We start from the raw sequence: 144179 nt of genomic DNA, 5'->3' as shown, positions 1-144179 counted from the left end.
CAGTTTAGTAAATAGGGGGCTGCTGCCAAAGTACCTTCATGCTGACTAATTAATCTCTAATAATTAGCACTCAGATGTAACAAGTGTAGTATTTAAGGGCCGCAACAAGGGAAAGAAAATCTGCTCTTCAGAAATGTGCTCAACAGTTTGATTGCCTTTTTGAAGATAAATAATGGCACCCATCCATACAGGCACAAAAACTGGAGTAAGAAATTTACTTCACAGGCCCATGCTAAGTATTGTGCAAACATCCCTCAAATAATACTAGTAGGTCTAATTTCTTTAAAACCACTGCAAAGTCATAGAATCCTAAACTTATTAGAACTGGAGGCTCACTCCCTCTTGCAAGAGCACCAGAATCACAACTAACTGCTGAGGAATCATCGACAAGAAGACACTGGAACTCACCAAAAAAGATACCCCACATCCGAAGACAAAGGAGAAGCCACAGTGAGATGGTAGGAGGGGTGCAATCACAATAAAATCAAATCCCATAACTGCTGGGTGGGTGACTCACAAACTGGAAACACTTATACCACAGAAGTCCACCCACTGGAGTGAAGGTTCTGAGCCCCACGTCAGGCTTCCCAACCTGGGGGTCCGGCAATGGGAGGAGGAATTCCTAGAGAATCAGACTTTGAAGGCTAGCGGGATTTGATTGCAAGACTTCGACAGGACTGGGGGAAACATAGACTCCACTCTTGGAGGGCACACACAAAGTAGTGTGCGCATCGGGACCCAGGGGAAGGAGCAGTGACCCCATAGGAGACTGAACCAGACCTACCTGCTAGTGTTGGAGGGTCTCCTGTAGAGGCGGGGGTGGCTGTGTCTCACCACGAGGACAAGGACACTGGCAGCAGAAAGTTCTGGGAAGTACTCCTTGGTGTGAGCCCTCCCAGAGTCTGCCATTAGCCCCACCAAAGAGCCTGTAGCCTCCAGTGTTGGGTCACCTCAGGCCAAACAATCAACAGGAAGGGAATCCAGCCCCACTCATCAGCAGACAAGCGGATTAAAGCTTTACTGAGCTCTGCCCAACAGAACAACACACAGCTCTACCCACCACCAGTCCCTCCCATCAGGAAAGTTGCACAAGCCTCTTAGATAGCCTCATCCACCAGAGGGCAGACAGCAGAAGCAAGAAGAACTACAATCCTGTAGCCTGTGGAACAAAAACCACATTCACAGAAAGACAGACAAGATGAAAAGGCAGAGTGCTATGTACCAGCTGAAGGAACAAGATAAAACCCCAGAAAAACAACTAAATGAAGTGGAGATAGGCAACCTTCCAGAAAAAGAATTCAGAATAATGACAGTGAAGATGATCCAGGACCTCGGAAAAAGAATGGAGGCAAAGATCAAGAAGATGCAAGAAATGTTTAACAAAGACCTAGAAGAATTAAAGAACAAACACCTAGAAGAATTAAAGAACAAACATACAGAGATGAACAATACAATAACTGAAATGAAAAATACACTAGAAGGAATCAACAGCAGAATAACTGAGGCAGAAGAACAGGTAAGTGACCTGTAAGACAGAATGGTGGAATTCACTGCTGCGGAACAGAATAAAAAAGAATGAAAAGAAATGAAGACAGCCTAAGAGACCTCTGGGACAGCATTAAACACAACAACATTCGCATTACAGGGGTCCCAGAAGGAGAAGAGAGAGAGAAAGGACCCGAGAAAATATTTGAAGAGATTATGGTCGAAAACTTCCCTAACATGGGAAAGGAAATGGCCACCCAATTCCAGGAGGCACAGAGAGTCCCAGGCAGGATAAACCCAAGGAGAAACACGCCAAGACACATAGTAATCAAACTGACAAAAATTAAAGACAAAGAAAAATTATTAAAAGCCACAAGGGAAAAAAAACAAATAACATACAAGGGAAGTCCCATAAGGTTAACAGCTGATTTCTCAGCAGAAACTCTACAAGCCAGAAGGGAGTGGCATGATATACTTAAAGTGATGAAAGGGAAGAACCTACAACCAAGATTACTCTGCCTGGCAAAGATCTCACTCAGATTCGATGGAGAAATCAAAAGCTTTACAGACAGGCAAAAGCTAAGAGAATTCAGCACCAACAAACCAGCTCTACAACAAATGCTAAAGGAACTTCTCTAAGTGGGAAACACAAGTGAAGAAAAGGACCTACAAAAGCAAACCCAAAACAATTAAGAAAGTGGTAACAGGAACATACATATCGATAATTACCTTAAACGTGAATGGATTAAATGTTCCAAACAAAAGACACAGGCTCTCTGAATGGATACAAAAACAAGGCCCATATATATGCTGTCTACAAGAGACCCACTTCAGACCTAGGGACACATACAGACTGAAAGTGAGGGGATGGAAAAAGATATTCCATGCAAATGGAAATCAAAAGAAAGCTGGAGTAGCTATACTCATATCAGATAAAAGAGACTTTAAAATAAGTAATGTTACAAGATACAAGGAAGGACACTACATAATGATCAAAGGATCAATCCAAGAAGAAGATATAATAATTATAAATACATATGCACCCAACATAGGAGCACCTCAATACATAAGGCAACTGCTAACAGCTATACAAGAGGAAATCGACAGTAACACAATAATAGTGGGGGACTTTAACACCTCACTTACACCAATGGACAGATCATCCAAACAGAAAATTAATAAAGGAAACACAAACTTTAAATGACACAGTAGACCAGATAGATTTAATTGATATTTATAGGACATTCCATCCAAAAACGGCAGATTACACTTCCTTCTCAAGTGCACATGGAACATTCTCCAGGATAGATCACATCTTGAGCCACAATTAAAGCCTCAGTAAATTTAAGAAAATTGAAACCATATCAAGCATCTTTTCTGACCGCAACGCTATGAGATTAGAAATCAATTACAGAGAAAAAAACATAAAAAACACAAACACATGGAGGCTAAATAATACATTACTAAATAACCAAGAGATCACTGAGGAAATCAAAAAATACCTAGAGACAAATGACAACGAAAACATGACGATTTAAAACCTATGGGATGCAGCAAAAGCAGTTCTAAGAGGGAAGTTTATAGCAATACAAGCCTACCTCAAGAAACAAGGAAAATCTCAAATAAACAATCTAACCTTACACCTAAAGGAACTAGAGAAAGAAGAATAAACAAAACCCAAAGTTAGCAGAAGGAAAGAAATCATGAAGATCATAGCAGAAATAAATAAAATAGAAACAAAGAAAACAATAGCAAAGATCAATAAAACTAAAAGCTAGTTCTTTGAGAAGATAACAAAACTGATAAACCATTAGCCAGACTCATCAAGAAAAAGAGGGAGGGGACTCAGATCAATAAAATTAGAAATGAAAAATGAGAAGTTACAACAGACACTGCAGAAATACAAAGCATCCTAAGAGACTACTACTAGCAAATCTATGCCAATAAAATGGACAACCTGGAAGAAATGGACAAACTCTTAGAAAGGTATAACCTTCCAAGACTGAACCAGGAAGAAATAGAAAATATGAACAGACCAATCACAAGTAATGAAATTGAAACTGTGATTAAAAATCTTCCAACAAACAAAAGTCCAGGACCAGATGGCTTCACACGTGAATTCTATCAAACATTTAGAGAAGAGCTAACACCCATCCTTCTCAAACTTTTCCAAAAAATTGCAGAGGAAGGAACACTCCCAAACTCATTCTATGAGGCCACCATCACCCTGATACCAAAACCAGACAAAGATACTATAAAAAAAGAAAATTACAGACCAATATCACTGATGAATATAGATGCAAATATCCTCCACAAAATACTAGCAAACAGAATCCAACAACACATTAAAAGGATCATACACCATGATCAAGTGAGGTTTATCCCAGGGATGCAAGGATTCTTCAATATACACAAATCAATCAATGTGATACACCATATAAACAAACTGTAGAACAAAAACAATTTGATCATCTCAATAGATGCAGAAAAAGCTTTCAACAAAATTCAACACCCATTTATGATAAAAACTCTCCAGAAAGTGGGCATAGAGGGAACCTACCTCAACTTAATAAAGGCCGTATACGACAAACTCACAGCAAACATCATTCTCAATGGTGAAAAACTGAAAGCATTTCCTCTAAGATCAGGAACGAGACAAGGATGTCCACTCTCACCACTATTATTCAACATAGTTTTGGAAGTCCTAGCCATGGCAATCAGAGAAGAAAAAGAAATAAAAGGAATACAAATTGGAAAAGAAGAAGTAAAACTGTCACTGCTTGCAGATGACATGATACTATACATAGAGAATCCTAAAGATGGCACCAGAAAACTACTAGAGCTAATCAATGAATGTGGTAAAGTAGCAGGATACAAAATTAATGCACAGAAATCTCTTGCATTCCTATACATTAATGATGAAAAATCTGAAAGAGTAATTAAGGAAACACTCCGATTTACCATTGCAGCAAAAAGAATAAAATACCTAGGAATAAACCTACCTAGGGAGACAAAAGACCTGTATGCAGAAAACTATAAGACACTGATGAAAGAAATTAAAGATGATACCAACAGATGGAGAGATATACCATGTTCTTGGATTGGAAGAATCAATATTGTGAAAATGATTATACTACCCAAAGCAATCCACAGATTCAATGCAATCCCTAATAAATTACCAATGGCATTTTTTACGGAACTAGAAGAAAAAAATCTTAAAATTTGTATGGAGACACAAAAGACCCCGAATAGCCAAAGCAGTCTTGAGGGAAAAAAACAGAGCTGGAGGAATCAGACTCCCTGACTTCAGACTATACTACAAAGCTACACTAATCAAGACAATATGGTACTGGCACAAAAACAGAAATATAGATCAATGGAACAGGATAGAAAGCCCAGAGATAAACCCACACACCTATGGTCAACTAATCTATGACAAAGGAAGCAAGGATAGACAATGGAGAAAAGACAGTCTCTTCAATAAGTGGTGCTGGGAAAACAGGACAGCTACATGTAAAAGAATGAAATTAGAACACTCCCTAACACCATACACAAAAATAAACTCAAAATGGATTAGAGACCTAAATGTAAGACTGGACACTCTAAAATTCTTAGAGGAAAACGTAGGAAGAACGCTCTTTGACATAAATCACAGCAAGATCTTTTTGATCCACCTCCTAGAGTAATGGAAATAAAAACAAAAATAAACAAATGGGACCTAATGAAACTTAAAAGCTTTTGCACAGCAAAGGAAACCACAAAGAAGATGAAAAGAGAACCCTCAGAATGGGAAAAAATATTTGCAAATGAATTAACGGACAAAGGATTAATCTCCAAAATATATAAACAGCTCAGGCAGCTCAATATTAAAAAAACAAACAACCCAATCCAAAAACGGGCAGAAGATCTAAATAGACATTTCTCCAAAGAAGACATACAGATGGCCAAGAAACACATGAAAAGCTTCTCAACATCACTAATTATTAGAGAAATGCAAATCAAAACTACAATGAGGTATCACCTCACACCAGTTAGAATGGGCATCATCAGGAAATCTACAAACAACAAATGCTGGAGAGGGTGTAGAGAAAAGGAACCCTCTTGCACTGTTGGTGGGAATGTAAATTGATACAGCCACTATGGAGAACAGTATGGAGGTTCCCTAAAAACAACTAAAAATAGAATTACCATATGACCCAGCAATCTCACTACTGGGAATATACCCTGAGAAAACCATAATTCAAAGAGACACATGCACCCTAATGTTCACTGCAGCACTATTTACAATAGCCAGGTCATGGAAGCAACCTACATGCCCATCGACAGACGAATGGATAAAGAAGATGTGGTACATATACACAATGGAATATTACTCAGCCATAAAAAGGAACGTAATTGGGTCATTTGTAGAGACGTGGATGGATCTAGAGACTGTCATACAGAGTGAAGTAAGTTAGAAAGAGAAAAACAAATATATTAACGCATATATGTGGAACCTAGAAAAATGGTACAGATGAACTGGTTTGCAGCACAGAAATAGAGACACAGATGTAGAGAACAAACGTATGACACCAAGGGGAGAAAGTGGCAGGGTGGGGGGGATGAATTGGGAGATTGGGATTGACATGTATACACTAATATATATAAAATGGATAACTAATAAAAACCTGCTGTATAAAAATATAAATAAAATAAAATTCAAAAATTCAAAAAAAATAAAAATAAAAAAATAATGCATAATCCCACCATCAGTCAAAAAAAAGAACTGGAAAGAACTTCAGAAATCATCTAGCCCAACTTTTTCTTCCTGCAGATAAGGAAATTGAGGCCCAGAGAGGTGAAATGACCTGCCCAGGACCCTGCAGCTAGTTGGGAAAAAGCTGGGACTAGAAAGTGGGTTCGTCACTGAGCCTCGTGTTTCACCATGTCCCCTGTTTTCTTACATGAACAGGTTTGGACCCTGCCTGTCATTGGGCATCCTCAAGAACAGCCTGTGAAAAGTAGCCCCAGCAGTAGACTCGGGGGCCGGATGCCACGAGACCGGGATGCAGTCTCTCTTTGGTGCCTCCTTCATCTCCCTCACCTTGAACCACCATCTTTGCCTTGCTCTGCTTCCACTCTCACCATCAAGCTCTTACCCTATGTCTCATTCCTGGAGAACCCACTCCCAGACTGAAGGGTTATGCGATCCCCGCAATTAAAAGGCACACCCAATACAGTATGCTAACACATATATACGGAATCTAAGGGGGAAAAAAAGCCATGAAGAACCTAGTGGCAAGACGGGAATAAAGACACAGACCTACTAGAGAATGGACTTGAGGATATGGGGAGGGGGTGGGGTGAGATGTGACAGGGTGAGAGAGTGTCATGGACATATATACACTACCAAATGTAAAATAGGTAGCTAGTGGGAAGCAGCCGCATAGCACAGGGAGATCAGCTCGGTGCTTTGTGACCACCTAGAGGGGTGGGATGGGGAGGGTGGGAGGGAGGGAGATGCAAGAGGGAAGAGATATGGGAACATATTGTATATGTATAACTGATTCACTTTGTTATAAAGCAGAAGCTAACACACCATTGTAAGGCAATTATACTTCAATAAAGATGTTTAAAAAAAAAAAAAAAAAAAAAAAAAAAGGCACACCCAGCTCAGGGCTACGTGTTTTCTTCTACAGAACACTGAGTCCAGAGGTTTTTATCTGCCAAAGGGACAGAGTTATGTTACACACACGTGCACATGCAGAGAGAGAGAAGGAGAGAGAGCGTGCACTTCCTCTGAATATCCTATCCGTACAACCATTCTAGACGGAGACAAAGATCTCTCTCCTATTAACCTCAGGGGAAATGATGGCGCCCATGGTGAATCATCTGCATTTATGCCTGCCACTCCCTCTCCCTTTGCTCCTTTGTCCATGCCTCTGCGTTCTTTTCCCCTCCCTGGCCCCAGATCTGATTCTCTTCCATCTCCTTATCTGAGCCAAATGATAAACCAAAGGCAGGCACTAGTCAATGAAGTTTCTCTGAAAGGGAGAACACTGGAGGCCCTGGTGTCTTCTTGCCATGGAAAGCCTTGCCCTACCCAGTATTTGAGAATGAGGAAAGGGAGTAGACAGGATGTGGACCTCTCACAGCCTCACCTCTGAGTGGTGCTGTGTTAACTGTCCATCAGCTAGGGAAATTCAGCTCCTCCTGGGCTGGCGTCGGGCAGGAAGTCTTACCACCAGTACACTGTTGTCCTTTATTTCTTTGTTTTGCTTTAGCTTTTCCTTTCTGTGAGTAGAAGGGGTGAAGGCAAATAATAAACCCTTCCAGAGCTTTCCCCTCCTGTTCTCATGTCTTGCAGCCAGCTCTGCAGAAGCCAGCCCCAGCCCTGGAGACGACAGCATGCATTGGCCGAAGCCCTGGATGGGTCCAAAAGGAGCACACCACTTCAACAACTCCTAATTCTCTTTGCCTCAGACTCCATCTGCATAATACAGGGCTTAGATTAGATGTTCTCAAAGGTTTCTTTCTGCTCTAAAATTATAGTCCTGCATTTTTTTTTCAGCCAGTATTTATTGAGCACCTACTTATGCAAATCGCTGTCCAAAATGCTGAAGATACAGAGGTCAGTTAAGCCTCAGTCCCTGCCCTCAAGGGTCTCGTATCAAGTGGCCACGTGATTTGAAAAATACGATGATAGAACCATATCCAAGTGCTCTGGGCAATGGCAGTGAGGTTGTGGGTGAGGATGGGGGAGAGAACTTGGAAGCCTTCATGGAAGAGGGGACGATGGTATAGGTCATGAAAGATGAGTTGGAGTTTCCAGGTGAACAAGGCCTGAGGGGGGCGGGGGATGGAGGACGTTGCAGGTAAAATAACCTTCATACACAAAGACCAAGGTTAGGGAATGTCAGATAGCATGGCACAGCTAGGGAGAGAAGAATGGCATACGTGAGGGCTACATCATACTGAAGAGTTTAGACTTTGTATGTGACATGAGTTTATAAAATTGCTAATGTGTCAGTAACACCTATGAGACTAAGTCTGGTTTTTCTCATCACCAAAGTGCTGCATGGGAGTGTAACAGGAAACTCATAAAATCTTAACATCTGACCTTACTTCAACATGATATTTTTTCCTTTCTTGTGGGAAACAGGAAGCTAATAGACTAGGTCCATGGTTTTTAAGCAAGTTCCAACAAGATCCCCAAGATCCTTTCCCAAAAAAATAAGCTGCCTGTGGAAATAACGATGGGGAACAAGTAACGACTGCGAACTTTCTGGGTAAAATTCCTCTTCATCTAAAGACCACGCTTCTCTGCTTTCTGTTTCTATTATAGAAGAAAGAAATGAGCTCCCAGCATCCTGAGAGTGGTGAGAGGTAGGCTCACGATTCCTGCTCCAGGTACCACCTGCCTTTTTTTCAAATCTTTTCTTTTTTGGTGGGGGGAGGGGTGCGGGTGGGTGCTGCACCAAGTGGCTTGCGGGGATCTTAGTTCCCTGACCGGGGATTGAACCTGGGCCCTCAGTAGTGAACTTGCGGAGTCCTAACCACTGGACCGCTGGAGAATTCCCTGACCAACTGCCCCTTAACAATCTCCCTGAAAAACTCACAGAGGTTGGCTGTGGCTTGAGGGCTCCCCACTCCTTGGTCTGCCTCTCTGTTCTTTAAATCATGCCAGCTTAGCAGTCCACGACTACTTGAACACATAAAGAAACACCACCTTTGGCCAAGGACTGAAAACAGTGCGGCTAGGCATTGAGTTCTTGCCCTGTGACTGGGCAAGAACTTTTGATGTCCTGGAAACTACTGCCCCATCACAGCAGGAAGATTTAAGCTGGAAGCAGCCCAGAGAGAGACAGTATCCCCAAAACCCAGGCAGATTCTGAAAATGTCTATCACGTTGTCTCGTAAAAACCTAAAGACTAAAAGAATAAAAAGTACCCCTTCAACCCTCGTCACTGGTCCCAACCCCCACCCAGCAGTTTTTGTCCACAGCTTGTAGTGTCTCCTTCAAGACCATTTTCCCCATCCCCACAAGAACTCATTTCTCCTAAGCGAAGCAAATCTTAGACTGGCTTAATAAATTTAAAACTGCAGGTCCGGTTCCAGGGCAGGGAACCAACGCATTTCTCTGAAAGGGCCTGATAATATATATTTTTGGCTTTATGGGCCATACAGTCTGTCGGAACCATTGACTCTACTACTGCAGCATGAAAGTAGCTTTGGACAATTCATAAACAAGGGAACACGGCTCTGGTTCCAGCAGAACTTTATTTACAAAAACAGGCCACGGCAGGATCTGGCCCACAGATTGCTCATCCGTGACCCAAACCATGAACCCTGTGTGCACTTACATTTTGTTTTAAAGTAGAAGAGAGGTTCTCGTGCTTGTAAAGATCCAGATATGAGCGGAGTTTAATTATCTGAAATAATCACAGACAACACAAGACAACACAGGTATGACCTTGGGCACAGGGATTTCAATACCCATTCAAGTTCAAACACTGGAACCTCACTGTGTTGGGGCTGGTGAAGGAGACTGACCTCGATCCTTCGGGGGACACATTTCCAGTCCTCTTAATTCAGGCCATTCACAAATGGCTTGGAAAATGTTTAGGGACTGAAGCAGTTTGGGAAACCTACGAAATGGAACATCAGCTATTAGTGTCTGCCCCCCACCCCCCCAAGCGAACACACTGTAAAAGAGGAGCTCACACAAGCGTATTTTCAATGATTAATCTCACTGTTTCACTTTGAAACCTAAAAGGGGGGAAAAAATGGAAGCATTCCCATTTCCCATTGAAAGTAATCACAGCTTTATATCCCTCGGTGTTTACATAAAGAGAGCTGTTTATTTAGAATCCTTGCTGATAAGAACACCACAGGCTCATAACTTATTATATATTCCCTTTCCATTTTTTCTGTTTTTTGGAGGGGGGGGGCGAATTATGTATATTTTATGATAACCCAAAATGACTTATACATAAAAAATACAGACTTTAAAGATAAAAAGGATTAGTCACAGGTAATGCATTTTCCATGAGTGGCTATAGGGCTCTCGGTTCCAAGAGGTACCGGCTGCATACAAATGAATTGATAAAAGTCTAACGCCGTGGATGGGTAGCAAGGCTCATGCTTTGCTGGAGATGATTCTTAAAGTTACAATAAATCAGACAGACAGTGTCGGCCTTTGAGGATAAACCTGTGATGGCTTGTTGTGCCTCTCTGAATCGCCTCAGAGGCCGAGGGACTCAAAAGTGCCTAGATGTCACATTAAATCTACCGGGAGGATGGAGCACTTCAAAGACGAACGCAATCAGATCTGATAGAAAATACATTTTCTGAAAGCTACTGACAAAAAAGTAATCTTTGATGTGGATGTTGAATAACAATTGATATTGTCTTCCCTGACATTTTTCATTATTGCCGTCTTATACAGCCTACTTCATGTATTAAAGCAATATTAACTGTTTGACAGGGACAAATCCTCCAACTATCACACAAGCAATTGTTTCTGAATTGTCCTAGCCCACTGCCTGTAAAACCTGTCCTGGTAACTGCTTTTAAATACGACGGTAGACTCTTTCTCCCGACTAGCTAGACAGTGTCTGAGCTCCAGCGTAGCTCAGTGGAGGCTGGGGAGTATTAAAAATGGTTAGGTGGTTATGAGGTGTCATTTGATTATAAGGGAGGAGCGGGAGTGTTTTTTGAAGGTGAGTTTTAATGAGAGAGGTCTATAAAAGTTAGTCCTTATTACTCCCCATCTTCGGTACACGTTTATACCGAGTAGACGTCCGCAAATCTCAGATCTGCTGCAATTCTTGCCATTCAAAGGGGAAAATAAAGGAACGTACAGAAGAATTTTGTTATTTATGCAGTGAAATAAAGCAGTCTCTGGCTGTGGAAGAACCTATAAAATATAATGGAATTAAGTCCCTCAATACGCTTCTGGAAAGAAATTCAAGCAGATCTGGGAGGCACATGTGTCACTTTCAAAACCCAGGCTACCTCCTGAGGTTTGATCTCTTAACCTCCAATTGTAAATACATGTGCTTTCACTGTAGGTACTTGTAAAGCTTAAAATCTCTAATTTTCTGATGACCTTGAGCTTCTTGAGAAATGGACAGGAGAAGTTCTATAAAAGAGCTAGAATTTTTTTTTCATGAAATAGGGTTAATTGCACCCCAGAGTAAAAGACAGAAAACTAAAACCCCACAATTCAAAATCACAAAACCACAACAACCTGTGCTGTAAACTCTCAAAAGTTATCATTTGTGGCTAAGATACCTAGGGGATGTGATGTATATTCTTCACTTACATTATTATTATTTCCTCACCTTCCCTGGAGTTTCCAGCTTTCACACGCCTTGACAATATTGTAGCTCACCTGAATTTTTATGGTGCAGAAGTTTTTCTCAAAGTCTACTTGTCACTGGGATTGGAGGTACAGGGGGCTCAGTCTCCTTTACAATATTTGAAATAAGGCAGGTGATGGTGGGAAAAATGAACAAACCATTCCCCAAAAGTAGAGAATTATAAGATAAAGCATTGCCACTTGGGAATTTTTTGTGACCTTAGGCAAATCATTCACCCCTCTTTGCTCTCCATCAGGGGTCAGTAAGCTTTCTCTTAAAGGACCAGATAGAAAATAGTTGACACTTCGAGGGCCACACTGTCTCAATTCTGCTCTTATAGCACAAAAGCAGCCACTGCCAATACATAAATGAGTGGCATGGCTGTGTCCAGATAAAACTTTAAAAAACAGGCTGGTGAGCCATATTTGGCCCACAGACCAGATCTGGCCAGCGCCTGCTCTGGACCCCCTTTCTACAAAATGGGTACTAACAGAAAAACAGATCTAACGCTTTTTACTGCTGAACAGATTAAACTAGTTCACAAATAAAACAGTGTTTCTACCTCTGATAGGAAAAGGCAACACGAAAAAGTCCACAACACAATAATTATCTTCCCAGAGTCATTTGATGAATATATTTATCCTAATAAAATGAAAAGGCTGTATCATTGCCTATTAACCCATTTGGTCAATTTTTTATGACTGTATATTTTAAGATTTAGCACAGCTATGTTCTCTTGAAGTCCTTTACAAACTCGCAAAATACATTATGTAGTTTCTCACATGGTCACAAGGAGTGGGAGGCTGGTAAAGTGTATCGAAATTGTTTAAGAAGAAGCTTCCAGATAGACACAGAAAGTTGCCCTCAGCTAGGCCTTTTCTGAATGCTTAAGTAGCCTTTCCTAATAACACAAATGTAAGAGAAGTAAGTATGCATTGTTTATTAAGGTGCAGCAAGAACTGGAAAGGCTAGGGCCTCCCATACAATGACATAAAGACCAAATCAATCAGGACCAGTAAGGCTGTGCTGCAATAACAAGTAACCAGAATTTCTCCAAGGCTTAAAAAGCAACAAAGGTTATTTTTGTTCAGTGCTGCATTTCTATCTTGGGTCAGCAAGATGGCTTTGCTCATTTTAGGCACTCAGGGGCCCAGCCTGACAGACAATCTGATCCAGGCTTCCTTGATCAAGAAGGTAAAGGAAAAGTAAGTGTGCAGAACTTCACCCAAGCTCTTAAAAGTGGTGCACATTGAACTTCCACTCAAATCAAGTCACAAGGCCAAGCCTAACCTCAAAATGGTAAGGAAGTAAAATCCTTCACTTGTATACAGCAGTGGTGTCTATCACAGGGACCATGGTGTTTTCTTCGTGGAGAGAATGAAGGCCCTGACTTACCTGCTTCTGATGCGTAACTTCATTGGAAACTCTCTGCTGAACTGGGAAGACACTGAGCTGGGAAGGGCACAGACGGCCTCAAAGAGAGGCTCGCCACGGAGAAAGGAAAGGCAGATGGTGCTGGGTGGGGCTCCATTCCAGGGCTGAGAGGCTCACGGAAAAGTGCTGGCTCTGACACAACGCGGGGCCAGAAGCCCCTCTACGCTCAGCCCCACGTGTATGTATCAGCTAAAGAAAGCTGCAACCTGATGGCCCTGAGGCCTCAACAGGAATCTGCACTGTGCCACCTTCATGGACAAACAGAGCCGTCCGGGTGGGCCCAATTCAAGAGTAACATTCCATAGACGGGATAGGACATCAGAGATAAGACCCTGGGTCTGCTGGTGGCACCATCAGATTCTCAACCCCACTGTCTCTCTGTCTAGAATGTGAAAGCATGACCCACTCAACTGGCCTGAGTCAACTCCTAGAACTTGGGGCTGGCGGTCCAGTGGTTAAGACTCCGCGCTTCCACTGCAGGGGTTCGATCCCTGGTCGGGGAACTAAGATCCCGCATGCCGCAGCCAAAAAATATATATAAATAAAAAAATTTTAATAGTGTAAACTGTGAAAATCCAAACATTAAAAAAACATGTTTCTAAAAAAAAAAAAAAAGTGAGATTGGCTCGGGGAGCATGACCTCACTACGTCATCCGAGGCTGGGGAAAGGGTCTTACAGTTACACAAGGAGGAGGGTCTATTCTCTTTTTTTCTTTTGTTTGTTCATCAGTGTCACGGTGTGAGCCAGCCTGAAGAAGTTCCTCCCTTCTGCTGAATCTGTGCTATCAGGCTTTCACCCACCCCTAAGTGACGATTTAATGAACTGTTATGCAGCTGGCTGGGAGGAGATGAGTTTTGCTGCTTAAGTACTAAATGTATAGAACAAAGGCTTTGGGAAACAATAAGGGGAGAGAGAGACCTCAAAAGCTTCCCAACAAGGGTAACAGGCTATGACTCCTTGTGCAGCTGGAGGCCCTCCTTCTCTGGCCCCTGAGAGCCACACTTACACCCTCGTATTCCACCTGGCAGCCACCTGCAGCTGACCCCAGCTCAGTTAACAGATTCAAATCAGACTGAAGCACATACTCAGTGCCAAGGCTGGGAGCACACCTTTCTTCCCAGCAATGCTGCTTTGCTCGCTCTCACAGCTCATCTGCCCTCCCAGGGTGAGCCATCACCACCAACCGTGGGGCGTGCTTCCCCCAGAGCGGTGAGGCTTACACTTAAGAGTCTCTAAGGTCTGAATACAACTTCTATGCTACAAGCTGTGTGGCTTTCAGAAAATCGCTCAACCTTTCTGTGCCTCAGTATTCACAGAGATAGGAGATAATAATAATCCTTACCTCACATGGAATTCAGGGGAGTGTCTAACACCTAGTAATTGCTATAGCATTAGCCATCACTATCATTCACATCTAAGTTTACTCCTTCACATTCTCAATTCTCATGCCACTCCTCTCTCTAGCCTGCCTGAGACGAGGAAGATGATGGAATTACTCTTTATTGAGCAACTATTATATACCAATAAATTAGTATATTTAATCTCACATATTCATGAATTTCATTTCATTTCATGGTCACAAGAGCCTACACACGTTTGTGCCCATCTTACAGATGACGAAACTGAGGCTTGGGTTAGGAAACGTATCCAAATCCACAACTAGAAAGGAGATTTTGAAGCAACTCTGAAATGCCTGTGAAGTGCTGCTTCTTCCCTTCCCTCCCTGAGCCAAACAGAGCAAGAGGAGGGGTGTGGGCGGGAGAGAAGGGACCTCATTGACTGACGAATCCTTCTACAGAAATAAAACAGCAGGGAGGAGGGCAGCATGGGAGATGGGAGGAGGGCACCGCAAAACAGACTGTGGGGCAGCAGTGCCATCTCAAGCCCTCGGAGAGGTGGCTGTCTCATCTCTTAACTCCCCAAGGATCTGTAGCTGTATTATTTCACAGCCAGGAAAGGACAAGCATAACCCTGTGAACATCTGTCTCAAGTCCATCTCTGCCCTCTCCACACTCCAGCCACTGGGTACACATTCCTGAAGATCCTCAAAGAATCTTCTGCCCCTTCCGACCTTCCTCCCCCCAGAGACACACACCCCGTCTGGATTTAACGGACATCCTTGAGTTTCAAAATAAAGCAACTCGACCAACTGGAACCTTTGTGAAATGTCCCCAGGGAGGTGTGTGCTGCCAGGCTCGACCGAGTCTCCAGCAGGAGGAGGTCTGGATTCTGGTCCTAACTGTCACAGGCTCACTGGGGCAAGAATCCCCCCACCTCCAGCTTGAGGAGTCCCCTCCTCACTGTGCTCAGACGCCCTGTCAGGAGAAGAGGAGATGATCTAACGGTTCCTCCAAATCTAAATAGCAAGTTCCAAATCTAACCCCTTCCCTGATTAGCTGTCCCAAACATACCTCTTTAAGTTCTGGAAAATTCCCAAATGGAATCCAGCACTGTCACTATCAATGCCCTCACTTTTTCCATGTCAGTTACATGGACCAAATTTGACAGAGTAAAAATGACCAACCTTAACAGAGAAGAGGAATGGTTTGTCGGTTAATCTTGAATATTAAAATAATTAAAACTGAAAAAATGTCACTGAGATATGGAAAGATAGCAACCAAATGCTTCACTATATATAACAACACAAAGCAAAAGCTCTTGTCCTGAGAGTACAATAAGCAGTAAACCAATAGAAGGGAGATTTTGTGCCAAATAGGAAGTGAGATGTTTGTGAAAATGCTTGAAAACCACCAAGTGTATACAAACGATCACCTAACGCGCCGTGATAATGGGAACAGCTGTAGCGCTGGCGATACTTGTCCTCAGGCTGTGATGATCATTTTTCTTAAGTTATGTAGGAGAGGTGTTAACCCAAATATTGTCTCTCTCAGAAGGGGAAAGAGAAGAGAGAAGATCTCTATGGGGCACCTACTCCACACCAGGCCCTGTGACAGGTGCTTACATACTTTCCCTCTCTCCCACCCTATGGGCAAAGTACCTCTGCTATGGATTTAATGTTTGCCTCCCCCAAAATTCATATGTTGAAATCCTAATCCCCAAGGTGATGGTATCAGGAGGTGGGGTATTTGGGAGGTGATAAGGTCATGAGGGTAGAGCCCTTATGAACAAAATTAGTGCCCTCATAAAAGAGACCCCGCAGAGGTCCCTTGACTTTTCTGCCATGGGAGGTTACAGAGAAAACATACCAACTGTGACCCAGGAAAATGATACTCACCAGACACTGAATCTGCGGGCACCCTGATCTTAAGACTTCCAGCCTCCAGAACTATGAGAAATAAATTTCTGTTGTTCATAAGCTACCCAGACTCTGGTATTTTGTTATAGCAGCCCAAATGGATTAAGATAACCTCTGTCCTTAGTTTTCAGACCTAGAAACTCAACTCTGTAGAGGTTACGAGGACCCTAAAGCCACTCAACCAGGCAGAGGCAGATTTGAAATTTAAGTCTCCAAGTCCACATGTACGTCTATCAGACCCTGTCTCCAGACATGATGTCATGAACAAGAGCTAATGCAGCAGAACAAAGAGTTTACATGCAGCAACACAATTAGCAAACAAAGTAAGAATATAGTAGACCGACTGTTTTTGTCACCCAATAGCCATTCACCACTCTTCCAGTTGAGCAGAAGCCAGGCCCCGTGGGCACATTCAGCCCTGCTGTTTTCACTTCCCAGATTTGAGGGGTAGAAAATTATCATCCCTCCTGGCCATCAGCACCCTGACCTCCACCACCCACCGGGCCAGCTTCAAGAACAGCTGGATCCACCTGTTCAAATGAAACAGGTCTGCTCTCCGTGGTGTTGGCTTCTAATTCAAGCAGCTGTCGGCACATGATAGCAAAGCTGGCTCCCAGCAGTTGCAAGCATGAATCCTACCAGCCTAGCAATCCCAACAGATACCTTTTAAGTATATTTTCCCCAAAGCTCCAGTTAAAAGTCCTAGGCTGATTACAATTTGACATGTTCTGGACAAACATTCTCTTTAGAACCAAGAAGGCTGCCAGACAAAATACAGGATGCCTGCCTCGTTAAAGCTGAACTTCAGATAAACAGTAATTTTTTTAGTAGAAGTATGTTGCATGCAATATTGAAGACACCCTAAAAAGTCGTGGTTTTCATCTGAGGTTCAGCTTTAACTGGGCGCCCCGTGTGGGCTTTGCCGACTGTGGTCCGCTCTGTTGACTCTGGCAACCTAACAGCCAGTCGTGGGCGCTGAGCGGGGTCGGCGGGGACAGTGGGGGACTGTGGCCCGAGCCGGGTTGCACACCCAGCCCACAGCGTGCAAGGAGAGAGGGGCAGCCTCGTCTCCGCTGCAGGAGCTGAGACGCGGAGAAGGGGAGCGCCCCAAAAGGAAACCAGCTGCCCCTCCCAGGAGAGAGGAAAGGGCTGTTCAGCAGCCAGAAACAGCAGAGGAGCCCGAGCACCGGAGCGGCGGCCTCTGAGGACGAGGTGCACATGTTTCTGGTGGGCGAGGGGCCCGCGGGCCGTTCTGTGGGAAAGAGAGGAGCCCGCGGCGGCTCCTCCGCCTCCCGAGCCTGTGTGTTTCCCTAAAAAAGCAGCAGCTGTGCAAACTGACAGTTCACAGTTGTGATAAATCGCCTTAGGGAAGCACTTCGATTAAAGTCACATCTAACTAGAACACAGGAAGTCATCCCTGAACAAATCAATTGCGACTTGAATTTGCGGAGCCTTCGAGGGGTAGCTCTGGGCGCGCACCCACCCCGCTGTTGTTTTGCTTTCCTCGCAGGACGAGGGCTGCTCACTGGGTCGCGGGGACAGCGCGCTGTCTCAGCTGGGGAAGAGGCGCTTCCTCAGGACACAGGCGAAACCCAAAGTCTGAAATGAGGCCTTTATTCCATTCCTTTGGGGGATTTCTTAATGACGTAAAGCCCAACTTGGTTTCAGATCTGCCTGTCATTTCCATGCCAGAACCTTCCTGGGGCGGGGGGGGGGGGGGGGTCCACCCAGCAGCGGGGTGGCCAGGCGCCGCAGGGCTGTGCTCTCCTTCCCAAGCCAGTTCATCTCCATCTGTAGCATTTTCAGAGAAACTCACGGATAGGTTTTCTCCAACAGGTTCTTTTTCCTTCAGTTTAGAAAGTCATTCGCCTGCACAAAATGAACGGCCTGAAGACATCACTAAGCCTCTTCCTTCCAGGGTCAGGGCCAGCACGGCCCCCAGACCACAGGGGCCCAGGGCCCCACAATGGGCTTCAGGCCTTCCCCTCCCCTCCCGCCCCTGCCACCCCGCCCTACCCCTCCCCTCCTCCCACAGAAATCACATCCCTTTCTCCAGACTCCCCACTTCAGCTTGATTTCCAGCAGATCTTTACCCTGCCAGTTAGTAATTCAGGACTAATTAGGTGATTGCCTTCATTTATGGTAGCAGTTGGCGGGGGTGGGGGATGAAATGGCTTTGCCCCTATTCTTGTTGGAAAAATAAATTACAGCCATTGTCACTTGAGATCTTATTTTTCCCCCCAATCAAGCAAATTAGCAGCGTGGTTCATTTTCCCAGCATTCACTCCTGAACAGACAGCAGTGCCCTGGAATGTGGCTTAGAGCTGTGTGGTCAGTGCAATTGTTTGGGGCTGTTTGTGCCAACAATGAGAGGAGACGGCTGTCTCCCGAAAGAAGAGTGGCACTTGCCTTGCTTAGGCCAACGAGCTGCCGTGAGCTCTGCCTGCCTGGCTTCTGAGGAAGATGTACACCGCCATCTAGTGGAGATGGGGGCTCACTGCAATGTGCTCGTTCTCCCGCTTTTCCTTCTGGCCGGTAAGGACAAGCAATAATGTTTCTCGTAAGTGCCTAAAAATAGGGAGGTCTCTTTATATCACCAGGAGTGAAATGTTTGCCTCAATGTCTGTAATGAAAGTGCAACCCCATGCTTGCACAACGTCTGTCGTGTCAGTAGCCCTCTTTCATCCCGATGTTTAGGTCCAAGACAGGATTGTCATTGTCTGAGCAATGGGTATCTCTGAAGCTGGGTAGTTCTCCCCTGTCCCAAGTAGTGTGGGAGGAGACAGTCAGCACCTTCACAGGCGCCTTCATCTCTGCAGCCTCGCCATCACTCCTCATCTCACCCACAGCAAGCCCAATTCCAAAGTGCACAGGGTAGAGAGGCATTCGAAAGTTGGCTTGTTCAGCCAGGGGCATTGCCACTTCCCAGCGGGAGCCAGAAACACACCCACATCCTAAGACTCTTTTCAGTCTTGGTGTTGAGGGGGTTCCCACTCTGTCTCCTGACTACACACAAGTCAGTGTCTTTTTCCTTTCCGTTCATTCTACCTACATGAAAAGCACGTTGATCTCCCCAGTTTTAACACAGGAACCATGATTTTCTTGGGTTTTGTGTACAGGGGGGGGGAGAGAATGGGAGAGAGAGCAAGTACATCCCAATATGGAAGGGCTTGGGGCCGTGGTTCTCAACCAGGGGCCATTTTACACCCAGGAGACATTTAAAAGTGTCTTGGGACACTTTGGATTGTCACAACTTAGGGGAGGCTAAAAATCCTTCCATGCACAGGACAGGCCCTCACAACAAAGAAGTATCCAGCCCCAAACAGCAGGAGTGCTGAGGCTGAGAAAGCTCACAGATATCTCCCTCCAGCAAGCCAGTGAGAGCACTGATTGTTCTCAAATGAGCCACACTGCAGAGGCTGTGGATAGATAATTCATCCTCTCCCAAGTCAGTATTTACCACCGTTTTTCTTCTTTTTAGACTCTTTCATTTTAAACATAATTTAGCTGTCTCTTTTTTTTCCCTCTGCTCTGCTGGGAAGAGAAAGGATTGGAAAGGGGGAGGGGAAGGCGACAGAAAAGGAGGATTAGAGGCCTGACCTGTTTCTCCTGGAGAAGCTGGGCACATTCCTCTCTCAGATGTGCTTTGTGACCGAGCAGGGTACAATTAAAAGCACAATAATTTGCTTGTTATTCAAGTCAGGCATTAGTCCGGGTAATGGCGTGCTTGGTGGAGAGATGGATTTCCTTGTTAGGAGCTAAGCACAGGATTAGCTGAATTCTCCATGGAGAAATCTTGATTTGTTCAAGGTCTTTCATGTTTTCTACAGAGAAGGGATTATGTCTTCTTAAAGAGGGGCCTTGCTTAAAAAGCTACAAAGTATAAGAAAAGGATTTAGGGCAGAGGGCCATGTGGTTAAGTAGCCGAGGGGTACAGGGAATTTCAGAGCAAAGGATTATTTAAAGCCATAAAGTTCAAAAAATAATTGGTTTAGCACTACTGGGTCAGTGCCAGCGAGTCGCTGTAAAGGCAATTAAGCATGAGCTAATATTCATTTTACTTTGGCTAATTATTGCATGGATCCAGGAGAGGGAGGGGAAAGAAAACATGCCCCCTCCCTGGCAATCAGGGAGGACGTTGGTTTTGGTTTCTTCGCCTCATAGGCACGCTTATTAGTTGGGGTGCCCAGAGTCCAGCCATCACAAGGGCCTTACTAGTTAAAACACAGGAAAATTGTTCTCTCAAGGCAGAACAGTGAATGCTCTGCTATCCCAGGGACCAAGCAGAAGCCACTACTGGTTTTAACTCCATCGATTATTGTTAGCCAGAGAGGACATGACATACACAGTCCTGACTTAACCCATGTGCCTGCTGAGCCTGGGTCAGGGGCTCTCAACCCAGAGCAACTCTGAACCCCTCCCCCCAGCTCCCCACCCCCAGGACAACTGACAATTTCAGGAGACATTTCTGCTTGTCACAGCTGGGGAAGGACTACTGGCGCCTACTAGGTAGAGGCCAGGGATACTGTAGGAATATCCTACAAAGCCCAGGACAGCCCCACAGCGAAGAATTATCGGACACAAAATGTCACCAGTGGCAAAGGTAAGAGGTCCTGGTCTAGACAGATGGAATTTCCTCTCCTTGAGTAGGTGAAGGTCTTCAGAACCTCTGCTTCCTCAAATACATAATGGACAAGTCATCAGACGACCATATTTCATGCTAACTAACACGCTTTTCTTCCCCCCCTTTTCTACACTGGGTATTCATTCTCCCAATTCAGGAAATCGAGTGACGCTAAGAAAAACTTGCCCTGGAAGAATGGTCCACGGGGGCGAACCGAGACCCAAGTCGGTGTCTGCCCTCTCCTTCCACGATTCACACACACGCACCCAAGAGAGAAGACAGCGAGCTTCTCTGCAATTCCCTGGTTCGGAGTTTTGAGAAGTTTTATTCCCTTTTCTGAGATGACCCACTCCTCCCTGCATGAAGCATGTTCAGCGAAGTCATCTGTCCTGCAGCTTTACAGGAGTTAAGAGCCCGCAGCTGCGAGGTACCCATTTCCTCCCTGGGGAACGAGGACTCCCCCTGAGGGAGGTAAACGCTCAGGACAGGAGCGTCCGTGGAGCCGGTTACAGCCGAGGGGCTGTGACTCAGGACTGTCCCAGGCAGGCCATCAACTGTCTGGGAGAGCCTCCAGGATGCACTTAGCCTCCGTTTACAGGAGGTGAGGAGGGCAGAGTGCTGCAGACGGGGAGCGGGGGCGGCCACACCCAGACTAAACCCTACCGGGCACCCTGCAAGAGACAGAAAACCTCTCCCCTCAGGTCCCACCAGCCCTGCTCTCCCCTTCTGCGCACCCCCTCCAAACGCATTTTTCTGCTTTGCCCCCTCCCATTCAATCCGTTCTAGGTACAGCGGTCACGGTGATCCTGGTAAGTCCCAAGTCAGAACGTGTCACTCGGAGCTCAAAACCCTTCAGAGGCTCCCACCTGGATTCGAATAAAAGCAAAGTCTTCTCCCTCTCTCCCCCTCCGCATCCCTCTCTCTGTCTCACTCTGTCTCTCTCTCTCTCTCTCTCTCTCTCTCACACACACACACACACACACACACACACACACACGCTGTCCCTCCCCTTCCCTCAAGTCCTTCCAGACACACTGGCGCGCTGTCCCTGGCTGTTCCTAGCAGCTCCCTCCCTGTAGCCTCCTGCACTTACTATTCTCTCTGCCTAGAATGTTCTTTCTCTCTGTACCTACTGGGGCTGCTCCCTCCGGTCTGTCCACATGTCCCCTTCTAATTAGGGTAGCCCTCTTTCCCTTTGATGCCTTATTGTTCCCGTAATCTTCATCATCTGGTAACATGCTAAAAACTTCCGTGCTTTTATTTGGGGGTCCTTCCCTACCCGCACCTCTCACTCCCAGATTGCAAGGATCTCTGTATAACTTTTTCACAGCTGTCTATCTCGAGGACCAAGTACAGTGCCTGGCTCCAGCAAGCACTCAGATATTCGTTGAAGAAATTAGGAAATGAACCAGCCTACTTAGCTTCAGAAGCTCTTTCATGGAAGTTCCCATCCCCCCCCCCCCCCCCGTACCAGTTCTCAGCTAGTTGACTGAAGACTAGCACCCTGACAGTGAGGCAGCTCTAAACTGTGAACGACAAAAATATTTACTGTGTCTCCCAGGGGCACTTGTGTTGTGTTTGGTTTTTTTTTTTAATAATTTTTTAAATTAATTTTTAAATTTATTTATTTATTGATTTTTGGCTGCACTGGGTCCTCATTGCTGCACGCAGGCTTTCTCTAGTTGCGGCAAGCAGGGGCTACTCCTCGTTGCGGTGCGCGGGCTTCTCATTGCGGTGGCTTCTCTTGCTGCGGAGCATGGGCTCTAGGTGCACGGGCTTCAGTAGTTGTGGCACACAGGCTCAGTAGTTGTGGCTCGCAGGCTCTAGAGCGCAGGCTCAGTAGTTGTGGCGCACGGGCTTAGTTGCTCTGCGACATGTGGGATCTTCCCGGACCAGGGATCGAACCAGTGTCTCCTGCACTGGCAGGCGGATTCTTAACCACTACGCCACCAGGGAAGTCCATGTTTGGGTTTTAATTGTAGTGAAATGCACATAACATAAAATTTTATCATCGTATCATTTATGAGTGTAGAGTTTAGAAATGTTAAGGACATTCACGTTGTTGGGCAACCAATCTCCAGAACTCTTTTCTTCTGGAAAAACTGGAACTCTATGCACTTTCAGCAACCCCCTACTCCCAGCCCCTGGCGCCCACCATTCTACTTTCTGTCTGTATGAACTTGACCACTCTAGGTGCCTCATACAAGTGGAACTGACAGCATTTGTCTTGTTGTGACTGGTTAGTTAGCATAATGTCCTCAAGGTTCATCCATATTGTAGCCTGTGTCAGAACTTCCTCTTTAAGGCTGAATAATATTCTGTTGTGTATACACCCCGTTTTGCTAATCTATTCATCTGTCAATGGGCAGCTGGGTTGCTTCCACAGTTTAGTTATGGTGAACAATGCTGCTGTGAACATAGGTACACAAAATATCTTGGAAAACCTGCTTTCAATTATTTTGGGTATATACCCAGAAGTGGAATTGCATCATATGGTAATCCTACTTTTAATTTTGAGGAACCACCATAATATTTTGCACAATGGCTCTACCATTTTACATTCTCACCAGTAGTGCACAGGGTTCCAGTTTCCTACATCCTCATCAACCCCTGTTATTTTTTGTTTTCATAGTCGCCACCCTTATGTGTGTAAGGTGGTATCTCACTGTAGTCCTGATTTGCATTTTCCTAATGATCAGTGATACTGAGCATCTTTTGATGTGTTTATGGGCCATTTTTGTATCTTCTTAGCAGAAATGTCTAATCAAGTCCTTTGCCCATTTTTTAACCAGGTTGTTTGCTTTGTGGTTGAGTTTTAGGAGTTCTCTGTACACTTTAGATATTAATCCCTTATCAGATATATGACTTCCAAACATCTTCTCTCATTCTGTGATTGCCCTTTTCCTCTGTTGATAGTGTCCTGCTGCACACATTTTTTAAAATTTTCATTAAGTCCAATTTCTCTATTTTCCTTTTGTTGCCTGTGCCTTCAGTGTCATATTCAAGAAATCATTGCCGGGCTTCCCTGGTGGCGCAGTGGTTAAGAACTCACCTGCCAATGCAGGGGACACAGGTTCGAGCCCTGGTCCGGGAAGATCCCACATGTCGCAGAGCAACTAAGCCCATGCGCCACAACTACTGAGCCTGAGCTCTAGAGCCCACAAGCCACAACTACTGAGCCCGTGTGGCACAACTACTGAAGCCCACGCACCTAGAGCCTGTGCTCCACAACAAGAGAAGCCACAGCAATGAGAAGCCCGCGCACCGCAATGAAGAGTAGCCCCCGCTCGCCGCAACTAGAGAAAGCCCGTGCACAGCACAAGACCCAATGCAACCAAAAATAATTAATTAATTAATTAATTTTTTTTTTAAATGAAATCATTGCCAAAATCTAATGCCATTAAGCTTTGGGGCACTTGTGTTTTTTAAAAGGACTTTTTAATGACAAGTTCCCCAGTTTCAGCTCAGAGCCCTGAAACCTAACTATAAGTGTTCCCAATGCAGAAAGTACATAAGAACCAGAGTGCTTAATCAACATTTCTGTTGGCAAGCAAGGTCCCAAGGAGCGTGTGGAAGTACAGCGGAAGTAACACGGAGGACTTTTAGGAATGCTCTCTGCCACCTTTGTTTCCTCCCTCTTTCTCCATATATCCCTCCCATTTTTCCTTCCTTCCTTCCTTCCTTCCTTCCAGATAACATGTCTGGGGCAGGATATGGTGAGGAAAATGCTTTTACCTCACTCCCCTATAACAACACTGACTGCCCCATGAGCCTTGGAGAAACCATTTGCCTAATTTGGAGAGAAAAACTCCATTCAAGCTCTGCTGGGATTCAAGTTCAAATCTGCGTGACCACAAAACCCACGTTCATGGACCCACTTGCCTCTATTGCTTTTTTAAGCTATAGGAATGCTGGATGAGGAATGTTGTCTGTTATTAACTAGAAAAACATGATCCCCCTTTGAGCCTTCATGTCATTACCTATAAGATGAAAATGGACAAGCACAGCACGTTTCCAGTGTTAGTTTTGAAATTTTCAGTGCGATCTTACATGAAAATAACATTAACACAGAAGCAAACCTGCCTGATTCCCCCTTATGCCTTGACTTCTTGGCCTGCAAAGAGGTCTCCAAGACCCTCCTTGGATGATCCAGGGTTCAGCCCAGCACTGAGCTAGATGACCACGGGCTCCCTTCCAGCCCAGTGAGTCTTTGCATGACTGTTTTGGGGTTTTTTTCTAGACTCCCATTTCTTAAAAGTTTGAGAATAGAACCAATCACAGATCTCCATTTCACCCGAGGGCTGGCATGCCACCAGGTCACCAATATTTGCTTTATGTACTGCTAAGAGATTAAGTGGCAGTATAATTTAAGAGAAAAGTTAGATTCCCTGGAAGTCAGGAACCCCAGCATCCTGCCCTTAAACACTCGAATGACCTTGAGCAATGAAAGGTCTCCAGACCTTCATTTCTCATCTTCAAATGAGAAGACAAATTGGACTACATCACTGTTTCCTAAAGTGTGGTGTGCACACCGCTGTGGAAATTAAGCAATAGGTAGAAAAAAGTTAGGTGCTTTTATCTTATGTATATATCTACCAAGCATGGAAATAAATACTTAAATATCCTCTCAGCTCTACAGTATCTTAGCTATTATTGCTTCAGCAAGGCTAAAGTCGGTGACACACACACAAGCAAGACCCAATGCTAGTACACGCGGTGAAGGTATCACACCTTCAGGAATTGTCCTTTCCACCCAAACTGTCCAGAAGTATTGACACCGATGAAATGGATAGCTAATGTGGATCCTCATATACCAAATTCCCATGAGCTTTGCTGCGAAGACCTCAGCAGTGCATCAAAGCATCCCTCTGATGCAATGTGAATACGGTTTTAAAAAGTTATTCATGTGGTTAGTAACTAACTGCAGTTTGGGAACTCCCACACTTGATTTCTTGGTTTCTTCCACTTCTAGCTGTCTTTGACGTGTGATGTGCTTCGACGAAAGTCAGTGTGCTCTCTTCTTGTCAGTCTTAATCTATAACCTGTGTTATACATGTGCCTCATTAAGGACAAACTTTCTAGTTCCAGATGGGGAGTGTGGAGCAGGCTCTTTTCTCTCTAAATGAATGGGCCTCTCCTCCAAGAACACAGACTTCACATATATGGGTATAAACACATACATACACCAAAGTCAAGTCACCTTCTATCCCTCTATTCTCAGTTTAGGCCCTGAAGATATTGTTTACAGCCCGACACTTGGCCTGCAGGGAAGATTCTCATCCACCTGAGACCTTAGGCACAATGCCCTCAATCACCTCCTCTCTTTCTGTTAAATTCTGCAAAGGCAGGAAGTACCAGAGTGATGTAGAGGTTGGCTGGAAAATTGAGAAGAGGCCCCAAAGATGTAAGCCTTAGGATGACCCTAAAGAACAGATGGGGTTTGGACAGTCGCCATGGAAGCTAGAGAAAATTCCAACTGGGCAAGGAAGGAGTGGGCTGGGTTAGAGAGAGGTTCGAGGGGTGGTTTAGAGAGAGCATGATGGCCCGCTAAATCTTTTAAGCTCCACTCTGTGCCACTCACGTGTTACAAAAGGATTTATTTCAGTGTGAGGTAAGATGTAAGTGCTGCTTTAAAAATTTAACTGAACCAGAATGACCTGGGGACCAGGATGCTAGTCTACTATTATAGGTACTGTTCTCCTGGGGAAAAAAACCAACATAAAATGGTGCATTAGTCTGCTTGGGCTGCCATAATAGAATACTAGAGACTGGATGCTTAAACAACAGAAATTTACTTTCTGACAGTTCTGGAATTCTGCAGTCTAAAATCAAGGTGCCAGCAGAGTTGCTTTCTTCTGAGGCCTCTCTTCCTGGCTTGCAGACAGCTGCCTTCTCACTGAGTCCTCACATGGTCTTACCTGTGTGTGTGCATGGACAGAGAGAGGCCACTGATGTCTCTATCTTCTTATAAGGACACTAGTCCAATCTGATTAGGGCCTCACCATTATGACCTTATTTAACCTTAATTACCTCCTTAAAGACCCTATTTCCTAATACAGTCACATTAGAGGTGAGGGCTTTAACATAGGAATTGGCAGGGGTGGGGGGGATACAATTCAGTTCCCAATAAATGGTGTGAACTTGGACCAAAGCATGTGATCACAATGGAAATGCAAGGACAGGACAAGAGGGACTTTGGAAGGACAAAGAGAAGATATTTGTGAAGGGTAGAGAGGCATCAAGACAGCACTAATGTTAGCAACCCAAGCACATGGGGGCTGGAGATGCCTTCCGGAAGAGCCCCCTCGCAGGGCTTTATATGCCATTATCCTCCTCCCCATCACTCTCTCCTTCAGGGTGACTCATGCATTTTCCAATGTAAGAGCAGCCTGTCTTTTATCAAACGAGAATTGTTAGGACCAAGTATAAAGAGTTTTTATGATGGTACAATAGACTATAACTAAGGAAAATGGGATGGTATTAAATGAAGGGGATTTAGACTTCAGCCAAAAAAAGACCATAATATTGAGCTCTGTTAGACAGGATAATATTCAGTTTCCCAAAGGAAGAGCTGACACATTCATTCAGCGATCCAAAGCCAGTTTCAAAATTGCACTCAAGTGTGTTCGGCAAACCACTGTCAAAAGCTGTGACGCCTCTTCCTTTTTTCATCTAACTCCCAACGTACCTGAGAGCCAATGTCACCAGCCAGACCATCGTAACGTCCCATCTGACTAACAGTCATGCTAGCCCTTAATCATTTGCATTAAACGTCTGTGCCGTCAGAAACCTGAATATCGTTCACAAGCTGGCTTTGACTGCATTCCCCAGAAGCAGACCCTAAGATGAGGATTCGTGCACGTGTTCCCAGGGAGACTGGCAAGGGGAGGGGGGAAGCAGGACAGAGACGAGAGGAAGCCACGCGAAGACACACGGCCAGCAGGTCCTGCAGAGGGTAGTTTCACCCGAGTCCCTCAGGGTGCTCTGAAGTGCAAGTTGTGCCTCAGAGCTGGGCCCAAGGAGCTGGGCTTTCCTACTCCCTCATCTACCCATCACTGGCTAAGGGCTACACCAGAGTGATTTCCAGGCACCACAGTCACCCTTCAGGCACTTCAGTTTCTCCAGGTGTTCTGACAAACTCCCGTAGCCCAAGTGCAGTTTTCCCAAAAAGAGTCCCAGGTACCTACCATGGCAGTGAAAGCACATCAAAGCCAGTGGGAACATAAAAACTGTAAAAAGGAATTCAAGGGAATCTGGCCAAACACACACACTCTAATTTCACAATTCTACTAAAATATAGGCAAAGGAAAAAGTCATGGATGGGCACAAAGATTTAACTGGGTATGTTTGTTGCAGTGCTGTTTTAAATGGATGTGTCACCTAGGATGCTTTTGGTTTCAAGTAACAGGAACCTCAACTCAAACTGGGCTCAGTCATACAGGGAGTCTGCGGTTCACCTACTGAAAGGTTCAGTAGTAGTTCGAGTTTCCACCATGGTTCTACCTGGACTTCTCTGCCAGTTCTCCCAGCTCTGCCTTCCTCCATGTGCAGACTTTGGTCTTAACTTGGCGTCCACCTGCCTTTTTTTTTTTTTTTAATGGCTGCAGCTGTTAGAGGAGAGGAATTTTTTTCCCTTTTTCCTAGACATAGAACACATAGAACATAGTACTGAGCTTCATTCCAATGGAATTAACTTAGGTTCCTTGCTTGCTCCTGAACCAATCCCTGTGGCAAATAGGCATGGGGCCACCTTGGGTTAGTTTACACCAAGCAGGGCTGATTTGGGCCGGGGAGGGAGAAGGGAAATCCTACCCTGACCATGTAGCTGATAGGCAGCGGACAAGGGGAAGTTCTAAATAGCCACTAGAGCCAGGCAAACTGACGATAACCTAAAATAACTGTAAATTGGACACTGGTTTTACAATTTATCTTCATTCGGTGGAATACCACACATCCATTTAAAACACGTAACGAAACAAAAAGATGTTCAAAATGTACTTTATACAGAAAGAGTAGATTATAAAACTCTTGGGAAGATATACACCCATTCATTCATTAACAGCCATTATCTCTATGTGGTGGCATTTTGTTTGGTTTTAAGATTTTCATGTTAAATTTTTACCTGTATTCATATTTTCCAAAATTTTATAATAAAATATTTTTCTTTGTAACAAGAAAAATATCCATTCTACTACCTTCATGCTTTTTAAGGGGCTGCATTTTTCTCATCTGCTTTTCCCATTAAACTTCCAAAGTAGGTAGTGTAGCATTTATTCTTTTTTTAATAAAAGAAATAGGTCCAACAAAATTATGTGACATCCCCAACTTCTCACAGCAAGTTATTATAGGAGTTGATGTTAAAAATCAAGGAATCTCAGTTTCTATGGCAATTCTGTTCCAGTTCTCCATGTTCAATGATTCCTTTCCCTGAGCTGATAAGGAATATTCACACTCTTGACACCTTTGCTCCAAACAAAATCAGCGCTGACAAAGGGACTTCTCCACTCGGCACCAAAAAGGCTCAACATTTCAAAGAAATGCCAGTTCCTTTCATATCACCCCAAAAGCAGTCTAGTGGACCCAGCCCTGATGAACAGGATTATTAGTGACACACAGTAAATGAGGTTCTCCAGGAAGCCCCCATTAGCGGCGCATGGCTAACTGCTGACTGCTGGGGCCAGTCCTGTTGGAATGGGAAACCTGACTCTACGTCCATGGGTTATTTTGTACTTTGTTTAACTGTCAGTGCTGGTGTGACGGAGGACTGATCCCACCATCGGGGCGCAGGGACTTCTCCCAGTTCACAGGCCCAGAGATGCACTGGGCTGTCTTTCCAACCTCTCCATCAATAGCAGTGCCAAGCCCTCCCTTGGGAAAATAACGCTAAGGGAAAGATCAAAATAACAGATCTATGTCCTTAGTGAACCACACTACGTGGGATATAGATAAATAATCGTCACACCCGCACCCTCATTACCAGCACCAGATTTCTCAGAACTACCACAAATCATCTCATTTTATCCTTCATGTATTTTCTATGAAATATCAGCCTTATTCTAAATTTGGGCCATTATTTTAGACTACCCAGGCCATACGGAACCCTCAATTATGAGGACTAATGAAAAACATAAGGTCTCTTTAAGGCCTAATGTAAAACTTCAAACTTCTGTGGCTCCAACATCAGCCTCCTTCCCGGAGGACATTCGCCTGGTACACGGCTGCACTGTGTACTGTGACATCTTCTTTATCTATGGAGACATCGAGTGCGGGGCTCATCCCCTTCTGGGCACATGGAAAGATTACATCTTTGCTTCTTTTACCTTTGGGTCCTGTGACTAGTTCTGGCCAACTGGTTCTAAGGAGCAGTGATATGTGTCATTTCTGGGCCAAAGCACTTGACAGACAGTGAGACCCTCCACTCGCCTCCACCTACATCATCGATCACGGAAGTATGTGTGGAGATGGAGGGACCACGAGATTGAAGCAGCCTTTACCATTGAGCCAACCCTTGGAAGAGTCTCCCAGACCCACAGCCAACATTAGGTGAATGAAAAATAAATGTGTATGTTTTAAAGATACTTAAATCCTGTGTGGATTGTTACAATAACACAACTAGCCTACCTTGGCTAATAACACATGCTTACTATGGGGTCAGTCACAGTGCTGGGCACTCCACATGCATTATCTCACTTACTCTTCAAAAGTAAGATTGATTCTATTATGATTCCACTTCACTGATGGAGAAAACAGAAAGGTTAAGTAACTTATCCAAGATCACACAGCAACTAAGTGATGGAACTGGATTAGACTCCTCAACGTACATTCATAACCACCACATTGCTAAAGGAGCCAAAGGTGAGCTCATAATAATGAGCTGAGTCAAAAGAAGGAGAGAAGCAGGGAGCAAGAGAGCCTTAACGGCTAGGATTGAGAAAAATTTGAGGATTAGGAGAAAAGTAGGCACCTTAGAAAAAGGCCTAAGGCATCAACTCCCAAAATAACGTTTGGCAATTTAACTACATCAGAATTATTACAGGTTAAAAACTACAAATATATAAATAAACTAACAGTTAACTGAACTACATTTGTGTAAATGGAACATGTCACAATCAAGATGAGTATAGAAAAGTTTCACCTATTTTAAATGCTGAGAACAACTGCCTGTTTTCCTATCAGGTGAACACTGAGCCATTTTTCCTCACAAAATACTTTACTTCCAGTGACTACTCAGATGCCAGTCTTCATATAAACCCAACAAAAATTTTAGGAGAATAAATTCTATTGACCATTCGTTTGTTTAGAATATAACCAGACTTGGCATTCCATTGGACAGTAAATCAAAGAACCCAAAGTAATAACATTGAACCAGAGTCACTGTGGTGTGCCTTAGATGCAGACACATATATTGCCACTTTAAAGAAAATTTTCAAGATGTGATTATAAATAGACATCTCCAGAAGTTAGTAAAAAAAAATCTAAATTCAAAATTTCAAGCAATAAGCATGAAAGATGATTCTCCAGTAAATTAAAATTCATTTTCTAACAATGTTGGAAAACATCTACTTATATATATACACATTTATGCATATAACATTTTATTATGCTTTAAGGAAAGCCAATTGGAAGAATCAATATAAACGTATCATGTCTTAATATTCCCAAAGTTTAACTCCACCTAAATACTGACAATGAAAATATCAATTTTAATTTAACCCATAACTATAAGTTTGCTTTAGAATCTATGGAACTGTTTTAATTTCTTAACTTGTCAGAATCCACCTGCCCTGCACTCCTGCATTTAGTTCCTGGTTTCAACTTCCATCCTTTTCTGCCCTGTAGTCTTCATGTTTTTTCAGTTAGACTCTGGACTAAGAGATACAGGAAAGAACAACTACCCATCACCCCACTGTCCCACCTCTCCCCAACACACGATTGCCACTCCAGTTTGACTTCTCAGGGATCCCAGCACACAGCACGCCAGCACTTATTCTCACCCTTTGGTAAGTGCCCTTCCCGGATTCTTTTTCCTACCAGAACCTGCATATCCATCCTTCAGAGCCCAGTTCAAGTGCCACTCCACCATGAAGCCCCCATGAAAGTTCAACCCACTGGGATCTTTTCTAAATGTCTACTGTTCCAATCTTCTTTTATCACACACTCAGGATGGGGTTGTTTTCGTCAACATCTCCATGTGATTAGTCTTGTTCCCCCACCTAGACAGTAGCCTTCACACATTTTTATTCCCCAGAGTATCTAGCATGACATTGATCATATAGCAGAGGCTGAGTTTCAATGTGTTGTTTAGATAACTACGTATAATAATGAAATATTGAAAATGGGATAACAAAAAGTCAGACTTAAGGATTACAATCCAGTTTCCTCAATATAAGTAAACATCAGTCTTAATTGTGGCAAACCCAACGCCAATGACCTAATTCATCGTTTAAGGACCCATAAATAATTAATTTTTAAACATCCTTTGCTTCTAGGAGGGAACAAAAGGTTACAGCCTTGAGCTTTGACAATAACCCACTAACATATTCTGTAGAACAATGTGACCTGAGAAAGGCAGCTCAAAAATCATGCTGCAACTGAATTTCATTATGGCGAGACTAGATGGAAGGCAAGGGCTCCACAGTTGTAGTAACATTGATTTTTTGGAAAACTTGGTTTCAGTAGTACTAGCTTTTGTCCATTAAGCAGCAACCACTGCTGAGCATGTCAGACAAAACTTCTGAGAACCTAACATTAATGCTCTTTCATGTGAAATTTTGAAATTCAATTTAGTTATGTTATAGAACAGGAACCACTGAAAACAAGCTGACTCTCCAACAATAGGGGAACAGATGAGTTAAATGTAGGGTATGCTGCTGACGCCTCCCTTCCCACCTTGGGTGGCAGCCATGCTGCTTGGGCAGACCTTCCCCCACCCCCAATACAAGCCAGTCCAAATCATCTCATCCTCCCACACTTTGCTACAATGATTCTATCAGTTGTGGGCAAAAACCCAGCTAATCAGTTTGTGGCATTCCCTGGCTACCATGACTGGTTTCATCTAGTCCAATCAAAGTGAAGACAGAGCTTTTGTTTGACAGCTGGGGGAGAAGATCTGTCTGGCAAGTCCAGTGCTATGGACTGAACTGCATCCCCCACCCCCAAATTCACATGAAGCCCTAACCTCCAATGGGATTACATTGGAAGATATGGCCTTCAGTTGGTTATTAGGTTTATAGGAGTTCATGAGGGTGGGGTGCCCTTAATGGGATTAGTGCCCTTATAAGAACAGACACCAAAGAGCTTGCTTCCTCTCTCTCTCCACCCACAGGCAGCAAGAAAAGGCCATGTGAGGACAAAGAGAAGGCAGCAGTCTGCACCCAAGGAGAGAGCCCTCACCAGATATTGACTCTGCTGTCACCTTGATCTTGGACTTGCAGTCTCTAGAATGGTGAGAAGTAAATTCCTGTGGTTGTGGTATTTGGTTCTGGCAGCCAAAGCTGAGCAGGACACCCGGTATGTAGGTGTGAAGCCTGAAACAGGAGGGGCCTTTTATATCCCCTGAAGAAAGCCAGCCTGAGGATGGAGCCTTCTGAAGAAGGGCAGACTTCTTGAGACAAAGAAATGCAAACAATGTCCTGATGACCTCACTCCTAATGTCACCTGAAGTTTGGGCTTCTTTCACTTGCTAATAAAAGCCTCCTAACACGCACAAATTATATAGGCACAAGAATAAGGTTTAAAAGAGAATAAGGAAACATGAAAACATTGAATTTTCAGGGTAGGGAGGTTGGCAGTTTCTTTTATTCCAAATCAGTTCACCTTCATTAAGAGCTTACAAAGGGTCAGATATATGCATTATGTCATTTAATCCCCATTTTACAAGGAGATAACTGTAAGTGCAATATTAATGTTTGTTCCATAAATTAAAACTTGCACATTAATAACTGAACTGTTAAAAGATTACTTTACGTGCTCCTAGAAACCATTCTCCTATAGAATAATAACAGTATAGAGGTTGGTTGATACAGAAGAATCACTTTACATAATACACGAAGGGCAGATGGACAATCTCTTACCCAAACAAGTTTACAAAGGAAAGACAGCGCCAGCTGAACCTCACATAAATATCATTTAATCCTGCCCTTTATTACAGTGATAACAATATGGTTCATAGATAAGATGACCACAATACCAGGGACGTGGTAAGGATTCAATAAATATTTGTTGAATTTTATAAACAACCATGTGGTTAACTCTCTGCAATGTATTTCATTCCTTTAATAGTGTTTATTCAAATGCTTCTGTTGAGATAGCATTTCCATACTAGTCTGTTCAAACTAAAACTAAGAATTACACTCACCTGAATCCACATCAAACTGGCATCTCATTACTCTATCTGGAAGTCCTTGATATTTTAAAATGCTGTGCTCAATACTTCCATACGCCTCTCCAGACCCCCTCTCCACCCTTTCCACCCTGTGACCCATATGATCTATACTGACAAGCTTCCAGTTGTGTTTGGCCAATGGAGCAAACAGACAGTAGACAGGAGAACGAGGCTGGAATACTTATCCCTCTGGCTTTCCTTCTTCAGGGCCACCACAGGCTGGCAGTCTCCTGTCATTAGCCACTTCCATACAACCTGGCTCCACAAGTTGGTATCTCCATTGAGGGTAGTGCTAACAGACTCCCACAAACAACCCACTGTTTCTAGCCCCAGCACATGGCACAACTGCCTGTGATTCTGCCCCACACATAAATAATCCCTTTATCAAACTCACTACAAATTATCCAATTAGGGTATGACATTTGATTTCTCCAGGATCCTGACTGATACGTAGTGCCCAGGCAACTCTGTAATACAACTTGAAATCACAAAGGATACAGATGCTCTCTTAGCAAAATAAGACCTACAAGTTATGCAGATGTGACAGATGTGTCTCATATGTTGACTTAGTGGCCAAGTATTAAATATTACAGTAGAGATACCTAAATTTTTTTCAGATCTCCATAGAAACTAAAAGAGGGGGAAAAAAATTTTAAGCCACCACCCGGTGTCAAGGCCACCATGACTTCCTTTCCTTCCTCTACCATTCTTGGCATTCTAAGTCTCACCCCAACCCAAAAGTGAAAATAGGTAGGAGGAAGGGCACAGCTGTGATTTATACCCAACTTTGTAGGTCAAAGTACGGAGGAATCTGGGGAAAGCCACAGCTTGGGAAGAGAAGGGAGGTAGGAACTTCAGGAGAAGGGAAAGCATTAAAAGGACCTAGCCCCAAGGTTGGGGGACATAGGGTACAGGAAAGAGGAAGTATGTCCATGATAGAACACCCAACACTGGCAGAAGGAACCTCTAGGATACTAAACCAACATGGATGGTTGTGCAGTTGTGTGCTTCCCACCACACAACTCCAAGGAGCACCGTGTACTGTGTTACTCAATGGAAAGGCCATATAAGCAGCAGTCCTGCTGAATCTCACTCAGATCCCAAGTTCCCACACAGTACCTTGGAGGGATTACCTAGACCAGATGTCATGCCCTACTTTTTAACCTCAAGCTTCTATCATTTGGATTCCATCACTATAAACATGAAGAACAGACGGAACCTTTGGGGCGTTCTGCGTGTGTGCAATGTCAGCTTACTTCCAATCATCCAAAAGCTCACAAGATTCTTTCACATGAGCGATAAACATGGAAAGGGGGCTACTCTAGGACTGGTCAGCAGTGTACCCTCAAAAGCACTTAAGGTATGTGTACATATATAATCTGAGTTGTCCGCCATCATGAAAACCTGGAACTCCAGTTGCTGTTGGAAAAATTCAAAAGTCTGGCAACGCTGGGCTCACAGTCCCAAAAAGCTGCCATCACTGGGCTGAATAACAGCCATGCCCGTAAACCAGGCCTTCCACCATCTGCCTTACCGACTTATGTTAAATCCTGGCTTCTGGAACCATCTAAGCAGGCCAAGCCTGAAAACTCAGACAAGGAGTTCCTGACCCCCCCTTCTCTGGGGAGAAACAAGACACTGCTTGTTACCAGCAACCTGTACGGCTCACTCTAATGAGGAGTCGAAATGCTTGGACCCTTGTGCCCGAGGGAGACAATCTCCTTCATCATAAGACGTGGCATCAGCTTTACTGTCGTTGATGAACAAAGAGTACCTACCCCAGATTACAGAAAGACTTCTAAGGACAACTGCACTTTCAGTTCCATAGTCTCTCTCCATCTAGAGACATTTAGGAGAACTCCTTAACTTTTCAAGCAGCATGCTGTTTTAGGTTTTACTCTGTACTGGGTCAGAGACTGGGTCTCTGGCTATGCCACCCACCCCAATCCCATCCTGGTGAGATGGTGAGAACATGTGCCCTCACCTGCAGTTCAGCTTCCTTGCTTTGGGAGGTGCAGGTTTGCCCCCCCATTCGCCTGTCTTTGGGGCTTTACATCACACTCTACCAGGCCTCTGATGAGAACAGAGGAGGAAAATACAAGAGCGTTTCATGAAACAAATGGGGAGCCACTCCTTTTTCATCTCTGTCAATCGTGCCACCATGACCATGAGGAACAGAAATGAGTACAGCCCTGAGGAAGCCTTGGCTAACTTCTCAGCCCAACAGCCCGTGGAAGCAGGAGGAAGTCTTCTGCCCTGAACACTGCCAGCCCTCCATACCTAATGCACCTAAAACAGTCGGCACTTATCCCACCACATCAGACTGCTGCGGGCAGAGCCACAAGCCCTTTTAGAGCTGGGAGGTCAGTGGTCTCCCAAGTCACCTCGGAAAAGTTCTCTAAACATAGCACGTGATTTTCAGGGTGGCTGCCACTTCCAAGGTTTTAAGGATTAAAGGGTGAGTGTTAACTTGGAAACCATAGGATTCCATAGCCCTGAAATGGCATAGGATGAATGAGCAAGGAAAACCCTGTGTGTGGATACCCAGGACCTCATAACAAAACCTTTGTCCCTCAGCTGGACAATGAGGTGCCACGTGGGCTGCACAGCAGGGTCCCGGCAGATACCTTGGTCTAGTGGGGATGCCACGGGCAGGGACTCAGAAAACAATGTAACTGAATTAGGTCTTCATTCATATGACAACTAGAGTATTGCTTTTCATTCAAAAGATAATAACCGAGTTTTACTTCAATAACAAGTATGCTTTCTTTGCTGTTTACTTCTCTCTTATTAGAATCTTTGTGTACATGAGGTCTGGTGTTCATCATGGGCTTGTTCAGACCTATCTAGGATCTCCTGTGAATAGAATAAAAAGCTAAGTGTGGGCCCTAACAAACCAGAGGGTAATATGTTAACCAGATAGCACTCTCAAAGGGTCATTCCAAAGATAAATGCATTTTTGTGCACAGGTTCTTTCAGCTCCCAAGAAAAGAGATACGCTGTGCATCTGGTCCTGTTGATAACTTCTTTGGTTTTCATTTGTGCTCGTACCTGCGGTAACACAAGCAGCTATGCAGCCTGCTTCATTCATTCATGCATGCACTTTAAGTTTATGTACGAAAGTAAACAGTGGACCCTCCCACTTTTTTCAAAGTCTACATTTAAATAGAAAGCAGGGTCCGGGGAGACAAATAAAACCTTTTTTCCATCCTTGTTTAAATCTAAGTCTGTAACTCCCTGTAATTAGTCTTTTTCCAGGGATCTAAGGTACAGCATGGTGACTATAGTTAATACTGCGTTATATACTTGAAATGTGTAAAAAGAGTAGATCTTATGTGTTCTCACCGCAAAAAAAGGTTAACTATGTGAGGTGACAGATGTTCATTAGCTTGATTGTGGTAATCATTTCATAATGCATACATATAGCCAATTACCATGGTATACACCTTCAATATATACAATTGTTATATGTCAGTTCTACCGCAATAAAGCTAGGGGAAGGGGGAAGGCAAATCTTCCAGCAGGAAGCTTGCTCTGTCCTACAGGCACCATCAATCGCTGGTACCTGCCCCTCAAGCCCACTGCCCACGAAAAGAACTCTACAAAGTCCAGACCCAAGTTATTAAATTACCCAGCCCTCTCAAGTCCTGAAAGATAGAAAAGGAAAAGTGAGGGAAGGTGAGAGACTATGGTGGTAAGAACAGTGCTAAAGCAGAGACACAAAGCAACAAATACAACGAAGTTCAGCGTCAAGGTTGCCACGGAGTCTTAAAGCAGGCCCGCTGTGTTTCGCTCCTGTGGAAGCACATCTGGCCTTCCATTAGTGGGTCTCCGAGCAGGGGACAACGTTATCACACCATATGTGCTGAGCGCAACAACGGGACTGATTTATGTGAGTGAGCGCGAGGGTTTCTCTTTGTATTTCATCTCCTTGTTGTTTCAAGAGAAATATAAGGATAGATTTATTCTGCCATTATGGAGAAGCTTCCTAGAGTTTGTTTGTTTAAAGTTGATAGTTTCCAGGAGGGTGAAGCAGATCTGTTTCCTACAAAAAGTTGGTGAAAGCTAGGATTTCCTTCCCTTCCTCTTCCCCTGAAATGAAAGCAGATTTATCCTCATCCCCAATCCCCCTCAAAGCTCATTCTAGAATCACGCACAAAGAACAAAGTCAAAGAATATTGTAGAGAATCATCACTCCATACTCTTAATGCTTATGTGTGGCCTCTCCTGGTTTTTTCTACTTCTTTCCACACCCCGAGGGGTAACTCTGATCAGCCGTGAATGACTTCACGAGGCTAATCAGGGAAATCCCAAGGATGTCAAATAACTAGATAGAAATTTTCGAGACAACAGGCCAGCTCTGCTCCCTTCATCTCCCTTGAAAAAAATGGTGTAATCGAAGTGGGTGTAAAAATAGGAAGATGAAAGCTGGGTTTCCGATACCGGCACACGGAGAGAGGGCATTATTGCTTGTGGGATGTGCAAACAAGATGTCAGAGCTATCACCACATGCCCCACAGGATTCAGTCCCCTCTGGTCCTTTGAGCCAGAAAACCATTTACCTTGGGTGTCTCTAATCCTCTCTCCCACTAGGCGTCACCCCCATTTCTGAACCCAAACCAGACAGCACCCTAGAGTTATGTGACAGTCCCACGACAGCCTAAAACATCCCCTCCCCTCCCAATGCAGGTCCCCCAAATCCTCTTTCATCAGATCTCCCATTTCCTCTAATCAACAGAGACCAAATAGGTGGAAAGCATTCTAAAGCTTAAACTAATTGACCTGAGGTGTGAGTGGCTGATAGCCATCCTAGAGCTAGTCTCTGCTTCCAGGTCAACTGTAGGTAATAGGAATGAATTTCTAGCTGGTAGAAATGCAGAATATGAGACAAAAGGGGAGAGAATCTTCTTAAGCATTGTGGGGAAGAAGCACACTTTTAGCCTGAACTCTCAACTTTATCAGACTACATCTACCTCCTACATGCACCCCATTCATCTCTTTCTTCCTCACTACTTTTTCCTAGTAGATCAAGAATAAGATGGAGCTCTGGGTTAGCAAAAAAGTCAAGGGCAAGAACCCAGCATTTGGAGGAATCCTTATTCTTTAGCTAACACACATCTTTGCCTTACGACAGGAAAGTTCTCTTTCCCTCATCTACTTCTTTCAAATTGAGAAGGTGATTTAAAGAATCAAATCCTACCTGTTACATAACAAGTATCCTGAAAAGCAAAGTAAGGTATTTGAAAACACGTGTGTTGTAAAGTGGTAACTAGTACAGCTTTAGACTCAGGCCAAGTCTAAAGTTCAGTCTGGGGCTTTGTCATGTACTACCTGCATGATTTAGGGTAATTATGACCCCTCTAGATTTCAGTTCTCTCACCTGTAAAATGGGGTGATTCATACCTATGTCATGAAGTGTTGAGAGGACTGAATGAGATGAAGTCTGGAGACACTTAGCCAAGGACCCGGCATATTGTGAGTGCTGAGTAGCAGCTGGTTTTAGTTGGGGAGGGGGTCGTGGTTATTGACAGACCCCATTCTCCCCACACTGAACACTAGCTGAGAGGCATTGTGTCCTCCGCCCCTCACCACAGTACCAGGCACAGAGTGCAGACGCCATCAACACTTGCTGAACCGAATAGAAAGCAGAGTGAGGACAGTAATCAAGTCATTCAGCAACTGTCTGTTAGGCACTTACTGTCTTCCACAGAACACCTTAAACTCTGCAGATAAAGCCGTAAAGGCAAACAGGTAAACTCCCTGTCTTCGGAGAGTTTACATTATAGTGGTAGAAGGCAGATAATCAGCAAGTAAACAAATTACGTAATTTCCGATGATGATACAGCAGTAGGAACTATGAAACATTAAAGAGAATTATGGAGTGGAGAATAACTTGGAGCGGGGAACAACTCTGTACAGGTACAGTAATGAAGTCATCTTTGAAGAAGTGGTATTAACTCTGAGAATTGAACGGTAAAGAGCTAACCACGAGAAGATCTAGAGGCAGAGGATTTCTGGGAAGCAGATATAAAAACCCAAAGTCAGGTACAAGCTTTTAGTATCTGAACAACAGAAAAGCAGCCTGCATGGTAAGCATGTGAGTGTTTGGCGTGGGGTGGGGGACAGCAGAGCCCAGGACCTCACTACGGACAGCGAGGGTAGTTTGAACTGTTTTCTAATTATGATAGGAAGGAAGGCATCAGAAGTTTTCAGTATTTTCCCAGAAAAGATGCCTGCTTGGTACATGATTATGGGATGAAGCAAATGAGGCTGTTCGGGCTCCTGCATAATTATTTCATGCTAATACAGCAGGCAAGATTGCCAAAGCAGGTACTGCTGTGGTTGGTATTCAGAGCTGTTGTATCCAAGGAATGTATTTCCTCAGAAAAATAAAAATCAGCACTTGCTTTTAACTTCAGAGAAGAGACAATTAGATCAAACCTATCAATTCATTCAATGTCAGAAGGCTATAAAGATTTATGGGCACGGGGAGATCAGCTCGGTGCTTTGTGACCACCTAGAGGGGTGGGATAGGGAGGGTGGGAGGGAGACGCAAGAGGGAGAGGATATGGGGATATATGTATACATATAGCTGATTCACTTTGTTATACAGCAGAAACTAATACAACATTGTAAAGCAATTATACTCCAATAAAGATGTTAAAAAAAAAAGATTTATGGAAGTGAGGTAGGGGAATCTTGCTTTGAAGCCCTTCTCAATCAGAAAAGTTTTTAAAATCTTACCTCTGCAAGAGACCATTTTTCTCTTTATATTGGAGTTCAAACACCCCATTTACTAGGATTCACGCCCTAATCTCCAGGAAGTAAAATTTTATAGTGATTAATCTAAACCTCAATAACCCAGATAAATGAAAAATTCCTAGGAATGGGATTGTGCCTTACTAGTGCTGTACCATTCCATGTCTCATCAGGAAAACGGAAACCACTATAGGTATTGCAGACAGGAAATTTAATACAGGAAACAAAAACCTGGTAAGAGCTGACAGAGAGAAAAGAGAACAGGTGAACTTAGCCACAGGCCAGTAATTGCAAGAAGCTGTTCCCATCCTAGGACTGGAGGAACAAAAGGAAAATGTTACTCAGCATCCACGATCCCTACACCATTGCCAGAACATTCCATGCTGGTGTTGCTGGGACAACAGCCAGGGTTTCTTTGCAGAAAGTTGAGCCTAAAATTGTCCACAGCGGTCATGGTTGCCACTGGAACCAGAGTCTACAGGTGCTTTGATACTGGAATACCCACTGCCTGGGCAGGATGCCTCGAGTCTAGACTTGTCTACCACCACTACCATCTCTGCTGCACCAGAGAAGCACATAAAATATTGTTTTCTTCCTCATGCCTCCCAATCTCCCACCAGTGCCTCCAATTTGTAGAAAGTAGCTAGAAGCCATTGGGCAGGGGGATTTTAGAAATACAGTTGTCAGACTTCTAGCCCACCACGATACACAGGAGAGCATGGAAGAGTGGAAATGGAGCCTGAAGCCAAGAGACTGGTAAGTAGCACTTCTCCTCCTGAGCTTCACTATTAGAAGTCCTAGTAAACTAAGGCAAATAAAGGTTGCCTGGAGATGTTCTGAGAAGTGTTTGTGACTACAAAGAAGAAAAGGGAGAATCTGAAAATCTAGAGAACGGGAAGAGGATAAGCTTGCGAGACAAGCAAGAACTGTAGTGCTTCCTTTGCATCCTGTCTCTTTCTTAAGCTACTTTCCTTTACCAATCAATCTATTCAAGAAACCAACCAAGCCTCATTCACTCTAAAGTGTAAGTGACTGATAAGAGTTTCAAGAACAGCCAGTAAAGTAGGCAGGAAAAACTTAGAAATATCAAGGAATAGTAGCACAATGAAAACTGACCTAAAACAGTTTCTCAACCTCAGCACTACTGACATTTTAGGCCAGGGAATTCTTTGTTGTGGGGAGCTGTCTTTTATATTATAGAACATTTAGCAGCAGCCCTGATTGATATCATGCCCAACTTGTGACAATTAAGAATTTCTCTAGACATGGTCAAATGTTTTCAGGGAGCAAGATCTAAAATATCTTACAGAAATAAGAGAATTAGAGAGAGAATTAGAGTTATCTGTAGGAATTGCCTAATGAGAGAGGAAGGGAGGGATTTCAGACAGGAAGAAAACATCAAATGCAAAGGTAAGAAAACATAAAACAGGAATGAGGCTGAAGCATAGGGTGTAAGGAAGGGAATGGAGGGATGAAGCTGGGTGGCAGAAAGTGTTTACTATGCCAGGCTACAAGTTTGAGCTTTAATTTCTAGACAATGGGGAGCCATTGAAGGATCAGGAGCAGGGCAATGATTTATTCAAATTTGCGATTGGAAGCATGTCTTTGGTGGCTGTGTGCATAACAGAGTAACGGTAGAGGAGGTGAAGAGAAAGGAAGCCAGTTACCTATTTGGCATCATCCTGACCAGATAATAAGGATCGATATGAAGGCAAGATGAGTGATACTTAGGAGAGAGGGAATCAATACAATTTAGTGATTAAGTGAATGTGAAAAGCAAGGAAAAGGAGTACAAGAATTGCAGGCTGAAGGCTCGAAACAGGAAAATGAAGCAGGCTAAGAAATAGATCTGTCGTTTAGGTTGCACTTTTTTTTAGTTGACAGGTCCTACTTTGGATATGTGAAGTTTGAGTTGTCTGTGGGACATCCAGTCCAAGATGTCTAGTGGGTAATTCTATATATATAAGCCTGTTGCTCAGGAAAGGGATCTGGGCTAGATCTGTTTGAGGGTCTTCAGACTAGACAGCAATTGACATGCCCACGAATTGCACCATAGAGGGAAAGCAGACAGCATGAGCAAAGACCCGAGGACAGACTTCAGGAGAATATTAACATTTGAGAAAGGCAGAAGTCAAGGAAAAAAAAAAAAAATGTAAAATGAGTCTGAAACCAGCAAAAGTTTGAGAGGAGGGAGTTCCCTGGCCGTCCAGTGGTTAGGACTCAGTGCTTCCACTGCAGGGGGCACAGGTTTGATCCCTGGTCAGGGAACTAAGATCCCGCATACTGCACCTAACCCTCTGGTGACAATGGGTCTGGTATGCCTGACCCAAAGGCTGCTGAGGAAGGTTACGTAAGAGCAGAAGAAAAAGCCCCTGGAGGGCCACTGACCTGAGCCCAGCACCCCGCATGCTCCCCCTTTCTCCCTTGCCCACCCACTCCTATTATTGGGACACCCCTCTTGCTCCTTCCCAAGGAGGCTGGCTTGGGAGGGAGGGCTCGGGCTAGCCTTGGGTTCAAGCTCAGAGTGACAGTCTGGTGGGCAGGCAGGGTCATGACTCAGTTTCATTTACTAGTGACAGACCAATGGGTCTAGGCCTGTTGGCCCCGCTCCCCCAACTGATCTGGGGGGGAAGGCGCCAACCTTATCGAGGTATAATTTACATACAATAAACAGCATCCATCAAAGCAGACAACGGGATGAGTTTTGACAGATACTTACACTCATGAAAAACCACCACCACAATCAAAACACACAATATTCCCACCCCAGCCCCCAAATTTCCTTGTGCTCCTTTGCAGTCTTTCCCTTCCTCCACCCCCAGGCCACCACTGATCTGCTTTTGGTCCCTAAGGAGCCCGCAAGCTGCGCAGCGCGGCCAATAAAGAAGTTTGAGAGGAAAGGAGTGGTGAACTGAGCAGAGAAACCAAGCAAGGTAAGGACTAAAAATTAGTTCCACCATTGGATACCGTGATCAGGAGCCCCCGGTAACCTTTGTCAGGAAGGTCCAAGGATTTGATTGCAATGAGCAAGGAAGCAGATGAGAAAAAAATAGCAAGTGAGACCAAGTTCTATACAGACAACTCTTTCAAAAAAGATAGCACTAGTATTTCCATGACAAGATTGAGCATGTTTTTAGGCTGAGAGAAGGGACCCAGAGAAGGAATGATTAATACTGGTCAGACCTTGAGGAAAAGTGTGGAAATGAAGGGTGCAAATAGTACAGGGCCAATTTGAAAGGAGGACAGGACATCTCTGAGACAGGGGTTTGAAGATGACGTGTTCAAGTGACAGAGAATGTTCATACTTCTGAGAAACAGAAGGCAAGGCCACCTGCTAAGAATTAGATCAAATGAGGTCCTTCGAGAGGAAGAGCTACACTGGGCATTCCAGGAGGGGGTAAACGTTTCTTATAACTATCACAGGAAGGGAGAGAAATCAAACACAAGAGAAGGCTGACCAGACAGCTTTGATGACCCAACTGAGATCTGAACCCACTTGCTTTCAAAGGGGCCACTTTGTAGGGATGTGCAATTTTCTGGGATGCACTCAACAGCTCCAGTTAGGAGTAGACCGAGTTTGGGTAGACCCTGACTGCACTGTCCAACAGAATATGGTAGAAATGATGCTATGTGAGCTTCTAGGTCAGGCCTTTAGACGCTGGCAGCTTCTACTTCTGGTCTGTGGAATACTCTCTTGGAGCCCTGGCAACAGTAGAAGAAGTTCAACTACCCTGCTGGAGGGACCACATGGTGAGGCAGAGACCACACAGAGAGAGCAGGGCGCCAGCTGAGCCCTGCATCCAACTAGCCCCTTCCGTCAAGGGGCCAGGCATGCGAGCAAAACCCACCAGGACCCTCCAGACCAGCTGAGCACTGAATGACCCAGTCCGTGCAACACGCTGCGTCCTGCCCACATTCCAGACCCACAAAACCATGACGGGAAATGATGAGAAGCTGTGGTCTCAGTGGAGCTCTAGACTTCAGAAGTAGGGCTGTCCCAAGTTTGGAGTGGGCTGGGGTCTCACCCTGGGAGCGGCTTGGTGAGGCCAGGTGGTTAAGATCCTGGTAGTATTATAAACGTGGGGGAGAAAAATTGCTGACAGGCTGGGGAAAGGGGGGAAAAGCTTACCAGGTTCAAATTATTGCTAATCATTCCTAGCAGTTCTTACTTTAAAAAACATGATTCAAGGAGGAAAATTGTTCACCAGCAGTCACCTCAGCTGCCACTGTGATGCCTGGTGACACATAATTAGAAAACAAATGACAGATTAGTTTAATAATATTCATTAGCAACTAATGAAACTGACAGTGTTTCCTACTGAAAGCAGTTTGGGCTGTTAGTTGATTTCAAGCAATCTGCTCCTCCCCCCCCGCCCCTCCCCCTTCCCCTCCTCCCCCCCCCCCCCCCCCCCGCCTTTCAGCTAGAGGCCGGGGCGGGGGCTTGAGGGGGAAGGGTTGCAAATGGGTCATAAAACACAGCACAGAGGGGGAGACGGTTGAGGGAACAAAAAGAACAGGAGGAGACAAACTCAGAGCGGGAGAGGGAAGATTCCTGGGGGTCCTGAGAGGAGAGAGGAAGGAAGGAGGTGAGTGTGAACCCACCCTCCCAGCTGTCTTCAGACATCTAACTGCTGTCAAAAACAACATTTCCATTTGCCTCGGGGAGGAAACGGTTACGGGGGCGGGAATCAGAGCTTGCTTTCAGGCATTGTTGTTTTCTTTTTCCTTAAAAAAAAAAAATTTATCCTAAGTAAGAATTTTAACGACATGCAGAAATCATAGCCGTCTCGCTGAATCGCTGTAGGACTGACCCCCCTTGACAGTTCTTAAATTATTCAGCTATCAAGGGCCTGCTAAACATTAAATTAAGCATCCTCTCTCCCCTGTCCTGAACCATTAAGTTATGCAAATGCACAGATAATGGGGCATACGACAGCTGGAGGCATTAATCACGCAGCCCTGTCTCTGGGCTGTTGTTATGTAGAAACTGCATCTGCCAACAGGCCGAGCAGCCACAATTAGATCTCGCTTGATAGAGTGAGAGGCACTGCCTCGCCCTCCGCGCTCGCGTTCGGTTGTAGACCTGGGAGTGAATAAGGCACTTGGGAGATGCGCTGGCCCTCGTCCTCCCTCTCCGCCCTCAACCCCCCTCTCTTTTTAATACCTGCTCCTCCGATTGAAATGAAAAATTACCTGTGATTGTTATCATTTGCAAACAAAACCCGTCAGAAGACAAACCTGCTGTTTACAATGGGTGCTTTTGTTGTTCCTCCGGTAGGGCTCCTTGGGGAACTTCCCGGATTTTTTTTTGTTTGTTTTTTTTTTTTAACGAATTCTCGATCCTTGAGGGGAGGCTGGGGCTTGGACGTAGGAAGGAGCAAACAGACTTTTTTTTTTTTTTTAACATCTTTATTGGAGTATAATTGCTTTACAATGGTGTGTTAGTTTCTGCTGTATAACAAAGTGGATCAGCTATACATTTACATATATCCCCATATACCCTCCCTCTTGCATCTCCCTCCCACCCTCCCTATCCCACCCCTCTAGGTGGTCACAAAGCCCCGAGGTGATCTCCCTGTGCTATGCGGCTGCTTCCCACTAGCTATCTATTTTACATCTGGTAGTGTATATGTCAGTGCCACTCTCTCACTTCGTCCCAGCTTACCCTTCCCCCTCCCCGTGTCCTCAAGTCCATTCTCTACGTCTGCGTCTTTATTCCTGTCCTGCCCCTAGGTTCTTCAGAACCTTTTTTTTTTTCTTTTTTTTAGATTCCATATATATGTGTTAGCATATTCAGTCAAGGTCTCCAGATTGCCGCCTGGGAGGCCAGACTGACTCGCCCGCAAGGCTGTTGCTGGAACCCTCGCCAGCTTACCTGGGCTCTCCTGCGGCTGCCGTGCTCCCGCCAGCGCCTCACCGTACAGGAGAAAGGTGGGGCAGAGACTAAGCCGGGGTCTCTCCCCGCAGTAAGGGGTGAATTAAATGGGCTCGGAGACACGCCACCGTCTTCTCAAGAACTTTCACCGTGCTTCCTCATGACCTAACACTCAATTTACAGCTTATGTCTTTTTTAAAATCCACGTTGTTAAGCATTTATATGGCGGTCCATTGTTTTGTCTTGTCTGTTTGGGGTTTTTTTAGTTTTACTCTTAGGGTGTGAGGATAACATTGATGGCTTTGTAGAAATATGTATATATGCTTATATGCATACATGCAACTCTATATAGGAGTTGAGTTGGCCTATCTTCTTTTTATACCAAAACGTTGATTTCCAACTGGTGTCTCAAGAGCCCTGTGGTTCTGCAGTCCTTCTGGGTAAGTAGGAGGCCCACTGCGGGGGAGTCTCATGATCACCACCCTCGCCAACCCCCAAAAGCAGCAGGGGAACCGCTTAACACAGCAGCTCAGTATGTGAAACAAGTCTTTTTTAAGTTTTTCTGTCTAAAAAAGAGTTTGGGAAACCACTGCTCTAAAATGAAGTCATAGAGACATTTAGACTTGGTCCCTGGCAACAGGCATTCCATCTCAGATCTGTTCTCCCTGTCTGCTAAATACAGAATCACTAAATTGCAAACAGTCAATGGCACTGTTTTTTCTCCTTCCCTCGAAAGTTCTCCAACACTTTGAGGAAGTCTACATGTGTTTATGAGCAAGAAACCCAGAGAGGAAAGGAGGAGTGATGATCTGCCAATCACTGAAGCCGGGCCGCCCTCCCCTACTGTCTCCACCAACCCCCATATCAGGCCAGCTAGCTCCGAGCTGAGTCAGCGCACCCCTGACCTCCACATGCAAAGGCAGCCGATCTGTGCAGAGGGAGGGAGCCGGTCAGCTGGGGAGAAATCCGGAATCTGGGAACCTCCCAGGTTTTCTGGTGAGATCGAGTCCAGTCGGCTCAAGCATCGAGAGGGCACACCGTGCTCTTTCCAAGCCTTCCAGGCCCGCCTGCTCCGTGCTGTCTTCTCCTAGACTTTAAGCAGTGCTTCCTCCCAAGGCCTCCCAAACCGGGGCGAACCCGACCACCAGGACCCAGGTCCTTCTTGCCTCACCTGGAACACGGGCCTGCTGAGCTCTGCTTCACCCTCCCCCACTCCGTCTTCCCACAAACCCAGTAGTGCCTCCAACGCCCATCTGTGTGGCCTTTCCCGTTTACAAGTCGTGTATGCATCTGACCAGTTCTTCCCCATCAAGCTTTGGTGTCATTATACTGGGGAGTCTTCCCTGACCTTCCTCCCCTCCCCACCCCACCCCACCCGTGCCAGGTGAGCGTAACTCACACCCTCTTCCGCACTCACAGCCCCTTGTTACTTGCTTGTAGCTTTCACACTAGGAAGTCAAGTATTCGCATGTCTGTCTGTCTCTCTCCATCAACAAACTCAAGATCTAGTTGCAGGCAGGTTCCAGCTCTGCTCATTCCTAACTGTTTCCTAAGCCAGTGCTTCTCCAATGTTAAGGATCCTCCAAACCATGAGTCATAGGGACCTTGCTTAAAAAGCAGACTGATTCAGCAGGTCTGGGGTGGGGCCTGAGAGTCTGCATTTCTAACAGGCTCCCTGGGATGTCGATGCTGCCCGTCAGTGGACCACGCTCCCAGCAGCCAGGCCCTAAATGACCTTCCAACCTAAACCCAGCCTCTATGTCATATTGCCAGTGCTTAGTACACAATACAAGGTTTGAGTGACTACCTCCGCCAACCAGTTGTTAAATGACTAAGTCTACCTACCAATTCTCCTGTCTAATAAGCCCACAGTAAGACCTCAGTCACTTAGGCTGCTTGTCACTAGAAACAATTCAGGTGCGCAGACAAATGGATCATTAGCCCTTACTCCTGTGAAGGCTCACCTGGCTCACCTCTAGAGGAAGCTGAGTCCTCCCTCCTCGCTCCCCGAAATCCGTCAGCCCTGTCACTCCCAACAGGTCCAGCACGCTTCGTTTTCTTTGCAGCACTACTACTGCACTCAATTTTAAAAACCATTCTATCCACGTGTCTCTTCCCTTGCTCATTGCCCATCTTCCCACTGGAGGGCAAGGTCCATGAAGGCATGTCTGTCTCTCGCTCCATCACCTCATCAGTGCAGAACACAATGCCTTGCATTTAGGCATCAGAAGTGCTGCCCGAACCACTGGGGCTCTTCTTCCTCTTATCAACACTGAATGATTCCAAGAGCCAAAAAGGCAGAGACCCCCATGGAAGACACCCTGTTTTCACCCTGGAGCAGAGGCAGGGGTTTATCTGGAGAGCACTCTGTCATTTTTTTAACCTCAGTTGGTTGTTTAAATGTTGGAGTCCTCTGGAAATGCTGATTTGCATGAAAAGCAAACAAGTACCCTTCTTTTGTAATGATCTTTATTTCTGAGGACCCTAGTACCTCCTGTGCTGTTAACATGTGCTCTGAGACTGAGGAGAGCTTTCCATTTTCCTCCCAGTGCTTCAATCTTCTAAGGAAAACTGTTGAACAAAGAGCCCACCCATGAAGCTTGGCTGGAGGGGAAAAGCTGGAACATGATTTCAGTAAGACAGCTTTGAAATTTAGAACAATACTTAACATTGCAGCTGAGGAGATTTACATCTGGGTAAGATGTCTGGGTAAGAACACTGAAGGTTTTCCTATTTTCCTTAAAAATTCAGCTACACAAATTTCAGAAATTGTTTAGTTGGAGAAAATTGAGAAACAGGGTAGGAGGGACAAATATAGGCCTGTCCACCCTCCACTCTGAATTTCTGAATTTCTGAATCTCTATTTTGTTCAGAAGTGTTTTAGGAGTAACTGACAGGAACCCAATTCATACCAGCTTAAGCTGAAACATAGAAGGAATTGATTGGCTCATGTAATTGTCAAGTTCACAGAAAGATCTAGCATCAGGCTTAACTGGACCCAGGATCTCTACAAAGGTCAGGTGTTAGAAGATCTGTATTTTCAAATGCTTCAGCACAGACATATGAAATCATGTCTATGTTGGTTAAGCTTCAACTCTAGGGACAATCTGTAGCCCTAATAGAAACATTATACAAAAAATGGGAACCTATAAGAGACAACTACACACAGTTCTATCATCCAAATCTCTATCAACACCAAGGCTTTGCCAATTAACAGTGAGACTAAGAGGATAGCGGCTAGTGTGAAAAATGAAAAAAAAAAAAAAAAAAAAATAAGAGGATAGCGGCTAATTAATTAACATGATGAATGTTAGGATTAAGTTCTTAACGGTCAAGTTAAAGATATTTAAGATATGTGGACTGGCAAATCTTTGAGACGTTCTTCCCCTTGCAAGAATAATGTTTGCTTATCATTTCTGCAAGACCTATGGCTTTTACCCCTGGCGATCCCCTCCCAGTGCTTCATCCCTAACCAGGCATGTGCCAAGCCACGGGTTTGGAAGATTTCTAGTTACTTATGCTGATCTTAACGGAAAAGAATCTTGCCTCTGGGATACCATCATCTCTGCCTCAAGCGAACCTTCCACTCAAAGACCTTGATGTGGCCACTCTGCAGACACAGGAGGGACTCCCACCCAGAACTGGGTTCGGAGGTCAAGACTGAAAAAAAGGAGACTGGCCCGGGTTCTTATTGTGATTAGGAGGTGGGGATGGAGAGAGAGTTTGCACAGGGAAAGGGGTGCGTGGTTTGAATCCCGCCCCCTCACCAAAGGAAGGAGCACCCAGGCTTTCTGACCTGCTTACCCACACGTGGGACAGGAGGGGAAGAGGAAGGAAAGAGGTTTAAAAGTTGGCAGCAAACATCAAAAAAGGAAGTCAGACTCTTTACTGCAGACCTAAAACAATAAGGATTTTTAAATTCGTAAAGCTAATAGAATAAATCAAACTACGTGGCTCCTGCTCACACTTAAATGTACTTATTAGCTGTCTGTATACGTGATAGAATCTGTGTGAGACCTGCTTTCCTTATCATCAGGAAGCAAGGTTAGAGAGCAGTCAACCCTACCCACCTGAAACATTTTGATGGTTAACGTTACCAGTCAAAAACCACCTCAGGGTTTCACATGACCCACTTGTTTCAGGTAGGGTTACAAGACCCCTGCTTCCCTATACGTCACACCCACGCTCAGGCAGATTCTCTGCAAGTGCTGACAAAGGTTAGCACACTGTCCTGCAGCGACCCCAGCCAAGGGACAGGCCTCTGTTCCAACCAATCCAGATGCAGCTTGGGTCACATGCCTGAACTGGAACCAAGCTTCTGATGGACCAGGCCTGGTTCCCCTGCCCTGGCCTGAGGATCAGCTTTTATACGGCCTCTGAGCAAGGAACAGAGGGGCAGAAACGACAGCTGTCCACCTCACACCCTTCCCCAGTCACAGAGAAGACAGGGTCCTCTCCGGCTACCATCTTTCTTTCCCAAATGGCAAATGCAAGATGGTGTACCCAACAATGCAACATTATTCAGCCATAAAAGGGAATGAAGTACTGATACGTATTTTTAACACAGTTAAACCTGGAAACATTTGGCTAATCAAAAGAAGCCAGGCATCAGAAGACCACATGTGATTCCATTTATATGATGTGTCCAGAATAGGCAAATCCAGAGTCAGGAAGTAGATTGGCGATTGCCAGGCAGTGGAGTGGAGGGGGATGGGGAGTGACTATAATGGGTACAGTGTTGCTTTTGGGGGTGATGAAAATGTTCTGGAATCAGAGTGATGGTTGTACTTATGAATATCCTTATATCAACCTTATGAATATGCTGACACCACCAAATTGTATACTTTAAAAGGTGAGTTTTATGCTTCGAGAATTGTACCTCAACCAATAAATAGAAAATTTATATATATATATATATATACACACACACACACACACACACACATATAATATATAAAACAGGCAGCAAATGTGACCTTACAGATAAAAGTACTCCTGACAGAGAAGGGTTTGTGCTGCGCGGTTTGGATCCCCTCTCCCTCAGCCTCTAATGTGACCCAAGGAGGCTTTAACTATCCAGTGGTAGTTTATCCATATTCTTGCTTCTCCCCTTAAAGCTTCCTTCCTTCAAATCACAATTTCCCAAGCTGATCTTCTGCTGATCACCTTGAAGTTTGGAAACGCTGCATGGATTAAACAAAGTCAAAAAACTTCCTTCTGCAGTACTTCTGGGGGTCTCGCCGTGCTAATGAGCACTGTGGACCACTGAGAAGAAAATGGCACTCCTCACACTGGACTACCAAACAATTTGGTTCCCCTCCACCACACCCCTGGAAGAAACATCTTCTGGAATGAATTCCATGGAAAGTGGTTTGAAAAAACACTGTTCTCCAGAACTAACTGGTTCTTCTTTTCTTTGGATGCGGAGAGATCTGTACATAACAGATCTCATTAAAGCTTTTTCTTTTTTAATCTGCTCCAGGGTTTGATTCCTGGCTTTGCCCTTATTTTGGCTGTGTGACCTTAAACAATTGCCTCAGTCTCTGAGATTGTTTTCCATCCATCAGATGGAGATAGTACCTATCTCTCAAGGTTGTTAGAGGAATCAAATAAGAACAAACGTAAAATGCCTAGCACAGTACTTGGTACACAGTTGGTGCTTAATAAATGTGCATCTTCTTTCTTTACCAAATATTTTGACATCAAACCCTTCTGGAAGAAGCAGGCATAGCTCTCTCTAACCCCCACAATGCTGGCACGTGCTGTGTCCATCATGGACTTGAAGTATTTGCTAAATGCATGGATGAATGAATCATCAATGCCCTGCTAGACCCCCATCCCTGAGCCACACAAATCCAGGGTAGATGACCCATGACAATGGGACAGTCATAAAATGGGAAGAGTTCTGGCGCTTACAACTCGATATCTAGAAGAATAATTTTCACCAAACCCCCCCAATAGATATTTAAAGTGCAAGGCAGGGAGATGTAAGTGTTCCTAATCTTTGCTTAAGGACACTGATGACATGATGTTGCTTTTCTAGTGCAGGCAGATGGACGATCCTAACTCAGAAAGCATTAATGCAGAGAGAACAATCAGTACACACAGAAAACCCAGCACTTGGACCTTGGAACGAGGCCACAGGGGTTTGAATCAGAGTCCGGTCAAGTGTGACCTTGACCTCCTCATGTCTCGGTTCCCCATCTCAGCACCTACTTGTAGGGCTGCGGTGAGGATTCGAGTTAACAAGTGAGATGTGCTCAGAGCAATGCTGAGATCATAGTAAGCAAGCAACAAATATGGACTGCTATTATATTCATGGTAACTGACACTGTTATTAATGCCTCATCATAAACCCTTTGCAGCCCTGTTCCAAAAGCCTTCTCTCATCTAACTGTCCTCTAATCTCACAGGTGAAACAGAAGAGACTCAGCCATGCAGAAGGAGTTACTGAAGAAACCTTATTCACAGAACAAGTGTGAAAATGTTTTTTTATTGGTATTAAAAGGGAATTTTAAGGCTGTAACACCAGCTCTTTATTCCTTAAAGGGAAGCAGTTACTATAATGATGTACTTGGAGCCACACGGCTAGTTAGCACCTTCCCTCTTCATTGGGGAACCATAAAATCTATTATGTTCCCCCAGGAGGGCAGTTTTCAATGAGAAATTGCTACATTTGTAAAGAACATATTGACCATGATGAAAAGATTTTATCCACACCTACACAACGATAACAAAATTGGACATGACTAAAAGGTTTGGGCAGCCCAATTCTCAGGAACAAAACCTAGAAACAAATGTCATGATACCCATAAAAATGCCTTGATGTGTCACAGGACACCAATCTAAGCCTTTAATTCACATTCCCGTGCAGATGGCCTCAAAGGTGTTTTGGATCAGCGGTTTTTAATTTTTTTTTTTTTTTTTTTTTAAGCAGAAGAGCCCTTTTCTCAAAATTTTACATGGAACCCAAATATGTAAACAAAAAACTATATTGCTGGGCCAGTCTAGGTTGAAAATCATAGGATGGCAGTTATACCCAGCAGTGGCCCCTGAGCTCCTCAAAGAATTTTCCAGGCACCATGAGATCTCATGAGCCCCCCTCATGAATTGATACTAAATTGAAGAAAATCAGGAAAAATGAAGGAGGGGGTATGGCAATAGAAGAGACTGTGCAATTACCTCCCAAAGACTGATCACACTCCAAAGGGACTTTACAATTACTGGATCCTACCAAGTTCTAAACCACATTAGACTTCATAGTGTTCATTTTTTTCCTTCAACCTGGTAAGTGGGGCTTTTGAGGAATATCAGACCAGCTCTAAGCAAATTTAAGAAACGTTTTCTCTATACACTTCAGTAGTAGTTTCAGTAAATTTACAACCTGTGTGCTAAGGATGTTCTCATTCTAGACCTGGCTTTCTCAACCTCAGCTCTATCTGCACTTGGGGTTGGATAATTGGGGGGGTTCGGGGTAGGAGCTGTCCTCTTCATTCTAAGATGTGTACCTAGATGCCAGTAACAAGTCCCAAGTTGTAACAACCTACAACACTTCCATACATTACCTAGTGTCCCTTGGGGGACACTATCCCCCCACCCCGTGAGGATTCTGTTCCGGACTCACCCCTTCCAGACCATTCCTCACAGTGGCAGGCAGGAGAAATTTAAAACAAATCTAATCAGGGGCCTCCCTGGTTTGAAGTCTTTCCTTTCGTTCCTTCAGCAACATGGTAAACATTTGTGAGCACCTGCTGTGCGCATGAACTTGCGCTGCTCCACGTGGCTTCCAGAGGGCGCCGTTCCCGACCTGAGCCACCTCCACTGTCACTTCCACCTGCAGCCCTCCACCTCCCAGCCATCACGTAAACCTGGAGATCTGTTCATACTCCTGCGACTCTGTACTTGCTGTCCCCTGTGTCTGAAATTCCCTTTCTCAACACATCCACCTCCTTGGGAGTCTTTTTTTTTAACCATTGAACAAAGCTCCATCTACGCAACGTTCCGGGGATAAAGTTAGTAACCCTACACAATCCCTGCTCTGCCAAGTCTTAGCCACCAAATACAATCAAACACCTCTCTGAACCTATTGCAGCTGAGGGCTGATCATCTGCCTCTTCCTAGAGACTGAAACTCCTTGAGGAGTTCCTATACGCTCAGCAACCACTGCAACTGTTAGAAGAGTAACTGTAGTAGGATAAGAGTTTCCTGTAGTTAATCAAACATTTGAGGGCCACTCCCACAGTGTTAAACGCCACTAGAGAGGATAAAAAGCAGAGAAACAATCCACAAAGGAATATTCACTAGGAAAAGACACTACCACTTTTTATAATTCATTGTAAGGACAGCAAAACAGCAACAGATGTTTGACTGGAAAAATGGGTAATCGACCAATTTCAGTTCCACTGATTTCAAGATTGCTGGAGAAAGAGAACCCTGGTTGAAGCTAATTTTGAGGCCTCTTTTCAAAAGCTTTGTACCAGCCAAAAGCTGTTTATTAGGCTAAATCTCCGTTGGCTTCTCTAAATTTGTGTCCAGACAAATTGCAAATATCACACCATCCAGTGGTCACTGTGAGTCTGCTTTTCACGGCTGATTGATTTTTATAATGTTCCAGGCAATTTCAAGTTGTCAGTAAGAACTAATTCTGTCTCGTTATTGCCTTCACTCTTGGCAGCTCCGTGACCACTTATTGGTTTTTTTTTTCCTTCATGTTCATTTTCTCCTGCTAACTCTAAAGCCTTGTTTTCCCTCTCTAGCCTCATTCAAAGGTCTGAAGCTCTAATCATAGGGAGCTCCCCCAACACAGTTACAGGTGAAAGCATCAGCCCTTCTCATGGGCTCCAAAGTTGAACCCTAAAGCCCCATACCCCATGAAACCTCCTGCCAAACCTATTACGGCCTACAAAGCTGTATTACTTCATCAGTCCAACAACTCTGTAGCTGAAGCCCTCTCTCAAGTTGATATTAAACCAACTTGTCAGTCTGTATTCATGGAGTTACACACACTCAACTTACACAGCTGGGGAATAGAAACTGGCTCTGGCATGGCTCTCTGTGTATCATCATACAATCTAAAATAGGCATCATTTGTGAACTTTTTTACTCAGAATCCATATGGTGGGTGAAGCCTCAAAGTCATGAGATCTCAAGCAGCACATTTCATAGTAGCCAAATTATTAAATATAGTCCTAGTAGGGCTTACAGACTCAGAATCAAATTCTTGCCATTAAGCAGAAACACAGGCAATTACTTCCTTTGTATCACACATACTTCTTAGGCAGTGGAAACTGCTGGAAGACCTGTACTCAAAATAAACACTAGCTGCATAGCATGCCAAGTATTAGAAATAAAACGCTCTATGCCTTTTCCCTAGTGGATGAGATCTATGTTTTAGCAGGAAAGTACAAGTCTCTAACAAGCTTATATACATATCTTACTCACATGATTACCAAGAACCAATTCTTTAGCCAGAACCAGTAAGATGAATAAAATACGCTTATGCCCTTGAGGAACTCAAAATCAACTGAGGCTCTTAAAACTGAGGCAGTGCCGTAAAAGCAGCATAGACTCTAGGAGTCCATAGATGAGAAAACCATGGATCCTCCTGGGTGTGAGTGTCAGGGAGAGTCCCACAGAGAAGATGAGAAAAGAGCTGTGCCCTGCACAGGGAGGGCCCTGAAAGGTACCCAGAGAGGAAGGACACGCAGGAAGAGGTAAGGCTGCACAACACTTTCTAGAGTGGTCCAGACACAGCCAACAGTGCGGGGGTATCAGTAGGCCTCAGGAAGAGGCAGGGTGGACACAGATGAGGCTATAGCGGACTAGGAAAGAGTCTTGATTATCCTGAAGATGTCAGAAATTTAATAGGAAGATCATGTATCTGTTTTAGAAACTGGCCAAGATGGCCTTAATCCCCTCCAGCTGACTAAACTTGAGATAGGATTCTCCCTGACTCTAGGCCCCCGACTTCCCTTTTCTTAAAGCATTTTCTTTAGAAAACTTGAAAATTCTCTCTGCCCCCTTTAAGAAGTACGTACATCTTTTTAAAAGCCTCTGGGTTTTCAACCCAGGACTGCCTTTCTCCAGGTCCTGGGAAACGTCTCTTGAAATACAATCCAAGGGGATAGCACGTTCATCACCCGGTTTCTACGAAAGGGGAAAGGGTAGGAGCCTAACCTCAGTGGGCACCTTGCTCCAAGTTGTAAAACTCCCTCCTGTCACTGAGATATGAGAAGTTTACTTTTCCTTGGGGTAAAACCAATTAGCAAACATGGATGGCCTACAGCTCCCTCTCACTACAGCCCTTAAAAACCCTACCACCCTTTGCTTCAGTTGAGTTGGGCTCAGACTGAGATCTGGCCTCTCTTCCCTGTTGCAATAGCCTTGAATAAAATCTTCCTTGCCCATTGAATTTTGCTCAGTATAATTTTTGCTGTGACAAAATATCCTCTTGGACCCACTTTCCCCTTCAGCTACCTCCCCATTTGTCTCCCCTTTTACAGCAAAACTCCTTCCAGGACTTGTCTAGACTCACTGTCCCTCTCCTCTGCTCCACTCTGATTTTTGCCCTCACCATTCCACCAAGACTTCCCTGTCAGTCCCATAAGTGGCCTCTCCTTGCTAAATCCTGGGTCACTTCTCAGTCCTCAGTGGCATGTGACCCAGCTGATCACTCCATCCTCCTGGAAATGTCTTCAGCTTCCTCCATGTCTTATTCTTCCTCTTCCCTCTAGCTGCTCCTTCTCAGGCTGTTACCGACCCCCTGATCTGTAAACTCTGGAACATTCCAAGACTCAGTCCTTGTACCTCTTCTCTTCTCCACCTACCCTAAACTCCTAGGTGTTGTCATCCAGTCTCACTGCACTTAGTACGATGGATTTGCTGACTGCCTCTTCAGCCTGTACCTCGACCAAGAATTCCAGATGTGCATTACGAGGGGTTATACGTAAATGACTACTAAACATCTCCACTTACATGTCTAACAAGCATCTCAAGCTTGTCCAAGACTGAGCTCCTGTCTGTCCCTCCAACCTGCTCTTCCCAGAGTCTTCCCCATCATAATAAAAGTCCATCCTTCTAGTTGCATAGTTTAAAAAAAGCTTACAATCACCCTTGATCCTACATTTTCACATAACTATGTCCAATTTGTCATGATATCCTGTCACTATCAAAATACATCTGGAGGGACTTTCCTGGTAGTCCAGTGGTTAAGAATCCATCTTGCAATGCAGAGGACGTCGGTTTGATCCCTAGTCAGGGAACTAAGATCCCACATGCTGTGGGGCAGCTAAGCCTGCGCGCCACAACTAATGAGCCTGCGGGCCACAACTAAAGAGAAGCCCGCGCACTGCAACCAAGAGCCCACACGCCGCAACGAAAGATCCCGCGTGCCACAACTAAGACCCGATGCAGCCAAAATATAAATAAATATTTTTAAAAAATACATCTGGAATCCAGTCAATTCTCACTTCTGCCCCTGCAGCCACCCAGGGTCCAAGCCATCATCTCCTGCCTGGATTACTGCAGTGACCTGCGACTGGGTCTCCTCTGCTTCCCTTCTGTCATCACCTCCATAATCGACTCTCATCGCAGCAAGCAGACACATCATTTTAAAATATATGTCCGTTAACATCACTGCCCTGCTCAGAACTTCCCTGACATGTCCCACCTCTGTCAGCACAGCCACGTCCCTGCAGGGGTCCAGCAGGCATCACTTGACTGGTCTCCACTCCTCAGCTGACCACAGACCCCACTACTTCCTCTCCTCCCTCCACTCCACTGATTCTCTCCTTCTCATTCTTCCACAAATCTTCTCCCACTTCAGAACCTTTATACATGCTGTTCTCTCTCCCTGGAGAGCTTTTCCTTGGGCCTCCAACTAAATGTTATGTTCACAGAAATGCCTGCCATGGAACTCTATTCAAAGTTGTTCCTCTTCTCCCTTCCTTGATTGATTTTTCTCCAAATCTCTAATTCTCTCCTATACTGCATATTTTTCTCTGTATTCTTTTTTTTTTTACTACTACATCACTCCCTTGACTAGAATATAAGCTCCATGAGGGCAGGATACTGTTGTATCCCCAGCAACTAGAACAGTACCAGCATCCAGCATGTGCTCAGCCATAAGTGAATGGAGGTAACATGTAAGATGAATCAAAGACGGTGGGGAATAAGGGGATGTGGGAATACCAGAAATAAGGCTACTGCAGAGGTCCAAACAAGCGAGAAAAGGGGTCCTGAACAAAAGCTGTGACAGATGGAATGGAACTACAGACACACAACCTGTTCCTCTGAGAGGGGGATGTCATAGGAGGGATTCCCAAACTTAACTGGGCATGGAACCCTTCTAGGTGGAAGTGACTTACAGGCCTACAAGTTTCACGGAACCTAACGCAGGAAACCCAGGATTTGAAGTTCTCTAAAGTTGTTCCCCCAGCACTAAAGTCCAATGATCCTGTGTCAAAAGTCAGATGACTCAGTACACTTAGGCCATGTGCTCTCTTGGTTACATAATAGTCACAATAATGAAAACCCATCTGTGATGTGGGCATCTAATCTCAAAGACGAGTATTAAAATGCTGCATCAGTTAGAGTCCTTCCACTCTCCAGTAACAGAACCAGATTGGCACATGTGATAAAGACATCTCATCGTCTCACGTAACAGGAACTCTGGGAGCGGGCAGTCCAGTTTTGCTGACAGCCTGCCAGTCAGGCCTCACCTGGTTTCTCTGATTTTCATATATTTCTTAAACTTAGGCCTGTAAATTGGCTGCTACTGCTCCAGATGTTGTATCATCACAATAGCATTCCACCTTGGGAAGAAGGAGGGGCATAAGGCTACTTCATTACGTTCTGTCTTTATATGGGAATTTTTTTTTTTTTTTTTTTTTTGGCTGCGTGGGGTCTTCGTTGCTGTGCGCAGGCTTTCTCTAGTTGCGGCAAGCAGGGGCGGCTCTTCATTGCGGTGCGTGGGCTTCTCATTGTGGTGGCTTCTCTTGCTGCAGAGCACGGGCTCTAGGCATGCGGGCCTCAGTAGATGTGGCACACGGGCTCAGTAGTTGTGGCGCATGGGCTTAGTTGCTCCACGGCATGTGGGATCCTCCTGGACCAGGGATCGAACCTGTGTCCCCTGCACTGGCAGGTGGATTCTTAACCACTGTGCCACCAGGGAAGTCCTATATGGGAAATTTTTAAAAAATTTTTCCTAGAAACCACCAGACTCGTTGGCCAGTGTCGCATTGCCACTTGGAGTTGTAAAGGAGGATGGGTTTGGGAATGGGTTTATTATAACTGGCCCAGACCTCCATGCTTCATCCCTTAGGGTTAAAAGAGGGGCCCCTGTTCCCTAAGATCAAGGGTTCTCCACCCTATCTGAACAAAAGAGCAGCCTCTTAACGGGAAAGAAGTGGGGATAGCGGGCAACGAACAATGGGCCACGGCTGCTGGTGATTGTGTCTGTTAGCTTTAAGGCCACCACACCAGTCCCAGCAGTTTCTAAGAGTACATGGGATGCCTATCACCCAACAACCTTGACTGACTAGCACTGGCACCCTGGAAACGCTGTGTTGGGAAGTACCTACCAATGAAGTACTTGTAGGACCCCAGGAAAGAAGAGCTGTACTTTACAGCACCAGCTATGACCCAAATAGCCAAGGAGGTAGCAAGCAGCATGATATCTGTACCGCAGGTCTTTTCTTGTAGCTGGAAAGCCCCAGCCTGTGATGGCAATTCCTGTTTTCTTCCCTCTAGAAGATCAGTCCCAACCGCACTACCCCTGCTTCTGCTTCCTCTGAGTCTGAATGTCATCTGCCCACATTGAGGAGGAAAGGATGAAGCCCAGGAGAGGCATAGGCAGGAGGAATCCCACATTTCTCCTGACACCTGATTGAAGCACAGGTAAAGTGAGTCTTATGCTATCCTTACCAAGTTCTAAGTATGATGGACTGTACTATACACACAACCCCAGAATAAGAACTGGAGGTAAACCAACTTGCAAACTTTGTATCTGAAAAATCCCCTCAAATCTGATATCACCAGTATTTCTACACCATTTTTAGCATCTATTTTTATGAACCAGTTTTCAAAAGCACCATCAGCAACAGGTCTAGAGCGTTCATTTCCAAACCTGAATATTTTTAAGCAAACTTTTCATCTTCCTTAGCTAGATGAGTTCAGGAAAAACATTTCATTGATCAAAAGGGCTGCATTACAAAGGTTTGCCCCAAGACAACACAAGCTCCTCGAGAGCAGGGATTTGGGGCTGGTTTGCTCAGTGTCCCAGCATCTACCCCAGGTTTCCTCACATCAAAGCATTCCATAAATATTTGTTGAATTAATGCCATCGGATGACCGGCCTTCTTGTGCTGTATGATGTGAACTGCATGACTTTCCCCCTGAGGATTAAGATATTGATGGAGCATCCTTCAAGATCAATGGCAGGCCCTAGATGAGAGATAGGGATGTGTAGGAGGAAACCTTGCCAGTCAAAGCTATCTATCTATTCAGTCTTAAGTGGAAACTCAAAAGACACGCACCACGGGAGCTGGTTGTAGGCCCAAAGTCACAGCTCTCCTTACAAGGAACTGTGTCATGCTAGGAAGTCACTTAACAATCATAGCAGACACGTATATAAGTGTCAGGCCCTATTCCCAGTGCTTTATATAGATTACCTCACTTAATCTTCACAACAAGGCTATAAAGCAGATTCTGTTACCATCACGTCCCTTTAACGGATGAGCAAACTGAGGCACTGAGTTAAATCACTTGCCCAGTGTCACATACAGAGCATCAGAAGCAAAATTTGAACCTGGCAATCCGGCTTAAGTATCCGTGTGAATAGCACCTGCATTGTGTGGCCACCTTGGCCTCCCAGGACCTCCGGGATTTCAGTTTCCTCACTGTCTGGGGGTCGGGTGCAGACAGTGAGGAATGATGGATACATCAGGAGGTTATCAAACCTTCTCAGCTGCTTGATTGCTTTTTGAAGAGAAACCTTACTTGGCTAGTCAAATTCTTAGAAACAACGTAGAATGGTGGTTACCAAGGGCTGGAGGCAGGGGAAAAGGGGGAATTGTTATTTAAAGAGAATAGAGTTGCAGTTTGCAAGAGGAAAAAGTCTGGAGATCTATTTAGCACTGAGTATACTTAACACTACTGAGCTGTACACTTAAAAACAGTTAACAAAATTTTCCATCTTATGTGTTTAACCACAGGAAGGGAGGAAAGGAGGAAAGGATAGAGGAAAGGACGGATGAAAGGACTCTTACCTGGCAGCTCAAGAAGTAAAACAGAGGCGGAACTGCTGAATCAGTGGGAAAAGGAGCCTAAGGTCCCAGCCTCTCAGCTTCTTTCCCCAGATCCTCCCACCAGAACAGCCCCTCAGGGAGATCATCAAAGCAAAGGTTTAAAACCACTAGACAGGAAAACTTCTCAATTCTCTTTAAGACAATTTCAAAAGCCTCGGGTCAAATCACACTCTCAAAAGTCTCCAGCTCAAAAACTCTCATGGCCCCTCAATGCCAAATCAGTTCACACTCATCACCATGGTCCTTGAGATTGTCCACAATGTAGCCCCAGTGTAAGTGTCCAAGCTTACAGAGCACCGCCGTGGCCCCTGTACTCAGAGTTACTCCTCACAACGGTCTCTTGAGCCTCTGTGGGTTGCCTATTTCATCCTTGTTTGTGAAGTGAGAGCTGCGTGCTCACCCGCCGCCCCAGCTCAGAAGGCTGTTTCTAGTCCCACCTTAGTTATGGGCGAGGCGCTACATCTATGCCACTGTCACCTGCACAAGGTGCCCAATTCCCCCACCTTGTCTGTTCTGGGGGCTTAACAAGTATCCAGGACTCTCAGATGGAAGGGTGGATAGGGAGTAATTCAGAAGAGACTTAGGCACAGGGGAGCATGATGATACCCCATCCCTCCCTATCCCTCAACCATGGTTCTGAGTCATGGTTCACGATCAGGGAGAGAATGAACGCTGGGAAAGCAGCCAACGCCATAACCAGCCTGTAGCAATGAGGGCCAGAAAACTAAGACGAAAGTACACGGGGGCCATTGGCACATATTGTTCAGTTAAAAAAAAAAAAAAAAAAGGAATGCTAACTAAAGGACAGAACAATTATTATCCTTGACTGTAAACCTCTCTCTACATCATCCTTGGGTCCTAAAGCGACCTATTTCCAGCACACCTACATTCCACCAGCAGCCGAAACTCACCTCAGCACCCATGTTATATTCTGACCCAGTTTACATGGAGCTGACTGAAAGGCAAAGAATAAGAAAATGAGGCATTTGAAAGGGAAATCCATACTTCCTAGTTTAGAGCTGCACGAACTCCTTTGCCCACCACAGGAAGGGATTAGGCTACTCAAACCGAGTAACCCATTTCTGTTTGTTTGGGAACATGGTGATTATACTCAGAAGGCATAAATAAAATAAAGGACCCACGCATGCTAGATTTTTCATTTGGCGAGCAGAATGAAAATCTGAACATATCCCTGTGGGAAAATAATCAATTTTTCATAGAGTTGTTACAGGCTTCACAAAATCTACTGCACACATATTTTTAAAAGTAAGAAAATGGCTTTTTAATGATACTTAAAATATATGGCATGGCAAAAATTATTTAAAATGTGTTTCTGAGGCCTGTAGTTTGGTACTGCCTGCTAAAATATAGATGATTTGGACAAGGCTGTCTTCTTGGGATAAACGTGGGACCCAAGCTCACCTTATTATAAAGCTAATAGGAAGGTTGGTATTCAGGCAGTTAAGTAATTGGTATAAATCCCCTGAACTCACAACAGTTAGCGGTTGTCCATTGGCCTGTGTGCATTAAATAACTCCTCTTAAGCCGGAGGCCAGCAATACATTGTTCACATAAAGTCAACACAAAGCAGAGCAAGAGGAAGCAGAGCTGAATCCAGGAGATACATGACCACGACTCACCCAACAGGTGCTTCCCGAGCAGCACGCCAGGCCTGGGAAAGTGGACACGTGATCCACGTGGTCTGGATTCCCAGTCCCCATCCACGCAGACTGGCTCCGTTTTTATGAGCCATCGGCTTGACTGTCCACATTGGTGGGCATGCTTTTCGCAGGAACACATCTCGGTTCTGAGCTGAAGGCTATGCCTACACCTGGGACCACCCCTGTGTGAGCGTGTGTACGTGTGTATGTGCGTGCGTACGTGTGTATGTGCGTGCGTACGTGTGTATGTGCGTGCGCATGCGTGATTGAATGAAGTTTTTTTTTATTTCTACATAAAGCGGATGTAATATACGAAGATCTCCGTTTACAAAAAGGCTTTCATTTTTTTTATCACGCAGCAAGTCACTGAAATGTTGCACTATTTTGTGTCCAGCATCTCCCTTCAAGGAGCTGTGAAAACAAGAAGTATCACTGATGTCAGAAATCACAGCCTAGCTGAGAAGACAAGTGACAGACCCGAAACAGAGAGCACAGCAAATGTCTGACACCAAGTGTAAAAGCTTCAGGAGTTCACAAAATCCGAAGTCGCTAAAAGCCCAAGTTGCTGAGAGGACTTGGAGCAGTGGGCATTAAGAAGGGCAGCAAAGATGGTAGGCTTTAGGTTACTAAAGGGGCAGAGGTGGCGTTTCACGGAGGTACAAAAAGCAGGAGCAATGACTTAGAAGCAAAAAGAAGCCTTCTGTTTGCCGATAGCAGTGACAGCACCTGGCCTGATCAGAGCCACGGGAAACAGGGCTCATTATAGTGTGGGTACTCGTTATGAAGGGGTAACAAGCTGCCCAGAGAAGTTGATTTGTTACATTAGGGAGCCATTTTAGGATCCTGAATGGGAGCAACCGGGTGTTCCTTCCGCATGGTGAGAACTCACCCCAGGATTCCTTTAAAGAGCACGCTCCCCTTGACATTGAGTTAATGATTTCATTTGCACTCAGCTTTCCAATATCCCATCTCAGTGGTTCCCAAATTATGGACCACAGAGTTATGGCAGAGGTCCCTGAAGGCAGATAAGCACTGCCCAGAAACGACTTGCTCCTGGCATATTGCCGCTGTCTCGTTCTAATATCTGTAGATACTGTGTGAGACATAAAACGCAAATTCACTCCAAAGCAACAGTCACCTGAGTTGCCCCAGGTACCAGGGCTACACATGGAGTCACTTTAACAATAACCCAAATGTCACTAGCTCCAATCTCCTTGCTGTTCATGCAGGACTTCAGCCTCCGGTAAAGTGCCCCTCAAGCGTTCCTAGGAGTTCCCAGGGATTTGGTGTCTGTGCCTGCAAACAACGCCGTCGTCCTCTCAGCGGCCACTGGGCGGCGCTGGGTCTGCACAGCTCCCTCTCCTGCGCCTTCAAGCACCCCGAGGCCTCCGCAGGCCAAACTGCAGGATGGTCTATATGGAGTTGGGGAAACATCTCATTCCTCCTGGGAGCTACCATTCCCAAAGCAGTCATACTGGTGCCATACACGATATCTTGTCAAGGGTATTTTAGAAAAACAGCTCTTACAGTTTTTACTTACAGCCCTTAAGCTGTAAATGAAAACTGTATGTGAAGGTGAATCTAGCAGAGGTTGGGCAGGAAGAAAAATACCAGGGACACAGCCCATGCTGTGCTCACAATCAACCTTCCCATAATGTGCTATCAAAATGCACATCCTGTTTGACCCAGCAAATTAAACTTTTAAGCGCACAAGGAAGTGAAAAGTGTAGGAGGATTTTCAATGCAGATTATTTGCAAGAGTGAAAAAGGATAAACACACATCTCCTAGTACAGAAGGGATTAAATTATGACACACCGACAGGGTAGAATACAGGCAGCTGTTAAAAACAATGATGTCCGCTTGTAAGTACCACTGGAGAGCTCTGCGATGCATTGTTAAGTGAAACAATGCCAGTTAGAACAGGGGTCCACAGCCTGTTAGGAACCAGGGTGAGCGGCGGGCAGGCCAGCGAAGTTTCATCTGCTGCTCCCCATCGCTTGCATGACCGCCTGAGCCCCCAACCCCGCATCTCCCATGGAACCATTGTCTTCTACGAAACCGGTCCCTGGTGCCGAAAAGGTTGGGGACCGCTGAGTTAGAAGACATTAGGGACAGCGTGATCGCATTTCAAAAATGTGGAGGAGGGGCAGGGGAGATGTACATATGGATATTATATGTCAGGAACAAAACCTATGGAACTACTGACAACCTTTCTCCCTCACATCCATTCCTGAAGGGGAGTCGTTTTTTTTACCACTCAGATCCTTTATGGAACTGATCTGGGAGACAGTAAGAGAGATAAAGAGTCCTCAAATGGCCAGATTAGTCTTCATGAGAGGAGATGAAAGAGGAAGTAGTGGATGAGAGAGGCAGGCAGCCACCCAGCCAGCCAGCCAACCAGGAGATGGAAGAAAAGAAGTACCTGGAGTTTTTAAAGAGGGGGGAGGTGGAGGTCCTGGAGCAGCTACTGAGGACTTGGTGTACGGGAGAGAAAGCTGGGTGATGTAGGTTCAACATGTTTTGCTGTGTCATGTGCTGTGTGGTCCCTCCACAGTCTACAAATACACCCATGACAAAGATCTAGAACACGCATGAGGTTTTGAGATCAGATTGGTGTTTCTTTCCCATGTTTCTGTGCTGCCCATGAGGTGAGAACAGAAGCTAGTTTAAGGTTGTACATGTATGAAAAACGCCAGGAAAGACACCCCAGAAATTGTCCCAGCGGTAAGCTCTGCCAAGGTTAATTAGGTACAGGTGGACTTTGTTACAACAAAAGTGTATCACATTTATAACTTTCATGGGCATGTATTTTACTTTCACTCAGGACAGGGATTTGGGTGAGGCAAGCAGGGTGACTACAGTGCAAAATTTAAGGAGACACTGACTCTCAGCGTCTTGCTGGTTCAGAGCCGCATGTAAACACCCCCGTGACAGAGTGCCTCCTTAACTTAGCGCCCTACCCACCCTGCTTGCCTCACCCCATCCTGGCTCTGCTTACCTTGTTAATCATAGTTCTGAATCTCACTTAAATTCAAACTGGGATGCTATCTGCCACACACACTGCATACAGAGTACATTGCCATTCTGAAAGCACTTTCGTATATGTATTTCACTGTCTCTTCATGACAATCTCAGAGGAAAATGAGACTAGTATTATAATTCCCATTCTACAGATGGAGACCAGAAATGTTCAAAGACCTGTCCAAGATCACACTGCTAAGTGACAGCAAACTCAGTTCAGCTGACTCTAATAATTACCATCCCCAAGTTATTTCCATGATACCACCCACATACAAAACAAAGCAAACAAAAATTATCACTCATACCTATCAGGAAAACAATGAATCTCTGAAGTGAACCTAGCCCAGATATTCATGTCTCCCATCAAATAAGGCCCGGCAGCTCCCATCTGCCCCCTTGGAAACCACGGAGGCAGAGCCCACAGAAGATGCAGGCAGCCTCTAGCCAAGATGGCGCCCCATTAGGAGCAGCTGCTCTGAATTCTCTAGTAGCAGCAGGTTTTCAGGACGAGCAGCAGGCCTTCACGAGGGCCCACAGGCAGGTCCGCGGCTGCTGGCTGGCACCAGGTGTGAGCCATGGGAACTTTGGGAGCTGGGCGGGGGCGTGTGTGTGGGGAGCATCTGCACAGGAGGCATGAGCCTAAGAGAATCTCTCAGCGTTGGACATCCCACAAGGCGTACATGCAGCTACTGGTGGTCGGCACTTCCGGGTTTTCACCTTGAGGTGAGCGGAAAGGGATAACACGGCACCACTAGCCACCAGCCTGGAGCTCAAACAGCCGGCCTGGCAACCTAGAAATTTGCTTAGGGAGTTAATCCAGGCAGACCCTGAACTACCCTGTTCATCCAGCTGTGTTTCAGGGCACAGCACGATTCCAACACTGCATGTAATAAAAATGAAAAACACCCCTCCCCCTGCCCTCTGCAGATTCGTTTTTCTCGGGTCCCACTGGTACTTTCTTTTAAAACTAAGTTTAAAAATAAAGAAATCAGCAAAGCACACTCATTTGCCAAGTGTGCTTTTTTTCCTTCCTTCACAAACCTAATTCATACCTGGCAGAATTCATCCTGTTCTTATTTACCTGTTCCTCTAAGAATATGAATCCATTTCCCTCTAGCCTGGGTTTTAGGTACATTGTTTAGCCAAGCCTTTGCCTCCCTCTTCTGTTAAAAAGAGGAAAAACATACAGCAAACTCAAGTTCTATATTTGTGAAAACGTTAAGAGGAAACTACCCTAGGGTGTTTACACAAGCTGTGTAAAGTGGCTTTAAAGAGGCTCTAGTATTACAGTATTACCCATACTACATTCGAATTAATACTTCCCAGAAAAAGTAAACTTTAAATAAGATCAAATCAGGATCAATTGCACACCCACGTGAGTAGCTGAACAAAATCAATGGAGCAATTCTTTGGTCATCGGACTAAAAGATTCAAGATTGATTTTTTTTTCCCCCTTTTAGTAAAATATGAAACTCCCTGGTAACCTGAAGTATTATTGGGTCCTGTATCTTGCAAGGATTTATGGGCAATCTATCTAAAAACTGTCTTTCAACAGCTACACGAATGGCTGAAATTGCTTAATCTCGTCAGGCAAAGATTTTTTAAAAACATTAACCTCACAAACAGAATATATATATATATATGTCTCCTGCTAAGTACCAGAGTTTTCAATCATGAAATTAAATATTCCTTTGCAAACTCAGCTATATCCTAAAACAGCCAATGATAACCTCTTGCAATACTCAGCATTCTGTGGAGAATTGAGTTTCTAAAGGGCCGTATACTGTCCTGAACGTAATGGGAGATTCCTTTAAGGGAGTTTTTCCTTCTGAGGAAAACAGCTGTACACCGTGGACTACTGAAAAGCCCCGCTGGGCCTGTCTTATTTATGAGATGTTTCCACAGCGGGGTCTTCTGTGTTTACATGGCGCTGCTCCTCTTAGTGAGGGTGACCACTACCGAGCCTTGGATTAGGCTCTCAGCGTATATACACACACTGCCAACCGGGCACCATGACCCTCATTTCTCAGCGGAGGAAACAGGGTTAAAAGTCACTTACCCGAGGTGGCGAAGCTCGGGGAGAAGCAGAGCTGGGATGCAGTCCCAGCAGTGAAACCGCGAGACCTGTGCTCTCCAAGGCAAACTACCCCCAACCCCCCACCCCCGCAACTGCCTCTTTTAAAACCTCCTCCTTACCTGGTAGGCAGGCACACCTGAGACCAGTAGTTCCCTGGGGATAAGAATCACCTGGGAAGCTTGTTCACTCTACCTTCCCAAAGCCCCTTCCCTGGAGATTCTGACTCAGGGGTTCCAAGCTGGACCCAGAAACTGTCTTTTTAACAAATGATCCAGATGATTCTTATCATCAGAGGACTGTGGGAACGGTCTTAGATCAGGGGTGGCCGGGGCCAGGGAGTATTTTTGGCTTTGTGGGCCGTTAGGTCTCTGTCGCAACTACTCAACGCAAAAGGAGCCAGAGAAAATTCCTGAATGAACTGGCCTGGCTGTGGTCCAATAATTTATTTACAAAAACAGGCGGCTGGCTACAGTCTGCTGACCCTTCTCTTAGACCATTCGTCATACCATTAAAAAAGAGACATTAATGCCTGCTGTTTGTCACCTCACTAAGGCTGTGTCTCAATCAGGCAATTGACCCAATGAAAATCTTCCCAACACCATGAAACATCACTCTCATCAAGAGGATAAAGTCAAGGTTGTGTCTTCCCTCCCTCTTTAGGGAGCAGCACTTTTAATGTCAGATGCAGGTTTGTGACATCCTCTGGCACATAGGGGACGACGTAAGTCAGGCACCAGCAGATAAGCAAAGCTTTCACTCTGGCATTGGTGAGTGCAGTAGGTGGAATTCTAAGATGGCCTCTAGGATCGCCATCCCCTGCTGAACACACACCTTCCTCCAATGATCCAATCACACTAATTTAAGTGCTACTTTGCAGGGATTTTGCAGATGAAATTAAGGTCCCAAATCAGTTGACCTTAAGATAGGGAAATCACCCTGATGGACCTGATCAAATCAAGTGAGCCCTTTAAACCTGAGTCTGGACTTCAGAGGTAGAGAAGTCAGAGAGAATTAAAGTGAGAGGAGGATTCAACATGGAGGAAAATTCTCCGTTGCTGGAGTTAGAGATGGAGGGGCCATGTGGCAAGGACAGTGGGTGACCTCTAGGAGCTGAGAGCACCCCTGCTGACAGCCAGCAAGGAAAGGGGTGCTCAGTCCTACAACCATAAGGAACTGAGTTCTTCCAACCAATGTGAGCTTGGAAGCAGACACTGAGCCCCACATTAGAACTGGAGCCCTGGCCAAGGCCTTGACATCAGCCGATGAGACTCCCAGCTCAGCAGAGAATTTGGCCATGCCATGCCTGGACTTCAGACCTATGGAGACTGTGAGATAATAAAGTTATATATGGCAAACTATTAAGTTTGTACTGATTTGTTACAAGGCAATAGAAAACTATTACAGAGATGCCCAGGACTTTGATGTCGGAATTAACTGCTGGGGACTTTTAAGTCCAATAACTTCTGGGTTTAAATATGGATGGATGTGTCCCTTTAGATCCATATTCATTCATTCTGTCTGAATTCTCATGTGGCTCAGGCCAGTGTGCACAGCCCACCTTTCAGGAATGTGATTATCAAGATACCAACTGCAATAATGTTTACCCAAGACCAACTTGCAGGCTTCTTTCAACACGCCTGTCATACACAAAGCATCAAACCAGATATTGGGGGTGGATGGGTGATAGGGGATGAAAAGATAGACAAGTTTACATCTTGGAGGAGGGAGAGACGTTTGGAAAATTAACTGCCAGGCAGGTATTATAATTGAAGTGTAAGAAAACCATATGGGAGCTCAGAAAGCAAGAATAGATGGAATTTACATGAGAGGATGCAGTCTAAGCTGGAGAGTAGAAGCACACTGTATTTTAAAGGACAAGAATGAGGTGGTAAGTATAAGATGTTGGTGGAGATTGTAGAGGGTTTTCTTTATGCAATGGATCTTCGAGGGCCCCCAAAACTCTTCCTGCATCCTGGGAATTAGTAGCTCGGACCACCACATCATTTTTCCAGGTACCTATTGTTATATTCTTTTTTTACTCCCTCATGAGGATGACTGATGCTCAGCTGAATTCAGAGGAGCATTTGATTTGCCTGCCATTCTCTGGGAATACCCCTGCTAAATGCATGAAAAGTCGCTCAGCATCAAAGATCATTCAGCCACGGATGTGAGAGCTACTGTCACTTTATAAAGCTTACAATAGCCAGCGTCCTCTTACAATTTTCCCCAGCGCAAGCTACAGAGGTGGGGAGGGTTGGAGGGAGCACGGGTTAATACAGGGGAATTTCCTTTGGCACCAGCTCCAAGCTGTCTTTTAACAGAGATGTTTAATTGATCTTTATTGAGCAGAACCTTCCCTTCTGCTTATAAAAGAAATGATTGCTTTTCCCTCTGGTTCTATCTGGAGAAGTTAATAGCCCCAGTTTTCTCTTACAGCAGATACTTAATGACTGGGAGACTATCATAAATAGAGTTTATTGTCCAAAATACAAGCCCAATTCTAAACAACCTTCACACTGAGATTGGCTTGCTTGTATCTGTTGATACTTGGAGGAGCTTTTCCCAACTGACGAGTGCATTGTTCTTTCCACTCAGGGTCTGCTGTCCAATTAACAAATTGGACAGTGAAGTAATCTATAGGCCTTTGCCAAAGACCACTGAGGATGCCCTAATGTGTATCAGTTTGATCCTCACATGCAGTAGCTCCTAGATGAGGCCCAAGAGCGGAGCCATAATCATTTGCGTACACGGTGCAGGAATATTTTGCAGGTGTGAAGACGATCATTGCAACACTTCCAGGATACAGAGACACTTCTGGGATTCAGTACAAATAGAGCCTTTACTGCTCGGTAGCTATGAAGAGTGACTGGAAAAAAAAAAAAAAGTAACACTTACCGAGTTCCTTTAGCTCATTTATAAAGGGTTTTATTGATATTAGCATACTTTTTGAAATAACTTCCAAACACAACAAGCAGGTATTAATATTTCCGTTTTACAGCTAGGAAATTTTGTATTAAATGTTCTGACAGCTGTGCTACTTGAGGACTAGATTCAGCAGTAAACTGGAGGCTAGGACTTGCTGCTACAGTAAACTATTACTATTTGGGAATTTATTCTAGAGTTATGAATTTCCTGGGTCTTTTTCTTTGTCTCTCCTCCTTCTGGCTGCTGGCTTTCCCCACCTGCCACCGGCCACGCCCTCCCCAGCCCTCCAAGTTGCCATCCTGGCATGGCAGGCACCATGACCATGATTTCTGAACCACATTTTGGAAGCTGTAGTATGAAAAAATACCAGTGTTCTTAGGTGGACAAGAGGACAGAATTTTTGAAACCATGATTGTTCAGAAAAATCTGAGATATGTGATCACTCTTACAGTGTAGCTCTAGCATGTTCTCCAATGATGAGCAAAGGAAGGTGTGGAAGGGAAGCACCTACCATTTACTGACACAGTTAATAGGAATATAATCAAGGCAGGTGTAAGGCCTGGGCCTGAGGTCTTCCCGGGAATGTGAGAGGGAAGGAGGGAGGTTTTATACCTAAGGTATTGGATTCCTTTTTTCCCCCCATTTTACTGAGATATAGTTGTCATATAACATTATATTAATTTCAGGTGTACAACATAGTAATTTGATATGTGTATAAATTGCAAAATAATTACCACAATAAGTTTAGTTAACATTTATCGCCTCACATAGCTACAATTTTTTCTTGTGATGAGAACTTTTAAGATCTACACTCTTAGCAACTTTCAAATTAAAAAACAGTATTGTTCGGTGCTTTGTTTCCACCTAGAGGGGTGGGATAGGGAGGGTGGGAGGAAGACGCAAGAGGGAGGAGATATGGGGATACATGTATATGTATAGCTGATTCACTTTGTTATAAAGCAGAAACTAACACACCATTGTAAAGCAATTATACCCCAATAAAGATGTTTAAAAAACAGAAAAACAGTATTGTTAACTATAGTCATCACGCTGTACATTACATCCCTAGGAGTTGTTCCTCTTATAACTACAAGTTTGTACCTTTTGACCATCTTTCTCATCCCCCCCCACTCCCACCTCTGGCAACCACTAATCTGTTCTCTGTTTCTGTGAGCTCAGTTTTCTTCGATTCGTATACGTGAGATCATACAGTATTTGTCTTTCTCTAATTTCACTTAGAGTAATGGCCTCAAGGTCTGTCCTGGCTTTTTTTGCATCTGGTATCACAGTTAAACATTCAGGACCATGTTGGTGTTGTTACCAGGTCCTTGTCAGGTGTCATGGGCTGAGTTGTGTCCCCCCCAAAATTCACAGGATGAAGCCCTAACCCCCAGTACCTCAGCATGTGACTGTATTGGGAGATCGGGCCTTTAAAGAGGTAATTAAGTTAACATGAGGCCATTAGGGTGGATCCCAGTCCAATCTGACTGGTGTCCTTATAAGGAATGGAGATTAGACACACAGAGAGACACCAGACCTGCCCAGAGGGTAAAAGCCATGTGAGGACACAAGGAGAAGGCAGCCCTCTGCAAGCCAAGGAGAGAGGCCTGGAACAGGTCCTTCCCTCATGGGCCTCAGAGGAAACCAACCCTGCTGACACCTTGACCTTGGACTTCCAGCCTCCAGAACTGTGAGAAATAAATTTCTGTTGTTTAAGCTACCCACACTGTGGTGTTTTGTTATGACAGCCCTAGCAAACTAATACAGATACCAAAAAGTAACACGGAATGAGGCCTGGAACACCTACCACTTACATGTTGTTTGCTACATGCCAAATACTAACTCGATCCTCACCATAGCCCTATGAAGTGGGCACTATTATTCTCACCCCCATTTTACAGACAAGAAAACAGGCACAGAGAGGTTCAGTGAATTGCCTAAGGCCGTACATCTGACATGTGGAAAAGCTGGAATTTGAACCCAGTCACCAGTCTCGGAGTTCTCTGTCTTGTCTCAATTTTCTACCTGTTATCCCCCAATCGATCATCCACAAACCTTCCAAAACTGGTCCAGGAGGCAGGGTGGAAGGCAAACCTGAGGATACTGTGCCCCACTCTTGAGAGGCAAGGACTCACAACCTGGGAAGCTTAGGAGAGACAAGGAAAGCTGGTTCATCTCAGAGGCCCACAGATGGAAGGAAGAGACACCCGGGCCTGGTGGACCGAAGGCCTGGAGGCAGTAAGGCTTTTCCCATGATGGCTGTCACCCTGATCCACAGCTCTGCAGGACACAGCTCTGCCATCAGGTAGCCTTGGGTTCCTCCAGGCACGTTGGCCTTATGAGTACATGGTATACTACAGGCTGCTGGAGCATATTGGATGTAGAGTCAGAAATGGTTCACTCCCTCTCCAGCAGTCATTTCTCCAGAACAAGCAGGGAAAAGATACCAGAGACAGGGAGGTTCACTTTCATCCTCTAGACCCGGGTTCCTCAGCCCCGGCTCTAGTGACATTTTGAGCTAGGTAATGTGTGACTTTGTTTCTTTGTTATGTGTGACTGCCATGTGCGCTGTAGGATGTTTAGCAGCATCCCTGTCCTTACCTACCAGTAACCTGCCAGTAACACATCAGCTACTTGTGACAACCAAAAGTGTCTCCAGATATTGCCAAATATCCCCTAGGGGACAAAATCACCCCCACTGAGAAGCACTTCTCTAAGAGAAACAGAAAAAGGTACTTCCTCAGGACACTATTTCCATCTGTCGGAAAGTTGTCCTAATAATATATGCAAACGTTCTACACTTATGGTGTTGTACAGTGCACAACCTGCCCAACTGCCCATGGTCATCCACCTCCTCCCTCCCTCTCCTCAAGCTTCACAGGAAAATGAGGCTAATCTGCCCTACACTTTATCATTCCTTTCTACTTTCCCATATTTCTGAGATAATATAAGGAACCCGAGGGCTTCCTGACCTAAACTTGGGGTTCAGTTCGGGATTGACATTTCTCCACCCTGAGGTAAGGATTAAGAAAATAAAACCTGTGCTGACCCTTCTGATTTTCTAGTTCAGCCATTAATGTGACAGGCACGAGGTGCTGATAACATTTTTTTCTCCCTCATTGCTGAAGCAATAGATAATTTTATAGCTGTGTTCTCCTATCCCTAAAGCAGGCAGTATTAATTAGGAAATAAAGCAATGACAGGGTGTGCGTTAATGGGCTATTAATGCCTGCGGTGGGTGCCCGGCATGGTCTGAAGCCAAAGGCCAAGCGGTTTCCACCGCCCAGTAAGCGCACTAATGGCCAATTAAAGTCCATCCTGAATCGGCTCTTTCCTCTTGGTCGGGAGTTTTTTCAATTTAAAAAGTAGTGAAGTTTCTAAGTATGCATAGGTTTGTTTTAATGCGATAAGAGGTGAATCCGCCCACAGAGGATAAGGGGGAGAAATCAAAGAAAAGACTGGAGTGTCAGGGACCGACACACTGGCCCTCAAGGCAGTCCCTTGACCCTGTTTGCTAGAGGCAAGAGGCGCCTAGTGTGGGCTTTTTTACTCCACCCATTTCTTTCCTGTGTGTTCAAGATGCAGGAGGGAAGGAGGCTGACATTTTTGTAGGAGCTTTTGTTTTAGAGACTATTTAGTCTTGTTGACACCATATCTTCTAACAATACTGGTCTCCTAATAAAAATAAGCGCGAAGGTAACGCACACTGGGTGTCTCCCATGTGCCTGTGCATGCATCTATATCTCACTGAACCCCCATAACAGCCCCCAAGAGAGGGACTTTGAGTGTCCCCATGCTGCTGGTGGAGAAAGAGGCCCAGGAAGGTTCAATAATCTACCTAAGATCACACAGAGGGTGGGAGAGCCCGTTTTTAAACCATCTGCCTCCGATTCCAGGTGCCAGGGGGCAGACTCTCTTCTGCTCGCCTGGAGGTGAAACCATGTGTAATGATTAGTCAAATCCTGTCTTCGCTCATCAAGGTAGCTTGAAGGCTTGCATGTCCTCCAAGTAGCATGCAGCATAAGCAATAAGATGTTTGCCCCAGTATTGTCCAGGGACTTGGAGTCAGCTGTCTCTAGTTAGGCTGAGCTGGTTAAAACTGGATAGGACCACCGATCTTCCAACTGGGTAAGTGCCTTTTGACCTTCTGCCATCAGAGGGCTGAAAACCCCACCCTGAGAACGTGCTGAGGCCTGTAGCCTAGTTACGCCAGCTCAGAACAATGATGAGCACACCTTTTCCCAATCACCTTTCCTCATGCTCCCCAAGCCTCATACTGCCCTGCTTCTTTATTCTTTCTCCCATAGATACCCCAAGCCCCTTGCCTTTGGGGAGGCGGATTTGAGACCTATTCTCACGTCACTTCCTCACTTGGCTGCCTTGTGAATAAACCTCCTCTTTGCTGCAAACCTCAGCATCTCAGTGTTTTGGCTGCTGCACCTCAGACAAAATGGTTGGGAGCAGTGGTACAGGCCCCTTGCCTGTGAGGGAAGCTGGTTACTAGTAGTCACATTGTGGATGTTTTCTCCTCCCGGGGGGCAGACGTCCTGCTCTACCGGAAAGAAGGGAGAAAGGCAGGAGCTTGACCCTTGCTATCAGGGTCACCGTCACCTAGGAGCTTGCTAGGAGCACAGAATCCAGGCCCCACCCAGAACTACTGAACAACAGCCTGCATTGAACAAGACCCACAAGAGAGGCGCACCCATATTAAAGGTGGAGAGGCACCAAGCTGGAGTCCAAGTAGCTCACCCCTACGGTCATCCTCTTCTCCGCAGCTAATGAAAACGAAGCAAAGATTCATCCCGAGCCTACTCTGCCTCAGTCACTTGGATATCACATGAGCTCATTTAATCCTCCCCAGAACCTGCAAATGAGACTGAGGGTCAGAGTGGTCAAGCACCCAAGGTTCCATAAAAGAACACGACCAAGGCTCACTGGAGCCCAGACCTGCGAAGAAGAAGGCCCCTGGGCACAGCATGGCACCACAGCAGCCCAAACCGTGGGCCTGGAGGGGAGGCCAGGGTCCCCACGCAGAGTTCACACCATTCGACAGATGCCCACAGCAGACCACAAGGCAATGTGAGAAGTAAGTTCTGATGGTGGAATCTCTGAATTTTGAGATTTAAAGAAAAAAATCTGTTTTTCTGGGCTGGTTAAAACAGTTCTACTAAGGAGTAAAGAGAGGGCATCTCAAGGCCCCTTCTGGACTTAGAGTTTAATGCCTATTTATTGAGAACTTCTCTGTGCATTTGCTCAGTCCTACATCAAGATGAAGTTGTTCTCTGTGCCCTGAAAGCTTAGGTTCTAAAAAGGCCACAGAAATGGGTGAGACGTAAAAAATGCCAGAACAATGCAATGGCCTTAATCAGACTGTCTTTGCTTTGCTTTGCTTAGAAGTCACTGACTTTAAATTTAATATAGTGTCATGTCTTTATTTTTCTTGAAGTCTTTTTTTTTTAAAAGATCATATAAAGATTTTCTTCCATGGTAAGACTTTTATATTGTATTTTTCTTAAAATGGAGTATGGTACATTTACCCTCCATCAGATGATTACTTATAACTCACCTTGCTTTATTAAGAATACCGCTAGAGGCTTCTATGCCCCTAGCAATAAAAATGTATTTTCAGGCCCATTCAAACCAATGAAAATCCAAGTTTTCAGAGCACAAGATAATGAAAATTCTCTAGATTGGTGTCTTTTACTTCTTTTAATCTGTTAACAGACCCTAAGTGTCTCAGATGAAAGGTACTGTAGGGTGAACTGCCATCGTTAACAGCATTCCATATAGGTAACTCTTGATTATTCCAATTTCTCAAAAATTTGAACACTTTTACTGCCTCTATAACATCTCTAGGGTGTGTGAAAGAAAAAAAAGAGGCCTGTACAATTTAGTTCTCAAAATATACACAGAAATATTTTGCACATACAAACAGGGAAACCTTATAAATAATGTATGAGGAGCAATGTAATGTCGATAACGGAACTACTCATTTCGAAAGACAACACTGTCACCAAGTGTCCCCTCACCAAAACTGATTGGGAATTTTTAGAGGCCGCCAAACCAGAGGTGGAGATTTATAGGAACCTGGGAGGTTTGAAAAATGGTTTTGGACGACCTCCTTGAGGAAGGCAACAAGCGTCATCCCAAATTGCAAAAATGGCTCCAGGTTGACTCCTTGTGTCCTCACTCTTTCAATGTGACATTCCAACTTCTCCCATCAAGAGATAGAGTTGATTTTCCCACCCTTGAACTTAGGTGACTTGCCATGGCCAATAGAAGGCAGCAGAAACGATGGTGTGCCAGTTCAGAGCTAGGTCCCAAGATGCTTCTACACTCCCTCTCGGAGCCCTGCTACCCCCATGAGCACAAGCCCCAGTTACTAGCTGGGGCATAAGAGGCATGTGGCCCAGTCAGGCCCCCGGCCCGGCTGACAGCCAGCCCCCAGCTGACCCCACAGGTGTAGGAGCAATTCCAGCCATTATAAGCAGGGTTGTGAGGAAGAATTAAGAGCATAAGTGTATGCTATAATTTATAAACCACTCTGTCAACCTACGACATTATTTTTCAAAAGCATTTTTGTTATTTTGAATCCCTGCATGGACATATTGAAAACAGCACTCCAATGATTGTTGGAGAGCAAAGGATGCAAACTGAAATTGAGAGTAAAATATATTAGTTTATCCAGATTCACATATTTGTATAAACTACTAGAAAATCATCTGAATAAAAACAGACAGGAATGAAAAAAACAGTCTAAAGAACACGGGTGAATAAACATGTCAATTTAACACCAACTAGTACATCAAAGATGTAATGGAAAGTATATGTTTGGTTCTCTGTATAATTTTATATAATCTTCATCACAAAAGCATTATTTGATTTGTACATACTTGGAAGAAAACAAAGCATTAAGATTATCTGCTGGTGTGAAAACTGGCCCCTATACACAGAGGGCAAGGAGAGACTGAAGAAAGAGGCAGCCCGCTCCAGACTAGTCGGTGGCAGTTTTAACAAGCGAGGGAACCTGCTTACAAGGCTTGCCTTGATCAGCCAAAAGACAATAGATCTCAGCACCCACCCGCCAGAATCTTGAGTTTACACAGAGACCTTAACAGGGTTCAGTCACGTATACTGTCCACCTGGTCTCAAGAACACATTACTCTCTCAAGCCTGCGTTCTTGAAAATGGTTCCCACTGTGGGAATGGTGGGCAGAATGCACATTCCAAGGCCAGGGGAGGGAGTGAGGAGTCTCTGATTGCCCGGGTCCAGCTCTCGGGTCAACTGGCGGTTATGCCCTCTCAATGGCCTCCTCTGACATTTCAGCAAGGAAGGATGCCAGAAAAGATAGCCTAGGGCACAAACCACTCAACTTGTTATCACGAATGCCAGGGCAACCCAAGCAAGTGGATATACAAGCCTACGTAGGGCCTGGAAGTAGGAAGCATTGGGGGACTACACCTGGGCTGGTACTGACCTCCCTCCCCAAAGGGACAAGGAGAGCAGAAACCTGGATGGAGTCAAGAGAGAGAACAAAGAAAGGCAAGGTTAGACATGGAGCAACGTGTGGATCCAGGAGCATGTGTCTCAGAACTGCCGGGGCTCTGCAGACCAGCTGCATCCCCATTCTCCTTGACTCTCAATGGTATAATTAACTCAGGGTGGGCTCATTCCGGCTGCCAAGTCACTTCCGCCTGTCCATGGAGTTGACAGTTACTTGCTCACAGTGAACCAACCTCCCTGGACCTAACAGCTACTGCAGGAGGCGGTGGTGGAGAGCAAGGTGACGACAACGACCAGATGCGAAGGAGCAAGAGACACTCAGTGGACCGACTGCGTGGATTGATGGTGTGGGGTTAAGTCTGCAGAGCTAAAGGGGGCAGATGTAGAAAATGCAAAAGGGAAGGGGAATCATGAGGATATAGTCAAGCCCCATCATATGGATATTTCATCCATATATTGTATACAAATTCCATTAAATTTGCTCTGAATGCAAAAGAGAGAACAAAATTATCATTTAAACCACGTCAGTGATTTTATTTACCAACTCATTTGATGAGTTCATAGCCCAGGGTCAGAGGGAAATGGGAGCTGTGAGTCTCCCATCTCTCAGGAAGTCTCAGGCCTCAGAGGCCCCTCATAGCCAAAGTACCTCACCTTTTGCACTTTTCAAGCAACATTATTCCTAAGTGCGAGTCACCCTCTTCATCGGGTTCTCCAAGAAAAAGCAATCTCTCCCAATGACAGAGGAAGAATGGGCTACTTTGGCTTTTTGAGAAACAATATGTAGTTCTCCAAAATGGTACCTGCCTGCGGGATTTTTCAAGAAAATTAATCACCAGTAGTGATTTGTTTGTCTTCACATAATGTATGACCCAGATGTGCTGAGAAAGAAGAAAAGGACGAACGAATCAAGGGCAGCTGATCCAAGGAGTCAAGGGGCAACTTCCACAGCCTAAGTGGAAAGCTAGAGAAAGGGAACATCCAGCTGGTGGGAGCTGAAGACAGGGGCCAGTCCTCCTTGGGCTCGGGATGCCACCCTCTCTTCCTACATCTTCACGCTCTCCTTCTCTGTTGGCCCCTCCCAGCAAGAGTTAAAGAGCCACAAGGAAATGCCCTCCTCCACTCTATTCTCGTGTCCTTCTATCCACCCCTCCCTTCTTTCCCTTTGCCATCAATGTCTTGACTTGCCCCCCATTGCTCCCCTCCCATCTACACTGCGATCTGGTTTCTGCCCCACTACTCTCATGAAACTGATCTCCTTGAAGCTCCCGATGATTCCTCCGTTGACAAGTCCAGGGGACTACTTCTCAGTCCTTATCTATGTGACCACCAAGCCGAGTTAGATCTTAAACAACGTCTCTGTCTTGAAAATCTCTTCCCTTGGCTTCTGCGCCTCCCAACCTTTCTGTCTCTCGGCGCCCTCCCGGTCTCTTGCTGAGCTGATCCTCCTTGGGGTATTTCTCGGGGCTCTGGATTAGGCTCTCTGCTCTTCATCCTCTATGCCATCTCCCTGGAGGACCTCATCCTCTCCCCTAGTTTCCATTACCAGCTAAGTGTGTCTCCATCTAAGACCACTCTCTGCACCTTTCAATCTATATACGACTTCCTGTTAAACGTCTCCATTTAAATGTCTCATAAGGCACCTCAAATCCATCACGTCCGTATTACTGAATGTCCACTCAGAAAAACAGCCCGTGACAGGCAGTTCAATACGACAAATTTCATACGGTGATGAAAAAGCTAAAAGGCCAAATGGGATGGTGAGACGTCCCAGAGAGTCACAGCAGAGGAAACCACACCCACCCCACTGCTGGGCTGGAGGGCAAAGAAGGAAGTGGTGTTGCCACAGCTGCCAGGCAGAAGCTGGAAGCACAGAGGGAGTGGCTGCCTGATGGGGCGGAGGCTCAGAGCACAGCGGCCACCAGCCCTGCTGCAGCTGCCCGAACAGAGAGCGGAGGGCGAGGGAAAAATACGTTGGCTTCTCCCATCCCCCTGCCCTCCAAACTCCGGCCAATGCTTTCCATTGGCTGAACCTACCTGGAAAAGAGTTGGCGAGGAAATCTGGGCAATGGGGTTTGCAGGATCAGCCCTGTGACACGGAGCAGAGCAGTGGAAAGGCAGGGAGCCGGTCTGAGGCAAACAGGCAAATGGCAGCGCAGTACCCACTTCTCCCTACCTCTCCTGTGCCACTGAGTGGAACCATCTTCATACGCGACCTTTCTCTTCCCTCATCTCCCACATCTACCCATCCATCCTCTAAGGAGCTCATCCATTCCTCTCTCTTCCTCACAGCCGCCGCCATCACTCACTATCGTTACCGCAGCAAGCACCGCTCTGCCTTCTCCTGTCTCCAGACTCCCTCTTCGAAGCAGTCACTACACTCCAGCCGGAAGGATTTTTCTCAAATGCGTATCTGACGTCACTCTGCCGCTTCAGGTCCTACGATGGCTGGCCCACTGTGCTTAGGATCCAGTCCACATTCCATGGCAGGACGTCATCGCGTCTCCAGTCTCCCCTCCCCTGACATACGCCTCCACCCTTCACGTTCCCACATCCTGAACCTCAGGCCCCTGAATTTCCTGGGGCAGCTCGCAAGTCAGGGCCTTCACACGTGCTGTTCTCTGTCTTCACAGAGCCCTCCCCTATCCTCCACGTCTTCTGACTTAACCCCTCTCGTGTTGGCCTCAATGGCAGTGCTTCTAGGAAGATTTCCCTGGTTCTCCTCACCTGTGCTCCCTTGCACCCAACACTTTCCCCGGTGGTAGGGTTATCAGATTTAACAAATAAACCACGCAAGTTTAACCGGGTGTCCTGTATTTTATCTGCAACCCTACCTGATAGGCACTTGTCCCAGAGTATGACAATTGCATGTTGACATCTTAATTTCCCTTCTAGGCTCCAAATCGCTTAAGGATAATGAACTTGTCAACATGATTCCCCATTTTGCTAAATAAATAGGTAAAGTTGGATGAATGGATCAGTGACTTGTGGATGGGAGTTTTTACTTGAAATAGTATAGAACTAGACTTCAGCCCTAAACAGGAGAGATGCTGAAGAGACTAAAAGGAGGCTAATGACAATTACTTACCCAAGTGGAGGCTCCTAGGTTAGTTCTGGGCCAGGCTCTCAGGGTGTAAGAGAAGAACTTGGAGGTGGAAACTGTACACTAAAGGGAAATGACAAGAAGGTATAACTGGAAATGATTATTTAAAGCCTTCAGCCTGCACAAAGCTAACAGACTAACCAGCCTGTTTGGGCATTGCTCTGGCTCAGTTCTGAGTCCTTCACACAGCTGGAAAGTTTATGCTCCTGCTGCTGGGGTTAAAACAGTGGAAAAGGCCAGAAGGGTGATGCCAAGGATCGTCGTACTCTGTTTACCTTGCAATGGTTTTCTAATAGAAAGCTTAAATCTTGCTATTTTCAGACCCGGTACCCAAGGGCCAGTACGTAACAAATATGAAAACAGTGAGAAAGGTGGTAGAAAGGTAAATTAGAGCACACCATCTAAAGAGGCAGACTCTACTGGCTGCAGACAAACCTCCATGCTGAAATGCAGGCCCAAATTTTCTCCCCCTTCAAGAAAAGACAGGAATCAGGATGTTAATACTTCATCTCATGATTTTTTTTAACGTGCCCGTTAAGTTAATAAGTATTAAATGGTTCAAACAAAACACAACTATAAGTTTATTACTCTGTGCGGGCTTCCAACACTCTGCAGTGGAATCAACATGTATCTCCAGGCTGAGATTCCCCTCGACTTGCAAACCTCAGGCAGATGCTGATTCAAATCCCAGAAGCCTCTAGTTGAAAATCAACGTCTAAGATGTTCTGCGGAATCTAGGGAAGCATTTGTTAATTTGCTCTGGGGCGAAATCTTCTATCAGTATCAATCAGGCGTGAATGTAGATAATTTTCCCATACTATCAATATAGTCATCTATACGTTTAGTCAACGTTTATTGAATATCGCATAGGGAAGGTTTGGTGGTCAGTAAATAGTGGAAAGAGGCCCAGAAGAACAGGGTACAGTCAGGCTTGAAATCCAGCAGGTACACGCCTCTGCTGCCATACCAGTTATTTATATACCTATCTACTACTTCCATCCTAGTTGGTTAACAGTCTCTGCCCCAGCCCTAGCCCTGTGGGCCTCAGACCCCAGCAGTGGGCCACTCATCTGTGGCCACCTACGGCAAGGTGGTGCTTTCCTGTAGTCGTCCTCCTTTGGCCACTTGTAATTTTGCCCTCTTCACGGTACCACACTAGTTGTTCAATATTTTGAGCATCACACACTAACTCTCTTAAGAGAAAGTAAAGTGATAAATGTCTCCCCAAATGCTCAGGTGGCTTTTGTCTCTCCCTAACCTCTTTTCTTGATTAACTCCTGCTCGACCATTCGGATCTCAACTCAAATGTCACTTCCCACTTCTCCGTCTGGACTGTGTCCCCCTGACACTTAGTCTCACAGCTCTGTTCTTTCACTTCATATCTTGTAACCATTTGCTTACTTGTTTGTCTGCCTCCCTGACTAAGCTGTAAGCTCCATAAGGGCAACAAAAAGCAGAACTTGTTTGGCAAACTGCACAGGCTTCTATATGGTTTAGGTGGGATTGGCCACCTACCCAGCTCCAAGGATGGGTCCTGTTGTATTCCAGCCAGTTAGCATGTCCCTTCCTCTGGGTCCTACTCATTGGCACAGGAACGAGAACCTGACCTAAGGCAGCCCAAGCAGAGTGAGCCTGGACACTCTGGCAGGGGAAGCAGAGCTATGGACCTGTTCTGAAGAGGCAATGTCACCAATGTGGTTATCATGAAGCATGACACGAAGGAGGACAAAGGCACAGAGTCCTAGAAAGGTGGCTCCAAAGAATACACACCATGGGACTCTGGAGTAAACTAGACCTGGGCTGGCCCTTGTCTTTGGACTTTTCAGTTACGTTAACCAATAATTCTTTTTTTTTTTTTTTTTTGCTTTAGCCAGTTTGGACCAAGTTTTCTATCTATTGTGACGAACAAAATCCTAACTGATATATCTTGCCCCTGTATCCACAAGAACCTTGTTCATGGAAGACACCATATCTTGAACAATATGCCATTGGGAGAACTGGGGATGGCTTAATGGGGGAGGCGACTGTGTAACATCAGCTGGAGCCTTAATTTGAACATAGTTCTTTAGAAAATATGTTAGACTGCCCTAGATTTAAATGCATCAGAAATTCAAGAGTATTTTCCCTGGTGTGTTTTACAGCAGAATAGTTGCTACCTGAGGTTATTAACCTGCCCATCTGTCATTTCCTAAGAAGTCCTAAAGATTTCTGCTTTAACCCCTGGACTTTCAACCTAAAGAAACTATGGTTTTAAACTGGGGGAAGGAAACAGGAAAGAATGATTCAGCCTCTAGCCGCTTTTTACTCTGCTGGATAGGATCATTATTTTTTTCCCCCAGAATGACCTGTAACTTCCTACATTTCTTACGTTTCAACTTCAAGTTTCATTTCTCGGGATGCCTACAGCTTTTCACCTGGCTAGATGGAAGCCAAGATTTTACTTTTCTCTTGGGGGCCATTCTGCTAGGCTAGAGTCATTAGAAGCAACTTTAACTTTAGGTTGTTATATATAGCACATATTTCAAAGCATAATCAGGCTCTGTGGTTCATGATCTGGTTATTAGATTAAAGGTCTGTGTGGCCAAAGGGTTGTACCTCTAAAACCATTGAGAAATAAACAAACTTGACTAGACAGGGAAGGAAAAGTCTACAAGTTGTTCCCTATATCCTGATCAGGGGATTCTTTTCCTCCTTCCCTGGTTCACCAAAAAGCACACTTGCCCATACTGTTCACATTCTCAAAATATGCTTGTTACTCTCAGGGCTCCTGGAATATATATCCTCCAACAGTTGCCTTTCGACTTCTCAATGAACTGTTCTGCACACCCCTGCTTATATTTTAGGATTCTTTTTCCTTTGGGAGAGAGAAGAGTGGCTTGTAAAAATACTAGTGGAAAATAAGCATTAAGAATCACTTCACCTTCTCCATCAAATAAATCCACCTGAATTTCCAGTTCTATGAACCAGATATGTGATTCAAAAGTTTGATGAAGAACAGAATATTCTGAGTCTCAAAATATCTCTCCATAAATTACTTATTAACTACAAAGGGACAAATAATAACTTGACAGTGGAGAAACTTCGTGGGCACCACCTTAACCAAGATGCTAATGAGACAGATGACCATCAGGTGACTCCTGTAAGGATGCACAGAGAGACACACTGTCACCTCTGTGGAACCCCATCCAAAGCACATAACATGAAACAACCATGAGGAAACAGAGGACAAACCCAGACTGAGGATCATTCTACACAACAACCAGCCTATACTCGTCACAAACTCTCAATAATATGAAGAACAAAGAGGCTGAAAAATTATTTCATACTTAGACCAAAGTGACATGAGAACTAAGTGCAACGCATGATTATAGACTGGTTCCTGGGCTGAAAAAATTAGCCATTAAGGATGTTACTGGAATAAGTGGCAAAATTTGAATATGGACGGTAGATCAGTCAACAGTATCAATGTTAAATTTCTGACTTAGACCACTGTGCTGTGGTTTGGTAAGAAAATGTTGTTACTCTTAGGAAGTAATCACTATTTCCAGGTAAAAGGGCACAATGTCTCCTTACCCTTCAGGGGTTCAGGAGAAAAAAACATGTATATATGGAGAGACAGTGAATGCCAAAGCAAATAAAGCTAAATATTAATAATTGGTGAATCTAGGTAAAGCATATACAAGAGTTCTTTGTACTAATCTTGCAACTTTTCTTTAAGTTTGAAATTATATCTGTAACTATATATCTACCTCTACATAGATATGTAAAATAAACACACACAATTCAAAATAATGTCTCTCTTTGAAGAGAAACAAAGGCTAGGATACCAACAGGGATTGGGTCAGTAGATTCATTCATTAGGACCCTGAGTACATTTCTACTAACTTAAATTACGCTTTCATTTGAATAAAACATTTTGGACTTCCTTAAACTCAGTGCCAATTACTTATATATTTAAACACTCAAAGTATGAATTCCATACTTTTCCCCAAGTGAGGCCCAAGGCTGTCAATATTCTCATGTGCTAACAAGTAAGCAAGGCCAATTTCTATAACCTAACTATAGAACCTCTGTGTACGTAAACTTTTTCTAATATGCCCAGTTCCCTATTTTCTTAGAAAATCCAATTTGCTCTGGGATTTCAAATACCACAGGCTCTTGTTTTTGTCACAACAAACGAACTATTTTATTCTTTAGCTTCTTAGAAAGAAATTCAATAAATCTTTGCTCACTGCTAGCTTTTCTAGCTCTCTCCCAATATCTCTTTGATCAAGCTTTTCCACCCACTCTGGAAAAATCCAGGGGTAATTAGAACTTCTTACCTTCTTTAGCCCAAAAGGAGACAATTTATCACAAACTGTCATGGATTCCGATTCTAAATTACCAAGAGCCCAATTACTAACAGAGGCGAGGAATCTTCTTTCCAATTAAAGTGATTGATTTCTTTGCAGACGCAGTAGCATTTCACTTTTTAATTATGTTCATTCTGATCAAATGTGAGAAAATTCTTCTTCATTTTATTTTCCTTCCAAAGAACACGATACAACAATCATTAATCACAGAGTGATACAAGGCCAGACCTGCAAGTGCCTTCGGCAGAGCTGGACATCTATCAATGGGTCTTGTCCATTTTACGGGGTCTTAGTGGCTCCTTAAGCTCTAAAGGGGAAAAAAGGGAATAGTTATTGTTACATCACATAGTTCACCTAAGGGCTTGCCAAACCTTCCAGCATCTGCTAAGTTGTGACGAGACAGCATTAGATATTTAGATAAACACAGACTAGCGCAGAACAGAACAATTCCAATTTTGTTTCTTGTGCAGGCAAAGAACAGAGCCACAGGGCTGGGGATGAAGCAGTGTGTGGAGGTAAACATAATCAACGTGGGAACAAATCTGTTTTTTCTCACGTAGGTGGTATTAACATGATTATGTGTTGTCAAATTTTGAAAGAGAAAAATAGTCAAAATCAGTTTGGGAGAAGGACACTTTGGAGGATCTAAAGGAAGATGAGGCCACCAAGCCTTACACAGATTTCCCAAGGCCTGAAAGACACCTGTCTGTCCACTTTGCTTTTAATCTTAAAGACTGGCCAGTGGTGGCTCCCGCAGCCTGTTGACCCAGGGCCTGCATCCTTATCTCCCCTTCCACCTCTCTCCATGTGGTCAGCAGACTGGCATCCGTTCACTCACTTGACACATACAAAGGTCAAGGTTTTCGCTCAATGTGTATCTTCCAGCGATCTGTGCTCCAGACCACAGTGACTACCCTTTGTCCTGGTATGAATGCAGCTGCTGACCGTTTTCCAAACACTTTCACACAAATATAAAGAAGAGTCTGGGAGCCCTCCAAGATTCTAAATTTTAGTAAAAAATGATATTATATAATAAGCTTTTGAAAAATTAAAACATCCACGTATGTGAGACTGTACCTCTGCCTTTACTGCAGGCTGCTTGCGAAATTCAGGAAGCCCTGCCTTTCCATTCATTAAACGGACAGTCACTGAGCACCTCCTAAGGGCAAGGCAGCATGCCAGGTGATGGAGGTGGAGAAACAGGGCTTGTTCCTTGCTCTGATGGGGAAGGCACGTAAGCAGACACCCTCGGCACAGGAAAACACAGAATGGAGGTGCTGTGATGGGATAAAAGGGTCACGCTCATAAGAACAAAGGAAAAGAGCATCCTTCCAATGCAGGAGACACAAACAAGGTCAGGAGGTTGGCAGGTGTCTTGAAGGAACGTCAGTCTTGCTGAGTGGGGGCAGGAACTCCAGGCTTACCCGACGTAGCATGGGCATATATGCACGCCACATTCCAAGAACCAGAAACACAAGGAAGAAGAAGCCAGACCAGACACCACAAAGCTGTGACCATTGGGCTCAGAAGCCTGGGCTTTTTTATGAACCAAGGAGGAGCATGAAGGGGAAGTGATGGTCCAATGGGCTGTGCTGGTAGGGGCAGGTGGGGGCAGATGAGGCTGCTGAAATGATCCGCTGAGGGCTGACAGAGCTGGCTGTGGCAATGGGAATGGAAACAAGTGGAGATTCAAGAGATTTGGGGCCGGTACAAACCACAGGGACTTGTCACCATCATATGAATGGATGAGGAAGGAGGCAAAATAGACTCTGAGCACTATTCTATGTGAACACTTGGATGGCGTCCAAGCACTGGCTGGCTTTTGCTATTTAAAAATTTACTGTGGTTATTAGTCACATCCTGCACTGAGCCCTCGTTTTAAGCTCTTCAAACATCCCTGAGATAAGTGGGGGAGTTATTTCAATCCTCCTTTTCACAGATGAGAGAACCAAGATTGGCAAGGCTTAGCCCTAAGTAGGAAACCCAACTAACCCAACTAATTGGTGCAGAGCTGGGACGAAAGATCAGTATAGTCCTCATTACACAATCCAACAAAACACGAAGATAGCTCAATACTGTCCTACTGGCATGTTTCCAGCCTAAGTGGGACAAAGTTCATAGAACCTTATACCGTGAGCTGTGTTGTAACATGGTTTGTTGATATTGTCCATTCCAAAAGCCAACGGAAAGCTACCAGTATGCTGAATCATTAAAAACATGGATGTACAGGACTCAAGTCTTACACCTTTTTGAACAAAATACCCTTCACAGATGCTATTTTTAGACTCAAGTTTTTCCAACATAAAGTTTTTAAAAGAACAATCTGTCTAAAAAGCATGTAAAGAAATTCACTGACAAAGATTTAGTTGTTTTAGGACTTTAATGTCCTTCGCACGGTCAACATAAAACACTGACAATGGATAAACAAGAGGGGAAAAGACTCTTCAGCAAAGATCTTCCCGAACTCATGGCATCACTGGTCAAACATCATAAAGAGAACAGTCACGTGAACAAACAGTAAGGGAGTTTAACAGAGATTTTTAGTTTAACAGCATAACTGAAAAACAAAGAACCAACCAACCAACCAACCAACCAACCAACCGTTCTTCTACCCACTGAAAGGAAAGTAAAAGTGAATCAGGGAGCTTCCAAATCTTGTGAAGCAGCTTAGAAAGGGAGAGGGGAGGGGGAAGGGGAGGCACACAGCTGTTGAGAACGTAACACTCTAATGCACAAGGTCAAGGACCCTAACAAATTCTCAAAGTCTCAACATATATCAACAAGAACCGTATTATTAGAAATATAAATGCACAGAGATATAAATGCATAGAGATATAAACTATTTGGTATTAAAAACAGACCTTGCTACATAAACATATAGTATGTCACTTTTATCTCTTTATGAGAATAACAGTATAAAGAACGATCTCCAGTTTGCCTTTGAGTCTGGAACATCACAACACGGTCGGTGGTGACCTGAATTAATAGCTGCAGAATCCAGAAGACCCCACTACTGTCATCTTGCAAAGGATCAAAATTCAGCACCTAGAGGGCTCCACCCACCCTCCATGCTGTGTGTTTGTGTGTCTCTGAAAATAATAACCTGCAATTTGCATATAATTAAACTCATAGGCAGATTTGAATATGAGATCTAGGCAGAAAAAGTAGCAGCAAAGACAACAGTAGTTAGAATTTGGTAGAAAAGCAAGAGAAGATTTTTTAAAAGCTTCCAGTTCAAGTCAGAATTAAGGTTAAGTTTCAACAGCTTAGCATAGCTGTGGATGTTTTGCTGTTCTCTGAAAAAAGAAGAAAATCTATCATAAGCATGTTCATTCGAGAAAAATACTATGTTTGTTTAGTTTTTTTAGCCATGCCCAAGTGACTTTCAATTTTGTACATTGTTCAAGGGCAGAGTGTATATTCGTTAGGATGTGCTCATAGCTGGTGCATCTCCAAAAAATTCTTCATGAAGGTTGCCAGCTTCTGGACATCTTCGATGGTGACAGCATTATACAGAGAGGCCCGAATGCCTCCCACGGACCTAGAAGAACCACAGATGCAGCCGTTAAGAACAGGAGCATCTGGTTTAACATCAGGACGACCCTCCTTCCCGTCACCAGCTCCTGAGAGAGTCACGGCACCTGAGGCCATCGTGTCCAACCTCCCACCTGAAAGCCCCCGCAGGTGGCCAGGAGCTTCACACACCTCAGTCATTAGAAAATTCCTTTCTAACGCAGTGAAGGACCGTCACGCTCACATGGAACCTAGGTTAGCTCAACTCTTCGATGAGCCTGCCGTACAGGGGGCAGGGAGCGGGCAGCTATTCTCATGCGTGAGAACATACATTTTTCATGGAGCTTACAGGATTAACTACTCTCTCTGATGTTCAGGGGAGCAACAGTGATCTGTTCTTACACTGAACAGGCTTGTGCCAGCTGCACCAGAGCTGGGATGGCACCCTTTGTGCTTTCAGAGCAGAGATTTTCAAAGGTAGTTTTGACCAAAGCTCCTAGAAGGTGTGGCCCCGCCATGCTCTCGGCCGTGGAACCGTGCTAAGGGGTCTGTAAGCAGCAGCAGGAGAACCCCCGTAACAAACGGTCTTTCCCAACTAGTTACAATAACTGCTACTCCAGGATGGGCAGGCTCCTAGATGTGTTTCCTTCAGCGTCTGAAAACTAAACCAATTCTCTGACAAGCTTCTGGATGGGTCATGTACTCACCTATGCCCTTTCAGGGAGATCATATTGAGTTCAAGAGCTTTGTCGAGAAATCTTTTTTCTAAAGCATCATCTCCTTTGGTGTTGCCAATGCGGAATGGAATATTCATCCTGCTTCTATTCTGGGGCTCCACTGGACATCTGAAAAACATGGTTTTTGTTCCAGCTATTTTTCTGCAATGTGCAACTGCCATTAACAAAGCAACAGAAAAAAAAATTTTTTTAAATCCAAATAAACCCATTTCTATATTATACTTAAGCATTCAGTAAAATAAGAATCACATAATTCCAGGAAAATGAATATTATTTAATAAACAGAGAGGGATAATTGTAGTGCTGTATAGGGAAAATTGATTTAGATCTAAAACTTATACCCCAAATTAACTCTATGTCAGTTATTTGGTTATAGAAATGCAAAAAGAAAAAAAAAGTAAAGCATTAGTTACAAAGTTATGCTAACATATGAAGAAACATCATAACATTGGATTACTTGGACATTTTTTGTATGTTTGAACTATTTCCTTAAGTCAGCTTCCCAGAGTAAAACTGTTGGTGTGCGTGCACACACACACACACACACACAACACACACACACACAACACATACCCACACACACGCACACACACAACACACACACCCACACATACCCACGTGCACACACACACACACAAACACCACACACACAACACACCCCCCACACACACCCCCACACACACCCACGCACACACACACACCCCACACACCCACAACACACACAACACACCCACACACACACACACACACACCCCACACACACCCCCATGCACATACACACACACAACACACACACACATACACACCCACGCACACAACACACACACCCACACACAACACACACACACACCCACACACACCCCATATACACACACCCACACCCACACACACACACACACAACGCATTTACATGGTTCTTGACAGGAGTTGGGAATCAAATTCAGAACACATGTTTTGAAAAATATGAGAGTACATATTTAGAGATGGAATTAACCAAAATATCTGAACTAAAGCCCATCCAGAACATCATATATTCTGTAATTAATTACAACAGGTAAAGTTAGAAACGACCTATGTCCACCATAGAAATAAAATAAATTATAACATTTCTTTATAACTAAATATTAAGATGTCACATAAAAAGATAAATATAAAGATTAGGCTGCAAAATGGAAGTGGTTTATGATCTAACAAGTGAAAAGTTTTAGATGTTATGGCTACTCTAATTAGAGTATAAATGTGGATATAAAGATTCTAAGGGGGGCTTCCCTGGTGGCGCAGTGGTTGAGAATCTGCCTGCTAATGCAGGGGACACGGGTTCGAGCCCTGGTCTGGGAAGATCCCACGTGCCGCGGAGCAACTAGGCCCGTGAGCCACAACTACTGAGCCTGCGCGTCTGGAGCCTGTGCTCCGCAACAAGAGAGGCCGCGATAGTGAGAGGCCCGCGCACCGCGATGAAGAGTGGCCCCCGCTTGCCGCAACTAGAGAAAGCCCTCGCACAGAAACGAAGACCCAACACAGCCAAAAATAAATAAATATATTAAAAAAAAAAAAAAAGATTCTAAGGAAGCAAAGAGAAATAGAAAATATTTGTGTTCAGGATGTGAGAATATGGGATAATTCTATGTTCCCTTTAATGTTACTTTAATAATATGTTATATATTTAAATATCATAATGGAGTATACTGAAATGTACAGGTGATTAGAGTAAGACTGTTCCCATCAACTTGCAATTCTATTGCCACTAGTTAGGGTGAAAGTAGACTACGAAGTAAATGTAATAAATGTGAACTGGATGCCCTAAAGCACAGCTGCTATCTAATCCAGTTTTAACTGTCAGCAACAAAAAATTTTTAAAAACCATTTTCCAGATGCAAACAAGAGATTAAAAACAGATCTGCTCCAGGACATTTATAATTTACTTAGGGAGACCACTCTTGCATATGCAACAGTGAGTTAACATTCTCTTATATGACTCATACTTAATTTCCAAGAGCCTCAGTTTCCTCATCTGAATATTGGGAATGATAATAATATCTCCATTTCATACTAGTTATGACAGTTCAGTGGTACAACATATATGAAGCTTCCAACCCATGGCAGCCACACAGCAATGTGAATGACCCTTTCTCTACAAGGCTGCAGAGAAAAAAAAATAAGTTGGTCCGAATAGTGGCTGTAAGATTTAAAAATAATGAGCAGCAGCTTTCAAAGCACTTAAAACACTGTATTGTCCCAAGCTGTGTGACCTTGAACAAGTTAATAAATCTCTCTGTTGTGCCTCTCTGATGTGAGGACTAAATGGCCACAAATTCTCTGCAGCCCTCCCAGCAAGAGGTGGGGTCTAGTGCTCCACACCTTTTGAATCTGGGCTGGCCTTGTGGACTTGCTTTGACCAAGAGACTGCAACAGGAGTGATGCTGTGCAAGTTCCAAGCCGAGGCCTCAAGGGGCATGCAGCTTCTATACCTGCCCTCTTAAAACATCACTGCCATGTAAGCAAGCCCGAGCTAGCCTGCTGGAAATAACAGGCCCAGCCAACAGCCAGCACCAGCTGCCAGACAGGTGAGGGGTGCCATTTTAGACTGTAGGTGAATCACCAGATGACTTTGGTTGAATAAGTGATCTCAGATGAGACCAGCAGAAGAAACCACCCCACTGAGCCCAGCCCAACCTGCTGACTGAAAAGAATCCTGAGCAAAAGAAATGGCCGTGGTTTTAAGTCACTGTCTTGAAGTGTTCTATGATGCAGAAGTAGATAACTGATAGAATTTAGAACAGTGTCTGGAACACATTCAATGCTATGTAAATAACTATTGAAGTCAATAAATTTGTCTTTTTATTCTCAGCACCTTAAACAGGGCTCACACAGACTCTCAAAAATGAATGAGTCAAGTTTCATCAAGGATACGTTAGTATTTGACTTCAGTTTCTGATTTGGAAAGTAAGCAAGCCAAAATTATCTTCCATTGACAACCAAAGGAGACAAACAGAAGAAGAGATGACATGCTACTCTGGATTACAAGGAAGATATGTAACAACTCTCTCCATTTTCTCAAGCACATCCTATTTCATTCTTCCACTTCTACAGGGTGGGATTCATTAAAATTAAACAGCAAATAAAAGCAGTGTGAGGATGCCCCCATTAAAAGCTATGCTCGCCCCTCAGGGCACACACATAATTCCTGTTAAAGTTAATAGGAGGCAAATGCACATCGACGGACAGAAGAGACACAAGAAGGGAAACCAAGTATCTGGTAATAGGCTTTGAGCCTGAATTCTGGGCCCCCCTTTTCACAGGTAGTAGGTATCCTGGTTGACATTTAAATTAAAAATTTAGTGTCTACACTCTTTGATATTCTGCTGCCTCAGGCTCCCCAGGTGAGAGTCCAATTATAGAGCTGGAGCAGCAAAAAGGACATGTGATTTAAGGGGAAAAAATATTAAAAGGGGGAAGAATTAAGAACCTGGATTTACAAAGAATCTGTATTTACAGTCGTTCCCCCCACATTTACCCATCCTACTGTGAACGTAGGTGGTATCATGACAGCAACAATGTCATAACAACTAGAAACTGAAGATTAAATTTGCACGGTGCCCGAGAGTGTCCCTGGTGTGGGGCTGAGGGAAGGAAGAAAAAGATGAAGGGGAATTGGCTGCTCCCAACCTAGCAAGACGGCTGTGGAGGGAATTCAAATTCCACAGGACAAGCGCTGTGGAAGCACAGAGCTGAGCAAGTAACTCTGACCGAGAGAAGGTTGAAGATTTCAGAGGAAGGGAGGTGGGAAGGGTCAGGACAGGGGGGAGACGAAGGAAGGGCATCTAGCAGAGAGCTGTGTCTGCCAAGGCACGGGGGACCCCAGCAAGTTCTCTGCAGCACCTGGGGTGCTGGGTGCCTGGCTGGGGGCAGGACTGCAGACCGCAGAGGGCCCTGCAGACACACTCTCCTGGGAACTGGATCGATCGGATCCTGGAGCAACGAGGAGCAATCAGGTCTGCACAACAAGGCGTTCTGCGTTTTAGAAAAAGCACTACGACACAGGGGCTGGAGGGTGGGGACACGGAGGGAGAGGCCTGCTAGAAAGCTCCCACAAAGAACTTTCTAGGTCAACAGAATTCGGGCTCGTGACCAAGACAGGGACACTGGGGAGTTTCAAGCATGGGCAGTAAATGCAAATGCCAATAGGGACCCAACGGTCATATAAATAGTATAACAGGCCCAACATGCCAGACTCAGCACAAACTCCCTACGTTACCTGTTAACTGTGAGGGCCCATTCTTTACTCCCACAGAGAAACAGAGTCTCCCTTTTGCTTGAAACGTACGGCCCTCCCAGTCTGTTTCTCCCACTTTCAGAGACACGGGGATTATGAAATGAGACATCTGGATTTAAATCATCTTCCCATGTTCCAATAAGGGCTCACATTGTGTGTTTTAAACCCTGTGAGCCACACCGAGCACTGCCATGGGCTGTGCTGGGCCACCGCTCCCAGGCGTTATCACTAAATCCCAGAGCGGGGGCAGGGCCTGGGGCCTGAATGAGTTGGGGGGCAGGGAGAAGGTGCCACGCTGACAGAGCGCTAGCACGGGGCCGGGTGGGCGTGGAAGCAGCGGGTAATCCTGGGGCTACAAAGCTTCCAGGACAGAGTCTGAGCAGTGCTCCCCAGGGAGTCTATGACGGAAGCTGATAAGGATGGTTGTGACTGGAAAAGCGGTGCCACAGTCAGTCACAGAAATTCAGGAAATTCTGAATGAACAGGGCTACAAGGGTTTCTTGACTCAACTTCCTTCTCAAGAGCTCCTGTGAATCGTGAACTCTCAAGAGAATAATTCATATAGGAACACAGTTTTCCCCAAATGCATGTGGCTGAAAAACCAACCCATTGCATCTCTGGGATGAGTATTCTAGAATGCCCACTGAGAAACACTGGGACTTCCCAAGGTACCAGAGGGGTATGTGTGAGGGGAAAGGCACCGCCTCAGCAGGAAACAGCATCTCACCAAGGTGGTGAGGGTTAGGAGGGCGCCAAGAAAACCGCAGGCAGTTGGCAAGCGATGACAAGACGCTCATTTCAGCGGTGTCTGCTCCAAAAGACAAACCAGAAACAAGAAGGGCGTGAAGAGTGAATCCTGAGGTGAGAGAAGCCCACAAAAGAGTCACTAGGCCTCTCCTGACTGCCTAACTTTTAAATAAAAAATTAACTCTAAATTTGCACACGATTAGGAAAACTAGAGTAAAAATATGAAGATCTATTCCCTTCCACAGAGGTGGTTTGCCATTAAGTCTTTTGCGCATTTTCAGGATCAGATACACAAATGTGTATACGTGTATATATGCGTGTTTCCACATGTACATATATACATATATAGTATTTACAAATACAAACATTGTGGGTTTCTAAGTGGAATAATAGACATGTCCTTTCTACACCTGCTCTTTTTCCTTTTGACCTGATGACGTATCAGGTCATCTTCCCAGTTTGCTCACAGACCTTCCCCATTCTCCACGCACACGTTACTCCATACTACGGATGGATCTTAATTTCCTTCATCAGACCCCTCCTGAAGGACACCCGGGTTGCCTCTAGATTTTCCCCGTTACGTAAGTATCCCACATGGACTGTGGGTGCCCGATTTTGTGCACACTTCTGTGCAAGGCAGAGTACTGGCAGAGGGCAGGTGCCTAGAAGTAGAAGTCTTTGGTCAAAGAGCAACAGAGTTTTGAACTTTGATGTATGCTGCAAACCTCGCTCCAAAATTGAACACATTTTTTATACTTAACATACCCAACGTGTGTTTGTTCCCTTGCCTACACCAGATGTTATCAGTCTTTAGAATTTCTGCTGATCAGAGGGGAAGAAAATCTCATGGTTTTAATCTGCATTTCCTAAAGAAGTTGGCCCCTCTTCATTCATCTATTAACCAGCTGTGTTTCTTCTGAGTTGTTTGCTCATACAGTTACAAACCACCCCCTGCCTTTTTAAAATTTGGTCATCCTTTTTCATTTATTTGTGGGTTCTTCTCTATACCAACAGTAACCTTTATATGTTAATACGCTACCAAACTTTTGTGTCTGTCATTTTGTTTTGTTTATGTCTTGAACTGTAGAAAAGTTTTAAATTTTCATGTAATGAAATATGTTTTACTTTATGGCTTCTGAGTTTTATGGCTTATTTAGGAAGGCTTCTGTACTCGCTACACTTACACAGAAATTCTCTCCTGTATTTTATATTTGCTTCTTGCATTTAGTTGCATTTGCACCTTTTCGACTGACTAGAATTTGTGTATGCTGTGATGCAAATATCTAATTTCTGTTTAAATGAATTATCAATGCTTCAATCAGTCAATTAGACAAAAAGTCACATTAGACTTTAAAACTAATTTAAAATGCAATTCTCAAGTAAACATGGACCAGTTTCTGGACTTTTCCACCTATCTGTCTTTCCCTCTGCCAGCGGCTTTATACGTTAATAGATCATATGTTAACATTACATTTTATTAATGTTAACATATATGTTTAAAAGGTTTCATCTATCCTTTTGCACTAACTTTTTCAGGTGAACACTGAACTGACTTCTAGATATTTACTAATTTTTGTGACTACTGCGAATGGGATCTTTTCTTGTTTTTTATTGTTATTTCTGGAGTATGGGAAAGTAACTGAATTTTACATATTTAGACACAACTGATCACAATTCTGAACATGATCATTTCTAGTTTTTCCACTGATTCCTGCATTTTGAAAAAAAAAGTCATTATCATCTGTGATTTTTGTTGTTTCCTTAGTAAAGGCTCTGGAACCAGCCTCCCCGACTCTCCCCATGTTCTTATCCTGCCTGATCCCACTTCCCCGCTGCACCTGACCCTAACCTGTCTGTGCTGCTGTAAAACACTGTCTGTTCACAGGGTTGTGATGACAATAAAATGTATTAATATCTGTAAAGCCCCAAGGGCTCTGCCTGCTTTATTTTATTTTGGGGTTGTCACTAGACACATCACATGCTTCCCTCTCTTTCCTAAGGTCTGGACCCCACATGAAAGTGAGAAAAGGTGACCTCAGATGCGGATATGGATTTGATCACTTCAACAGCTTTATCATATTAAAATTAATATCTAATACACATTAAACACTATGTGTCAGGAACATCCTAGGTGCTTTCCATAATAACCACAAATACTATTAAGAGCTAACCCTTAAGGAATGCTCCCTATGTGCCAAATACAGTTTCTGGTGCTTTACACAAATTACCCAGTGCAAGAGCCCATGTTCTTAACCTCTACATTACATACTCTTTATTCACATGCATTTTCATTTAACTGCTCACCTCCCCTTCGAGGCCGTATTTCCATAGCGAAGAACTTCCTGAAAACCCAAGTGCACACAGAGACAACTAGTGAGCGTCCAACTGCTAACATAGAGGAGAGAGGGAGCAAAGCCTGCTCCTGACCCTGGTAACAAGGTCCCAGAGGAACACCATGAGCCGGATGACCTTTTCTGGGCAGGTGGCCCAGGGGGTGAATGGAAGTTCCCAGAAAGAGGTTTATTCGGAAGAGGATGCAAGTTCGGGGTCAAGGCTGTTCATAAGTGAATGAGGAGTTTTGCATGGGAAGGTGATGAGATTCCTCAGATGACCTGCCTGCCACATTGGCTTCGACAGGCTGCCTTCTGGAAAATGCCAGGTTGGGTGCTTGCAGTTAAAGGATCTCAAGTGGGGGGAGAGAATTCAGGGGATTCTTGGTGTTCCTTCTATGCTTTGTTTTTAATTTCCTGGATTTCTTCTGGAGGTATCACCATGCTTTCTGTCCTCCCATTTTGTGCCTTCACATCTCCTGAGAAATATACAGAGCCAAAAGCTCATAGAAAATTGGTCTCCCCTCCACAATAGCTGCCATGTGCTCTCACTCACATTCAGATCCTGAACACTCTTATGGAGCCAGGAAAGGTGACTTATTCTTCTGGGTATCCCCAGAGCCTAGAACAAGGGTAGCACAGAGGAGTGTTCAGGCGCCATCTGCTTGATGGATGGATGGACGGACAGACGGATGGATGGATGGATGGGTAGATGGATGGGTGGGTGGATGGGTAGATAGACGAATGGATAAATGAGCTAGTGAATTAAACATGTCTTCAGACCTTTCCAAACTTTCTTTCCAATCCCAGCACAAGCCGTGCCCTTCAGGGAGCCCACTCTCTGCTCTCCAAACACACTACTTTCTTCCCTCAGTTCTTTGCAGAGGCCATTCCCTGCCTTCCTAAAAATTCCTAAAAGTACTTCCACCTTCTTCTCTGCCTAATTCTTACTCCTGTCCAAGGCTCAAGCTCATGTAAAAGCCCTCCCTTCGTCTCCAGCCAAAGCAGTATCTCCCTGCCCCCAGCTCATGGCTCATTATTTAGCCCTTGGCCATGAACTCCTTGGACCATCTACTGCTGATCATGCATGCTACAATGGCTCCAGTAAGTGCTAGTGGAGTACCCTGGCCTCCTCTCTCACACGTCAGGCTCTAAAGTGGAAGATTCCCAAGGGCCAAGCCACAGAACCACAGAGCAGGCAGAAATGCACAGTGTGTACCCCTTCCCCCAGATGGCATGTGGAAGAGGACCCCAAAGGTCAAGTCATTCAGCCAAGCCAGACTCCCTGAGGGCTTGTGGCTGGGGTGTCATTGCAAGCCAAGAACTCATAGGAGCAGGCAGGCATTTAAGGGCAGAGGGGACAGCAGCAGTTAGGGCTGTCCCAAAAGTACAACCCCACCCATGGATGGTTATGGAGATGTGTTAGCAAATCTTGGGTAAAACATACAATTCTAAGGCAGGATTGAGGCACCAATTTTTTGTCCTATGAGGCCCACTAAATTCTTAAAAGAGTGAAAATTCCCTTGTTATTGTCAGCCAGATATTTTTTCTTACAACACACTCAACTCCAAAGAGTAAAGGCCGCTAAGAAGGGGGTCCTGGCTCGGCAAATGAGTGTAAGTGGTTAAGCATGTATGTGTATAAACACACGTGCATACAGAGCATAAAGTCTGGTCCTCCCACAGCTGTCCCCTCCTTCAAGGTGGGGAAAAGCAAATGAAAACATCATCTGTCAAGCTCCTTGTTTGCCAGGCACTGTACTAGGTACTTTATATCTGGCATTTTGGTGACAGGCCTGTTGTAGGGGGTTGAACGGTGGCCTCTGCAAAGGTTTATCCACGTGCTCACCTCCAGAAACTGCGAATGTGACCTGGAAAAAGGGTCTCTGCTGATGCAATTAAACTAAGATCTCTAGATGAGATCAATCATCCTGGATTATCTGGGTGGACCCTAAATCCAATGACCTTGTAAGAGACAGAAGACAAGGCACACAAGAAAGGAGGAGGCCATGTGAAGGCAGAGGCAGAGACAGGGCTGAGGCAGCCACAAGCCAAGGAATGCCTGAAGCCCCTGGAAGCTGGAAGAGGCAAGGAATAGATTCTTCCCTGGAGTCTCTGGAGGGAGCAAAGCCTTGCTGACAGCTTGCCTTTGAACTCCTGGACTCCAGAACACTGAAAATAAATTTCTCTTGTTTTAAGTCACCAAGCTAGTGGTACTTTGCTCTGGCAGCCCTAAGAGATCAATACCAGGCCCATACGTTCTCTGGCGTTGGTCCAGCAGTCAACACACGTTCATGAATCAATTAGTCACAAAAACATTTAACTAGGAGTCAACTCATACCAGAGCCAATTCCATTCACCAACTGCAGGCCTGGGATGGGAGCGTTTGTCCTGTAATAAGCGAAAGAGTAAACTTTCCTAAAAGGGTAAATAACCCAGAGGAGGGGCCAGGAGTGGGTGTTTATACCAAGGGTCTCCAGTGAGTCCTGAGGTAAAGCTGAGAGCTTCCGGCAAGTATGTGTTTTGTCCCCAGGGGACATACAGAGGAGGTGAGGTTGGGGAGAGTGGTCTGCCCCCGGGGTCTGTGGTGTGAGAAACGTTACCACCCATTGGGAGACAGGTCCCAAAGCCCCGGATTCCTGGGAATGGGATGCAGGAGGGAAGACTTACCTAACTCATGCTCCTGCGGACTTCAGTGTCTCAGAGAAAGGTGGCTGCATCCATGTTCCAAAAGGACATGGCATATACACATTTTTAAGTTCACAAGAGGCAAAATGTGAGATAAAACCCCATCAACTTACACATAGAATCCTTGAGAATTATCAACAATATCATAGATCATTTGCGATTTGATGGAGCTAAGCTTCTCCATGGCTGCTGCACCGCCGTTGTTCTTAATCCACTCCAGGACCAAGCCCATGACATAGATGCTAAAATAAAGAGTAAAAAATACATATATCCACGTAGAGAATGGACTTGAGGATACGGGGAGGGGGAAGGGTAAGCTGGGACAAAGTGAGAGAGTGGCATGGACTTATAAATACTACCAAATGTAAAATAGATAGCTAGCGGGAAGCAGCCGCATAGCACAGGGAGATCAGCTCGGTGCTTTGTGACCGCCTCGGGGGGGTGGGATGGGGAGGGTGGGAGGGAGACGCAAGAGGGGGAGATATGGGGATATATGTATATATATAGCTGATTCACTTTGTTACACAGCAGAAACTAACACACCATTGTAAAGCAATTATACTCCAATAAAGATGTTAAAAAATAAATAAATAAATAATTTTTTTAAAAGTACATATACCCATTGAGTTCAGCTTTGCACAAGTGGAAAGACATCCAAGCAAACAGTCTGAAGTTGTACTAAAACAGACTTACAGACACCCTTAGTCACAGACAAGATGAAAGTGGGCCATGTGTACACCAAGGACAAGAGCGTGTCACAGAGCAAACACGAAGATCAACCCAACTCTAGGCCCCTGAGGGCCATTCAGAAAAGAGGGTTAATTAGACTCTTCACTAGAGGTCACATCGGTGCCCACCTGTCCAGCCCAAGCCCGAACGCAAACTCTTCATGACACCGGGAACACAGCTCCCTGTCTCCACCCCTGCTGACATTTTATCCCTGCCACAAGCATCCTCAGACACCTAGCTCCCCAACCCCACCAGTTAACTCTTCACTTGCTGAACACCCACACTTCCCCTAGTTTTTACCACTGGCTCTTTATTTTCTATTCCCAGGTGCCCGTGTCTTGGGCCCTGCAGTCCTGGAAGGCTGGCAGCACAGTGCTCACCTTTCCTCCCGCAAAGCCCTGCCGCACAGCCCACCAGCGGGCGGAGGCAGGCTGGCAGAGTGCCTAAGAGCCTGGGCTCCAAGTCCCCATCCTGACTCTAGTCCCAGAGCTGCCCCTAACAGGCTACCCAGGATTAGTCAGCCCAGAGATCCAGACCTCGACTTTCCCACCTGCAAACAGGGAGGCCTACCCCCCCGACGCTGGACACCCAGCATTTTAGCTGCCCTGCTCTTCCTAACTCCACCCTCCCACCCAGCAGGAGGACCCAGCGGGGTCCCTTGCTCCCCTGGTTTCAGAGTTGGACCAATCAGAGCCCTCCATAGGCTTTTCTGAATTGGGAATGAGAAGAGGCAGGATTGTGTGTTGGGGAAACGGTGAGTTATGAGGTAACAGCGACAAGGAACATTTGAAGGAGGCTCATCTGAGACACAGGAGTGCAGATGGGGTGGGATTTGGGTCCCTGGTTCCGGGAGGACCCGCTGCACCTCGGCCCTTCATAGAGCTTGTGTGCATCGTTTACCGAGCCAAAATATCAACTCTGTCACTTAGAGACCTCAGTGCTCTTGTGGGGACTGCAGGAAATGGGTTGGGTGAAGTGCTTAGTGCAGGGCTGGCACATGGCAGGTGTAGTTAGTAGTATCTTTACTAGTTAAGTGCTCAAAACTAAGCCCAAAACACAAGACATTGAAGAGCCGCGGATGGTTTTCCCAGTGATCTTCTGAAAGCCCCTCTGTTTAAAAGGGTGCTGAGGGGACTTCCCTGGCGGCCCAATGGTTAAGACCCCGCACTTCCACTGCAAGGGGCACAGGTTCGATCCCGGGTCAGTGAACGATGATCCCACATGCCACGCGGCACAGCCAAAAAATAAAAAAATAATAAAATAATAAAAAATAAAAAGGTGCTGAGGGCTCTCTGTGCACCTCACTGAAAGCCCATGGGACAGGAGCAGAGGTCTCCCGGGGAAAAGAGACCATCCTCCTCGAACTGGGAGTGTGGAAAAGGTCCGTGCTCAGCTATGGCCTCTCTCTGAGTGGGACAAAGGTCCCCCACAAGAATCTGTGCAAACTTAGTTGCTGAGCATCAATGTCCCGCAAAGATCTGGGGTAGGGACCCCCAGACACAGCTGCCTCCTCGTTTACTTACTAACACCATGACAGGGTGGGGAGGGGAAAACGCTCGAACACCAGAAGCTTGTCCCAGGGCAGCCCAAGATACTTGACTGGCTCGTTCACTGCCTCCAGGTGCGTGGAGAATCCCGGCGTTTGTACCCCAGAAGGTAGCAGAGCCCACACTGGGCTGCCCAGCGGGCACTGGGCAGGGAGCGGGCAGCACCCAGAGCCACGCGATAGCCCCTGTGGAAGCCTCCCCGGCCTGGGTCCCCAGACAGCCCTGGGAGGAAGGAGAAACGGCAGCTGGGGGCAGCGGCGAGGGAGCTCAAAGCAGAAAACAGCCTCTGAATAATTTACAGCCTCGGCTGGAGCTCTCTGGATAAAGACTGCGAAATCAGAGGGGCAAAGGAGAAAGAAGAAAGTAAGAGAAGGGAAGGACTATTCAGCGGTCCAGGACTCTCCCTTTTACTGATCAAAAAAATCCGAGGCCAGAGCTGCCATTATCCCACTTTACAGGTGAGGAAACAGGCTCAGACAGCTTTACCTGGCTAAAGTCATCTAATAAGTGGCTGAGAAAGCCAGGACTCCAACCCCAGTTGGTCTGACTCCAAAGCCCCAGCTCTTTTCACAGTAGCAAAGGCCTCTGGTTTACTAGGGGCTCCAGGACCCTCACCCACTCTCTCACCTGCCAGCGGGGCCAGCCAGGCTGGCACCAAGCCACACAGACACAGCTGCCAAGAGCAGCCGCCACGGGGGCATCACAGCACACATGCGCGTGTGTGGACGTGTAGGCATGTGTTCCAGACGCGGTGCTGCCCTCCCACTTCTCTGTTCCATAAGGTGCTCTCGAATTTCCACCTTACCCCGAACTGCTCACTCCCCCACAGACCACAGAAACACACCCTGCCACACGATCCAAACACACCGAGCCACCTGCGGGTGCCTGCCTGCTCAACGGCTCTTTTTGGAAGCCGAGCTTCACTTCTACCTGCAGCTCTGTTACCCCAGGACTCCCAAGCTGCTGCTATTTGATTCATCAAATCAAGGCTGCAGCAAAGGCTCAGGCCAGGTCCACAGTCCCAGCCAGACCTCAGCACCAACACACTTCCCTCTTGGTGTGTGAATCACCCCCATGCCCAGACTCACTGCCCACGCTCTCTGGCTCATCTTAATGAGATCCGAGCAGGCACAGCCAGCAGAAAGCCCACCCATTTTACACGCTGCCCAGAACCAGCACCTTCAGCCTCGGTCTACAAAGCCGCAGCGTGAGGTAGGGGGCTCAGAGGAAAGAGGCTCTCCTGGAGACCAGATGCCCCTGGAGTGGAAGGATGTCCAGCCTCGTGAGTCGACTGGAGCTTCCGACGCATTTTTAACTCATGCTGCTACCCCCACACAATCCGAAACCTTCAAAACACAGGGGCCCTAAAATGCTTATGCAGCTTTGAAACCTGGTCCCCACTCACCAGGGTTAACTTTTAACTGATGCACGGCTTCACTTCTAAAATGCCCCCGCCCCACACAGGGCAGGTACACTGTCTCAGCCTGCGCGCTAAATGACTACATGAATCACAGCAGATCCATTCTCTGGAATATCACTCAGCAGTTCAAAGGGGGAAAAAAGACAGGCGTCTGAGCTGACATGGCAGTGTTCACAGTACATTGCTGGATAGAAAAAAGGATTCACAGAACAGCCTATATGGTAAAGTTCCATCTGCATAATTAAATATACGGCTCTGTTTGCATATGCCCTACGCAGCAAGCCCTTAACAATGGTTACCCCGCAGGCTCTGCTCGCCTCGGGAATCTTTGCCAAGACCATGTGTTAATTTCTTAAGGCAACACGAAATACTCTGTGGGCACTAGGGATTAGAAAAGCACACCAGAAAGTTCCCCGGGAAACTCTCCCTGGCTGCTCTGAAGAATTAGGCCCCCTTGGCAGCCCACACTCCTATGCTGATAAGTAAGGCGGCCTGGGTCAGTGGGGTCATTTTGTTTCTTATTAGTTACTTTACCTCACACTACAGCTAGTTAGTCGTGGTAAGTAAAAATGTCTTGTGGGCTTAGAAGGGAAGTTTAGGCATCCGTTTGCTTGTCCATGAACTGGGCTTAGTGCGTTCCACTAAAGGGTTAAACAGAACGCCCACGCGGTCCTTTATTCCACCCCAATTCACTGCTCAGGGCTACAGGCAGCTACATGAAGGCTCAGTTCAAACCGCCCAGGGCCTGTGGTCACTTGGCTCGGAGTTTAAAAGAAAAAAAAGAGCTTCTTTTCAAACTTGGGACACTTTCAAGGACTTCCATGTGATACAAAGTTGCAGTGTTCTGGGCGCCTTGCCCCCTTACATCTAGGGCCTGGGGAGGGTGTTCTACACAAAGCTTCCTCTCTCCATGCACTGCTCGTTCTCACTGCCTGAGCTTCAAGTTTCTAATCTTGAAAGCTGAAGTACCCCAAATGAAATCTAAGTTTTTCAAGTCATAGATTCAGGGTAACTACTCAATTATACAGACTTATTTTTTTTTTTTTTTTTTAAATAGATTTGTTTTATTTATTTTTTGGCTGCGTTGGGTCTCCCGTGGCTGTGCATGGGCTTTCTCTAGTTGCTGAGGGCCTCTCACTGCGGTGGCTTCTCTTGTTGCGGAACACAGGCTCCAGGCACACGGGCTTCAGTAGTTGTGGCTCACGGGCTTAGCTGCTCTGCGGCATGTGGGATCTTCCCGGACCAGGGCTCGAACCTGTGTCCCCTGCATTGGCAGGCAGATTCTTAACCACTGTGCCACCAGGGAAGCCCCCAGACTTACTTTTTTCCTTTTCTCTTCTTTTGGGGTAAAAGAAAGCAAGACACCAAGGGGTGTCTTGGGTCAGAATACCTTTAACCCAATCTCTTTGGTCCTCCACGTTTATATGATTCTGATCAAATACTACTAGCGATCCTGCCCCGAGATGATCTCAGTGTTGACTCTTCTGATCTGTCTGGAGAGGAAACTTCGCCCCTTTTCCACCCTTGTTTCCGGGTGTCTGGCTGAGCCCACTCTTCGGGCAGGAAGGCTCTGGGCGGGGAGTATCTGCCCTGCCCCAGCCTGTGCCCCACCCCCAGGTGCCCAGGTTGGCCAGCTGACCCCACCGGTCAGGGCCTTGGGGTGGAGGCCTGCACAGGGGCTCGTAGGGGAGTGACCCTCTCTGAGTCACTCACAGGAGGACTTTCTCTCAGCACCCACCAGGTCTGACTCCAGACCTTTTTATCTCCCACTAGACAGACTGACCTGCTTTCTCACTGTTTCTGCTGATTTTTCACTCTAATATTAACCGACTGCATCTTAACACATATCCATTAGAGTTTTTAAAAATGTACTTCCAGGTGACTCGTGGAGAAGGTGCCGGAGGGCAGGACAGCTCCCCCTGCTCCTCCAGCCTGTGCTCAGCCCCGTTTCAGGCCCCATTTCAGGGCCAGGGCTCTCCCTGCCTTCTCCCACCGTCTCACTCGCGGAGCTGTGGTGGCCTCTGCCCCCCTGGAAAGACCCACCTGCCCGCAAGCCAGGCCCTGGCTGCACGTCCTAACAGGTAAGGACAGACGCCTCCCGCCACCTCCTGCCACCTCGCAGCCTGGAGCCGAAGCTCCTTCTCCAGCTGCCCTGCACCGCTCAGCACGGCAGTGCTCCTTTCCCAGTTGGCCGGTGGTCACGGGCTTTCCCACTGCCAGAAACCCCAGAGATAAGACGGGCAGGTGAGGCAGGTTCAGCCCTGCCCCCCAATCCCTACCAGGCACTTCAGAAGCACTTTCAACCGGGGTGAAACAGAGTGGGATTGACAGGTGACCAGGAGAGCAAGCACTGGAACCCCCTCCGCGCCCTGAGGAAAGCAGGGGACACAAAGCGAGGAGCTGCGCCGGCCCATGTGAGCCGCACAGAAAACCAGCAAACATTTCCATCAGAATTCTAGCTTCGGAAAAAGCTCCTTTCTTCCTCTGGTAAATTACGTGGAAGAAATTTCCTGCAGGCAACGCCTCAGAGGGAGACCTCTAACAAAGCCCCAACCCCACGGAGCCGCAGCCTGTATTGTTGTATTTTTAACATGTCAATCTGTCAGTTCAGATGTGTTGTACGCGGTGTTTGTGGCCTTGGCTGACATGAAGCTCTTCTGTGAGATTTGCTTATCAACTAATTTGACTTAGTGATGAAACTGTTCAGTACTTTGTCCGTTCTGGATTTTAAAAGTTTTTTATTATGCATTATATCAAATTTACCACTGTATGAGTGGAAATTAAGACTTTATGTAGTTTTTATATGCTGTAATATTTCTTCAAATAAATCTCTCCTATAAATCAAAAAAAAAAAAAAAGGGCCCGAACCCCTCTTCATCCACTCTTTTAAGAGAACTTCTACCATCCCTGGAAAACCCGGGAGACTCAGAGAGCTGCACTCCCAGCAGCCAACCGTTCTCCAGAGATGGGATCTTTCCAACACAAGCCCACACTGAGAGTTTCGCTTGTGAAGAGCACAAAGATACAGGGTGTGCACACCTGGGCTCTCAAGCCAGATCGCCTGGGTTCAAACCCTGGCTATGCCACTTCTTGAAGTATGGCTTTGGCTTCTTCACTTGCAAAATGGGAATAATAATAAGAGTACCCACCTCCTAGGGTGCTTGGGAGATTAAGAGGGTCATACACATGACTATTTTACATCATAGCTGCCCTGGAAAGATAAGATAATCTATAAACTCTGGCTCTTTTATCCCCGCTGCTAAGGCTGGGGATAAAACAGAAACCACAATAATAATACAGAAGCTAACATGTATAAGTCACTGAGAGCCAGGCACTCACCAAGCACATTTTATACATATGTATTCATCATTCAATCCTCACAGCAACCAATTACTCCTGGAGACACCTGTTGCACAGATAGGTTAAGCAACTTGCCCAAGGTCACACAGCTTGTTAATAGTAAAATCTCTCAGGCCATTGCTAAATCCTAGGTGTCACAAAGATTTTCACAAGCTACCTGAGTCTGGGAGTTAAAAGACTGTATGGTGGGGTAGCCTTACTCTCCCCAAAAGTGCTGTAATGCAGCCTCTCACTCGGATAAGGGGAAGCCAGGCTAACAGGACCCCTGCAGACTGGGTGAAAAACCAGAGAGGTGTTTGTTCCAGCCAGTGTGTTCGATGCCAGGCAGCCAGCTTCAAGCAGACCCAGTAAGGAAAGAAAAAGACCAGTAGTCCGGCCTCTGAAAGTCCTTCTCCAAAGCCGCACTGGTTGTTTGAGATGCAAGCATGACACTTCATGTGCAGAAAGCTTTTGGGTTAATGGTGAACCACCAAGGCTACCAAGATCAAACAAAAACACCCCAAAAGAAAGGCAAGGAAAGCTGATCAAACAATGCACAGAGGGGGACGAGGGAGAGGTGAGCTGGGCAGAGAATCCTAATAGGATATCTGGGCTATTAGATCACTGATTCGTGGCATCATGCCCTACTTTAAAAAGTCAACTAGTATTGATGGGAAATACTGAGACCTCCTCACTGGTCCCCAAGCCATACCCTGGAGTTACCTGAAGCAGGGAGGTGTGTTATACAGGGAGTTATTTCCAGCCTGCACTTTGTAATCCAGGACCGAGGGGCACTCTCTGAGGGCGAACCCCAGCAGGTCCTCTCGGACGATCACCACCGTGACCCCTGCAGAGCCAACGTTCTTCTGGGCACCAGCAAAAATCACACCAAACTGCAAAAGAGAAAGCCTGCTGTTCTAGATGCACTGGGTCATTTTTCATAAATGTAGTCAAACTTCCCAATCTCCTTCCAAAGCACAATTTTTATGAGGAAGTGACTCTATTTTAATCCTGTTCGGAGTGCATTCCCTTCTCTAAAGGAATCTCTATCCGGGACAGCAAATCGATACACAAGAGTTCAGAGCCTGCAGATTACAAATCTGTCTGATCCTTCTCTCCACAGAGGGGCCAGCCCAAACCCATCACTGTGGAGACCTTGTATCTATTTGTATTCACTCTAGTATACCTCTTTTCAACGTCCAAGCCCATCTTTAAAATAAGGCTGCTGTCCTTGGTAACCTAAAGAAATCAATTTTTTTATCCATTTATATTTGTATAAAGGGATAATCAGGAGATACTGAGAAATAATGGGACAAGCTGCCTGAGAGAGAAGACATTTTAGAAAAAAAAAGATGTTTAAAGATACTCTGGGAAATTTTTTCGTGTAAGATGTAGAACCCTCTTCCATGTCTCCCCATGAAACCTGTAGGAAAATTCAGGGGCATCCCAAGTGGGAGGAGGGGGGAACAGTGTGGCTCGACAGGGAGTATTTTATAGTTGACATTGTTTAGAATTGCCAGTGCATGGTGAGTGAAAATAAAAAGCAGGCTATAAACAAAATGTGTACATCCATACAACAGAATATTACTCAGCCTTAAAAAGAAATGAAGTTCTGACATGCTACCACATGGGCGAACCCTGAGAACATTATGCTAAGTGAAATAAGCCAGACAGAAAAGGACAAATATTGCATGATTCCACTTACATGAGGTTATCTAGAATAGTCGAATTCACAGAGACCAATAAAAAAAAGTAGGATGGTGGATGCCAGGGGCTGAGGGGAGGGAGGACTGCGGTTATTGTTTAATGGGGACAGAGTTTCAGTTTGGGAAGAAAAAGTTCTGGAGACGGATGGTGGTGATGGCTGCACAACAGTGTGTGTGTACTTAATGCCACTGAACAGTACGCTTAAAAATAGTTAAAATGGTAAAGTTATGGTAAGTATATTTTACCACAACTTTTTAAAAGGCAGACTACTTCTTAGTTTGTTTTAAATTCCTTACAGCTATCGTACCTCCCATGGCATGCACCTGGGGCACTCCTCCCAGTGCCCACCCTGGGGAGCTGCTCAGCAATCTACATGTCATGTCCATGCTCTTGGAGCTGAGCTGGGTACAAAGCAAGGTGGGGCTCCTTCATAGCCCCCTAAGCTTGGATAAAGCACATCTTTCCTTGATGACAGCAAGTAACTCCCAAGATGTTGACAAAAGAATTTTCTAAGCGCCACTCTCAGAGGCAGATGAATTCCCCAAGGACTCAAGTGGGACCCCTGGGAGACGACGATTAACACAGGGCTGGGAATGTCAGGACGTAAACATTCTGACAACCAACACTGTCAGCCTTTCCCTTTTCTGGTATATATTAAAATGTCCTTAGGGAAACCGAGAGGCTGGTTCCCCCCCCCCCCGCCCCGCCCCCCGCTGGCGCAGGCCTCTTTTACACTCTACCTTGGAAACATCCACTGGCTTGGACAGGAAGTTTGAGGACATGTCGCAGACCAACACTGCTCCGTTGACATCAGGGATAAAGTCAAACTCCACTCCGTGCACGGTCTCATTGGCGCAGTAATACACATAGGAGGCGTCCGGGCTGAGGTTCCAGGTGCTCGGATCTGGAATTTCTATCACAGGAGACAAGTTGGGGACTCCACACGTTTCCTCCCCTCTTTCCTTAGGGAGATAGGAGGCAACCAGGAATGACACCCCTCCCCTAGCAGGGGAAGACAGATCCCAGAGCATTCACAAGTGAAAGCACCCTATCCATCTTACATTACAATCACCACCAACAGCCTAAAGGGATGACCCATCCCACCCCTTTGACTGTTATGGGGGGCAAATAGTCTTCAAGAATGGCGTGGTATTTGGGTTTTTTCCTTGTTGCGCAGTATCCATCCATCCTATGCCCACTGACAGTTTCCTGTGGGCGTCAGCCTCCGCGACTCTCAGCCCATGTAGTTCCAGTAGAACCAATTCCACCCACAGCCCTGAAGGTACAATGCAACTCAGGCAAGGCCGCTTGACTGATACAGAATGGGACACAGGAGACATGAGACTGTTACTGGAAATGCATGAGCAAAGGCATTGAAACGTGGGAGAATATAAGGTCAGGAGCAGCTGCAGCCATCTTCTAAAAAGGAGGGGGCAGCTTTCCTGACTGTGGAGGAGACAGGGAAAGACACCAGAACCGGGAGACACTGTTGGCGGCCCTTGATCAAGCCATACCTAAAGCCAAACCAGCCCCTGGGCTTTGCAGCTAAGTCAGCAGCCTAGGCATACTCTTTCTGCAGCAGCCAGTTAGTAATCTTAACAGGAACAGGCAGCCAATCTAAATGGTATCAAACTAACTACCGACAAGGGGACGAAAGAATTGCCCAGGGCAGGGGTGACCTGCTAGCTGAGGAGGGACCACCTGCCAGCCAGCATTTCACTGTCCAGCTCAGCTCCCAGCACTTACTCGTGTAACTCCCAAGTTTGGGGTGGACAATATTCACAGTTCCAAACTTCTTGGCTTCTTCCGCGGCCTTAGCTGACCAGGATCCCGTCACCACATAGTCGGCACACCTTCCTGCTTTCAGGCCAATCAGGTTTAAGGGGACAGCACTGAACTGGCCACACCCACCTCCTTGTACAAAAATCACCTTGTAGTTGTCTGGAATGGCTCTGGGCAGAAGCAGAGGTGACAGTAAACAGGGTCAAAAGTTGAGAATGAGTGATGCTCTTCCAGCACTTTACCCTGGGGTGGATACACTACAAGAACGATGGTCAAGCCCCATCTCTGCCTTCCCCAACCCAGTCATTTATCTACTCAATTCCGTGCACAGATATTTACTGGGCCCTGTGGTGGAAGCCTATGGTTACTCTTTGGACAGAGCTAGTAATACCCTGCTGTTCCTTTAGGGAAGCATTGGCTGCCACTCTCGGTCCACCTGCTTCAAGGGTGGCCAATCCCAGCTCCAGGGGATGAGCACGTGACCCAAGCTGGCCAGTGGGGTTTGGTTCTGAGACCTGGATCCAAACTTCTAGAAAAGAGGAGCTATTTCCATTGAGGGAAAGAAAGAACTTGTAGGAGCTAAACCTGCGACCACTGGTGGCCATCTGGTGAAGCCAACACATAAAAAAGCAGAGCCAGGAGATGGAGAAAAAGACCTTCCTGACATCATGTGAGCTCCTAAATCACTCCTGCACTTTTCTGTTATATGAGATAATACATTCCTTTCTCTTTTTTTTTTGCGTAAGCCAAGAGTTGGGCTTCTGTCACTTGCAACCAAAAGTCCTAAAAGTATATATGTGCTGGTCCATGCTATGAACCAGGTGGACACTGTAGAGGATCTTTGATAATCCTTTAGACCTAAGCATGTATCACCTACCCAATATATATCAAGATTAACAGCAAAAATATTTGATTGCAACATGGAAAATTAAGATGATGATTGGCATGGCTACAGGCAGTAGGGTAAGGCCAGCTCAAGCCAGGGAAACTGGACCCAAGCCTTTGAGCAATGTCAGAGCTTGGGAACAGGTTACACAGACGGCCAAGGGACAGAGCTCCAGCACAGAGGTGTAAGGAAAGCACCAAAGGGCAGGGCAATGTGAGAGGGTCTTGGTCTCGCCAACACGAGAGATGGTGTGCATATATCTGGTTTTGAACCGTGCCTGCTGCCTATATCCAGGGCTCAGAAGGCTAGCAAAGCATGCAGACAGGTCTCAGGAGACTCTAACCATGAGGTTCTCAGCAGCTGGGAGGATGGCAGCCCAAGGCAGCGTTCCTGGTTTATGTTATTCAGATGTAGGGCAGTGAACAAGGCCAAGAACTGGATGGAAGGACACCAGACAGAGGTCTAGGTACAGGGGTACAAAGAAATCGGCCCATAAATTGAACCAGAAGTTCAAGCTGGAAAGGCTCACAGGCGTGTGGGTCAAATGCCACATCTCTTGCGCCAACATTCCAAGTACCCACCCCATGAAGGATGCGATTGTTCTGTGAACATGACAGGGACCCAGCAGGCAGCCCTGGCATGCTAAGCCAAGCAGAGGATTACCAGCCCCAAACACGGACATTAGCACGGGTTTCGAGGGCTCCTCACAAAAATGTCACCAAGCCCGCCCCACCTGAAGCATTTTATCAATGCAATTTAAAGGGAAGGTTATTAAATAATTAGTACAATTCCAATTTTGTTAATGAAATAATGCAAGGACGGACCCTAAAACGTTAACAGTGATTACCCCTGACTGGTGGGGTTATGGATAATTATGGTTGATTTTGTGAGTTTCTTTTTTCCCTAAACTTTCCACCATGAACATTCACTAGTTTTGTGAGCAGAAAAAAAAAAAAACAAAAAAAACAATGTTTTGTTTTCAAGATGACCGTATTCATATGTCTATGTGAATATATTTATATACTATATAAAACCTCTCCTTTAAGCAGCAATCTATTTAAGAACACAGTTTCCTCTGGGTAAGAAAAGCAGTGCAGATAACTAGGAAAGTTCATTTGAGAAGCAGTTCCCAGAGTTCAGAACCCTTAAAATTGCCCAAAGACTCCGTTAAAAATGAAGTTTCTACAAAGGCTCTGATTCAACAGGTCTGGATGGGACCCAGCACTTGAATTTTTTAATACTTCCCCCACGAGTTGATTCTGACAGGTTGTATGAGGCAATACTTTAAGAGCCAGTGAACTAAGTTATAGTTAATTATGCTGGCAAAGATGACCACTTCTTTGTCATTTAAATCCCTTTTAAGCCAGTTTAACTTCCACAGTGCTAAAAATATCTTTCCCAGATACAATGATTTCAAATCTTTGGAAAAACCACATAAAATAAAAATAAACATACAAATCCAGGATGAGGAACAAATAAAAAGCATTCTGTACTGATCTAGTGAATTTGGGAGAATCTTAACAAGATTATTTGTAAGAATAGAATATTCTGAACACACAGCAGAGTCTAAAAAATAATGCAACAGACACCCACGTATATGGATTACCAAACAAGAATAACACAATTTTGTCTTTAAAATTTTAAACTTACAATAATTCCCGCACAAGGTTCTCTGTGTTGTTAATAATCTTAGAGAAATCTGATGACCTGTGGCTCATTTCTGTGGAAAGAAAGATAAACAAGAAAAAAAATTCCAGTTCAAAACCAAAGCAACAAAAGTTAACTATAGCTGTAACTACAAAATTTACAAATCAAATAACAACGGGAAATGTCAGTTATTTTCCATTCAAATTGTGGGTCACACTTACATTAAGGGAAAATCCAAATTGATTTTCAAACTGCAAACATTTTAACCTTATTGTCACAGCAGAATGATTTTTCAAAAGTGGCAATATTCACTGAATGAGCCATGTACTAATTTATCCTTTGGTCTCTGATTACTCACATCTTTCTCACAAACAGGAATTGTGTGCAAAGGCTGCCCTTAGGACAATAGCACAAAATTCCACACTGTGCTCTCACTTCACAGAAATCTAGGTGCATGTGCCAGATCCACAGGAACAAAATTTAATAGCAGTGAGCACACAGTTAAACCCACAGTCTCTTAATAGTCTGTAGCCTTTGGAAATATCAAAAAAGAAAAAGAAAATTAAATTTTAAAAAAAGTAAATTTTAGAACTCAAAGAAACTTCATGAAATTATTAACATGCAAGATCTTCAAAAAAAGGCTTGTGTACTTTTAAACATTAATGAGTTCATGTTTAAGAACAGCAAAAACTGTAAAATGAATGTGAAGCAATTTTATAAATGTTTGGGCACTGTTAATGCAAATGTACAGGATCTTTTGATCTCAGATCTTATGCATAGAAAAAAACCAATGATGCGACAGTAAGCTGAGACGTATAAACCCCTCGCCAGCATTTATGTTGCTTTCAAAATTGCTTCGATCAAACATGCTATGGAAGTTATTAAAATTTAAAAATATATCTACAAAGGCCTACAGGAAGACCCAGTAGAAATTCTAGGCTTGATGATGCATTTTAATTGGTTCCCTCTGAATCCTGGACATTCACAGAATCCAAAAGTAAATCTTACCAAGAACACTAATCCCAACTCCTTTGTAGTCTAATAACTCTTTTTGTATCTCTGACAATACCTAGAAAAAAAATAAAAGAAAATTTAAGATGATTTCAATATGCTGTGCACAGCTCTGGACATACAAACTGCAGTGGGGGAGGCACAGGGGAGAGGATCCACCCACCAGGCCTGTGCGGAAGCTTATGTCCCTGCCCACAGCCAATCCCCTTCCTCCCCCTATCCCCACAGAGCCCCGATGATGCAACTTACACTCAAGTTGAGAGTGAAATTATGCAACGTGACTGATGCTACGACACAGTTTTTCCAAAGGCATGAATTTACTTAGAGATAAAAACTCACTTGGACTTAAAAAAAGATCAAGTATAGAAGTTTTCTGATAACAATTCTTTAACTGTCAACTTCAGATCTTTGGGAAAAGTCTAATTCCCTAGAAAAATGTCCCTTCCACAATTGCATTTGCACTCTGACAGCAAAGGCACAAAAAGCATAAAGTTCTGGGGGACAACAAAAAAATCAATTAGGCCCAAGTTAAACTGATAACTCAATTTTCCATCTTTTTGGTCTGCTGGGATGGGTGGGGTGGGCAGGAATTAGGAAGCACCTGCTGTGAATTAAGGTTCGTCAGGGGTACTGATGTACTGATCTCTCCCCTCAACAACAGCCCTGAAGGTGATATTCTCATCCCCAATTTGCAGGTGAGGAATCTCAGCTGTGGCTCCAGAGGTACTTAGCTGTATGCCCTGTCCAGCCCCTTGACCCATCTTGTAAGATCACTGCAATCCCATAACCACGTTCTGCCTTACAAGGACAACTGGACAGGTGGGACCCATCTTACGGCCAATCTACCAGTGCCAGGAAACGGGGGGTGGGGGGGCAAGGCTCATTCCCTACCCCCAACCCCAAACACATAGCTCACTTGCTAGGGAGGTGCCTCATTGTTTTTTTCCCAAAGGCGAGTAAAATGCAAATTACTACACACTGAAAGAAAAACACATATTTCATATATATATCTACATAGATATATGTAGATAGATGTAGACAGATAGATAGATAGATATACACACTTCAGTAAGAAGAATAGAAAGCCCTTATCAGAGATGCATGCTGCATTGTTTACGAGTGAAATGACATGATATCTGTGATTGGCTTTAAAATTATCCAGGGGCAGAAGGGGAGAAAGAGGGTATGGGGGAGGGAGCGCTGAAACAAGATTGGCAAAATGTCCTTAGTTGTTAAATTTTGGATGGGTCCATGAATTTAGTTATATTATTCCCTCTCTACCTTTGTGTATGAGCGACCTGCCATAAAGTAAAAAGAGAGAAAGAAATGCTCTAAAAATGTACACAAAATAGGTGAGATAAACCCTCTGTAGAAGCATCCTGCCATCAAAGGAGGTTCCCTTAAAAGATACAGGCTAAAGACCTCATAAAACATAATCTAGGGCTTCCCTGGTGGCTCAGTGGTTAAGAATCCACCTGCCAATGCAGGGGACACGGGTTCGAGCCCTGGTCTGGGAAGATCCCACAGGCCGCGGAGCAACTAAGCCCGTGCGCCACAACTACTGAGCCTGCGCTCTAGAGCCTGCAAGCCACACCTACAGAGCCCTCATGCCACAACTACTGAAGCCCAGGCACCTGGAGCCTGTGCTCCGCAACAAGAGAAGCCGCCGCAATGAGAAGCCCACACACCACAACGAAGAGCAGCCCCCACTCACTGAAACTAGAGAAAAGCCTGCGTGCAGCAACGAAGACCCAATGCAGTGAAAAATTAAAATTAAAAAAAAAAAACATAATCTAAACTGGACTGCAACTTGTCTGAAAAAACACCATTTTAACAATAAAGAATGAGACAAAAAAAAGAGGTTCAAGAATTTGTCATCGTTTTTGTTGGACACATTAGCAATGGCTGATCAAACAAACTTTTGGCAAATCCTTGTCTTTAGTAAATACAAACATCTGTCTCTGATAGAATCATCCTTGAACTTCTGTTCAGACTGTATTTCTCTCATAGATAGTATTCCTTGAAAAGACATCTATAAAAGTTTATAACCAAAATCATTATAACAAGTTTTAAAAACTTCTGCCCAAAAAGCATACCCCTCTAATCCAGTGGAGTTTATTTTTTTCAAACTGAAGAATGCAACCTCTTTTGTGGATCATAACTAATTTTTTAATGGACTAGAATAGACCAGAGCAGAGTAGAACACAAAATTGTGCATGTTGTAGTCATTAGGCTAAATATTTCATAAGCCTTTTGTTTTAATTATGTGCAGGTACTTGCTCATTTTGTGAAATATATTTTTCATTGTGGTTACAGTCAAAAAAAGTTTGCAAAGCTTCTCTAATCCTTATACTTCAATTAAATCAAGAAGACACATAAATAGCAACATCTGCCCCCCCCCACCGCCAGCTTGGAGAGCACATAGGAGGGCATAAATCCTCCCAGGAAAATAAATAATAAGTAATTGTACTACTGATAACAACTGCCTTTATAATAAATGCAGAACAAATTACACAGGAAACAAATGCGCAGAAGACTCCAAAACACAGAGAGGGAAAAAACGGTGAGGGTAGAGGAAACGTTTGCACAGCTCTGGCAGGGAATCTCACCTAAAACAGACCGCAATAACTAAGAAAAAACGAAGCCCTGTACTCTCAGCTCCTAAGAGCGCTGCCCCCAGAAAACCAAAATGTCCTTTCCTTTCTACAATTGTAAGATTCTCTGTTCTCATCACAACACAGAGAAGTCTCTGTCCCAGGGAGATTCTACTCAGTTCAACAGCAGATAATTGTAAAGCACTTGGCTATGCCCCATGTTGCTACAACATATCATCAGAGTCATCCCGGTTAGAAAAATAAAAATGTAACAGCAGCGGCAGGGGTCAGCGCGTCCAAGGCACAGTAGAGACTTGGCCTCCTTCACAGCTTGGGCGGTGGGAGGGGAGAATGGATGTGGAGGGAGTGGGTTTTGGAGGTTAGGGGAGGAGCCGGAACCCGGCTGGGGGCTGGGAAGGCAGGGAGTAAGTTCCACTTGCACTCGAAAGGTCTGGTAATGGCCCAGGGGAGAATTCAGTCATTCATTTGCTCCAGAACAAAGTGAACCGAACTGGGCTAGCAGCCCAAGGCCTACCAGAATTTGAATATTAGAATGCCTTTAGGGGACACTCCAGTTGAAAAAAACAAAAACAATCTACGCGTGAAACAGAGAGGAGAAAAAAGGCTTTAGGGACGGGTGGGGTATCTGAGAGACAAGGAGGGAAAGCCTGGCCTGGACTGAAGGCTTTTAAATTTACATTTCTGAAAAGCAATGTTTCCAAGTTCTGGCTAAAGGCAACACTGCTTCCGAGGGGTCGTGCGCGGGCCTCCAGTTTGCAGTTCCCTCCAGTTAACGCAATCCTCATTCACCATTCATTCACAGTGTCCATTCACGCATCCACTCAACACTGCCTGGTTTGCAGCACTGCGGGACGAGGCGAACGCAGAGTTGAGAGCTTTTTCTTTTCCGCCGCGCCCCCGGCCCGGCCGGATTGAAGGCACAGCGCCGGAGTTTGCAGGTGCGCAGCGCAGCGAGCCAGCACTCCCCGGCCGGCCGAGTTCTGCACGCGGCGCACCCGTAGCCGGCGCCAGCGACAGCTGCACAAGCAAGCCTCGCCGAGGTCCTTCCCTAATGTATTCTTCTAGAGGCCCACCCACGATAGATCGTAAACTGGGAGTGCACGCCAGTGCAGAGCGTTCGGGGAACTCCGGGCAGGGGGTGGGGATCCGGGAGCCCCGGGCAGGGATGCACAGCCACCCACGCGCCTGCTCCCGCCCGGACCGCCCTGCCGGCGCGCGCTAGGGGGGACTTACCGAGCGCGGCAGTTTGGCTGGCCCGGGCCCGAAGTTGACCACCTGCATCAGGGAGTCCATGGTGCGGAAGCGGGAACTGGGAGTCTGCTGGAAAGGACCGATCGCGTGGGCAGCGCAAGTCTGCAGCCGGCGCCGACTCCGTGCTTTCTTCCAGCGCCGAGCCGGCGCCCCCATTGGCCCGCGCTGTCGCTGGCCCTGCGCTGATTGGTTCGCGCAACGGGGCTCGCATCCCCATTGGTCGTGCTCCCCAGTCGAGACTCGAGAGCAGTTGCTCCTCCTCGCGTTTACTGTTTCAATCCATTTTGATCAATGCAAGGCGCGCGGGAGATTGCACCAGCCAGGCGGCTCGGCTGCGCGCCCACCGGAGAACCTTGGGCGGCGAGAGGAGGCTACCCCTGCCAACTTGCGTTGGTGCTTCTGCACGCTTCATGAGGCGCTTTCCAGTCCTCCAACGCGGACCCTAGCCCCTCTCTCTGGGCTGCACTGGGAGATGGCGGAGTAAATCACCCCTCACCCCCATCCTCACCAGACCCTGCACTGGGCTCTTGCATTTGTTTGAACCAGCGGTCATTAATTCACCAAACTTTCCTAAGCACCCCCATGGGCGCCAGATACTCCAGGGGGGAGGAAGGGCCCCCAAGGATGGAATTGCAGGGTGAACTATGGGCCGGGGGTGGGTGCGTGGGGCATGAGGTTCTCTGCAAAACACCAAGGGGCCAAGGGTTAAAGCAGGATTAAGGGATGGAGGCGGCCAAGGACACTGAGAGAAGCCTTGGCCTGGGAAGCCTAGATGCTTCCCAGGCAAGTCCTTTTAAGTTGCTGATTCTCAATTTCCCCTCGGGAAAAGAGCGAGTTGGAACCTGGCAATACCTCTCAGGTTGTGTAGGCGCTGACAAACTGAGTTTAGAAACGTGAGTAGATATTAACAAGAACGCGATACCCCTGAGGAGCCTCAGCCCAAGCCAGGGGAGAGGCCCAGAGCCAGGCCGGGCGCAGAGCCAGCGCGGCTCCAACTTTTCCACAGAAGTGTTCTTCTCAGAAGAACTCCAGTGGAGATCCACATGGGGTTCTGAAAGAGGGAGGTCCCCTTCCTGCGAGAAAAAAGTTCCTTTGAAGTCTGGAATTTCATCATTTTTTTGAAATGTGAATTTTGCCTTTTACTCCTTAATTTAACCCAGTTTCTTATAAAAATATTTTCCCAAATCTTTGAGCAAAAGAGATGCGCCAGGAATACACACAGTGCCTGTCCTGGGGCTTTCCATCACACCAGCCAGCGTCAACCACCTCAGTTTGAAAAGATTTGTAAACTGACAGGGCTAGGACTTTTGTTTGCTTTTTTGTGGTATGTGGGAGGGATGGGGCTGGGATAGGAGGCACTGCTTTAGGTTTGGGAGGTGGAGGGCAAAGTTTCTAGAAAAAGCTGAAATGAACAAGGTCACCGCCTTCCTCAGCACCTTCATTTAGACAATTGCAAAACTGAGTAGAGGGTATGAACGTCAGTCCATAAACTCAGGTGTGCAAGAATTGTCACATATCCATTATTGTATATAATGACTTAGTGTAGACCCCCTAGCAGCTAATCTACCAAGGGAGTGGGGGAGTTAGCCTTCCTCCTTCCTGGAGTCCTTAATCCCAGGGATTTACACAGTCCTGTGGTATGGGATAGGGAGGGAAGCATTCATCCATTTGGTCCTCCTTCCCCAGAAAATGTGGCTGAGTTTTCTCCACTGTTGAAGTCTGTATGCTGCTTCAGTAAATTAGCTCTCTACCACTTTTGTGACCCACTGAGGAACACAGGAAATTTGGGTGGGGTCAGGGTGGCTGTCATCCCATCTGCCAAGACATGCCATGTAGTCATTCCTCTGAGGGCCTTGCAGTTTCCTAGATGATATTACAGGGAAGTAAGGCACACAGACCCTCTGCCCAGGGACATGCTGACCTCTGTCTCTCTCTCTCTTCCAACTGAAGGAAATCTCTTTTTCATTCTAAGAAGAATCCATCTCTTTGTATGTTTCTTCCTCACATTCTGTCCACAGACACCTTAAGCCGGGGCCACTTAGGGATAGAAAGACAGTGGCTAAGATTGTGGTGAACTGAAACGCACACGCCCATTTGTGGCAGAGTTGCACCAGCCCACCATACATTTATGCCTCCCCTTCCATGGAGCCTCTGTCAGGCTCCACATTTCACAGCACCCCTTGCATCAAGGCAGGTCATATGCCTGGAACCCACCAATGGAATGAAACAGAGGATGTCACTTTCAAACCAAGGTGGTTGAGAATAGCGTGCTTCTCCACTGCCTTTTTCCCATTCCACAGGCTGAAATCAAAGAATCCAAGGCCCTTGGGGATGGTGGAGACACAGAAAGGAAGGAGCCCCAGTCTCTGAATTACCTGCTCCGGCCTCGTTGTACATGAGTGAGAAATCAACTTCTCCTGGGTTATGCCACTGAAATCTGAAGGGCTATGTTATCCTAACTAATACACCATTGTAAATGCAACAGCTGCAGCTCAGATCCAGCTGGTTGTTGCCAGGTGAGGCAACCAAGGTTGCTCAAGCTATCTTCCCATATTTAAAGAGAAACCAGAAACCCAGATTTTTATGTGAAATTTCACAACTTTTAAACATCTACACATTTCAGACAACACTGTACAGATCAATATTGTGAGGGGTCACACCTAGCTTCCCTGCAGGCCTGATTCAGCCTGCTGGTCGCCAGCTCTCCTTCTAAGGACTGCTTTATAGTATTCTGCCATGTATTTCCCCTCATTCAGCACGGAACACTCTTCCTCTCCCTGCCTGAATAAGGGAACAGGAAAAGGGAAGACACTGGGGAAAATATAACCTTAAAATATTATTCTGTCACCCTTGCCTATTCTGCAGTGCAGGTGTATAAAGATAGCTCAGGGAACCCCTGCATTTCACGTGGGCCCCTCCCCTCCTAGTAGATTCTCCTGAAATGTATATTTTGTAAATATCAGTTTTTCACAGGTATTATTTATTGAGCCCTTACTATGTGTGAAAGCTGGACTTCGCTGCCATTTCCAGTCAGATTGGTGTCCTGTTTAGAGGGGAGTAGGAAGAGAAGAGAAGGCAACTCTGAGGAAGGAAGAAACCTATTGGAAATGAGGTGAGGTTATTTCTGCTGCCCTTTTGGTAGCTGGAGATGAAGATCCTTTTTCCTTATTATTATTTCCAGAGAAAATGGGGAATGGGGCGAGGGAGTCATCACAGTTTATGTAGCAAAAGAAATTAAAAGTCACAATCCTATTACACTCTTCATTCTGACCCCAACTGATAGGAAAATATATCTATCCTACTCAGTGTATTACCTCAGTTTATTTCCTCACCCTAGTTTCTTACTGTGATAAAATATACATAAAATATACCATTTAAACCATTTTTAAATGTACAATTCAGTGGCATTCGTACATTCACAGGGTTGTGCAACCATCACCACCATCCATCTCCAGAACTTTTTCACCTTCCCTAACTGAAACTCTGTCTGTACCCATTAAACAATGTCCCCATTCCCCCTCTCCCAGCCCCTGCAAACCACCATTCAACTTTCGGTCTCTGAATTTGACTGCTCTAAGTGAAACGGAACAGGACCCTGTGGGGCCTTCCCGGGGACTGACCCCTGTGTCCCCTGCCTCTTGTTTGTAGAAAAGCTTTAGGCACCTAGGCCTTCCCCGAGTTCCAAAGGGCAATTTTAATATCAGAGAAGTGAGAAAATGCAGAAACAAAAGAAAGCAGTCAAGCAAGACAAAATAATTTATCCATAAAACAAAGTCAAGGACCTTTAGTTCCTCCTCAAGGGCTGTAGATAATATCCTGAGTCATATCCTTGAATTGTTTTGCAGATGCTAAAGCCCCCACCAGGCGGGAGAAGTTAACTGCACGCTGCCCACCAGCACATAGAGCCCAGACTGGTTGGAACCACAAGGTTGATGACCGACATTCCCAAAACATCACCCTGTTGCCCTCCCACCCCATCAGTCAGGCAAGGTGATCACCTATAACCCTCAGCCCTAATGTTGCCTTTAAAAACCCTTCCCTGAAAGCCATCTGGGAGTTCAGGTCTTTTGAACATTAGCTGCTTATTCTCCTTGCTTGACACTTTGCAATTAATGCTATACTTTCCTTCACCACAGATGGGTGTCAGTAAACTAGCTTTGCTGCGTGTCGGGTGACTGAACCCAAATTTGGTTCGGTGATAAAAGTATCTCCTATAAGTGGAACATACAGAATTTGTCTTTTGTGACCAGCTTATCTCACTTAGCACAATGCCTTCAAGGCTCACACATTTTGCTTTTTTAAAAAAATTTATTTAATAGACTATTTTTTAGAGCAGTTTTAGGTTTGCAGCAAAATTGAGAGGAAAGTACAGAGATTTCCCTCTACCTCCCACCTCTCCCTACACACACATAACCTCCCCCATTATCAATATCCCCTACTGGAGTGGTACATTTGTTACAACCGATGAACCTACATTGACACATCATTATCACCCAAAGTCCACAGCTTGCATTAGGGCTCACTCTTGGTGTTGCACATTCTGTAGGTTTGGACAAGTGTATAATGTATCCATCATTATAGTATCATACAGAGTAGTTTCACTGCCTAAAAATCCTCTGTGCTCTGCCTGTTCATCCCTCAATTCCCCCTTTTTGCTTCATTTCTAAATAATCAGTATAGAGAGCATTCCACCACAAGATTCACACAAGTAAAATCTCTAAGGGGATCATTTCAAGAGAAGTGATGTCTATGGACCAGTGGGCAACATTACACAGGGAACCGAATACTGCTTATATCTCCTGACATCCTAAAAAGATTCTGATATAGAAAAAGCACCAAGATTTTTTTAACCTGAAAATGTATTCATTTCACTACTTTTTTTTTTTAAAGGAAAGGAACAAAACTCCTGGCACCATCTCTCTAGCTGTAGACACACTATTCATCACACCCAGCACCCTGGCCCTGGTCATATACATATGCAGTTTTTGGATCAGCACTATTCACCTGAGCTATCTCATTCATTCCAGGGTCCCACGTGGAAGCATGAAAATGGACCACAGAACACTTGTTTAATCACCTGTCCAAAGTCTATGTGTGCCTACAATAGAAACCATCATCTCAGGGTTTTATTTCGTTTTGTTTTTTATAAATTTATTTATCTGTCTATCTATCTATCTGTCTATCTTTGGCTGCATTGGGTCTTCGTTGCTGTGCGTGGGCTTCCTCTAGTTGCGGCAAACTGGGGCTACTCTTCATTGTGGTGCACAGGCTTCTCATTGCAGTGGCTTCTTTTGTTGCGGAGCACAGTCTCTAGGTGTGTGGGCTTCAGTAGTTGTGGCACACAGGCTCAGTAGTTGTGGCTCGCAGGCTCAGTAGGTGTGGCTCACAGGCTCTAGAGCGCAGGCTCAGTAGTTGTGGCGCACGGGCTTAGTTGCTCTGTGGCATGTGGGGTCTTCCCTCCCGGCCCAGGGATCGAACCCGTGTGCCCTGCATTGGCAGGCGGATTCTTAACCACTGTGCCACCAGGGAAGCCCCATCATCTCAGTTTTAAGATGACTTTTGTAGTGTTAATAATCTGGTGGTAGTTTTGTTCTTTCCTTTTCTTTCTGGGGGCAGATCAAATACTAAGACAAAGGAAGGAGACAGAGCAAAGCCAGGGATATTGGGGGCGGGGGATGGGTGGAGCCAGTGCAGGACTTGGATCTTCCTGCTTCTCCCCTTTTTCTCATACTCCAAACTCCGAAGGACCACACACACTGCTTCAGAAATAAACAGTGATTGTGATTTAATTTATTTTTTGGCTTATGTTTGGTACAGGAAGGCAGCAAAGATTAATACAAAAATAACAAGAATTCAAATTCAAAGCTGCCATGGGTGAGAGCCGTTTCTGTAATCACAGAAATGAAATGGAAGAAGAGCAAGGCAGGCACTGTGGCTGGAGAGGAGTGACTGGGAACAAGGGGAAGACTGGTTCAACGTGTCATGGTTTATGTATATGGCGAACAGACTTTTTAATGACATAGAAATATTCCAGTAAAAAAAAAAAAAAAAAAAAAAAGCTCACCTCTTTGGAGTCACAATACTCAAATGTAGACAAATTTATAGCCCCTAACAAAACATTAACAAATGCATTCAGACTCATTCATTCATTCATTCAACAAATACTGCATTCTTACCATGTATTACATAGAATGCAGGCACAGTCCCTGCCCTCCTGGAGCTTCTGGTGTTTGATATGTTTATATAGAATTCTTCTATATTTTACCAGTGCCATCTGCCCAAAGAGGCCTGCCCTGGACACCCTAATGTGAAAGCCTCCCCCTCCATGCCTAGTGCTCCTGAGATCTCTTACTCTACGAACATCTCTTCTTTCCATAGCACAAATCACCTCTAACATGCTACATAATTGGTTCATTTATTATGTGTATTGTCTGTGTGGTAGCATGTAAGCTCTGTGAGGGCAGGGCTTTTTTCTGGTTGGTTTACTAATACACCTAGAACAGTGCCTAGCCCAGGTAAACTCACAATAAAGATCTGTTGAGCGAAAGACTGAATTTATAAATACGGATCTACTGTGGTACATTTCCTAAAGCAAAGAAAGGTGTGTCCCAAAGTTGAAGTCTTCACCTCTAGCGACAGAAAACCGCTTGCCATAATTAATGAATTACCCCCACCCCATTCTGCAAGGTTTCAGAGGAGGTTTTATCTTTTCTCATTGTCTTATTCAGTCTCTTAGCAAGTCTGTTCTACTTCCAAAATTTTCTCCAGTCCATCTACTTCTCTCTATCACCTGCCTAGTCCAGGCTCCCATGGGCTGTTCTAGATTCCTAGACCTGCTTTCCTTGCATTCACTTTGCCCCCCTTAGAATCCATTCTCCAAACAGCAGCAAGTCATCTTTTAAAAACATGCATGGAGTATATCATGTAACTGCCCTGCTAAAGTCCTCTAACAGCTTGCCATTACATTTAGAACCGCACTCCTAATGGGCCCACAAGACCCCCCTGACCTGGTCCTTGGTCACCTCTCGGCTCAGCCCTTGACTTGCTCAATCTCCAAACTGTTCCTTCAGTCCCAGGACCCTCTCAGGCTCCTTCCCTCCCCAGCATTCTCTCCCTCCAACCTCCCCAAGGCTGGCTCTGCCCATCTCTGTCCATTTTAGGCTCCATCTTGTCAAATCTTGCCTGACCTCGTTATCAAAAGTACCCCCAGGGCTTCCCCGGTGGCGCAGTGGTTGAGAATCTGCCTGCCAATGCAGGGGACACGGGTTCGAGCCCTGGTCTGGGAAGATCCCACATGCCGTGGAGCAACTGGGCCCGTGAGTCACAGTTACTGAGCCTGCGCGTCTGGAGCCTGTGCTCCGCAACAAGAGAGGCCGCGATAATGAGAGGCCCGCGCACCGCGATGAAGAGTGGCCCCCGCTTGCCGCAACTAGAGAAAGCCCTCGCACAGAAACGAAGACCCAACACAGCCATAAATTAAAAAAAAAAAAAAAGGTACCCCCAGCCCACCCTCCAGTTCCTCATCGTCTTATTTCCTGGGCCATTTCTCTCATAACTTGCCAGTCTCTGAAATACTCATATACTTATTCATTATCCACCCTAGAATGTACTTCCTCTGAGAGCTGAGACTTTGCCTGCCTTATGTACGGCTATACCCCAGCATGAGGTATGGTACTTCTAGAATGACTATAAAGGGCAGGAAGAAAGAAATGACATTGCTGACAGTCTTTGTTGCTGAGAGAAAGAGATTATTATTTTTCTAGAACTTTCCATAGTGAATATTCAAAACTTAATCAACTTTTAAAAAGTTGGTTATTTTTAAATAGTGGGGTGAGGAGAGGCATAAGACTACCAAGAAGCCCTGGCGATCCTGGGATGCCACTTTGCAGCTTTGGAGAGCCTGTGACTGCTGAGGCCCATCCTCCCACCAGGTGTTTCTGCTGAGGCTGAAAGGCTGGTCGCTGCATCAAGTACTAACACGTCGTCCTGCAGTTAGAATTCTAGGTCAGTGTTTTCACTGACGATGGAATCCCTTCTATCCAACTGACACTGGATCCAATCCCACTTCTCTGACTTTGCACAACTACCTAAAGTTTACGACGGGTCTTGGCGAGTTGCAAGTTGTTGAAGGGATGTGTTTTATGGGGGAAGAAGAGGTAGTTAGAGGAGCAGGGCTGGGGGGTGGGGGTGGGTAGTGTACAACTGTTTCTCAAACTCACAGAGCTGGAAGGAATCTTGGAATGTGATCTAGAATCATCTATTCACACATTCTGAGAACCAGTCTCTCCCAGCATTGTCCTGGAGTGGTGGGCAGGAAAATTACATTCCCCTATAAGTCAGCACAAAGCCATTCCCAGAGGATTGCCCAGAGATTGGGGTGGAGGCTTGAAGAACTGGGGAGTGGGATGAAATTATCACCATCTTTATATTAAGGCTGTCTACCTATATCAAAATAAGAATTATTTTCAGCGTGTCACACACGTTTTTGGGTATCTGTTATCAATTTCAAATTGTAGAGCTCAGGAACTTAGTGCAACTCCTTCACTTTCTGATGAGGAAAATGGTCCAAGTGGTGAAGTGATACTGTCGGGGTGGAAGTGATGCTGTCTCTGTGACCTGCTTCTAATCTGTTCTCCCATTTCACAGAAGGAAAGGCTGAAACCCAGCTCACGGATCTGTCTAGGGTCACCAAGAATCGGGTGAATCAGACCAAGGAGAGGACACCAAACCATCGTCCTTCTATTCCAGAGTATGACCCTTCTACTTCCCCGCTTATTAAAATGATTTAAAGCTGTCAGGAAAGTCATTTAAATGCTCCCAGGAGAGAGCAAACTCAGAGAACTAGAACTGAACCTGAGCAACAGACAAGATCTAAAAACTGAAGTGTGTGGGCAGAGGAGGCCACCACATGGGCGCCCTGGGATGCTGCCACTCCCTCAGTAACAGGCTGCATCCTCTCAGGACAGCAGGCAAGGCTGCAGACAGCATTCCTGTGACTTTTTACCGGTGCTGGTTCCTAGTCTGCCGGCCCCAGAGTTGATCCATGATATCTCAAGCAGCCTTGGTTAAGCTTTTCCATTTTTCTCTGTAGATCTCTGGTCCCTTTTCACCCTAAGCTACTTCTCACCTCTTTTCATTCGTTTATCTCCAAGTTAGCTGTTGCCATCTTGCTAGTCCTCAATCTTTCTGCAACTGCTCAGTGCCACAGGTACATTTTAAATCATCCTTAAGGGGACGGCTCAGAGGAGAAGCTTTCTGACCGGTTTGCAATATAATTTTTCTTGCAATATAAATTTTGAGATGCGTTTATATAGAAGGCCCAGCATTTGGGAGATTCTCTCTTCTTCCCTATTTTTTTTTAAAGTTTTTGTTTATTTATTTATTTATTTATTGGCTGCTGCGTTGGGTCTTAGCTGCCCCACAGCATGTGGGATCTTAGTTCCCTGACCAGGGATTGAACCCACATCCCCTGCATTGGAAGGCGGATTCTTTACCACTGGACCACCAGGGAAGTTCCTTCCCTATTTTTTGAACTTCACTTGTTTACACACTGTTTTGGTCCCTGGAGACACATATGGTACTTTGCCTTTGTTTTCCTAGATCTCCTTACACAAGAAAAATGTGAATAGCATTTGTTGTTCCAAAATGGTTTTCTTCTTTTTTTCAGTTTTCCTGAGGCAAATGTAACATATGAGCGCTTTAAAATATTCAGGCCTTCTAAAAATTCAGAGTGTAGACAGAGAATGTCCAAACTTCAAGACAATTTTAGTTTAGGTATATATTTTGAATTGATAATATATTCATATGATTCAAAAGTTGAACATATAAAAGGTGTACAGTGAAAATGTCCTAGTCTTCTACCCCTCTAGGTCCCACCCCGTCTCCACTCGTAGCCACTTTTATTAGTTGCTTTAGTATCTTTCCAGAGTTTCTTTAGCAAATATAAGCAAATACAAATATATAATTATTTCCTCCCTCCCTTTTACACAAAAGGTAGCACACTACATGCACTTCTTTGCATCTTGCTTTTTAAATTTTACAGCAGAGCAAAATTTGGTTTAGAATGTAAAGTAACCAGAAATAAGCAGGCTTCCCTGATAGCGTAGTGGTTAAGAATCCGCCTGCTGATGCAGGGGACATGGGTTTGAGCCCTGGTCCGGGAAGATCCCACATGCCACAGAGCAACTAAGCCCACGTGCCACAGCTACTGAAGCCTGCGCGCCTAGAGCCCGTGTTCCACAACAAGGGAAGCCACCGCAATGAGAAGCCCACGCACCACAACGAAGAGTAGCCCCCCTCGCCACAACTAGAGAAAGCCCGCGTGCAGCAATGAAGACCCAACTCAGCCAATAAATAAATAAATAAATTTATATTAAAAAAAAAAAAAAGAAACCAGAAATAAAAGGCCATATACACATGTGTGCATACACACACATGGACACACACACTTCTTTTTTTGGTATAACTAAGCAGGATAAATTAATTGAGCCAGTAATTGTTCAGCCTGCTCCTCCTTATGGGCCTTAGGAGAAGGTCTGATGTTCCATTTCTGATGCAACAGTTTTGGATGAGAAGATCCTGTTCGACAGATAATAGCAGAAGATGGGGGCAGGTGAGCCCATCTAAGAGCCAGAACTGCTCAGGTTCATGCTTTGCTTATTCAAAGACACTGAGACTCAACTCTTTTAGGGCCAACCAAAACTGGGGATGCCTCTCTGAGGTGATTCTTTTTATCACCAGGAAAGAGAAATCACAGCACACGGAGAGACAGAAATTGGGAAATGGGCTGCTTCTTTATTCCCTGTAAATACAATGTCAGTACAATTACAGAACTCACCATCTGTCTGAGAGTGAGACTTTTCAACAGTCCAAACCATGCCAGGGTGCAAAGCTGGTGAAGTTCACTCCTTATCATGTGGCCAACCAGGGAGTATGCTTAGAAGTTCAGTCACGCCTCTGAAAACATAACTGTTCGGAGAAATCCTCCCAATTTGTTATTTCTCCCAACACAAAAACTAAAATTTCATGGTGTCAACCAATCACAATCTTCCTTAACTTCTTTTGGATGCGTGTGCACATACACGCACACACACACACACACACATATTTATTTCAAAGGAACAACCAAGCCTATTTTTCCAGAGGGACTTAGCCCTTTCAAGAAACACCACATTATTCTCCTTCGTCACAACACAGACAAGCTATTTCCTGAAAGGAACACAGAAACTCTAGTGCATTTTGCTTAAGAACAATAGTCCCAGTTCTGTTAAAAACATCTTATATGTTTATGTTGGGGGAACTCAGACCTACACAGGGAATTTTCCCAAGAGTCTTCCATAATAGCAACTCAAACCACTCTTCAATCAGCATAACTCAGCTTCTGGCTACATATCTTTTCCATCTTTGGCCATTTCTACCCTGCAGCAAAACATCAGCCAGTGACAGCATCCAACTTTGGGACCAGAATATTTGGAGGACAGTTTGAGATTCTTCTTTCTTTTGCTTCTTTACACCCTATACTGTCAATAAATAGCTGGCTAAGTCAATTTAACTGGGGAGATATAGGGTATGCTATTTTTCTCTGTTTTACCTTCTCTAGCCAACTCAGGAAGAACAAAAGTTAAACCCTGTTAAAGAAGTGAGCAAGGGACTTCCCTGGTGGTCCAGTGGTAAAGAATTTGCCTTACAATGCAGGGGACCCAGGTTCGATCCCTGGTCAGGGAACTAAGAGCCCACGTGCCGTGGGGCAACTAAACCCATGTGCCTCAACTAGAGCCCGCACACCCTGGAGCCTGCATGCCACAACTAGGGAAGAGAAAAAAACCCATACGCCACAACTAGAGAGAAGCCCGCCCACCACAACAAAGAGCACGTGCACTGCAACAAAAGACCCTGCATATGCCTCAACAAAGATCCTGCGGGCTGCAACTAAGACCCAACACAGCCAAAAATAAATTAAATAAATAAAGGGAGATTGGGTCAAGATGGCGGAGTAGAAGGACATGCTCTCACTCCCTCTTGCGAGAACACCAGAATCACAACTAACTGCTGAACAATCATCGACAGGAAGACACTGGAACTCACCAAAAAAGATACCCCACATCCAAAGACAAAGGAGAAGCCACAGTGAGATGGTAGGAGGGGCGCAATCACAATAAAATCAAATCCCATAACTGCAGGGTGGGTGACTCACAAACCGGAGAACACTTATACAACAGAAGTCCACCCACTGGAGTGAAGGTTCTGAGCCCCACGTCAGTCTTCCCAACCTGGGGTCTGGCAACGGGAGGAGGAATTCCTAGAGAATCAGACTTTGCAGGCTAGCGGGATTTGATTGCAGGACTTCGACAGGACTGAGGGAAACAGAGACTCCACTCTTGGAGGGCACACACAAAGTAGTGTGCACATCGGGACCCAGGGGAATGAGCAGTGACCGCATAGAGACTGAACCAGACCTACCTGCTAGTGTTGGAGGGTCTCCTGCAGAGGCAGGGGGTGGCTCTGTCTCACCGAGAGGACAAGGACACTGGCAGCAGAAGTTCTGGGAAGTACTCCTTGGCGTGAGCCCTCCCAGAGTCCGCCATTAGCCCCACCAAAGAGCCCGGGTAGGCTCCAGTGTTGGGTCACCTCAGGCAAAACAACCAACAGGGAGGGAACCCAGCCCCACCCATCAGCACACAAGTAGATTAAAGTTTTACTGAGCTCTGCCCACCAGAGCAACACCCAGCTCTACCCACCACTAGTCCCTCCCATCAGGAAACTTGCACAAGCTTGTTAGAGAGCCTCATCCACGAGAAGGCCGACAGCAGAAGCAAGAAGAACAACAATCCTGCAGCCTGTGGAACAAAAATCACATTCACAGAAAGACAGAAAAGATGAAAAGGCAGAGGGCTATGTACCAGATGAAGGAACAAGATAAAACCCCAGAAAAACAACTAAATGAAGTGCAGATAGGCAACCTTCCAGAAAAAGAACTCAGAATAATGATAGTGAAGATGATCCAGGACCTCGGAAAAAGAATGGAGGCAAAGTTCGAGAAGATGCCAGAAATGTTTAACAAAGATCTAGAAGAATTAAAGAACAAACAAACAGAGATGAACAATACAATAACTGAAATGAAAAATACACTAGAAGGAATCAGTAGCAGAATAACTGAGGCAGAAGAACGGATAAGTGACCTGTAAGACAGAATGGTGGAATTCACTGCTGTGGAACAGAATAAAGAAAAAAGAATGAAAAGAAATGAAGACACCCTAAGAGACCTCTGGGACATCATTAAATGCAACAACATTTACATTATAGGGGTCCCAGAAGGAGAAGAGAGAGAGAAAGGACCTGAGAAAATATTTGAAGAGATTATGGTCGAAAACTTCCCTAACATGGGAAAGGAAATAGCCACCCAAGTCCAGGAAGCACAGAGAGTCCCATACAGGATAAACCCAAGGAGAAACATGCCGAGACACACAGTAATCAAATTGGCAAAAATTAAAGAAAAAGAAAAATTATTGAAAGCAGCAAGGGAAAAACGACAAATAACATACAAGGGAACCCCCATAAGGTTAACAGCTGATTTCCAGCAGAAACTTTACAAGCCAGAAGGGAGTGGCATGATATACTTAAAGTGATGAAAGGGAAGAACCTACAACCAAGATTACTCTACCCGGCAAGGATCTCATACAGATTCGACGGAGAAATCAAAAGCTTTACAGACAAGCAAAAGCTAAGAGAATTCAGCACCACCAAACCAGCTCTACAACAAATGCTAAAGGAACTTCTCTAAGTGGGAAACACAAGAGAAGAAAAGGGCCTACAAAAACAAACCCAAAACAATTAAGAAAATGGTCATAGGAACATACATATTGATAATTACCTTAAACATGAATAGATTAAATGCTCCAACCAAAAGACACAGGCTTGCTGAATGGATACAAAAACAAGACCCATCTATATGCTGTCTACAAGAGACCCACTTCAGACCTAGGGACACATACAGACTGAAATTGAGGGGATGGAAAAAAATATTTCATGCAAATGGAAATCAAAAGAAAGCTGGAGTAGCAATAATCATATCAGATAAAATAGACTTTAAAATAAAGAATGTTACAAGAGACAAGGAAGGACACTACATAATGATCAATGGATCAATCCAAGAAGAAGATATAACAATTATAAATATATATGCACCCAACATAGGAGCACCTCAATACATAAGGCAACTGCTAACAGCTATAAAAGAGGAAATCGACAGTAACACAATAATAGTGGGGGACTTTAACTTACACCAATGGACAGATCATCCAAACAGAAAATTAATAAGGAAACAGAAGCTTTAAATGACACAATAGACCAGATAGATTTCATTGATATTTATAGGACATTCCATCCAAAAACAGCAGATTACACTTTCTTCTCAAGTGTTCATGGAACATTCTCCAGGAAAGATCACATCTTGGGTCACAAATCAAGCCTCAGTAAATTTAAGAAAATTGAAATCATATCAAGCATCTTTTCTGACCACAATGCTATGAGATTAGAAATCAATTACAGGGAAAAAAACGTAAAAAAGACAAACACATGGAGGCTAAACAATACGTTACTAAATAACCAAGAGATCACTGAAGAAACCAAAGAGGAAATCAAAAAATACCTAGAGACAAATGACAATGAAAACACGACGATCCAAAACCTATGGGATGCAGCGAAAGCAGTTCTAAGAGGGAATTTTATAGCTATACAAGCCTACCTCAAGAAACAAGAAAAATCTCAAATAAAAACTCTAACCTTACACTTAAAGGAACTAGAGAAAGAAGAACAAACAAAACCCAAAGCTAGCAGAAGGAAAGAAATCATAAAGATCAGAGCAGAAATAAATGAAATAGAAACAAAGAAAACAATAGCAAAGATCAATAAAACTAAAAGCTGGTTCTTTGAGAAGATAAACAAAATTGATAAACCATTAGCCAGACTCATCAAGAAAAAGAGGGAGAGAACTCAAATCAATAAAACTAGAAATGAAAAAGGAGAAGTTACAACAGACACCGCAGAAATACAAAGCACCCTAAGAGACTACTACAAGCAACTCTATGCCAATAAAATGGACAACCTGGAAGAAATGGACAAATTCTTAGAAAGGTATAGCCTTCCAAGACTGAACCAGGAAGAAACAGAAAATATGAACAGACCAATCACAAGTAATGAAATTGAAACTGTGATTAAAAATCTTCCAACAAACAAAAGTCCAGGACCAGATGGTTTCATAGGTGAATTCTATCAAACATTTAGAGAAGAGCTAACACCCATCCTCAAAGTCTTCCAAAAAATTGCAGAGGAAGGAACATTCCCAAACTCATTCTATGAGGCCACCATCACCCTGATACCAAAACCAGACAAAGATACTACAAAAAAAGAAAATTACAGACCAATATCACTGATGAATATAGATGCAAAAATCCTCCACAAAATACTAGCAAACAGAATCCAACAACACATTAAAAGGATCATACACCATGATCAAGTGGGATTTATCCCAGGGATGCAAGGGTTCTTCAATATACGCAACTCAATCAATGTGACTTACCATATTAACAAACTGAAGAATAAAAACCATACGATCATCTCAATAGAAGCAGAAAAAGCTTTTGACAAAATTCAACACCCATTTATGATAAAAACTCTCCAGAAAGTGGGCATAGAGGGAACCTACCTCAACATAATAAAGGCCATATACGACAAGCCCACAGCAAACATCATTCTCAATGGTGAAAAACTGAAAGCATTTCCTCTAAGATCAGGAACGAGACAAGGATGTCCACTCTCACCACTATTATTCAACATAGTTTTGGGAGTCCCAGCCACGGCAATCAGAGAAGAAAAAGAAATAACAGGAATACAAGTTGGAAAAGAAGAAGTAAAACTGTCACTGTTTGCAGATGACATGATACTATACATAGAGAATCCTAAAGATGCCACCAGAAAACTACTAGAGCTAATCAATGAATTTGGTAAAGTTGCAGGATACAAAATTAATGCACAGAAATCTCTTGCATTCCTATACACTAATGATGAAAAATCTGAAAGAGAAATTAAGGAAACACTCCCATTCACCACTGCAACAAAAAGAATAAAATACCTAGGAATAAACCTACCTAGCGAGACAAAAGACCTGTATGCAGAAAACTATAAGACACTGATGAAAGAAATTAAAGATGATACCAACAGATGGAGAGATATACCATGTTCTTGGATTGGAAGAATCAATATTGTGAAAATGACTATACTACCCAAAGCAATCTACAGATTCAATGCAATCCCTATCAAATTACCAATGGCATTTTTTACGGAACTAGAACAAATCATCTTAAAATGTGTATGGAGACACAAAAGGCCCCGAAGAGCCAAAGCAGTCTTGAGGGAAAAAAACGGAGCTGGAGGAATCAGGCTCCCTGACTTCAGACTATACTACAAAGCTACAGTAATCAAGACAATATGGTACTGGCACAAAAACAGAAACATCGATCAATGGAACAAGATAGAAAGCCCAGAGATAAACCCACGCACCTATGGTCAACTAATCTATGACAAAGGAGGCAAAGATAGACAATGGAGAAAAGACAGTCTCTTCAATAAGTGGTGCTGGGAAAACTGGACAGCTACATGTGAAAGAATGAAATTAGAACACTCCCTAACACCATACACAAAAATAAACTCAAAATGGATTAGAGACCTAAATGTAAGACCGGACACTCTAAAACTCTTAGAGGAAAACATAGGAAGAACACTCTTTGACATCAATCAAAGCAAGATCTTTTTTGATCCACCTCCTACAGTAATGGAAATAAAAACAAAAATACACAAATGGGACCTAATGTAACGTCAAAGCTTTTGCACAGCAAAGGAAACCACAAACAAGACGAAAAGACAACCCTCAGAATGGGAGAAAATATTTGCAAACGAATCAATGGACAAAGGATTAATCTCCAAAATATATAAACAGCTCATGCAGCTCAATATTAAAAAAAGAAACAACCCAATCAAAAAATGCACTGAAGACCTAAATAGATATTTCTCTAAAGAAGACATACAGATGGCCAAGAAGCCATGAAAAGCTGCTCAACATCACTAATTATTAGAAAAATGCAAATCAAAACTACAATGAGGTATCACCTCATACCACTTTGAATGGGCATCATCAGGAAATCTACAAACAACAAATGCTGAAGAGGGTGTGGAGAAAAGGGAACCCTCTTGCACTGTTGGTGGGAATGTAAATTGATACAGACACTATGGAGAACAGTATGGAGGTTCCTTAAAAAACTAAAAGTAGAATTACCATATGACCCAGCAATCCCACTACTGGGCATATACCCAGAGAAAATCGTAATTCAAAAACACACATGCACTCCATTGTTCACTGCAGCACTATTTACAATAGCCAGGTCATGGAAGCAACCTAAATGCCCATCGACAGACGAATGGGTAAAGAAGATGTGGTACATATATACAATGGAATATTACTCAGCCATAAAAAGGAACGAAATTGGGTCATTTGTAGAGACGTGAATGCATCCAGAGACTGTCATACAGAGTGAAGTAAGTCAGAAAGAGCAAAACAAATATTGTATATTAACGCATATATGTGGAACCTAGAGAAATGGTACAGATGAACCAGTTTGCAGGGCAGAAATTGAGACACCGATGTAGAGAACAAACATATGGACACCAAGGGGGGAAAGCGGTGGCGGGTGGTGGTGGTGGTGGTGGTGTGATGAATTGGGAGATTGGGATTGACATGTATACACTGATGTGTATGAAATGGATGACTAATAAGAACCTACTGTATAAAAAAATAAATAAAATAAAATTCAAAAATTCAAATAAATATATAAATAATAAATCTAAAAAAATTAAAAAAAGAAGTGAGCAAAACTTGAGCCAAGAACTGAAAGGGGGTTAAAATCAAGAGAACACTCAATAGTGATCCGAGCAGTGAAAAGCTGGAAGAAGGACCTCAGTTCTTGTCTTCTTTGAAGAAAGAATTCAGCAAAGAGACCAAGATTGTGACAAAAATACAAGTGTTTATTACAAACAAAATGAGTGTGAAAGGACACACAGGTGGACTCAGAGTGAGTTATGCACCATAGGGGCAGCTTAGGTTGCTTATATAGGGGCAGTTTTCCAGGTTGTCTCTGGCCAGTTATCTCCATATTTGGTACTGACTGGTGTGCAAGCACATCTCTCAGCCAAGATGGATTCCAGCTGGCATCTTCTCCCTTCTTTTGTCCTTCCTCTAGACTGAGGGCCTTCTCTTCACACATGTCAGGCTGGGAAATCCACAGGAATGCACCCAGTCAGGGCCCAGTGCTCCCACTGGTATCCCATCTCAAAGCCTTAGCAGGAGACCAGGTGCAGCTGCTCAGCCTGGTGCTTATCTCTCTCCTACCTATCTCCTACCTCTATAGCATGAATCAAATTGCAGGTTAGGTATTTGAAAGACTATAAGGGCTGAAAGTGCCCTTCAGATGGTGGTGTCTAGCACCCCATCTTATAGCGGACTAGAAAGTAACTCATCCCAGATCACGCAGCATATTAACGGCAGAGGCAGAAACCAGATTGCTCTCCTTTGCTCTTAGACCACTGTTCAAGGGACCATTTCCAGCTACTCCTCATTTCCTTATGGAGGGAAGGCAGTAGACTAATCCTGTCGCTAGTCTATATTCACAGGAACGCTGGGTGGCCTGTGCTCAATTCACTTAGCTACGTCCCTGGACTCTTCTAATTGCAATCGACACAAATCCCGCTCCAACCATCAGAAGGGAAATGAATCCATTTGTTGAACCTGGAAGCAAACCTCAGGGCGGGTGGGAGGGTAAGGCTTGGCTTCAGGGGCAACCTAGACAAGAAACCCACGTGCTGGGACTCTCTTCCCTTGCTTCTGCTGTGAAAATCGTCGTGGAAGGACTACAGGGCCCTTGGGTCTCACGCCCACTCCTGCACTCAGGGGTGCAGAGCAATAGGATTGGTAGCACCCACTGAGTCACAATACTGAAGTGAGGGGGGCCTAGTTCAACCCCAAAGGGGATGCTCTTGGCAGAAGAAAGGCTGAGGGCTGGGAAGGCAAACATGACATTTCCTCCTCAGCTTCCCCCTCCTTTGCACAGCTGGGCCTGGTGACCTCACCCCAACTCGTGTCAGTGACCAGAATCCTGACACGTTCTGCTGATGTGCCCCGTCCTCCAGACATTCCGGTTCATCACCGTGCAGGCAGACTCCTTAGAGTGAGATACTAGCCCAGCAGAAATCCAAGTTTCAACAGAAAAATCAATAAATAACATTATATTCTGAACCAAAGTTCTAAGTCATATTCCAAAAGAAAGACGTTTTTATTTTTAAATCACTAAGTCCTTATTGCTGCAAATTGCACATGAACTTAAATGGCTAAACTCAGAAGACCATGCATCATTGGAAAATATTTATCACAGGCAAGGACACTTTATTTATCCCAGAGCTTCGGCAAAAAAATCTGTCTTTCCTGCACTCCCTGTCCTGTCATTTCAGATTGAACTTCTGAGATTTATTAGTTTTATTCTTCTCCATTCTTCTCAAAAAGAAGAGAAATTTCACCCTTTCCTTTTGACTGGTTTAAAAAACTACAGAATTGTTTGTTCTGCAAAAATCTCAAAGACTCTTCAGTTCCATGTATGAATTTCTGTGCCACAGATATTTTTCAGCCACAGGATTCCAGAGCTTTCCAATGGCTCACTAGTTTCAAATGATAAGAAGGCCAGGAGCAGCAGACTCTTCCCTCCATGTGAGCGGAGGCTCAGATGTCCTGAGCTGACTCTGCCGTTGGCCACAATTGATTGCTGTAAGAGTTATCCCCAGACCCAAGGGGCGTTCATCAAAAATCTCTTCCAGGATTTTAAGGTGACATACATATAACAAAAAATTTACCATCTTAACCATTTTTAAATGTACAGATCAATAATGTTAAGTACATGCATGTTGTTGTGCAATCTCCAGAACTCTCTTCATCCCACAGAACTGAAATTCCACACCCATTAAACAACTCCCCAGTCCTCCCTTCCCCCAGCCCCTGGCAGCCACCTTTCTGCTTTCTGTCTCTATGACTATGACTACTCCAGGTGCTTCATATAAGTGCAATAACACAGTATTTGTCTTTTTGTGGCTGGCTATTTCACTTAGCATAGTGTCCTCAAGGTTCCTTTTCAGACTCCCTTCTTTAGCATATGTTGTAGCTTATGTCAGAACTTCCTTTCTCTTGAAGGCTGAAGGATATTCCATCGTATGTACATACCACATTTTGTCTACCCATTCATCAGTCAAGAGACACTTGGGTTGCTTCCACCTTTTGGCCATTGTGAATAATGCTGCTATGAATATGGGTGTACAGACACCTCCTTGAGATCCTGCTTTCAATTCTTTTGGGTATGTACCCAGAAGTGGAATTGCTGGATCATATGGTAATTCTATTTTTAAGTTTTTTGAGGAACCGTCATACTATTTTCCACAGCGCCTACCACATTTCACATTCCCACCAATAGTGCACAAGGATTCTAATTTCTCCACATCCTTGCCAATGACTGTTACTTTCATTTTTTGTTTTTTGTTTTATAGTAGCCATCCTAATGGGTGTGATTTGGTTTCCCCAGGATTTTTAACTGGAACTAAGGAAGTCAGTCTCTTCCCATGACAGAAGCTATGGAGGTGAGACTCTTAATTGTCATGTTTCTTGACATGTGAAGGAAGACAGCCTGTGTTGAGTTTTTAGGGCACTTATTAATCCTACCCCTTTCCCCTCCAAAGTTTGGAACCCAATTGAAATCTACTCACAGAAGCCAAATAGACTCCAATAAGGATCAAAATAGCAGTGCCAGTACTTTTCAAGGAGGACTGGAGACTACGACTGAAAGCCAAGTCCAGGCCTGTCTTCCCATTCCTCTTCCCCCACCTAATGGAACTGACTTACCGGCAATGGCAGGCCTGCTCTGCCCATCTTGCGAGAGAGGAAGAGAAGGCCTGGTGGGTATACTGCACAGAAACGCTGCATGCTGCCTAGGGACAGGCAGGGTCCGCAAGAGAACCAGAGGAGGTGCCATGCTTGTGTAACCACCCCTTTGCCGATCTCATCAGCCAGAATAAGCCACTCCTTCATCCTGGAAGCAAAAAGGGAGTCTGAAAAGAAGAATGGAAGCGTAGCCCCCAGAAGCTCTGAGAAGACGTACGCTCATCTTTGTGGGCTTCGGCAGACACACGAAGGGAGGAGGGAATGTCCCCCCCTCCCCTGCCTCCCCAGCAGTTCTAACATTGGGGTGTGCTTGTTTTTAACATCTTTATGGGAGTATAATTGCTTTACAATGGTGTGTTAGTTTCTGCTGTATAACAAACTGAATCAGCTATACATATACATACATCCCCATATCTCCTCCCTCTTGCGTCTCCCTCCCTATCCCACCCCTCTAGGTGGTCACAAAGCACCGAGCTGATCTCCTTGTGCTATGCGGCTGCTTCCCACTAGCTATCTATTTTACATTTGCGAGTGTATATATGTCCATGCCACTCTCTCACTTCGTTCCAGCTTCCCCTTCCCCCTCCCCGTGTCCTTAAGTCCATTCTCTACATCTCATCTATGTCTTTATTCCTGTCCTGCTCCTAGGTTCTTCAGAACCTTTTTTTTTTTTTTTTTTTTTAGATTCCATATGTATGTGTTAACATTTGGATTTCTTAACAAGTAGGACTCAGCACTGCACAAATGCAGCTGTTCTTCCTGCGAAAGGATGCTGAGTGCATGGCAGCAGGGCTGCTCACCCCTGGTGAGGCTGCTCCCTGACGTCATCACGACTTCTTTGTGAATCCTCCCGAGGTCAGCTATGGGACCTGAAGGCTCTGAAGTGGGTCTGCACAAAACACCAATTAAATTTACTCGAGGCTATCCATGGCCTAGCCTGAAAATTCACTCCCTAATCTGTCTTCCATTTCACATTCTCCCAGGGAGGACATTCAATAGAGCTCCCTGGAGATTATGCAAGGAACTCAAATGAAGTCATGAAACAACTCCAAATAATAAAGGCCAGCAATATTAAAATGTCCTGATTTGAACTATATGAAATGCCTCACATTATTAAATTCTCAGGAAGGAATTAAAGTCCCCCTAAAATAAATATCCTTTCTCTTGAAGGTTGAGCTCCAGAGAAATTAAAAGTCCACAATTATTTCCTGCCCAATTCCTTTCTGGTTCAGGGTCAGTCAGAGGGTCTCATTCAGCCATGGCGGTAGAGTCTGGCTCCTTCCACAGCTGCTTCCACTGCAGAACCATCTTGGCTTCAGGCTCACCAGGCTGTCACTCCCTTGGCCGGTTGTCTGGAGTCCATGACTTATCAACTTAAACTCCACTGGGAGAAACCCACTCTCATGGGGTCCGTCCTGCTGCCATGGGGCCCTCTCCTTGTCTGGTGGAAGTCCAAGGCAGGCTGAGGCCTGTGCGCCACGGTGGTAGCTCTCCTCAGAAGCCGCTTCTCCTCAAAACCATCAAGAGGAGACCCACTGCAAACAGGCATCTCTGCCTGCTTGGCGGTAAGACTTGCCCAGCTCTAGCAAGCACCTTGCCTCTCCCACATGGGACTCTGCAGTCCCTGAAGAAATGAAGCTGTTTCTAACTTCTCCAAGAAGGGAGGCCTGTGGTGCTAACATCACTGGCAAGGCCTGTGACGTGAAGAGCAGCCTGCAGGACCGGAGCAGCAACGGAAGCTATCAGAGACTTAGAAGGCCAACGACCTGCAAGACCAAGGCTGTCTAACCCAAGGCCAGAGGCATTCGACTCTCCTTCAAGGGAGAATGGGGGAGATGGAGAAATAGTTAGGTAAGAGGCATCTTTTCACTGTAGATAAGAATTATGGGTTTCAAGTCGACCAGACATGGAGAAACCCTAAATGATTACAACGTCTCTGTAAGCTGTGGAGGAGTTTTACCTCAGGTTAGTGGAAAGTTCAATCCTTGTCCTCTTTGAAAAAGGAAATACTCAAAAGGCACGGACAACTGAGAGTCTTAGGCCTGATGCTTTAACCTAAAGTTAAAGGTTAACCTCCAAAGGATAAACAACAAGGTCCTACTGTATAGCACAGGGAACTATATTCAATATCCTGTGATAAACCATAATGGAAAAGAATATGAAAATGAATATATATAACTGAATCACTTTGCTGTACAGCAGAAATTAATGCAATGTAAATCAACTATACATCAATAAAATTTTTTAAAGAGATTTTGTGAAGTTTTGTTTTTTGTTTTCCTTTTTTTTTTTAAGAGAGAAAAACTTCCTCTACATTTCTAGGACTTTGAGGACTATCTTTTCTAAGACATTAAATAACCCAACTAATCCTCACTGATCTCTCAGGAACAAAGTTAATAATTATTTGGTCTATAGGTATCCTTACCTACTTCTAAACTGCTTGGTTTCTTGTTGTTGTTTTTTGAATTCACACTAGTTTAAAACTTACAAACTGTACGAAGAGAGCATGGGCATTCGGTCAAGCCCTTTCAACCCTGTAGTACATGATGTGCCTGCGAGCAGCCAGCCACCCATACCAAGTGGGGGCCTGAAGTCACAGGGCACTTGTCCTCTTGTTTTAGAAAACTCTTTGACCAAATGATATTTTAGACTTCTCCTGTAGATGTGTCAATTTGAAAACTCAAGCTTTCAGTATAACAAAAGGGTTTTTAAAAGGGGAATCTAACGTAAATTACCTTAAGACTGTTGGGAGTTAAAGAGCTCAAGAAAGCTGGGCTTTGGAAGTAATAATGCACAAATGGAGAAGGACTTTCAGCCATAAAATAACAAAGCAAATGGGGGAAAGACTTGGGTTCCCCATGGAGCAGTTTTGTCAGCAACAGACACAGCAAATGTTTGAGGCCCTCTAGCCAGTGTTTTCAAACCGTAGGACATGATCCATTAGTGAGTGGATTGTGAAACCCACTCTGCAGGTTGCAAACATGACTCTCTTTAAAGGAATGCAGTAGAAAAGAACACATGAGAGTGAGTCACTAGAAGTACAGTAAGAACCGTCTGGTGAAATTTTCCATGCATTATGTGTGCTCACAGGTAGGTGTGGGCCAGGACAATTACCTTTCCTTTTGCATAAAATCCAATTTTTACTCTGGGTTGTGGCTTTAAAAAAAAGGTTCGAATACAGTATTACGTAGGAACACCTCAGGGGTCCAAAGCTCTGAGAGGAGGTTACACAGTAAAGCTCATTTTCTACAAAGATATTAGGGAAGACACATTTTGAAAAATAAGTGGACATAGGACATACGGTATCAGAGATTATATATTTGCATTTTCCAAGTTTTCTGTGATAATGAAAATTACTTGTCATCCATAAAAATATGCTTATTTAAAAAACCCAAATAACCTAGAAGTAAATGAAGTAAATTATGTAAAGCCCCCTTTCATTCCTTCTCTCCCAATCCTAGTGCCTTGGGCAGAGGAAACCGTCAACATTTTGATATGCATTACTACAGACTTTTTTCTAGGCACGCACAGACACACACATGCCATATATATGTAAACAGGTTCGTAACCATATAAATGTAAACAGGAGTGTGCGATTCAGTATTATTGTGCAACTTGTTTTTCATATCACTATGTCTTAGGAATATTTTCATGTCCACAGTATAGAGCTGTTTTTATCTGCTGCAGAGTATTGCATGGTAGAAGTTGGTATGTAATATTTCAACAATTTCTTCATTTATGTACAATCATGTTGTTTCAAATTTTTTATTATTTCAAAAAATGTTTCGATACACATGCTTATACCTGACTCCTAGGACTTGCG

The 144179-nt window shown here is 44.8% G+C and overlaps 1 protein-coding gene across 1 annotated transcript; it reads right to left on the bottom strand.

Annotated features, from left to right (window-relative positions):
• Positions 1 to 89471: 89471 nt before the first annotated feature.
• Positions 89472 to 119469, bottom strand: LOC132367869 (phosphoserine aminotransferase). Its single transcript, XM_059926474.1, has 9 exons — positions 119314 to 119469; positions 115463 to 115523; positions 114458 to 114527; positions 111886 to 112091; positions 110880 to 111052; positions 109156 to 109325; positions 101511 to 101639; positions 91331 to 91468; positions 89472 to 90651 (listed from the first exon to the last, which is right to left on the bottom strand). The coding sequence occupies exons 1-9, from the start codon at positions 119371 to 119373 to the stop codon at positions 90546 to 90548; spliced, it is 1113 nt and encodes a 370-aa protein (XP_059782457.1). The 5' UTR covers positions 119374 to 119469; the 3' UTR covers positions 89472 to 90545.
• Between the last annotated feature and the right edge of the window lie 24710 nt (positions 119470 to 144179).

This window comes from Balaenoptera ricei, chromosome 6 (genome assembly GCF_028023285.1).
Source record: "Balaenoptera ricei isolate mBalRic1 chromosome 6, mBalRic1.hap2, whole genome shotgun sequence".
Taxonomy (NCBI): Eukaryota; Metazoa; Chordata; class Mammalia; order Artiodactyla; family Balaenopteridae; genus Balaenoptera; species Balaenoptera ricei.
This window is presented reverse-complemented; position numbering and strand designations above follow the sequence as displayed.

Coding starts and splice junctions, on each gene's coding strand:
- LOC132367869 (XM_059926474.1), bottom strand. CDS start 119,373: ATGGACTCCCTGATGCAGGTGGTCAACTTCGGGCCCGGGCCAGCCAAA. Junction 115,524..119,313: donor CAGCCAAACTGCCGCGCTCG/GTAAGTCCCCCC, acceptor TTTTTTTTCTAG/GTATTGTCAGAGATACAAAA. Junction 111,053..111,885: donor CAAACTTGGGAGTTACACGA/GTAAGTGCTGGG, acceptor CTCCTGTGATAG/AAATTCCAGATCCGAGCACC.